At 45.2% G+C, this 144,179-nt stretch overlaps 1 protein-coding gene across 1 annotated transcript; it reads right to left on the reverse strand.

Annotated features, from left to right (window-relative positions):
* Window positions 1–58,172: 58,172 nt before the first annotated feature.
* SPDYC (speedy/RINGO cell cycle regulator family member C) lies at window positions 58,173–96,443 on the reverse strand. Its single transcript, XM_073606064.1, has 6 exons — window positions 96,239–96,443; window positions 68,372–68,430; window positions 67,357–67,442; window positions 61,242–61,413; window positions 60,867–61,161; window positions 58,173–58,710 (listed from the first exon to the last, which is right to left on the reverse strand). The coding sequence occupies exons 1-6, from the start codon at window positions 96,441–96,443 to the stop codon at window positions 58,649–58,651; spliced, it is 879 nt and encodes a 292-aa protein (XP_073462165.1). The 3' UTR covers window positions 58,173–58,648.
* Window positions 96,444–144,179: the final 47,736 nt, after the last annotated feature.

Here is a 144,179-nt window from a genome sequence, read left to right on the forward strand (position 1 = left end):
GGATTTGTCAGTAATGTAGGGGGGCCCTCCCATCCCATCTGTTGCATTTTTTCATTGGCAGATGCCAGATCTTATATGGGAATTTATGTATTGTACTTAAGATTTATGCCACGTGCTTGCTCCTGAACAGTGGTACAAAGACCACAAAACGCGTTAAGCGAACTAGATGCCGTGTTTAAACCCTTTATGTATTTACATGAATCATGCAAATTTTCATTCCAATCATGCAGTTTTAAGATCGTACATGCAATTATCATTTTAAGACTTTTTACTTAATTATATCTGATGTGGATCAGAGAATTTGGAGGTTATATATCTACAGCCGTTTGCAACTTTACTGTGATGTCATTCAACATTTGTATGAGTATATATGAATTTCAATGTGATATTAGTTACTACCATGAATTATTGTTTTTTACCTTATTACATGAAGAGTTTCATGAAATAATAAATACAATAAATATATATTGAGTGTTCTTCAGATAAAGTCCCACTCCCCCTCTTCCCCCTTTTTTCTATAGACAGGGATGGAGGCAAATGACTTTACCAGGTCATTGCCTCATATAAAGCCACAAAACTTTTTTCTTTTTATATATTATTGACAAAAAGAAAACATGTGTCATGAAAGACGTCCTGGTAATCCAGCTGCTTGTGGAAGATCTGTGCGCAGAATCCCTCTCAGTGGAGTCAGCGGGTGCCTGCTATCGCGAACGGGCGCATGCATGTGCGCGACGGCGTGCGCATGGGTGTGCGCAGACGCGCAGTGTGACAGCACTTGGCACCAAGAGGCCTATTTAAAGGAGTCTGTCATCATGCCTTCTTGCTGTCCGGTCTACAGCGTTCCCTGTGACCCTAAGCTACTTGTTACCTGCCTACTTGATTCCTGTCTACCCGGCTTGCTCCTGACTACTCCTGTTTGCTGCCAGTCCCCAACCCCGGCTTGTCTTGACTACTCTCCTGCCACTTCCTCTGGTATGTTCGCTGCCTGCCTGTTGCCGACCCAGCCTGTATCCCGACTATTCTCCTCCCTCCGTCTGGTACCTGCTCTGCCCGCCAGTGTTGACCCGGCCTGTCTGACCTTGCCAGTACTTCTGCCGAACTACAGAACACTTCCTTACTGTCTGCTGTTCCAGAGTTCCTGCTAAGCTACAGTGCTCCTCCTTGCAGCCAGCTGTTCCAGTGTTCCTGCCAAGTTCCAGTGCATCTCCTTGCAGTCTGCTGTGCCAGTATTCCTGTCGAACTACAGAACACCTCCTTACTGTCTGCCGTTCCCGAGTTCCTGCTAAGCTACAGTGCTCCTCCTTGCAGCCAGCTGTTCCAGTGTTCCTGCCAAGTTCCAGTGCATCTCCTTGCAGTCTGCTGTGCCAGTGCTCCTGCCGAACTACAGAACACCTCGTCGCTGCTTGCTGTTCCAGTGTACCTGCTAGCTCTCCTTCAGCTACGTCAGAGGTCCGGATCAGCCCCTACACCTGCCAGGCACTTGTGGCCCTCTGTGCTCCTGAGTCCCTGTTTCCTCTATCAGGGGTTCCTGAGCCAGAGGCATACGAGAGGCCGCTCCCTGCATTCTGGGCTCCGCCATCAGGTACGTGACAGTACTGGACAACCATGTCCGAGCCCACGCAGGGAGCCTCTCCCATGGATGAGCTCTGCTGCCACCTTGCTGGACTTACTCGGGCAGTAAAGAGCCTACAAGAGGGCTATACCCAACTGGAAGGTTGTATCCAAGCCCTATCCGCAGCCACACCTTCTGCTGTGCCCTCAGTGGTAATGATGCCGCCAGAACCCAGGGTCCCCATGCCTGAAAGATTCTCAGGCAACCGGAGTAAATTCAGGACATTCCGTAATTCAAGTGAACTCTTTTTTTCCCTTCAGCCGAGGACTTTCTCCCTGGAAGCCACCAAGGTTGGGTTCGTTCTTTCGCTGTTGTCAGGCGAACCCCAGTCCTGGGCTTATCGTCTCCTGGAGAAGAATCATGCCTCACTTGATACCTTGAATACCTTCTTTCAGGCCATGTCGTTACTCTATGAGGATCCACAACTAACCGCTACTGCATAGGCAGCTTTACACGCCTTGTAGCAAGGCCACAGACCTGTGGAGGACTACGTGTCCGACACGAATTGGAATAATGCTGCCTTACGGTACCAGTTCCGTATGGGCCTTTCAGGATCTTTAATAGATGAGCTGGCCCGAGTGGGCATTCCAGAGACTCTAGAGGCCCTCACTGATCTGTCCATCCAAATAGACAGACGTCTGAGAGCACGACGTACGGAACGATCCTCTGGCCCTTCTCGTCCTTTCTCTATGTTGCCCCGTGTGCCTAGTTCTTTCCACTCTGCCTCCCCAGCTCCGGCCACCGCTGCCTCAGACACTCCGGAACCGATGCAGTTGGGCTTGTTACGCCCTTCACTCACTCCTGAAGAGCGTCAACGCTGTCGGGCTGGTAACCTTTGCCTGTACTGTGGGGGACCTGGACATTTTGTACAAACTTGCCCGGCAAAGCTTCGTAAGTGCTTTTCTATCTCCCCTGCTCTTACCCCCGTTGTGCCGAATAATGTTTCTCATCTTGCTGTTCCTATTCTCTTACAGCTCCCAGGAGGGAATATACCAATCAGCGCTATAATTGATTCCGGGGCTTGCAGCGGCTACATAGACTTGTCCTTCGCCTCCAGACATCACATTCCCCTTCGGTCCAGAGCGAAAGGACTTTCAGTATATTTAGCCGATGGCTCTACTCTTAAAATCGGGGCCAGTAACCCAGGAGACGGTACCTCTGCATACCACCATTGCCGGTACTCATCAGGAGTTACTTTGTCTAGACGTCATTGAGTCTCCTCTATTCCCATCATACTAGGCATAACGTGGCTAAAGGGTCATAATCCGCAAATTGATTGGACCTCGGGGAGGGTTGAGTTCCTATCTTCCTATTGCCATCAACGCTGTCTATCAGAAGTCACTGATGCCCCTTCTTCCCTACTATGCATGGAAACTGACGCCGAGATCTGTCAAGCTGTACCTGAAGCTTACCACAATTTGCTGGACATTTTCAGTCAAAAGGGTGTATAGACTCTCCCTCCCCATCGGCCGTACGATTGCCCAATTGAACTCCCTCCGGGGGCAGAGATTCCTTTTGGAAGAATTTTTCCTTTATCAGAACTGGAACTAGGAGCATTAAAGACTTATATTGACGACAACCTAGAAAAAGGGTTCATCCGACCCTCCACATCCCCGGCAGGAGCAGGAATTTTCTTTGTGGAGAAAAAAGACCACTCTCTATGCCCTTGTGTAGATTATCGGGCACTTAATAAGATTACGATTAAAACCGATATCCTTTGCCCTTAGTGCCAGAACTTTTTCAAAGACTAGGGTCTGCAGTAGTGTTCTCCAAGCTGGATCTTCGTGGTGCCTACAATCTTGTCCGCATTCATAATGGAGACGAATGGAAAACTGCCTTCCACACTCGGTTTGGGCATTTTGAATATTTAGTCATGCCTTTCGGGCTTTGTAACGCTCCTGCTACATTTCAACATTTCGTGAATGACATCTTCAGAGACTATCTTGACCTATTTGTTATTATTTACTTAGATGACATCCTGATTTTTTCTTCCTCCTTAGCTGAACATCATGAACATGTCAGAAATGTTTTAACACGACTTGGGCTGCACGGCCTTTACGCCAAACCTGAAAAATGTGTCTTTGAACAAGAGAGCATCCAGTTCCTTGGCCTGATTATTTCCGTGGAGGGCATTAAAATGGACCCTCAGAAGGTCTCCGCCATTCTGGACTGGCCAGCTCCTACCGACAAGAAGGGAATTCAACCTTTTGTGGGTTTCGCAAATTTCTACAGAAAGTTCATTAAGGGGTTTCACCATCATTTCCCCCATTACGAGGTTAACCAAGCAGGGCCTTAAATTCCATTGGTCTAATGAAGCTCAGGCGGCCTTCACAACACTGAAAGATCTGTTCGTCTCAGCCTCAGTCTTAAAGCATCCTGATTCTACCTTACCATACATTTTGGAGGTGGACGCCTCGGAGATAGCGGTTGGGGCAGTGCTTTCCCAGAGACAGGGGCCTAGAGCTCTTCTGCACCCAGTCGCTTTTTTCTCTTGCAAACTATCTGAAGCAGAGAGAAACTATGATGTTGGCGATCGAGAGTTGTTAGCAATCAAGGCCGCGCTTGAGGAATGGCGATATCTTCCAGAGGGAGCAGCTCATCCGACTCTTGTTTTTACAGATCATAAGAATCTGAAATACTTAAAGACTGCCAAGAGGTTAAGACCACGACAGGCCAGGTGGGCACTTTTCTTTACCAGATTTTCATTCCACGTAACCTATCGTCCTGGGTCGAAGAACAACAAGCCTGACGCTCTGTCGCGAATGTACAATGGACCTGAAGCATCTTCATCTCCAGACACCATCCTGTCCTCAGAAAATTTTCTCCTGCTCCAAGGGGATCTACTTTCACAAATCAAACAAGCTTCCATGGGCGCCCCTTCTCCACCTGATACAACTCTACAGCCCAGAGATGATCTTCTATGGTACAAGGACAAGATTTTCGTACCCCAGGAGATGCGAGCAGCGGTCCTTAGTTCCTGTCATGATCGCATGTTGGCCGGCCATTTCGGTGTGCACAAGACCTCTGAACTTCTTCAGCGCACGTTCTGAAGGCTGCAATTACAGAAGGACTGCAGGGACGTGGAGGCATGTGCCACCTGTATTCAGAACAAGGGCAGCAAGTCTAAGGCTTGGGGCCTGTTGAAGCCACTACCCGTCCCAGAGAGGCAATGGAGGATGATCTCCATGGATTTTATTGTCGAGATGCCACCTTCTGAAGGCTACACTACAATCTTTGTGGTGGTGGATAGATTATCCACAATGGCTCACTTTTTACCAATGAGAGGCACACCCACTGCTGCTGAGACTGCGAGGACATTCATCAAGGAAGTGGTGAGGCTTCATGGCATCCCTGCAAATATCACTTCAGATCGGGGGGTGCAATTTACTTCCAAGTTTTGGAGGGTGCTTTGTGGGTCTCTGAAAATTGACCTCTCTTTCTCCTCTGCCTATCACCCCCAAACAGATGGCCAGACGGAAAGAACAAATCAGACGCTGGAGCAGTATCTGCGCTGCTTTTCTTCTTTCTCCCAGGATGATTGGGCTCCGCTTCTACCTCTTGCCGAATTTGCTTACAATAATTCTGTTCATTCTGCCACAAAGCAATCCCGTTCTTTGCAAATTACGGTTTCCATCCTCTGCTCCTGTCTAATAACATCCCAGAGTGCCCGGTACCAGCTGTCCAAGAGAACCTAAATTTCTTTGAGTCAAATAATAAGCTCCTGCAGGAGACTATGGCAAGGACTCAATTACAATAAGGAGGTATTTGACAAGAAGAGAAGGGGGGAGCTTGATCTCCAGCCCGGGTACCAGGTCTGGCTGTCTACATTGAATTTAAGATTGGCATGCCCTTCGAAGAAATTGGGCCCTAAATTCGTGGGTCCCTTCCCACTACTAAGGAAGATTAATAACGTGGCTTATGAGCAGAAGTTACCGGAATCATTCCGGATCCACCTGGTCTTTCATATGGCCCTACTCAAACCTGCAGTTCCTGATCCCTTTGTCAACCCGAAGGTCAGTCCCTCTGAACCTGTGATCATCGATGGAGAAGTTGAATTTGAGGTTGAAACCATTCTGGATTGCAGGAAAAGACATAACTAAGTCCAGTTTCTGGTAAAGTGGAAGGGGTACGGGCCCGTGGAGAACTCCTGGGAACCGGAGTCCAACATCCATGCCAAGAGATTGATTCTTGCAATTCTTGGCAATGTCATGAAAGTCGTCCTGGTAATCCAGCTGCTTGTGGAAGATCTGTGCACAGAACCCCTGTCAGTGGAGTCAGCGGGTGTGCGCCAGCGCAAACGGGCGCACGCGTGTGCGTGACGGTGCGAGCAGGCGGGAGCGCGCAGTGTGACAGCACTTGGCGCCAAGAGGCCTATTTGAAGGAGTCTGTCATCATGCTGTCCGGTCTACAGCGTTCCCTGTGACCCTAAGCTACTTGTTACCTGCCTACCTGATTCCTGTCTACCCGGCTTGCTCCTGACTACTCCTGTTTGCTGCCAGTTCCCGACCCCGGCTTGTCTTGACTACTCTCCTGCCACTTCCTCCGGTTTGTTCGCTGTCTGCCTGTTGCCGACCCGGCCTGTATCCCGACTATTCTCCTGCCTCCGTCTGGTACCTGCTCTGCCCGCCAGTGTTGACCCGGCCTGCCTGACCTTGCCAGTACTGCTACAGAACACCTCCTTACTTTCTGCTGTTCCGGGGTTCCTGCTAAGCTAGTGTTCCTCCTTGCAGCCAGCTGTTCCAGTATTCCTGCCAAGTTCCAGTGCATCTCCTTGCAGTCTGCTGTGCCAGTATTCCTGCCGAACTGCAGAACACCTCCTTACTGTCTGCCGTTCCCGAGTTCCTGCTAAGCTACAGTGCTCCTCCTTGCAGCCAGCTGTTCCAGTGTTCCTGCCAAGTTCCAGTGCATCTCCTTGCAGTCTGCTGTGCCAGTGCTCCTGCCGAACACCTCCTCGCTGCTTGCTGTTCCAGTGTAGCTGCTAGCTCTCCTTCAGCCACTTCAGAGGTCCGGATCAGCCCCTACACCTGCCAGGCACTTGTGGTCCTCTGTGCTCCTGAGTCCCTGTTTCCTCTATCAGGGGTTCCTGAGCCAGAGGCATACGAGAGGCCGCTCCCTGCATTCTGGGCTCCGCCATCAGGTATGTGACAACGTGGAAGCTGATTGGTTTCTATATATATATATAGCTGCACCAGATTTTGCACTTTCCAGGTTTAGTAAATGAACTCCTTGGATAGAGTGGGGAAGATTTAGAATTTTTCTCAAGTTTTTTTGTGGTCTGTGTTCCCACTGGAGAAAAACGTACACCTATATATATCCTAGTGACCACTGTCACCAAGACAGAAAGTGAGGGAAAACCAAAATTATCACCAGAGCAAAAAGTCAGGGTAATCATCCAATGATGACCTGTATTCCTGTGACAACTGTCTAAAACCGGCCATAGATGGAGCAAATTTCTTTTTTGTAACTACGAGTTGCAGAAAAGAAATTTGCTAGATTCCCCCCATCAACACAGATAGTGTTAATGCGGGAATGCCTTCTGCCGAGCCATTGTCTTCTCTCGGGGTGGGGAACCACCCCCTGCCAGGAGTAGATAGCGATTATTGCTATCGGCTTGTAAAATCCAGCAGGCTGGTTGTACCCAAGTTGATCGATCCACCAACATGGGTACATCCTTCCTGCCCATACATGGTTGGAATCTCGGCCAGTTCCTTCTGAACCGCCTGAGATTCAAACCATGTATGGCCGGTTTTAGGCTGGCTATACATAAATCATTTTCTTTTTCATTCAGCCAGTGGGTTTAATGAAAAAAAAATATCAGATTCCCCCATCCACACCTTTGAGGTGAATGGGGGAATCACTCCCGCAGTGCTATTGTATTCGGGGAGCCTTCAGTGTTGCCACCTATTTCTATCTATGTATGGCTGGTGTAACGAAACGTTTCACACTCCACTCGAGTGCTTTCGTCATATACCGCTTCCTCCAGTCTGAATATAGATATCAGATATTCCAAACTGCTGACAACCTAGAACTAGGCAGTACTCGTTTTGGCTGCTGAACATTAACTGTTTATTTGAACACAGGTACATAAGAGATACACTCAGGGGACAAGCCCCCCTCCTTTGTATAATGAAACAGGGCAGGTAAACTTTACCTCCACCAGTAGCATGACACAGGTGTAGTCAAACTTCTCATCAGTAGACTGTCTTTGGGAGGGGCTGCTGTAGAAATCCCCCCACAGCTAATACACAGAGACATATACATCCCATAATAGGTTTCTCCCAAGGCAGACACAAAACAATAGAATGATGGAATACAACTACACCCCAAACGACCCAGCAGAGAACACCCCATAGTATGAGACAATATATATATCTAGAGATAGATATATATATCTGTGACAGACCTAGCCGGGACAGAGGCTGTTGGAGAGGACTGAATGCAAGCCTCTTGCCTTTTGATTATGGGCCCTGGATTTTCAAGGGAACAATACTCTTTGTGAGGTGAATTAGAAATCCAGTCTGAACTGTACTAATCGGACTCAGTCGTGTATATATGTATATATTGTATGTTGTTTGATTCTGTTGTGGACTCTTTGCTGTGATCATTTGGGATGTGTGTCCCTGTAGAGGGAGGGGGGATTCCTCAAGCAGCCCCCTGCTGATAAGACTGATTCATACTGTTGGGACACATCCTGTGAGAAGATGCTGGTGTCATCAACGCCAACTACCTGTCTTGTTCTCTGCTATAATGTGTTTAATGTAAATGAGTTTAGTCTGGCTTACCACAGGTTCTAAGGGTATTCCACACATTGTTGTTTGTTCTAATTAACCCTGTGTTTATGTTTATGGTAATGAGCTAGGAGACGTAGTCACCTAGTCTGGGTAATTGATTTAGTAAACTAGCTCATGTTAATTTGGTTACAGTTGTATTGTTAGAGGAGGTTCCAACGGCATATAAAGTCTTGTAATTTTGATTCTAAATAAAGTTAGTTCATGTTAGCATCTAAGCAAGTGTCGCCTTGTTTTGTGCTCAGAGCGGTGGGAATATCTGATATCTGTATCCAGACTACAAGGAAGTGGTATACTGACGGAAGCACTCAAGTGAAGTGAAGGACGTTCCGTGACATTGGTGGCAAGCAGCGGGAAGCTTCCTTCAGTCTGGGAAATCTAAACCTCCACCTGGATCCAAGATCTGTATAGCAGACTTCAATCACCCCAGCGGAGATATGGACCTGGCATCAGAGTTCCCGGGGCTGCTGCGGATCATCCTTTCAACATACACCAGGACTGTGTCTGAGGATGAATACCTGGAGCTTAGGCAGCAAATTCGGGTGGAGCTCTGGATTGGAGCCCTCCAGCTCGCTGGTATAAAACAGGGCAAGTGCTTTCCAACCCAAGAGCAACGGGCCAGTGACCAACGGGCATTGCGGCTGGCATTCCTGGGAGAGTGGCCCCAGGAGCAATGGGTGACTGAGTTGGACAGGCTGGTCCAGCAGGAGATAGAGCTGGACAATAGTTATCGGGCTCTGCAATGGCACGCAGAAGAGGGATATTTAGGGGAGACAACAGAATACTCTCCGGAGGGATATGACTTTGGAGGCCCTGGATTGCTGTGGGAGAGCCTTACAGATCATTTTGTGTTTGGCAATGAAGGGGAACCTGCCCTTGAGGACCTGCGAGAATATAGAGAGGTTATGCTCGGTCTTGCAGGGGTCTCAGAGCTCAAACCTGATCTGGACCATTTGCTAAGGAAGGAGCAGCATCTGGAAAGGGCATACAGGAAACTGCTAGAACACGTTCAGCAGCATGCCAGAGAATCGGCAGTGGAAAATCCGGAGATTGCCATCCCCAAACCTGAAGTGCTGACAACAGGGCAGAGCTCTGCTAACCTCTGCCTAGGAATGATAGCATCTTCTGGGTTCCATGGACAGGAGATGGTGAACCTATACTATATCACCAGACATCAGTTGCAGAGACATGGGATTTGATAGACTTTTCTGCTGAGGAAGAACAACCTGATGAGCCTCCAGCAGAAGAGCTGCTATCAGGGCCAAAGTTCACTGTGCTCTGCTCAGCACCAACAGTGGCTTCGGCCTTCTTGAGAGAAGAGGTAGTCTGCCTTTCTCCCACAACACTGACAGGGACATGTTATTTTCTGCCAGCAGCATCTATGGAGTTACAACAAACTTCTCCAGCTGAAGATCTGGTATCTGAACAGAGGGTCCAAGACCTTTGTCCCACACTTTTAGCAATTCCAGAGACTGAGGATTTGACAGACGATTCTGTAGAGGAGGAACCACCTAGCAAACCCCCAGCAGAAGTGCTGGCAACTGGACAGAGGGTCCAAGACCTCTGCCCCACACCTGCAGCAATTGTGGAGGCCCAAGGTGAGGAGGTGGCAGTCTATCGTGAGCTGCAGATCAGGATCCAAGGAGAGAATGCAGTCATCACCTCACAACTGCAGCTTGATCTGGTGTCGGTGGATGGGGCTTCAGTCCCCACCTGTATACCCCAGGGATGCTGGGCAGTCAGCCCAGATCCCCAACAGCAGGATGGAGTGAGCCCAGTCCCCCGTCTGCTCTTCAGTGGCAGAAAGGACTCCAGGGAGAAGGGCCAGTCCGGGCCTCTCCCCAGCGGCGGATATGTTCTCTGAGAGAGGCAGAGGTTGGCTGGGTGAGTAATACTCTGTTTGGAACAATTTGTTTGGGGTACTGTGTGGGTACAGGCAGTAGAGGACTGGAACTATGGACTAACTTCAGAGTCAACCCGTCTGGGGTTTCCTCCTGTGTTAGTCTCCTGCCGAAAGGGGAGAAATGTGACAGACCTAGCCGGGACAGAGGCTGTTGGAGAGGACTGAATGCAAGCCTCTTGCCTTTTGATTATGGGCCCTGGATTTTCAAGGGAACAATACTCTTTGTGAGGTGAATTAGAAATCCAGTCTGAACTGTACTAATCGGACTCATTCGTGTATATATGTATATATTGTATGTTGTTTGATTCTGTTGTGGACTCTTTGCTGTGATCATTTGGGATGTGTGTCCCTGTAGAGGGAGGGGGGATTCCTCAAGCAGCCCCCTGCTGATAAGACTGATTCATACTGTTGGGACACATCCTGTGAGGAGATGCTGGTGTCATCAACTCCAACTACCTGTCTTGTTCTCTGCTATAATGTGTTTAATGTAAATGAGTTTAGTCTGGCTTACCACAGGTTCTAAGGGTATTCCACGCATTGTTTGTTCTAATTAACCCTGTGTTTATGTTTATGGTAATGAGCTAGGAAACGTAGTCACCTAGTCTGGGTAATTGATTTAGTAAACTAGCTCATGTTAATTAGGTTACAGTTGTATTGTTAGAGGAGGTTCCAACGGCATATAAAGTCTTGTAATTTTGATTCTAAATAAAGTTAGTTCATGTTAGCATCTACGCAAGTGTCGCCTTGTTTTGTGCTCAGAGCGGTGGGAATATCTGATATCTGTATCCAGACTACAAGGAAATGGTATACTGACAGAAGCACTCAAGCGGAGTGAGGGACGTTCCGTGACAATATCTATCTATATACAGTGGGGACGGAAAGTATTCAGACCCCATTACATTTTTCACTCTTTGTTATATTGCAGCCATTTGCTAAAATCATTTAAGTTCATTTGTTTTCCTCATTAACGTACACACAGCACCCCATATTGACAGAAAAACACAGAATTGTTGACATTTTTGCAGATTTATTAAAAAATAAAAACTGAAATATCACAAGTATCCTAAGTATTCAGACCCTTCGCTGTGACACTCATATATTTATCTCAGGTGCTGTCCATTTCTTCTGATCATCCTTGAGATGGTTCTACACCTTCATTTGAGTCCAGCTGTGTTTGATTATACTGATTGGACTTGATTAGGAAAGTCACACACCTGTCTATATAAGACCTTACAGCTCACAGTGCATGTCAGAGCAAATGAGAATCATGAGGTCAAAAGGAACTGCCTGAAGAGCTCAGAGACAGAATTGTGGCAAGGCACAGATCTGGCCAAGGTTACAAAAAAAATTCTGCTGCACTTAAGGTTCCTAAGAGCACAGTGGCCTCCATAATCCTTAAATGGAAGATGTTTGGGACGACCAGAACCCTTCCTAGAGCTGGCTGTCCGGCCGAACTGAGCTATCGGGGGAGAAGAGCCTTGGTGAGAGAGGTAAAGAAGAACCCAAAGATCACTGTGGCTGAGCTCCAGAGATGCAGTCAGGAGATAGTTGTAGAAAGTCAACCATCACTGCAGCCCTCCAACAGTCGGGGCTTTATGGCAGAGTGGCCCGACGGAAGCCTCTCCTCAGTGCAAGACACATGAAAGCCCACATGGAGTTTGCTAAAACAACACCTGAAGGACCCCAAGATGGTGAGAAATAAGATTCTCTGGTCTGATGAGACCAAGATAGAACTTTTTGGCCTTAATTCTAAGCGGTATGTGTGGAGAAAACCAGGCACTGCTCATCACCTGTCCAATACAGTCCCAACAGTTAAGCATGGTGGTGGCAGCATCATGCTGTGGGGGTGTTTTTCAGCTGCAGGGACAGGACGACTGGTTGCAATCGAGGGAAAGATGAACGCGGCCAAGTACAGGGATATCCTGGACGAAAACCTTCTCCAGAGTGCTCAGGACCTCAAACTGGGATAAAGGTTTACCGTCCAACATGACAATGACCCTAAGCACACAGCTAAAATAATGAAGGGGTGGGGGCGTGGCCTGGAAAGGAATGGAGTAGGACGCTTGCAGTGAGTGCTCCGCTCGTCCATACTCCTGCAACACCATCCTGCTTCCATCCTTACGATCCTGCCTTAAATCTACATCCCAACAGGCTTGCCATCTCCTCCGCCTGGCCCCTGGAGCTATTTGGCCGTTTTGGGCGCCATCCGCGGCCACGATCGCCGGATCTCACCGCTCCGGGGCTGCCTCTAGGAAAGACCGCGGCTTCGGCCTACATCTCGGAGCGGCGGCCATTTTACTGCACCCGGCGGCGGCTCCCTCACATCTCCCTGCTACACCTTGCTCCCCTGAGACTGCTCTCTCCCAGCCTCGGCCACCGGACTACCTCTGGACACTGCCACAACGATTTTATACCCTGCAGCAGTTGGTGGGATAGCCTGAGGCTCCGGCCTGGTCCCTGGAGCAGCGGCCATCTTGCTACACCCAGAGACCCAGAAACTGATGTCTGCCTGCCCTGACCACAAGAGCTTCTTCAGCAGCTAAGGTAGTACCCTCTCCTTCAGTGACAACCAGTGAGACGTGTGCAGCTTTGGGCCTGGTCCCTGGATAGGCGACCATCTTGCTTCACCCACAGTAAGTCTATGCAAGTGCTGCAAGAATACTTGATCCCCCTGAGCCCGATTTTCTCCATACTACAAACACCTACTCTCACACTCATCTACAACTTATAGTCCCTATTGGGCCACTTGTGGGCTGCGGCGGGAGGGGATCATCGAGAACTCGGCCCTGTGGGCAGCGGCCACATTGGTGCACCCCGGAACTCCTCTGACCACCTTTGGACCATGTCTCCAACGAAAAAGGCTTCCGAGACTACTGACAAACTTGCCAAATACCGTCGCCTTGAGGAGGACCAACAGGCTAAGGGTTCCCCCGGTCCATCCCCAGACACGGAACAATCCACGGCAGACACAAACAAAGTACTCAACGCTATTGCCCTATGCCAGACCACGCTCACCACCAAAATTGAAGAAGTCAAAATCGATGTGTCTCTTATCCGACAAGACCTCTCTGCCTTGCGGGACCGTGTGGCGGAGACAGAGACCCGTATTAGTAGAGCGGAAGATATATTGCACCCCCTCCAACATACTACTGACGAGGTCCGCCGCCAACTCCAACAGATCAGTGCAAAACAGGACGACATGGAGAATCGCCTCCGGAGATGTAATCTCCGATTTATCGGCCTCCCTGAGAACGCCGAGGGCAACGACGCGGCAAGTTTTCTTGAAAACCTTCTAACATCCACCTTTGGCAGAGATGCATTCTCAGTAATGTTTGCGGTGGAAAGGGCTCATCGAATCCCTACCCGTCCTCCTCCTCCAGGGGCTCCACCGCGTACCCTGATAGCGAAGTTCCTTAACTTCAGGGACCGCGACAAGATCCTCCGCCTGACCAGAGAGAAGGGGAATATCCCCCATACCAATACACATGTGGCCGTGTTTCCGGACTTTTCCAATGAAGTACAACGACAAAGATCCAAATTTCAGGATGTTAAACGACGACTCCGAGTGCTGCACCTCAAATACGCTATGCTGTATCCTGCAAAGCTCCGTGTCGAGTGTGAGGGCCGAACCCATTTTTTTGAAGACCCTGAATTAGCATCCGCTTGGATTGACCAGAGGGACCATCGAGACTGAATATACCACCTTACTTATAAGCTGTGAGTACTTTGGCCCCCCCCTTCCTACTCACTGACTCGTGATCCCCATTTCCCCTTTACATGCGAGATGCCTGTAGAGATCAGTAGATTGAACGATACTAATGACTCTGTTAACTACTTATTCATCAACCTGATGGCAAGCGGAGCCTCCCCCCTGCACAGCTGTAATGACGCTGCACTTTTGCGGCCCCTACACCCCATGCACTTCTCAGAGAAGAAGTCGCCCCCCTAGTGTTTCTGTGAATCTTTTCATTCCACATTTGTTTGACGGTTTTTTTTTCCTTTTTGTTTTCTTTCTTGTCCTCATGGGTATCTATGCTCCTTCGAAATTAAGTCCCTTGCCTCCAACGGGTCCTAAACGTTGGATGTCCCCTGTTGATACCTGGTTACGGGATATTATGTCCATGCCAAGTTTGGGAGGCATTGGACTGGGAGGGAGGGAAAATGTTGTTGTTGTTATTTTTCTCACACCACCATTTTTGCAACTGCTAATTTATGCTAAAGGTACTATGTTATTATCATACATGCACTGTCATTATTGGTTATCACTGTGTTTTATACTGTCTGATGTGGCTATATCTGCTCTGCTGGTCCTGGTCCAACTGTGGTCCACCATATACACCCTTTTTCCGCCATGACTTCTCTGAAGTTCCTAACATGGAATGTTAGAGGCCTGCGTAATAAGATTAAGCGCACAGCCGCCCTGACATTCCTTAAATCCCAACAGGCCGACATTATTACGCTAGTTGAGACCCACATTACGGGCCACCTACAATCCTCTCTTAAAAAACCTTGGATTGGGTGGGCATATCACGCCACCCATACCTCTTACTCTAGAGGTGTGTCAGTCCTGATCGCCAAAAGGGTTCCGTTTGACCTAATACTGCTCCAGACGGACCAGCAGGGCAGATATGTATTTATACACGCCGCTATTAATGGATCCCCTATCCTGATACTAGCCTGCTATATCCCCCCTCCATACAACTCACTTGTGATAAAGGAGGGCTTAGCCTTTATGGCACAATACACCTCCGTACCGGCAGTGTGGATGGGGGACTTTAATATGACCCTCATTCCCACTCTAGACCGAATGGGCACACCAGACCCCCCCCTAGACCCGCCGACCCATACCAGACTGCACCGAATACTGACTGACTTCGCTCTTGTAGACACTTGGCGCCACAAGCACCCACACTCTAAAGTCTTTTCCTGTTTCTCAGCCAGCCATAACACAATGTCACGAATTGATTTTATTATAATTTCACAGACCCTGACGCCTAAACTAGAAGACGCAGGCTTTGCTCCGAGAATACTATCGGATCACGCACCCTACTGGATTACAATCCAGCTCCTGAAGGCCCCCCCTGCCCCTGTTTGGCGGTTAAACCCGTTTTGGCTGACTGCCCTGCAGGACCAGGATGATATCCCCACGGAACTACAATACTATTTTGCAGCCAATGGGGAGTCTGCCGCACATGATGTAGTGTGGGAGACGTTCAAACTTCACGCTCGCTCCCTGCTCTCCACACGTATTAACAGACTTAAGCGATCATCGCAACTTATTGTCCAACAGGCCACAGAACACTTACAGGTGCTGGAGGAGGCGTTCCACCGGGACCCCTCGCCTAGTACTGCCAACAATCTCAAGATTCAGACACGGCAGGTCTCCCAATTGCATATTGAGAAGGCCAAGCAGCGCAACTTTTTCTGTAGGCAAAGGATATTTGAATATGGAGAAAGATCGGGCAAACTGCTTGCATATCTTGCTCACTTAGATTTGCGACCCCCGGTGGTGGTGTCGTTGACCGACCCCGGGGGAAACGACATCACTGATCCGCAACAAGTAGCGGAGGAATTCGCAAGATTTTATCGTGCACTTTACACCTCCCGGGTCACTCACACTCCCCAAGATACCAAAGACTACTTAGAGAGAATTAAATTCCCTAGGTTGACTGATGTACAACGTGAACTTTTAGAAGCTCCCATTACTAGGGAAGATATCTCTGAGGCTATCTCCTGTTTGGCTGCATCTAAGGCTCCAGGGTCAGACGGCTTACCACTTGAATTCTACGCCACCTACTCTGAAATTTTAACCCCTAAACTTCATGATTTATATAAATCTATATTTGATACGGGAATCCTACCCCTCTCTATGAGAGAAGCCCAAATTGTAGTAATCCCTAAGCCTGGTAAGGACCCCAAATACCCGGAATCATATAGACCCATCTCCTTACTACAGGTCGACATTAAAATACTCGCCAAGATTCTAGCCTCCCGCCTTAATCAAGTCATTCTTTCCCTGATTCACCCTGATCAGACAGGCTTCATGCCAGGGAAGAACACTGCTATGAATATCCGCCGACTATTTATGAATCTCCAGGGCTCCCACGACGAAGTTGGCTCGAGGGTCGTGGTGGCTCTAGACGCCGCCAAGGCTTTCGACTCAGTGGAATGGAACTACCTATGGGAGTGCCTCTCGAGATTTGGACTTGGCCCCAATTTTATCCGCTGGGTTCAACTCCTGTATCAGTCCCCGAAGGCCAAGGTGCTCGTAAATGGCTGGCTCTCTGATCAATTCTCACTAGAGAGAGGGACCCGACAAGGCTGCCCCCTCTCCCCCATGCTGTATGCATTGGCTATGGAACCGCTGGCCATCATGGTTCGTGCGGACACAAATATCAGAGGCCTCAAGATAGGGAATCTGGAAGAAAAGATTGGGATGTACGCAGACGATACGCTCCTCTATTTAGCCGACTCTGGTCCCTCCCTCATTGCAGTCCTCCACTCCATAGAGCAAATTGGCAGTCACTCGGGCCTAAGTATTAATTGGTCCAAATCCCAGATCCTCCCGATTGACCATTTCCCCCCTTCACTCACATCCCCCCCTCTGACGCTCTCAAGGGTTTCTGTAATTAAGTACCTCGGAGTGCAAGTTACTAGATCACTTACAGACTACACACTCTTGAATATTGAACCCCTGTACACTCTGATCAAGACTAAGACACAAAATTGGGCTCGACTACCCCTGGGTGTCATGGGACGCATCAGTCTAGTCAAAATGATACTTCTCCCAAAAATACTTTATCTGGTGTGGCACGCTCCCCTATATATACCACAAAAATTTTTCAAAACAATTGAGTCTATTCTTAATTCGTTTATATGGGGACACAGCAGACACAAATTATCTTGGAGAATACTTAAGAACCCAGTGACATTGGGAGGAGCTGCCCTTCCAGATTTTCAGGACTATTATCTTGCCTCCCAACTGTCCCATTTCTATCATTTTGACAAGAGCGAGCTACCAAGATACCAACTACTACTCTGTGAACACCCTGATAACCCAGCTCACACCCCACTTCAGTCAGTCCTTAGGGCCCCATCGACAGGGCATACCCCCCAACACAAAGCGGGCATGTTGACACATCATCGGAGGGTGTGGCGGTTGGCACTTCAGAAACTTGGGACCCCACAGGTTCACTCCCACACCCCCCTATGGTTCAACACACGCCTGCCTGAGCTGTTGTCTATCCCAGACCCTACGGTTTGGATATGCAACGGGATCTTGTACATACACCAGATCATGACCACCACAGGACTTAAAACATTCCAAATGTTAAAAGACGAATTCTGACTTCCCAATCACCTCCTTTTCAGGTACTTACAACTCCGCCATGCTATACAAACTCAGTTTGCTGGTTCTAACCCATCCCTTACAGTCCCCTCCACAGTTGACACGATCACAGGTGCTGAGCCTGCCAAACTAATCTCCACTCTTTACTCCGCTATCCGTCTTCCAGACTCCACAGCCTTGGCCTATGGTGCTAAGACTAAATGGGAGGCGGACGTTGGATTGATTGAGGATGAGGACTGGGACGAGATCTTGGAAGACGCAAAAAAAGTCTCCCCTAAACTGTCAGACCGCCTAACACAATTGTATATTATACATAGGACATATTTGACCCCTCAGAGGTTAGCGCGTTTCAAACCCATGTATAATCCAGGTTGCCGTTTATGTGACCACACCCCAGGCTCTTTCTACCACCTTATATGGTCCTGCCCAACTATCCAAGCATACTGGATACAAGTGATTCGCTTCCTACACGACCAGATGGGCTCTCCGGCTACTCTAGACCCTAAGATGTGTCTACTCGGTTTGCTACCTGAATTAGACACTGACAAACCCCTCCGTACCTTTCTACATGAAACACTATTCTTGGCGAGAAAAGCGATAGCCCGCAATTGGATGCAGGCCCTACCCCCTACAATACAGTGCTGGAAAAAAGAAATTAACGACACTCTCCCATATAAGAAACTGATTTATATACATAGAGGATGCCCACATAAATACGAGCAGGTCTGGAACAGATGGTTAGAAGACGGTGAAACATGTACTTGAAACATTATGTTCATCTCTTATTTTCCCCTCTCCTCTCCCCCATTCTTTTTTCTTTTTTGTTTTTTTCTTCCCCCTTCTTCTCTATGGTGTACTGGCTTCATGTCCGGTGGATATTCCACTCTATATTACGTGGATAATTTAATGTGTTCATGTATGTACTACTGATTTTGCCATGTTGGCATATATTATTTTTATGTACCAAGCATATATTTTCTTAATAAAGTTGTTTTTTTTCCAATAAAAAAAAAAAATAATGAAGGGGTAGCTTCACAAGAACTCCGTCACTGTTCTTGAATGGCGCAGCAAGAGCCCTGACTTAAACCCAATTGAGCATCTCTGGAGAGACCTAAAAATGGCTGTCCACCAACGTTTACCACCCAACCTGACAGAACCGGAGAGGATCTGCAAGGAGGAATGGCAGAGGATCCCCAAATCCAGGTGTGAAAAACTTGTTGCATCTTTCCCAAAAAGACTCATGGCTGTATTAGATCAAAAGGGTGCTTCTACTAAATACTGAGCAAAGGGTCTGAATACTTAGGACCATCTGATATTTCAGTTTTTCTTTTTTAATAAATCTGCAAAAATGTCAACAATTCTGTGTTTTTCTGTCAATATGGGGTGCTGTGTGTACATTAATGAGGAAAACAAATGAACTTAAATGATTTTAGCAAATGGCTGCAATATAACAAAGAGTGAAAAATGTAAGGGGGTCTGAATACTTTCCGTCCCCACTGTGTATTATATACAGTGGCTTGCGAAAGTATTCGGCCCCCTTGAACTTTTCAACCTTTTGCCACATTTCAGGCTTCGAACATAAAGATGTAAAATGTTAATTTTTTGTGAAGAATCACCAACAAGTGGGACACAATTGTGAAGTGGAACGAAATCTATTGGATATTTTAAACTTTTTTAGCAATTAAAAAACTGAAAAGTGGTGCGTGCAAAATTATTCGGCCCCTTTACTTTCAGTGCAGCAAACTCACTCCAGAAGTTCAGCGAGGATCTCTGAATGATCCAATGTTGTCCTAAATGACTGATGGTGATAAATAGAATCCACCTGTGTGTAATCAAGTCTCTGTATAAATGCACCTGCTCTGTGATAGTCTCAGGGTTCTGTTGAAAGCGCAGAGAGCATCATGAAGACCAAGGAACACACCAGGCAGGTCCGTAATACTGTTGTGGAGAAGTTTAAAGCCGGATTTGGATACAAAAAGATTTCCCAAGCTTTAAACATCCCAAGGAGCACTGTGCAAGCCATCATTTTGAAATGGAAGGAGTATCAGAGCACTGCAAATCTACCAAGACCTGGCTGTCCCTCTAAACTTTCAGCTCAGACAAGGAGAAGACTGATCAGAGATGCAGCCAAGAGGCCCATGATCACTCTGGATGAACTGCAGAGAACTACAGCTGAGGTGGGAGAGTCTGTCCATAGGACAACAAACAGTCGTACACTGCACAAATCTGCCCTTTATGGAAGAGTGGCAAGAAGAAAGCCATTTCTCAAAGATATCCATAAAAAGTCTCGTCTAAAGTTTGCCACAAGCCACCTGGGAGACACACCAAACATGTGGAAGAAGGTGCTCTGGTCCGATGAAACCAAAATCGAACTTTTTGGCCACAATGCAAAACGATATGTTTGGCGTAAAAGCAACACAGCTCATCACACTCAACACACCATCCCCACCGTGAAACATGGTGGTGGCAGCATCGTGGTTTGGGCCTGCTTTTCTTCAGCAGGGACAGGGAAGATGGTTAAAATTGAGGGGAAGATGGATTCAGCCAAATACAGGACCATTCTGGATGAAAACCTGTTGGAGTCTGCAAAAGACCTGAAACTGGGACGGAGATTTATCTTCCAACAAGACAATGATCCCAAACATACAGCAAAATCTACAAAGGAATGGTTCACAAATAAACGTATCCAGGTGTTAGAATGGCCAAGTCAAAGTCCAGACCTGAATCCAATCGAGAATCTGTGGAAAGAGCTGAAAACTGCTGTTCACAAACGCTCTCCATCCAACCTCACTGAGCTCGAGCTGTTTTGCAAGGAAGAATGGGCAGGAATTTCAGTCTCTCGATGTGCAAAACTGATAGAGACATACCCCAAGCGACTTGCAGCTGTAATCGCAGCAAAAGGTGGCTCTACAAAGTATTAACGCAGGGGGCCGAATAATTTTACACGCCCCACTTTTCATTTTTTTATTAGTTAAAAAAGTTTCAAAAATCCAAAAGATTTCGTTCCACTTCACAATTGTGTCCCACTTGTTGGTGATTCTTCACAAAATATAAAAATTTTATATCTTTATGTTTGAAGCCTGAAATGTGGCAAAAGGTTGAAAAGTTCAAGGGGGCCGAATACTTTCGCAAGCCACTGTATATATAAAATAAAATGTACCAGTGTGGTTGTACAGTGAGTCCGATTAGTACAGATCAGACTGGGGTTCTCGGTCACCCTGTGCCCCTAACAGACACAGGGTAACTTAGACATGGGAGGTGCATGGGGAGCTGAAACAAGGGTTTCCCAACCTCTCCAAGGATTCTGGGTTCCACGGGCCCCCTGCCCAAAGTGACTCCCGTCACACATCTCCCCTTTCGCCGGGGGACTAACACAGGAGGAGACCCCAGACAGGTTGACTCCGAAGTTAGTCAGTAGTTCCAGTCCCTCAATGCCAGTATCCGCACCGTACCCCAAATAAATTGTCCCAAACATAGCACTACTCACCCAGCCAACCTCTGCCTCTCTCAGAGAACATACCCACCGCTGGGGAGAAGTGTGAAAAGGCACTTCTCCCTGGTGTCCTTTCAGCCGCTGGATAGAAGACAGGGTGGCTGGGCTCACTTCATCATGCTGTTGGGGATCTGGGTGACTGCCCAGCATCACTGGAGTATACAGGTGGATACCACATCTTTTGTTAGTTGAGTGCAGAGGCCAGCAGCCCTCTGCTTGTTGCCAGCTCTTCTGGGTTGGTGGCATCATTCATGCTGGGAAGAGGAGCCGGCTGCTCTATCTCCCTTACCTGGCTGCTGGGACAACATGTTTCTGGTACTGTTTCCCAAGTGCACTGATCTTTGCTGGTAAGGAAAGATCGCTTCCTCCACCCTGGCCAACAGTTTTGAAGGGAAGACAAACACCTCCTCTCCCTTCTTCCCCTGGATCTCAATCTTCTGCTGGGAAGTGACCATCTCCTTCTCACCCTGGGCCTCTGGAACTGCTGCAGGTGTAGGGCAGAGGTCTTGGACCCTCTGTCCAGTTGTCAGCACTTCAGCTGGAGAAGTTTCTGGTAACTCCACAGATCCTGCTGGCAGAAAATTCCAAGTCTCTGTCAGTATTGTGGGAAAAAGGCCGACTGCGTCTTCTCTCAGGGAGGCTAAAGCTGCTGTTGGTGCTGGGCAGAGCTCAGTGATGTTTGGTCCTGATGCCAGCTCTTCTGCTGGAGGCTCACCAGGTTGTCCTTCCTTAGCATAGAAGTCTATTAAATCCCCAGTCTCTGGAACTAGTGTCTGGGCATAGAAGTTCACCATCTCCTGTCCGTAGAACCCAGAAGATGTTAGCAGTTGTGGGCAGAGGTTAGCAAAGCTCTGCCCTGTTGTCAGCACTTCAGCTTTGGAGATGACAATCTCCAGAGTTTCCACTGCCGATTCTCTGGCATGCTGCTCAACGTGTTCTAGCAGTTTCCTTTATGCCCTTTCATGATGCTGTTCTTTCCTCAGCAAATCGTCCAGATCAGGTTTAAGCTCTGAGACCCCTACAAGACCGCACATAGCCTCTCTGTATTCTTTCAGGTCCTCAAGGGCAGGTTCCACTTCATCGCCAAACACAAAACGATCTGTGAGGCTCTCCCACAGCAATCCAGGGCCGCCAAAGTCATATTCCTCCGGAGAGCATTCTGTTGTCTCCCCTAAATATTCCTGCTCTGTGTGCCATTTCAGAGCCCAATGATGATTGTCCAGCTCTATCTCCTGCTGGACCAGCCTGTCCAACTCAGTCACCCATTGCTCCTGGGGCCAATCTCCCAGGAATGCCATCCGCAACGCCCACTGGTCACTGACCCGTTGCTCTGGGGTTGGAAAGCACTTGCCCTGTTGCATACCAGGGACCTGGAGGGCTCCAATCCAGAGTCCTACCCAAATCTGCTGCCTGAGCTCCAGGTATTCATCCGCAGACACAGTCCTGGAGTATGCTGAAAGGACGATCCGCAGTAGCCCCGGGAACTCTGATACCTGATCCATATCTCTGCTGGGGCGAAGTCTGCTATCCTGATCTTTGATCCAGGTGGAGGTTTGGATGTCCCAGACTGCAGAAAGTGCCCCACTGCTTGCCACCAATGTAACGAAACGTCCCACACTCTGCTTCAGTGCTTTCGTCATATACGTTTCCTCCAGTCTGAATATAGATAGCAGATATTCCAAACCGCTGACAACCAAGAACTAGGCAGTACTTGCTTTGGCTGCTGAACATTAACTGTTTATTTGAACACAGTTACATAGAGATACACTCAGGGGACAAGCCCCCCTCCTTTGCATAATGAAACAGGACGGGGTAGACTTTACCTCCACCAGTAGCATGATACTTCTCATCAGTAGACTGTCTTTGGGAGGGGCTGCTGGATAAATCCCCCCCCCCCCACTAATCCACAGAGATATATACATCTCATAATAGGTTTCTCCCAAGGCAGAGACAAAGAATAGAACAATGGACTACAGCCAGCCACACCCCAAACAATCCAGCAGAGGGCACACCAGAGTATGAGAATATATATATATATATATATATATATATATATATATATATATATACATACACACATATACATGCATTCACACACATATATACATACATACATACACACACACATACAGTGGGTACGGAAAGTATTCAGACCCCCTTAAACTTTTCACTCTTTGTTATATTGCAGCCATTTGCTAAAATCATTAAAAGTTTATTTTTTTCCTCATTAATGTACACACAGCACCCCATATTGACAGAAAAACACAGAATTGTTGACATTTTTGCAGATTTATTAAAAAAGAAAAACTGAAATATCACATGGTCCTAAGTATTCAGACCCTTTGCTGTGACACTTAATTATTTAACTCAGGTACTGTCCATTTCTTCTGATCATCCTTGAGATGGTTCTACACGTTCATTTGAGTCCAGCTGTGTTTGATTATTCTAATTGGACTTGATTAGGAAAGCCACACACCTGTCTATATAAGACCTTACAGCTCACAGTGCATGTCAGAGCAAATGAGAATCACGAGGTCAAAGCAACTGCCTGAAGAGCTCAGAGACAGAATTGTGGCAAGGCACAGATCTGGCCAAGGTTACAAAAAAAATGTCTGCTGCACTTAAGGTTCCTAAGAGCACAGTGGCCTCCATAATCCTTAAATGGAAGACGTTTGGGACCACCAGAACCCTTCCTAGAGATGGTCGTCCGGCCAAACTGAGCTATCGGGGGAGAAGAGCCTTGGTGAGAGAGGTAAAGAAGAACCCAAAGATCACTGTGGCGGAGCTCCAGAGATGCAGTCGGGAGATGGGAGAAAGTTATAGAAAGTCAACCATCACTGCAGCCCTCCACCAGTCGGGGCTTTATGGCAGAGTGGCCCAACGGAAGCCTCTCCTCAGTGCAAGACACATGAAAGCCCGCATGGAGTTTGCTAAAAAAAACACCTGAAGGACTCCAAGATGGTGAGAAATAAGATTCTCAGGTCTAATGAGACCAAGATAGAACTTTCTGGCCTTAATTCTAAGCAGTATGTGTGGAGAAAACCAGACACTGCTCATCACCTGGCCAATACAGTCCCAACAGTGAAGTATGGTGGTGGCAGCATCATGCTGTGGGGGTGTTTTTCAGCTGCAGGGACAGGACGACTGGTTGCAATCGAAGGAAAGATGAATGCTGGGTCCCTAGCTTGGCACTCCAGATACTTCTTAAGCTTCACCCCTGCTAACCGGCGAGGTCCCTGGCTTGACTCACAAGGCTGCGCTGCAAGCGTCTCCTCCGCGGGTTGGGTCTCTAACTTGATCACCGCCTGAAGTTTCCCAATTTTTCACCTTGCCCATTTGGTGAGAATATGGTTCCGGTACTTGCTTCAGTTACTCACTGTGGTCCCTGGTAAAGGTGGTTGGTCCCTTTGTGGCGACAGCTCCCCTTCTACCTCCGACCACGACAGGTTCTCCGGCCAGCAGAACCAACCCTGCTCTGCCCTCCTACTTCTGGACAGGCACTTATACAGCCCAGCAGCCAGATGCCCCGGAATAGGTCCAATCTCGGGCCTAGCAGCCCGGGGCATACGACACACATCCACCCAGACAGCCGTCCAGAACACAGATCACCTGACTCATCCCAAACATATAGGTGCTCCCAGCAGGCCAAGGGATTCAAGAAAACCCCTGCCCATTGGCTGAGATACCCCATATACCCATAACCTGACCTTGGGTTGCCCTTCTCATATCTAGTACCACCAAGTACCCGACCACCTAGCGTAGAAGAGAAAAGTACAACAAGGCCAAACTTAGGGAGAAATCAATGGATCTCTATCAGTCAACCAGGATAACTACTCCTGGCAAGTAAGCTTGTGAGGAGCTCCCTACTGAAGCTACATACACTTAGCCTTTCCACATTATCCTTTACCCATAAAGCCTGAAAGTGTACATATAGTCAAACTTTTTTTGTTTTGGACACAATAGCAAAGGATTAAAGCACCTCAGTTTGTTTTTTGCTGTCTGTCCTGTTTGAAAGAATTCCCTTCACTTCCTGTACCAGAGATACAAGAGATAGCAGGAGGAAATCTCTATAAAGTGAGGGGAATTTTCCTCTTAAGCCAGCTGTGACGGGTGTCACTTTGGGCGGGGGGCCCGTGGAACCCAGAATCCCTTGGAGAGGTTGGGAATCCCTTGTTTCAGCTCCCCATGCACCTATGTCTAAGTCACCCTGTTTCTGTTAGGGGCACAGGGGGACTGAGAACCCCAGTCTGATCGGTACTAATCGGACTCACTGTACAACCACACTGGAATGTTGTGTTGAATATATATATATATATATATATATATATATATATATATATATATATATATATATATTACACACACACACACACACACACACACACACATATATATATATACACACACACACACACATATATATATATATATATATATATATATATATATGTGTGTGTGTGTGTGTATATATATCACACACACACATACATACACACAGTGGGGACGGAAAGTATTCAGACCCCCTTAAATTTTACACTCTGTTATATTGCAGCCATTTGCTAAAATCATTTAAGTTCATTTTTTCTCCTCATTAATGTACACACGGCACCCCACATTGACAGAAAAACACAGAATTGTTGACATTGTTTCAGATTTATTAAAAAAAGAAAAACTGAAATATCACACGTTCCTAAGTATTCAGTATTTAGTAGAAGCACCCTTTTGACCTAATACAGCCATGAGTCTTTTTGGGAAAGGTGCAGCACGTTTTTCACACCTGCATTTGGGGATCCTCTGCCATTCCTCCTTGCAGATCCTCTCCAGTTCTGTCAGGTTGGATGGTAAACGTTGGTGGAGGCCGGGTAGGAGGGTAGCGTGGGTGACGCTTGAGGGGATACCACCGCAAACCTTGGAGGAGCTCAAGGGATTCAGAGTCAGTGAATCAGAGGGTCTATTGAGAGACCGAGAGCTCAGTGTTAAAGAACTGCAACAGGCAGTTGTAGTGAAGCTGACAGGACTGTTACGTTTGAGTTAAGAACTGTTAAAGACTGTTACCATAGGAGACAGCATTCCTGCATGTGCAGATGTGGCACCTTGCTGGGGCCTTTCCTTGCACGGCTGTCTTCCTATTGAAGTCTCGGAGTCTGCCAATTGAATCTATAACTACTTAAGGGTGTCCTGGCCCTTAAGTACAAAAAGGACTGCCAAAAGAAATAAAACCTCTTTTACATCCTAGAAGTGTCTGGTGCCCAATGACTTTCACCATCTTTGCACCCAATATGCCTCACAACCCACTACATATTGAAGGATGTCAGCTATCTTTGGTCTTGGAGGTCCTCATTAGACTGGACAAGGCCAGAGATCTTGCTACATGTATAATTATATACCATGGCTGACTATGAGAGCACCAACATTGTGCTCTGCCCCCTTCAGTCACCGATTAACAGCACCGAGAAACAAGTAATGCTGACCATTAAGCTGCATTAGACACAGGGAACCTCAACCAAATCTGCAGTGATGCAAAGATATCTAACGATCCCAGCCTCGGACTCGGTTCGCACAAACACAGGTAGAATGGTGGTGCCAGGCCTGCCAGAAATGCTGGATCACAATAACACCAGCTCTCCCAGCTGGGAAGTTTGGAAATCTCACATCGGACTGAACTTAGAGTACTAATGTGCTTATTACATACAAAAGCAGAGCTCAAAGCCGACTAGAGACATTTGCGGCTCAGATTGAGGGTGCCGTTAAAAAAAAAAAAGCTTGCCATGATCCGATGTTACCCAATTACACACCAGGCTTTTGGCACAAGAGAGCTCCACTGCAACTTTGGAGGCCAGAGTTGAAGCACTGGAGACAACACAGGCACAGAAATTTCAAACTGCATATTTACAACTGGAGGCTGGTAAAAATTTCAACTGCCAAAATGCATGAAGCGTGACAATTTAAAGTGGTGTTCCGGCCGAAATTATACTTTTTAAATAAAAATACCCCTAGAATACACAAGCTTAATGTATTCTAGTAAAGTTAGTCTGTAAACTAAGGTCTGTTTTGTTAGTTTATGGCAGTAGTTTGTTATTTTATAAACTTACAGCAGGCCGTGGCCATCTTAAGTCTGGGCATCTGAAGCCAGACTGTATTTCTTCCTGGATCTCATCCTTGCAGATCTCGCACATGCTCAGTGCAGCACAAGCAGTGTAATAGGTTTCAGGTCAGGTTTCCATAGCAACGGCAGTTGCAGAGGAAGTTTCCGCCCCTTCCCAGAAGGCTTTGCAAACAGGAAATGATGCGATGGGCCGCGGCCAGGGAGGAGGAAGTGAAAAATGAATACAGCAGATATACAGTAAGTGCTGAGAAAAAAAAAATAAAAATATCCAATTCGTTTACAGTGCACAGTTTAGTGAGGGATGCTGAAGAGTTGTAAAAGTGGGTGGAACTCCACTTTAAGTCTCGGAATGCCCACTATGTAGCATTATGGCAGTGAGTCACACAGCCATTTGCATGTGAGCGTGTTCTGACATGTACTAACTTGCACTTGCCTGGGTCGCAGACCAGTTGACTCAGTCTTTATGGAGTAGCAGAAAAAATATCACAGGTGTGCATTGCGCTGTTGGAGGAAACTAGTGACAGGAATCTGGAGCAGTGGATTAGCATCAAACGTTGTGTGAAAATTGGCAAAAGTGCGAGTGAAACTTTAGCTTTGTTACAGGGTTATGGTGAAAATTCCATGAAGAAATCAAGCGTTTTTGAATGGCAAGTATGTAGTATGAATGGCAAGTACAGTAGTAGGCGGTTTAAGTAGGGGCAGGAAGATGTCCACAATGACGCAAAAAGTGGGTAGCCAAAAACACAAAGGATGAATGCAAATGTGGACAGAGTGCAAACCCTCAGATTGAAGATTAAATGTGTGAATTATGGTAGAATCTAACGCACTGTTTCCCTGTTCAATTCTTCTAACTGAGGATTTGAGAGTGAGAAAGATTTCCACAAATGGTGCCTAGAATCTTGACAGAAGATCAAAAAGAACATTGTCTTCAGATTTCATCCAATCTTTTGAAGAATGCAGAGGTGTTTGACATTTTTTCTTTTACAGTCCACTCCGGGAATCAAATTGTCACACATCAGGGGCGTGGCTTACCAATGGCAATGTGAAGATGTCCTTTCTGGAGCTCTGCACGAGCTGAGACCCACCTGGTGAACTGCACAGGCGAGCCGCTTTCATATGTCGGGGGACCGCAAACTCCCGTCGACCACGGGGGAATCGAGGGGTACAGAGATTACCCATTACTTTCTCCACCAGCACGCTGGATGTTCACATGCGGCCTTATTCAAGATGGCGCCGCAGCGAGTCACCCCGTCGAGCGCCACCACCACTTCAAGTAAGAAAACTACACTAGCGGGGACTGCAGGGGACCTGTCCCCGGACCTCCCGCAGTCAAGCTCACAGCATGCATCTGAGTCAAGTCGCGGGGCGGGCGGCCGCTCAGAGGGAGCCCTCCATGATATAGTTGCGGCGCTGCCTACTAAACAAGACCTGCAGACTATGGCGACCTCAATTGCCAATGCTCTCGCAAGAGAGCTCCATGACTTACGGCAGTAGTTAGACACGGTGGAAGAACGGGTGACGGACCTGGAATCATCTACCAATCCCACAGAGGTCCGCGTCACCACCCTGGCGCTGGAACACTGGGCCTTCCGCCACCATCTTATTGAAGTCTAGCTGTGGCTAGATGATGGGGAAAATAGGAGCAGGAGAAATAATCTTCACCTCCGTGGCATCCCAGAGGCCACCACGGGCCTGGACCTGCGTGTCACAGTAGTGGCTATCCTGAACTAGGTACTGGGCAAGCCTCCCACCACTGAACTGGAGCTGGACAGGGTGCACCAAGTGCCAGGCCCGACTGTGTCTCCCTCCTCAACACAAGTCCCTGCTCCCCTGGACTCCACGCGGGATGTCCTCTGCAGGGTCCACTTCTTCACTGTTGAAGAAGAGCTCCTACGACAGGCCTGGGCAAAGGGCCCTATTGAATTTGACAGAGCTCCTATATGGATATATCCAGATGTTTCCAGGCAGACATAGGCCATGCGGGGACTAATACGACCTCTTCTTGAAGCAATTCGTGAAGCAGACGCAACTTATCGATGGGGCCACTACTTCCATCTAACTGTGCGTAAGCAGGGATCTGACTTCTATCTTCGCTCCCCTGACCAACTCCCAGAGCTGTTCAGATTCCTAAACAAGCCTGCTATCAGCGTCCTCAATTGGCATGACTATCTGCTCACCCACGAGGCGCTCGGCACACCCTTACCAAGACCACAGCGGATAAGGCGACCCCGTTCTCGTGCTTCAAGTCGTGAGGCCCTTGATCTTATCCAACCTCCTCCGAGGACTGACCTCCCCACTGGTCTAAGTAGCTGGTAAGTCTTTGCGAAACTTGACTTGGTGGATCCCCCCTGAGAGTCCCAGCAGCCTTCCTATCTCAGACCCAATGAACTGGGTGTCCAGGCTCCTGCCATCCATGACCCTCTGGGCTTTGCTGACATGTTTGATGTTTCCTTCTCTACTAGAACAAACCTGCAATTGCTCCATGGATCCCATGATCACCGATTGCTGGCTCTGTTTATCGTTTCCATTGGCCTGGGTGGCTGGCATCACATCCTAAAACATGACTTGGTGTATTCCTTCAAAAGGACCCGGCGATTCCTTTACTTCAGGCCAAATGTATAGGATACTATTCTCTTTGCCAAGTATACTGCCACCTCTCCGCTGAACCCAAAATCCTCCAATTTCACTCCGAGCCACCTGACTCTTGGTCTAGAGCCTTCAGGAATATCCCTCCTCTGCTCCTGGCTCAGTCTCCCTGATAAAATTTGTTGTGCTTAGTGTTTGTTGTCTGTGCCGCTCTCCCCCATCCGTCACCGTTTTAGGTGATGGGGAGGGGGTGAACAGTGTTCAGGCCTGTGGGATCTGCAAACAGGCTCCACACCCTGATACCACTGCTCCCCTATGTCAGATTTGACTGTTAGTCTGTCAACCCCACGTGGCACTGACTAGTGGGGACCCGACCTTTGAATACCCTATTTATTTCTAACCTTCTCCTGGAAGGTCGCAAGGGTTGTTCCCCATTTGTTGCTGGGGTGGTGGGGCCTGTCAGGCAGGGGTGTGTATTTCAAATTTCATGCTTAAGGTACTACTGTTGGATACCTGTATTGCTCTTTAACCCCAAATGTGGTACGTGCATTTTGTCACTCTGACCCTCTGTCTTGGTGCCCTGGGGAGCGGAGTAAAGGCTCTACACTCCCTCTGTTCTATATCATTTGCTGCCCGTCTGGAGTCTCATCATCACGAGTGCTCACCCCCAGGTCCACCACCACAGTATGGTCTCAGTTACTGTTCTTTCTTACCTTGTTCCTCATGTTTGATTTACACAGCTACTATTTGTACTCTAAATTTTGCTGGCTCTATTAATAGTTATAATGTTGTTCTCGATGTTCTCACTTTGTGCATCTCCTAATATTTTGTTTTCTTTACAGTTTAGGTGCTCGATTCTGGCAACTCCTATCACTCCATTCACCCCCCAAATAGGGTGGACTCCTGTTTGGGCACTACCTCTGCTTAGCCAGAGTCCTTGGCTTACCTACACTATTCATAGATTTCTCCCTTTCCATCTCTCTTTCCCCTTCTTCCCTCCCCCTTTTCTTTTCCTCTTCTCCTTTTTCTTTCTCTGTTTTTGTTCTTTACCTCCTGAGAAACGCTCACAGCTGTTGGCTGGTTTGAGGAAAAGTAAAACCCAAGTTGCTTTCCTACCGAAATGCATTTTCGTGGTGACCATATCCCTAAATTGACTAATGGGACCTATCCAACGGCATATCACAGTGTCTCCCATCTCCAAGTCTAAGGGGGTAAACATCCTGCTCGCGAAATCGGTCCCCTGGACTTTAGAGGCACAACGGTCGGACACCAAGGGTCATTTTCTTCTCCTGAGTGGGAGAGTGTTTGACGTGCCGGTCACCTTTGCGAATGTGTATTTTCTGAACGTGGACCATCCCCAGTTTTTGCGGAGGCTTCTCCCAGAGCTCCTGGAGTTTGGAGGGTCTCCTCATCTTTGGGGGAGACCACAATTTCGCTATGGATGCACTACTGGATGTCTCGCGAGGGTTCTCTCATCTCTCCTATTCTCGTCTTCGGCGGATGAAGGCAGACCTGCAAACTCTGCATCTGGTAGACCCCTGGCAGTTGCTACATCCACAGGACAGTGACTATTCTTTTTTTCTCCGGTCCATTACACCTACGTACGGCTTGACTATCTCTTGATAATGCACAAAGACGTATCCAGAGTATTGTCAATCTCTATCAATGTTATCTCTCTCTGATCACGCCCTGGTCCACATGACACTCCAACTGGGACCAGTGACTCAGACCCCTCAATCCTGGAGACTAAATGAGTCTCTGCTCTAATCGGAAGAGATCTGTAACGAGCTCCTGACCACCTTACGGGAGTATTTTTCCATCAATGAAGTCTCGGTCACCAATCCATTGGTGGTGTGGGAAGCCCATAAAACAATTGTCCGAGGCACATTGATCAGAATAGGAGCTTGCCTTAAAAAAGAGAGAGGTTTCGCCGTATGGAAGAACTTTTTACCCAGATGCGTAATTTGGAATGCTCCCACAAGGCCACTCTTGCCCGCTCCACTTATCAAGATCTCAGAGTTCGCAAGGAACTCCATTTACTTATATTCCACAAAAAGAAGCACAAACTGGCCTGGGCACATTGAATTCTCGAACAAACCGAGTACATTGCTTGCATGGGCACTGAATGGTCCCCGCACAAAAACTTACATTTACAGCCATATGGCTCCCTCAGGACGGAGGTCGACTACTTCCTCCGATATGGTGGCGGAGTTTAGATCCTTCTACGAGGGCTTGTACAACTTAGGTGCACCCCCCCCGCAGACTTCCCCTCTGATGGTAGAGCAACCCCGCAGTCATACCTAACATCCTCTGGCATGCCCTCGCTCCCTCTTGCAGTACAAGAGGAACTGGAAGGGCCCATCACAATTGAGGAATTGGGAGTCACTGTGGCTCACTCTAAACTAAAAAAGGCCCCCGGCCCCTATGGCCTTACCTCAACTTATTATAAGGCCTTGTTTTACGCTTTTGCGACCCCTGGTCTCCGCCCTTAATTCTATCACGGAAGGAGAATCCTTCCCGCTAGACACCCTGAGAGCCTATATTTCTCTGATCCCAAAGGAGGGAAAGGATCCACTGCAGTGAGGGAACTATCGTCCGATAGCACTTCTGAACGCTGATTTGGAACTGGTCACCAAAATTCTAGCCAATAGGTTGCTCCCACATATCCAAAGTCTTGTCCATAGGGATCAGGCAGGCTTTGTGCCTCTTTGAGAGCCTCGCGACAATACCATGTGGGTGGTGAACCTGATCCATGCAGCCAGATCATCGAACCAGCCTCTTCTCTTGCTGTCCACCGACGCAGAGAATGCTTTTGATTGGGTAAATTGGACTTTTATATGGCCACCCTCGAACACATTGGTCTCCGATCCTCTATGTTGAGTTGGATATTGTCTCTATACTCCCACTCCACAGCCGTGGTTAAGGTGAATGAGACGAGATCTAATTTCTTCAATATTCATAACGGCACAAGGCAAGACTGTCCTTTGTCCCCTCTGATATTTATACTCTCCCTAGAGCCCTTTTTGCGCACAGTGAGGGCAGACTCTGCCATTGCTGGATATCAAAAAACGTCAGAGATGCACAAGGTGGCCGCATTTGCAGATGATCTGATTTTCTTCTCAACGGATCCCCTTACTTCACTCCTGAATCTGCTGCAATCCCTGCAAAAGTATGGCTCACTCTTTTTACAAATTAATCTGTCCAAATCTTCCATTCTCAACGTTACGGTGGATAAGGATATGGTCAAGTCATTGAGTTCAATGTTTCCCCTCCACTGGGCAACTAACTCTATACATTATTTGGGCATTGACCTCACCTCTGACCCCTCCAACCTGTACTCAGCGAACTTCGCCCCACTGCTTGTTCATCTTAGAACTGATTTCTTCACATTAACGTGGTTTGGCTGCTGTAGCGCCCTCAAGATGGCCATGTTGCTCAGGGTGTTATACCTGATGCAGGTGCCCCCCATCCGCCTTCCCCCTGCGTTTAAGCGAGTTAGCTCTTTGTTTTGAGACTTCGTCTGGTCTCATCGCAGGCCACGAATCAAACTTCAACTTCTCGCTCTCCCGAAGCATAGGGGTGGAGTGGGCCTCCCTGATTTGAAAGCCTACAACAGGGCAACACATCTCACGAGACTGGTGGATTGCCACTGCCACGTGGGAGGCAAAACATTGGGTGGCCATGGAAATAGGATACTCCAAAGGCACAGCTAAGAGTTGGCCGTGGCTCACATTATCTCTGCCCTCACGGATCACCCCACCTTAGGCAGTACACTGTTGGTGGCTAGGGACGCCTTCCGACACTCTTCAGTGTCGCCATCGCCCTCCCCTATGATACCGATTCTGGGCAATCCAGAGTTTGTACCTGGCCTTCAGAACCCTCACTTCCAGCGACTGGAGGTGAGCGGATGGCTTCATCACTGCGACTTCATGGGTCCTGCAGGTCAACTTTCCTCCTCTGCCGGGATGTCTGCCACAGACCCCCCGTTGGACCTCCGGAGTGGTCTTCAGCTGCGTACCTTTCTTCGCAGGTGTCTGCGGACACCGGGCATATCTCAACAGCTCACGGAATTAGAAAATAATTGTCACCGAGGGGAGCCGGTCCGCCATAGTCTCTCGACAATCTACACCCTTCTGATTGGGAATCGGACCTGAATACCCAATTCACCAATTCCCAGAAGGAGACGATTCTTCATTTTGCACAGAAGTCCTCTATAGCTACCAGAGTCCAAGAGACCTGTTACAAAATTCTGACTCGGTGGTACAGAGTACCTACCACTCTGCACCAATTCTTCCCTCAAAATCCTAGTCTGTGTTGGTGGTGTGGCTACGCTAAGGGTACAATGTTGTATAAATTTTGGGATTGTCCTAGGCTCGGACCATTCTGGCAGGAGGTGACCGGCGTGATCAAGCATCTGACAAATGTCGACTTGGAGGGGAATCCTGCGGTTTGTTCGCTCCATCTTTCACTGCAACTGATTAAGAAATACTAGGCCTCCCTTACAATCCAACTATTGAACGCGGCTAAGGCATGCACCCCCCCCTCTGTTGGGGATCGGAGACCTCGCCATCCAAAGCCCTGTGGTTTTCTAAAGTAAATGAACTGAGAGATATGGAAGATCTTACTGCCACCTTACACAACCAGGAGGAGACCTTCAGTGAGACCTGAAGACCCTGACACCACTTTATGTATACTGACGCATACCTCCAGGAGGTCTCGCAATCTGGCTGACCTCTTGGATATAGTTCTACTCACTTGGGCGAGAGGTACCAACTGCCTACCATCTGTTTATCCTTTCTCTCCCCTCTTCCTTGACTTTGTTTTCTTCCCACACTAGGGACACCTATTTCTTTCTCCTCCCTCCCTGTCTATTTAATCCCTTCCCTCTTGTCCTTCCTTATGTGGATATTAGGTCTAGTTCTGGTTAATACTTTTTTGAATATAGCTTATATCCACATCCACCTTTATTTATTTAATTTATTTTTTTTTAACTTTATGTATTATTCTAATCCAACTGGCCTTATAGTTACTTGTAAATTCCCCCAGCTCTACCTGCTGTCAATGATTCTTGAAACCGTCCCGAATAGTATAGTGTTCCCAAAAACCGTGTGCCCATCTGATTAGGGTATTGCTGGGGCGGTTGATTTTTGTTGATGTGACCCTTTTCTTCCTGTCACTTGATCGTATTATATGTTTTATGCCACTTAATTGGGTTGTAGACCGTGCCCTCTTTGAAAATAAAGGAACTACAAAAAAATTGTCACACATCATATGGATCAGGGGAATCCCTGAAGCTATACAGGTATAGATCTGAGGAGTATGGTTATGGCAATATAAAATATCCTGCAAGATACAGCATCAACTGATCTGATTGAATTGAGAAATGCAAAGAAAAAGCAAACAGTCATATTGCCTTTCTCCTAGAGGCCCACTGCAAAAGGGATAAGATTCCAAAACAAAACAAACAAATGCTGGTTTTATTTTTTAATAGTGCTTAGAGGAGGTTATTAGGGTGAATATATATGTTGTTTGTATCTAAGGATTCTTTGCGGTATTAATTCTGTACATTAGATTATTTTTTTTTAACTATTTTGGTTATTTAATCAGTTGCCGACCAGCTGCCGCAGTTATACTGCGGCACGTTGGCTCGGCTGCGCGAATCATGGTATCGTTACATCGCTCGTGCCCCCCGCCGCGATCGGACTCGTTACAGAACAGATTGATCTACAGGCCCAGGCCAATGATTTCTGGCCTGTACCTGCTGATCGGTTCTGGCGAATGAAATGCCTCCTCTGCCTGTGTAATGTAAACACAGGCAGAGGAAGTGATGTCATCTCCCCTCGTGGAGCCTTTTCTGGTTCCAGAGCGAGAAGAAGACATTCATAGTGAGTACACCAAGCACTACACTAACACCAGGACACATAGGCACACTTTTACCCCCTCAACGCCCCCCCCCCAAGTTAACCCTTTCACTCCCTGTCACAGTGCCATCAAGTGCAGTTTGCAGATTTATCACTGTACAAAAATCAGCGTTAGGGCAGTTAGTGGTAGCCCCAGGTAGGTTTAAGGTACCCCCCATATAGTCCCTAATAAAGGTTTTACGCCTTGATCACACCCAGTTAACCCTTTCACTCCTTGTCACAGTGGCACTAGTATAGTGTATAGATCTCTTTTCTGATCACTCTATTCGTGTTACAGGTTTGCTAGTTAGCATCAGTTAGGTGTCGGCATCAGTTAGCTTCTATCCCAGACAGCGTCAGATTTTAACCCTTTGATTGTCAGTAGCACTAACACATGCACACACCTTAAACCTCCGTTACTAGAATAGTGTTTGAACGGATCAATATCTCTGATCTGATCAGATCTATACTACTGTCCCCAATAGTATAGTGTTCCCAAAAACTTAGCGTTAGCAGAATCAGTCCAGACACCTGCCAGCACCTGAGTTTAGCCCCTCCGCCCAGCCCACCCAAGTGCAGTATCAATAGATCACTGTCACTTACAAAACACAGCACACAAAACTGCAGCATTAGCAGAGTCACGCCTAATTCCTTCTAGCACTAACAGTTAATTTTCTTGTAGCGATTCAAGTAGTCACTGACAACCAAGTGCTCTTTTACCTGTGAGTCGCACTAGCTGTACCTATACATTTAGTGGCCAAAATGTCCAAACAGATGTACACTAATGAAGAGGCCTACATGATGCTGAGCATGACAGATGAGAGCAAAGGGGAAGTCACACTGTCAGATTCAGGCTCAGTATACGAACCTGCAGAGAGCAGCGGCACCCTGACAGTTAGCTCTGACAACGGAGTAGTGGCCCCTGCTAAGGTCAGGAGTACCGGACCCCATTCTTCTGTTGCTGAGGTGCAACAACCGCATGTTTCTCGTATGGAGCAGAGAGCCAGTACTATTGCCGCGCAACGTTCTGGTGAACTGGCAAGCACCAGCAGCCTGGTTGTAGACAAACCAGCACTGCAGTATCACTTGATGATGTAGCGAGTCCCATATGTGCAGTTCAAGCTGGTGCAATGGCTAACACAAGTAGTGCCCCGCAGCCACCAAGAATTCAAAGACAGGCCCGTAGAGCCCATAGTGCCCTTCCTGAGGTGTTTGCAAACCCCGATTGGCAGCCCACCACTTCTGCAGCGCCCGTACTTCCCCTTTTCATTGGCCAACCCAGAATTCAGGTGGAAACAGCAGATTTTAGTACCCTTGACATTTACAAGCTGTTTTTCATGGAAGATCTGTACAGATCTATTGTGGACCAAAGAAATTTATATGCTGGTCAATTTATCGATGCAAATCCAAATTTGACCCTTGCCAGAGAATTTGGCTGGAAACCTATAATGGTTCCCGAATTAAAGACCATTCTGGGCCTATCCTTCCTCATGGGTATTACTAAAAAGGAGTGAGTTGCGGTCATATTGGTCCACTGACCCAATTCACCATATGCCCATGTTCTCTGCTTCCATGACCAGGACTAGATACGAGCAAATCTTGCGGTTCATGCACTTCAATGACAATGAACTCTGTCGTCCTCAGAGTGACCCTGGATACGATCGGCTCAACAAAATTCGGCCCATCGTAAACCACTTCAACCAATAATTTGCAGCCTTGTTTATTCCCGATTAAGTTGTCTGCATTGATGAGTCCCTGATTATGTTTTCTGGCCGCCTTGCTTTCAAACAGTTTCTCCCCAGACAGGGTCACAGGCTATACATATAGTTTTCTGGTTTACGAGGGAAAAGATAGCAGCGTGGAACCCTGTGACTGCCCAGACTACATAGGGAGCAGCGGTAAGATTGTTTGGGACTTGGTGTCACCCTTGTTCGGAAAGGGGTACCACCTGTACGTGGACAATTATTACACAAGCGTGCTACTTTTTAGTCACCTTTTTGAATTTGGAATCGGCGCATGAGGCACTGTGCGATCTAATCACCGGTGCTTCCCCCAAATGGCTTGTAGATTCCAAACTTAGATGGGGGGGAGAGAGCCTGCTTGAGGTGTATAAATAGCTTGCAGTGAAGTGGAGGGACGCACGGAATGTTTTCATTCTGTCCTCCATTCATGCAGATACGACTGTCCAAATTACAATGACTGGTGTTGTTGAGAAGCCCCTCTGTGTCCACAAATACAACCTTAACACGGGAGGGGTGGAATTCAACGACCAGATAATGGCGCTGTACTTAATTCCCCCTAAAGGCCAGATGCTGGTATAAAAAAGTGTCTGTATACTTATTTCAATTGCTGAACGCTTATGTGCTATACAAAAAAAAACAAAAATGAACCTTTACAACCCCTTTAAGTGCTCAGTAAGCAAGTGGTTAACATCAGTCAGGGTCTCTGGCAGTAGATAGCTCAGCCAATACAGTTATTTGATCCCCTGTAGATTTTGTAGGTTTGCCCATGTGACAGACTCACCCGGGACAAAGGCTTTGAGGGGACTGAATGCTAGCCTCTTGTCTACCGACTATGGGCCCTGGCATTTGAGGGAGCTACAAGCATTTAGGAGGATATTCTGTTATGTACTGCAAAAGGACATTATTAAAGGAGGCCATGATGGTCTCTGCCGTTTGGGGCGTGGCTGTATTCCAAGGTTCTATTTTATCTGTCTGCCTTGGATATTATGGGATGTGTATGTATATTAGCTGTGAGATTGGTGGGGTGAATTCCTCCAACAACTCTCACTGCTGATTGGACAGTCTACCCCGCCGGAATGCAAAGGTGGGGGGATTGTCCAGAGTATTACCTGTGTTTTCAATAAACAGTCCATGTTAAGCAACCAAATGAGTATTATCTTGATTGTGGTTGTTAGCAGTTGGAAAGTCTGATATCTATATTCAGACTGGGAGGAAGCGGTATATGACGAAAGCACTCAAGCGGAGTGTGAGATATTTCATTACATTGGTGGCAAGCTTCCTGCAGTCTGGGACATTGAAGCCTCCACCTGGATCCAAGGTCCGGACAGCAGGAGAGGTACAGATACCAGCCGCCATGGAAGATGAATTTGGAAGGAGATTGCGAGAGATGCAGATACAGCACAGAGGACCAGTATCAGAGCAGGTCCTGCTGGGATGGTATGATTCTATCCGCTGGGAACTCTGGAAGGAAGCGCTAGCCCATGAGCAGCGACACCAGGGAAAAACTCTTTCTTTCAGGAAAGGTACTGATCTGTGTTTTTGGGGGAACAACCGCATAATGTTATAGATTATAAGTCACCTGCCAAAGTGTTGGCATTGGGCCTAAGTGCAGCCAACCCATGCCCTGGATTTTCAGCAATTCCAGAGACTTGTGATTTAATTGACTTTTCTGCTGAGGAAGAACAACCGAGTGAGCCTCCAGCAAAAGAGCTAGCATCAGGGCAGAACATCACAGAGCTCTGCCCAGCACCAACAGCAGCATCTGTGAAGTTACAAGGAACTTCCCCAGCTGAAGCACTGGCCACCGGACAGAGGGTACAAGATCTCTGCCCCACATCTGTGGCAGTTCCGGAGGCTCAGGGTGAGAGGGTAGCGGTCACTTCCCAGTAGCAGATCAGGATACAGGGGGAGAAGGTGTTCGTCGTCCCTCTCCAACAGCCAGCCAGGGTGGAGGAAGCAGTCTTTCCTCCCCAGCAAAGATCCCTGCACCTGGGAGACAGTACCAGAGACATGTCGTCCCAGCAGCCAGATGAGGGAACAGAAGTGGAAGCAGCCGGCTCACCTCCCCAATGGCAGCTACACAGTTTGGTAGTGGAGGAATCCAGCCTCCTGCCCCAATGGTTAGCCGAAGCGGATGATGTGGAGTCCCAAGCAGAAGTGCTGGCAACAGGGCAGAGCGCCGCTGATCTGGTTTTTCTACCACCTTCCTATGCAGGTCAATGTGGAGGACTAACGCTAAATTTGGGTCTACAGAATAGAGAGAGCTAGTCATTTAGTTTAATTTTTTTTTTTTGAGTTTTTTAATTCATTTTAATTTACCACTTTGTGGATCTTTTTCCACATTTGGGTTCAAAGCACTTTGACTGGTATGTATTAACATCCAGTATTTTGATAATCCATTATGAAATGATAACAGGGGTGGTGTGACCCCCGTGCTCACAGTATGTGTTTTTTATTTCCATTAAACTTGGTGACATCAATGGTAAAAAAAGGGGTTATAATATTTATAAAGTAAGTTTTTGGTCCATTTTTAGAGACATATGTCACCAGAGTATTTTTACGCAATCTGAATCTGATCTGTAGTTCAGTGTATATTTGACACTTAAGCTGTTAATATGTTCAGCAGCGGCACGTTGTGATTGGCCGTTTTTTAGTATCTTTGACTGTCATGACAGATTCCTTAGTCTATGAACTGATGGCAGCATTGATTTTCTTGCTCGGGTTATGGGACAGACATTTTCCCAATCCGGGCCGTCAATAAATTTTTATCCTCATTTTTAATTACCGAGTCAAAAGCTCTGGTCGCCCTACTTCAATATGGCGGCGACGGCTTCGGAGATCTTGATCTCAGAAGGGGGCGTTACCTTTGTCTTGTATTTACCTATATAGGTGGTGTGTCAGCACGCTGCCCGTACCCCAGGAAGACGACAGCTGTCGAAACGGCGTAGGGAGGAGCGGCGTGCTGACGTCACCACTATACCACGCTGATCCCGGAAAACACGGGCAGCATCTGAGAGCCGGCCGGCTTGTATTGTTTTTAAGACGATTTCACACTGTAAGTGTAATTTTTATTCCTTGTTGTAATAAAGCATAACTGTATTACGCTATGGAGCATCTCTCTTTCTATTTTTGGGATTTGAGCACTAATACCCCAATCCTGTGAACTTGAGAGTGTGAACCGTGCAGAGACCCAGTGGCTGGGGGACACAGCCACCCGCTTACACGATCTCTGTGACAGGAGATCTAATCATCTGGTAAGGGGCGTTTTTGTCAGAGGTGGAGGAACTTCTTATATCACCACGCTCCCCAGGGAGATATGTTTGTGCATGCCTCACTCTGCATCAAGATTGGTGTTTTCTTCTCTCACCAAAAAGTTACTTCTCTTATAAGGACTGTTATTTGAGAGTTTGGACTTTTGCAGCATTATATGGTCCTCGATTCTGAGTTGTCACTGCTTTTTGCATTCACCATGAATCGTGCAGTTTGTGGAGTTTAGTCTACATTGTTTTAATAATATTCATCTTATTTGTTTTTTTGTACACATTTGTCATCTATTTTGAGTGTTGTTTATCACCAGGAATGTGCTCGGCATGATTATACTCACCTGTTACAATCACGTTCACATATTAAGCAGCGCAGCCTATTCCATTTAGCGCCGCTGATCTCTGCCTAGCACATAGTGTCTCTACAGCTTCAGGAAGCTGGGGCGATCGGCCCCTCTGCCCAGCAGCAGACCGAGCCTCGGAATGGTAAAAACCACCCAGCTGAAGCGCTGGCAGCCGGACAGAGAGTCAATGACCTCTGCCCCACACCTACTGAAGTCATCTATTCCTTGCAGCCAAGAATGAAGATCATGCGGACAGACTATGTGAGTCCACTCTGCCCAACTAAGGCATGTCTAGACCAGGTAGAGGTCTGGGACCTTATTAGTCGACTTTTGATGGGGGAGAGATGCAACAGACTTACCGCGAGACAGAGGCTTTTGGAGGGTTCTGAATACTAGCCTCTTGCCTACCGACTATGGGCCCTGGAATTTGAGGGAGCTACAAGCATTTAGGAAGATATTCTGTTATGTAAAGCAAAAGGACATTATTAACCACTTACAGACTGCCGCACGCCGATATACGCTTGAAGTTTGAAGAGGAATATCGTTGTTATGGCAGCAGCTAGCTGATCCTCTTCTTCGGCCGGCGGTCCGCTGTCTGATAAGAGTGGTCTCTGCGGTGGATACGAAAAAAAAAAAAAAAAGAATGGCCCTTTAAGAGCTATAGGCGGAAGTGACGTTTTGACATTGCTTCCTCACTGCAATGTCATGGAGACTGGGTGGGGGCCATCTTCCCCTCACTCGTCTCCATACCCAGCAAGGGTGAAGATCTGATCGCCTCCGCTGCTGCTGACAGCTCCGGTAAGCGGCAGAGGCGATTGGATCTTCATCCTTGCTGGGTATGGAGATGAGTGAGGGGAAGATGGGCCCCCACCCTGTCTCCATAACATTGCAGGGCGGAAGCAACGTCAAAACATCACTTCCGCCCATAGCTCTTAAAGGGTCATTTTTTTTTAACCACTTACCAACTAGCCCATAGCCGAATGACGGCTGCAGGGCGATCGGATGACTCTGGGAGGGTGTACAGTGACGTCCTCCCAGAGTCCTGCTCTCGCACGCCCCCTGGGGCGCGCACCCGAGAACATCCGTGACCGCCAGGTCCAGAGGACCCGGCGAATTACGGTAAACGGCCGCTGATTGCGGCCGTTTACCATGTGATTGCTCCGTCAAATGACGGTGCAGTCACATGTAAACAAACCAGCATCATGTCATGATGCCGGTTCCCCTCTCCCCTCTGTGTACCGATCGGTACAGTGTGAGAGGAGAGGGGGAGAGATCGGATGGCAGCAGCCCTGTGGGCTGGATGTGTAGTGCCCACAGCGCTGCTCTGTTACAACTGCAGTCACATCCATCCAGCCATGCTCGGCCATCCCTCCATGCTCAGCAATACCCAGTCATACTCGGCGATACCCAGCCATACTCAGCCTCTGTATGTGGACAGGCTCTGGAAGTCTCACACATGTGGTATCGCTGTACTCAGGAGTACAAGAATCTATTTTGGGGTGTCATTTTTGGTATGTGCATGCTATGTGTTAAAAATATTGTATAAATGGACAACTTTGTGTTAAAAAAAAAAAATGCGTTTTAACCACTTCCCGCCCGCCAGCCATCATATGACGTCCTTGAATTTGTGCGGGGATATCTGAATGATGCCTGCAGGCATTCAGATATCAGCTTTTTCAGCCGGCGATTCCCTACACCATAAGAACGATCATAGCGGCTGTTCCACTGCTTGATCATTCTTACGGGAGGCGAGAGGGGACGCCCCCCCCTCGGAACCCTCTGGTGCTTCTACCGACTCACTGCTACGATCGAAGCCAGGATATTTTTTTTTTTTTTTAATTTCAGGCTTCCCAGCCTAGAGGTGAGATGTGGGGTCTTATTGACCTCATACCTTACTGTAAAGAGGACCTGTCATGCCATATTCCTATTACAAGGGATGTTTACATTCCTTGTAATAGGAATAAAAAAGTGATCAAAAAAAATGTATTTTTTTGGAAAAAAGTGTCAAACTAAAATAAAGTAAAATGAAACAAAAAAAAAAAAAAAAATTTAAAGCGCCCCTGTCTGTGTACTCGCATGCAGAAGCGAACGCATACGCAAGTCCCGCCCACATATGAAAACGGTGTTCAAACCACACATGTGAGGTATCGCTGTGAAAGTTAGAGCGAGAGCAATAATTTTGGACCTGGACCTCCTCTAACTCAAAACATGTAAATTTTAAAGCGTCGCCTATGGAGATTTTTAAGTAGCGAAGTTTGGCACCATTCTACGAGTGTGTGCAATTTTGAAGGGTGACATGTTAGGTATCTATTATGTTATGTTATGAAGCATAACTTCATCTTTCACATTATGCAAAAACATTGGGCTAACTTTACTGTTTTGTTTTTTTTAAGCACAAAACTGTTTATTTCCAAAAAAAATGCGTTCGAAAAATTGCTGCGCAAATACCGTGCGAGAAAAAAAAGTTGCAACGACCGCTATTGTATTTGCTAAAAAAATCATATATAATGTTTTGGGGTTCTATTTAATTTTCTAGCAAATAAATGATGATTTTTACATGTAGGAGAGAAATGTCAGAATTGGCCTGGGTGCTCCAGAACGCCTGAAGATGCTCCCTGCATGTTGGGCCTCTGTATGTGGCCACGCTGTGTAAAAGTCTCACAGATGTGGTATTGCCATACTCTGGAGTAATAGCAGAATGTGTTTTGGGGTGTAATTTGTGGCATGCATATGCTGTGTGTGAGAAATAACCTGCTAATATGACAATTTTGTGAAAAAAAAAAAAAAGGAAATCTTGATTTTGCAAAGAATTGTGGGAAAAAAAAGGACAAACTTCAAAAAAAACTCACCATACATCTTTCTAAATACCTTGGAATGTCTTCTTTCAAAAAAGGTCATTTGGGGGGGTATTTGTACTTTTCTGGCATGTTAGGGTCTCAAGAAATTAGATAGGCCGTCAGTACTTCAAGTGTGACCAATTTTCACATATTGGCACCATAGCTTTTGGACTCTATAACTATCACACAGACCAAATAATATACACGGATATGTAGCAGTATAAATTTTGGCCAATGTTTATGAAGAAAAATTACTAATTTGCTAAATTTTATAACGGAAAGAAAAATTCATTTTTTTACCGAATTTTCAGTCTTTTTTCTTTTATAGCGCAAAAAATAAAAAACCCAACGGTGATTAAATACCACCAAAAGAAAGCTCTATTTGTGTGAAAAAAGGACAAAAATTTCATATGGGTACAGTGTTGCATGACTGAGTAATTGTCATTCAAAATGGGAGAGCACCGAAAGCTGAAAATTGGCCTGGTTAGGAAGGGGGTTTAAGTGCCCAGTGGTCAAGTGGTTAAATGACAATTTTTTTTTTATTGCATTTTAGTGTAAATGAGATCTGAGGTCTTTGACCCTAGATTTCATATTTAAGAGGTCCTGTCATGCTTTTTTTCTATTGCAAGGGATGTTTACATTCCTTGCAATAGGAATAATAGTGACAACATTTTTTTTTTTTTTTTTTAAACAGTGTAAAAATAAAAAAGGTGAAAAAAAAAAACCAAAAAAAAACACAACATTTTTTTAACGCACCCCGTCCCGCCGAGCTCGCGTGCAGAAGCGAACGCATATGTGTGTAGTGCCCGCATAATCACACATGTGAGGTATCGCCGCGAACAGCAGAGTAAGAGCAATCATTCTAAGCATAGACCTCCTCTGTAACTTAAAACATGCAACCTGTAGAATTTTTTAAACGTCTCCTATGGAGAGAGTTTGTCGCCATTCCACGAGCGGGCGCAATTTTGAAGCGTGACATGTTGGGTATCAATTTACTCGGCATAACATTATCTTTCACAATATAAAGAAAAAATTGGGCTTACTTTACTGTTCTCTTATTTAATTAAAAAAAGTGTATTTTTTCCCAAAAAAGTGCGCTTGTAAGACTGCTGCGCAAATACGGTGTAGTAGAAAGTATTGCAATGACTGACATTTTATTGTACCAATATAATGCTGCGCTATCTAAATGTAATCATACGGTAATCGTACTAAACCATAATATTACTGGCTGCAGTTAAATAGTATAATAATGCAATCTTAATGCGATTATAAGTTGCGAACATGAATAAAAATTGCAATCCTATGCGATCCTCCAAAAGACAACCTGTGTAGCATACACACCTCTATATATACACACACACACACGTAGCATTCATATGCAATAGAGAAATTTGCAACCCTGTGTGACAATTGCAATACTGCGATAATTGCAGTGACAATCTGTAATTTACATAAATCTATATAAAAGTGCATCACTATACAATAATCAATATAGAAATAAAGTGAACTGTGTTTAAAGTGCTCTTGTGCCAAACTAATTCATGGATTAATCTGTGTCCATAAAATCGCAGCATAAAGTCCATTCATAACTACTCCATTCTTCTGGTGCTCATTGCAGATCATAAAACAGATGATATAACAGTAAAGTGCTTATGTCCACTCACCTTAGAGCGTGTGACCTTGCACCTAAGCTTGGTCAAAACACGCTTTTAAACCACCTCTGGATTTATGGTCAGCATTTAGATCCTTGGATGGTTGCTTGCAGCAATGTTCATATGGAAAACAGAGGAAACTGGATAGTGTATTACCATTTTAAAAGATTTATTTAAAATGACAATATTCCCTATATTAGGGTACTCAAATTTAATAGGTGCTATGAGCGCACCACTCTATCAAGCCAAAATATAAAAGGCGCTGTGCTGATGTGTCCTCTCACGCTCTGAGAACACTCCACTCTCTCACAAACCGTCCTGTCCCCTCCCCAACATGTGTCGAAACTGGGAAATGTATCTTCCTCAGGGGGATTTCTATTGGACGGTTGAGATGTCAATCATTTTATAGTGTCATCGCGGCCATTTTGTTAAAGACCACGGACATTCTATACTTTATTATATGCTCGCTGCCATTTTCTGATAGGTCAAAATGCTCCACACTAGCCATAATGCATGTCGTGTATTGTGACCCAGCACAAAACACAGCGCCATATAACATCAGTTTATAATGGCTTATAAGGCACTCATTAGCCTAAATTGAGCCTATATATCCCTCTACAGGTTACATTCAAGACGGTATTGTAAGGAGAAGGACACATCTTCACGGCATCACTAACATAAAAAATATATATATAAAAAAAAAAATATGAAACAGTATCATTGAAAACAACGACATCCTAACCCCCTCATCTGCCTGTATATAGCAGTTAACAATATGCTAATAGACTGCTACATACTAAATCATTCTGCGAAGTGTCATATGATCATAGTGTGTTTATTAACCAAATACTCTAAAACCATCATCATTACCTATAGGACAACTCATATAAAATAAATGACAGGTGTAACAACGCACGTGCATGTAATGCACAAACACGCACATGTCCACCCCTAAATTATGTACCATCAAAGACCAACCTATTTTATTGCATAATCGATCTACTAAAAAATATATATATTGATAATAAAAATAAAAAACAATCTGAATTTAAAAATCTCTCTTAAGGCCGGAAGCTGCCCATTACCAACCTACGTACACATGTATAAAACAACGCATGCGCAGGTGTGAAAACCAAAGCCTAATACCAATCTACATGCGCATAACCCAGTACCTAGTGCACATATGCTACTATATAATAAGCCCTACATAGCTGTAACAACATCATAACAATATACAAATTCCATAGAGGAAAATATACAGGGACATATAAGAAAAAGAGACATATAATGAAAAGACTATCAACACACCTTGCCAGTGCCACCCGTTATTAACGCCGTATAACATCCTCCAAAGTATAACGATGAAAGGCAGAATAGGAAACAGCATGATGACTGGTTAAACATAGGGATATGTACGGACCCTATATCAGGTACTAATCACAAGAGCCCTAACGTGAGCCATAACAAAACATCATCTGCCTAGATCAATCTAAATGGGCATGGGCGACCCCTAAAATCTGACCCATTGATTGGAACTACGTTAGCGGTAGTAGCAAAATCGGGATGTGTCACAATGGCTCCCCACACCCCCTCACCTTTGCCACCGATTATTGGAGCCGAGGAGTTCCCTTCTAGTCTATCGGGGAGGAGGTTCGGGGAATTCCTCGCGTCCAACAGATATAGACTTCAAGACTTTCTTCAAGGGGACCGATGGTGCACTATAGAGGAAATTCAAGCAATGCTGTCGCCCCCTCTGGACAGATGGCGAGCAACACAGATTAGACACTCACCGCCTCACAATTTGAGCCCTCCGCTAGCTACTCCACATCTGACTTTGAGAGGTTATATCTAGAACCTGCCCCTCTCCGCCATCTACTGTCCTTTATGTACAGGATGCTGATTGAGCCCCAAGATAGCTACATACCTCCCTTTCTACTGAAGTGGGAAAACGACCTAAATTGGGCCTTATCAAAAGACCAGAGAGAACATATTTTGTTTTTTGCTCACCGCTCCTCAATCGCGAGTAGGTTTCAAGAGGTGGAGATTAAGATGCTGACCCGCTGCTATAGAGTACCCACTCTCCTACATAAGATCTATCCTTCAGTTCCCTCTACCTGCTGGCGATGTCAACAATCTGACGGTACGATACTGCACGTATTCTGGACATGCCCTCGGGTCCGCCCCTTCTGGGACGATATCAGACGGGTGATTTTCAGACTGACAGACATTTCACTGCAGATGACCCCGCGCAGTGCTTACTCCACCTCACCCCAATGTCAAGGCGTCATTATAAAAAGTCCCTAATGATACAGCTCCTTAATTCCGCTAAAATATGTATCCCACAAAAGTGGAAAAGTGCGGAACCCCCAACGATTGGTCAATGGATAGCTGTGGTGAATGAAATAAACCTGATGGAACAATTGACGGCTGCATTACATCGAAAAGAGGAAAAAGTCAACAAAACCTGGCACGAGTTCCGGTTCTCTCAAGACTAACACCTTTGTGACCCCCTCGGTAGAGTAATTGTAACCGTGCACGATTCATGATTTCACAACCACCTGCTTTTACAACCAACCCCCCCCCCCCCTTTTTTTTTTTTCTTTCTTTTTCTCTTTCCTTCCCCTAACTCTACTCTATCCTCTTCTTATTTCTTTTGATCCTGTTCTCTCCTCCTATCCTTACCTTTCTGCTTTCTATTCTCCATGACGAAGAGCTTCTTCGTCAGGCTTGTAAAATTGTTTGGGTACACCTGACTTGTGGCAATAACAAAGTTGCACTTTGATGTTTCTGTACTCAATCCCACATAGAGGTGATGGAGCTATACTAACAACCACCAATTCGTTAGGCTCTTATTAGGGGTTGCTATATTCTTATTGCTGTATTCACTACCCCATTTTAATGTACAAATGTATGTTGTTGGACTTTTCTGCCCTGTCTGTTGTGCTCAATAAAAAAAAACTTTTAAATGAAAAAAAAAAAAAAAAAATGGGCATGGGCGATCTCCATCCCTAATTAGCTCTATAAATAAATACCAACTTAAATTTATGGTAACCCAATTCCCAACCATAACTTATAACTCAGATGTAGTGCCTTTAACTATTACTAAGAAAACACTTAGACCCCTTTCACACTGGGGCGTTTTTCAGGCGCTTTAGCGTTAAAAAAAGTGCCCGTAAAAAGCCTCATCTGCAATCCCAATGTAAAAACCTGAGCCCTTTCACAACGCCAGCCCCCGGAAAACGCTGGTAAAGCGCCACTTGAGACCCCTTTCACACTGGGGCGTTTTTCGGGCGCTGGCAGTGTAAAAGGGCTCGGGCCATCTGCACACCCAGCCCCGGGGCAAAAACACGAAAGCGCTGCAAAGAAGCTGCTTGCAGGACTTTTTTTGACGCCCTGCCAGCGCAGCGCCTCAGTGTGAAAGCACTCGGGCTTTCACATTGAGATTGCAGATGAGGCTTCTTTCAGGCGCTTTACAGGCGCTTTTTTTAACGCTAAAGCGCCTGAAAAACACCCCAGTGTGAAAGGGGTCTCAGTGTGAAAGCACTCGGGCTTTACATTGGGATTGCAGATGAGGCTTCTTTCAGGCGCTTTTTTTAACGCTAAAGCGCCTGAAAAACGCCCCAGTGTGAAAGGCGTCTTAAAGCGGAGGTTCACACAAAAATTGAACCTCCGCTTTTCGGAACCCTCCCCCCCCCTCCGGTGTCACATTTGGCACCTTTCAGGGGGGAGGGGGGTGCAGATACCTGTCTAAGACAGGTATTTGCACCCACTTCCGGCATAGACTCCCACGGGAGTCTATGCCTCTTACCATCCCCACTGCGCTGTCTGCTGGGACACACACGGGTCCCAGAGACAGCGGGGACCAGTTATGAAGTGCAGCGCGACTCGCGCATGCGCAGTAGGGAACCGGGAAGTGAAGCCGCAGCACTTAACTTCCTGATTCCCTTACAGAGAATGGAGGCGGCAGCACCCGAGGACCGAGGGACGATTTGGTCTCGGGTGCCGACATCGCTGGACCCTGGGACGGGTGAGTGTCCTTATTTTAAAAGTCAGCAGCTGCAGTATTTGTAGCTGCTGACTTTTAAATTTTTTTTTCCGCGGGACTCCCTCTTTAAAGTCAAACTCTTTGTTTACCCCCCCCCCTCACGCCAAGGATCCCAATTGATAAATGCACCAGGATTCTTTTTTGCTGCTCTCTTATATAATTGGACCCTCTCCAGTGTCTTTTAGGGGCTTCTATGCCCCAAAATTGCACCCCTGCTGTATTCTGGTTGTGGACATCCCGAAAATGTACCGATAAACGAGGTTTCTCAAAAACCTTTCGGATATTTCTAATATGCTCTTCCATCCGAACTTTTAATGCCCTTTTTGTTCTTCCTACATACAGTAAGTTACATGAGCATTTTATAACATATACTGCACCAATCGTGTCACATGAGATGAAGTCTCTAATCGTGTGTAGGTGCTGGGTTTTTGGGTTAACAAAACTTTTAAACTTTCTAATATTATTAGGAACCCTAATGCAACTATAGCACCTGCCACATCCATAGAAGCCTTTAACATCCCAAAACATCTATGTATAGGTGTGGGTGGCTCCACAATGTTGTGTACCAGTTTATCTCTCAGGTTCAGTGCACGCTTGTAGACAATCCTTGGTTTATCTGACAGACTATGCTTTAGATGTATATCCTGCTTCAATACCCCCCAATATTTGCTAATGATCTTTTCCACCTCTGTTTTGTAAATTATAGTCCAACACAATGCAAGTGCCCATATGGTCGTTACTACTGTCACTTACTTCATCTACTAAAAGCTGTTCCCTTTCTATGCTTCTAACTTTGTCTTTCTCTGTCTTGAGAAAATCTAATTGGTAACCCTTCTCAGTGAACATTTCCATTAATTTATCTGTTTGCATCTCAAAATCGTCATTATTTGTACAGTTCTTCTTAATACACATAAATTTCCCTCTGGGTATGTTATTAATCCATGGCCTAAAATGGCAGCTTGATGTGGGGGATGTATGAATTGCGGTCTGTGGCCTTAAAATATGTATTAGTTTCTAAACCTCTGGGTGTACTTTTAATCTCTAGATCAAGAAAATGTATGAATCAAGAAAATGTATTGATGATATTTTGAGAATATGGAAGGGGTCTAAGGTAGATTTGGAAAGCTTTCTGCAGAATATGAATGACAATGAGTGTAATATTATGCTTTCATGGGATAGTAGTAGTGAAGTCATACATTTTCTTGATATAGAGATTAAAAGTACACCAGGGATGCAATTTTTGGGCATAGAAGCCCCTAAAAGACACTGGAGAGGGTCCAATTATATAAAGAGAGATCAGCAAAAAAGAATCCTGGTGGATTTATCAATTGGGATCCTTGGAGCCAGGGGGTTAAACAAAGAGTTTGACCTCAAGTGTTTTCTTAGTAATAGTTAAAAGGCACTACATCTGGGTTTTAAGTATTATGGTTGGGAATAGGTTTATATTTAAGTTGGTATTTATAGAGCTAATTAGGGATGGAGATCTCCCATGCCCATTTAGATTGATCTAAGCAGATGATGTTTTGATATGGCGCACATTAAGGCTCTTGTGATTAGTACCTGATATAGGGTCGGTACATGTCCGTATGTTTAACCAGTCATCATCCTTTTTCCTATTCTGCCTTTCATCGTTCTAATTTGGAGGATGTTATACGGGGTTAATAAGGGGTGGCAAGGTGTGTTGATAGTCTTCATTATATGTCTCTTTTTATTATATGTCCCTGTATATTTTCCTCTATGGAATTTGTATATTGTTATGATGTTGTTACAACTATGTAGGGCCTATTATATAGTAGCATAAGTGCACTAGGTACTAGGTTATTATGCGCATGTAGGTTGGTGTTAGGCTGAGTTTGCTTTTCACACCTGCGCATGCGTTGTTTTATATATGTATACGTAGGTTGGTAATAGGCAGCTTCCGGCTTTAAGAGAAAGATTTTAAATTAAGGATTGTTTTTTATTTTCTTTTTATTATCAATATATTTTTTACTAGGTCAATTAGGCAATAAAATAGGTTGGTCTTTGATGGTACATAATTTAGGGGTGAACAAGTGTGGATGTGCATGTTTGTGCATACATGCACGCACGTTGTTACACATGCATTCACCTGTCATTTATTTTATATGAGTTGTTCTATAGGTAAGGATGATGGTTTTAGAGTATTTGGTTAATAAACACACTATGATCATATGGCACTTCGCAGAATGATGTAGTATGTAGCGGTCTATTAGCATATTGTTAACTGCTATATACAGGCAGATGATGGGGTTAGGATGTCGTTTTCAATTATACTGTTTCATATTTTTTTATATATATTTTTTATGTTAGTGACACTGTGAAGATGTGTCCTTCTCCTTACAATACCGTCTTGAATGTAAACTGTAGAGGGATATATAGGCTCAATTTAGGCTGAGTGCCTTATAAGCTGATGTTGGTTGTTGCTGTGTGTTGGGTCACAATACACGGCAGGCAGTATGGTAGTGTGGAGCATTTTGACCCATCAGAAAATGGCCGCGAGCATACAATAAACTATAGAATGTCTATGGTCTTCAACAAAATGGGCGCAATGACACTATACATTATTGTATAATGATGCACTTTTATATAGATTCATATAAATTACAGATTGTCACTGCAATTACCGCAGTATTGCAATTGTCACACAGGGTTGCAAATTTCTCTGTTGCATATGAATGCTGCAAGTGTGTGTGTATGCTACACAGGTTGTCATTGGGAGGATCGCATATGATTGCAATTTTTATTGCTCATGATCGCAACTTATAATTGCATTATTATATTCACTAGATTTTTTATGTAAGAATAGTATATCCACCACTATTTAACTGCAGCCAGTAATATTATGGTTTAGTACGGTTACCGTATGATTACATTTGGATAGTGCATTATATTGGTATAAAACTTTTTGGCACGAGCATATGGGACATGATCAATGCTAGCAGCTGTCCTTTAACCACTTCAATACCAGGCACTTAGACACCTTCCCACCCAGACCAATTTTCAGCTGTCGCAATTTGAATGACGATTGCGCGGTCATGCTACACTGTACCCAAACAAATTTTTTATCATTTTGTTCCCACAAATAGAGCTTTCTTTTGGTGGTATTTGATCACCTCTGCGGTTTTTATTTTTTGCGCAACAAATAAAAAAAAAGACAGAATTTTGAAAAAAAAAACAAGTTTTTCTTTGTTTCTGTTAAAACTTTTTGTAAATAAGTACGTTTTCTTCTTCAATGACGGGCACTGATACGGCGGCACTGATGGGCACCAATAGGTGGCATTGATGGGTACTCATAGGTGGCACGGATGGGCACTGACAGGTGGCATGAATGGGCACTGATGGGTGGCACTGCTTGTTTGCAGTGATGCCATTAGGGTGGCATTGCTGGGCATCACTGCAACATAATGGTGCCAATCAGTGCCCATTTGTGGGCACTGACTGGCACAGATTTGGCACACTGGGCACATGTGGATGGCCATGGGGTACATACCTGGCCATCCACATGTTGCCCCTTCCCTGGTGGTCCTAGTGGCGATCCCTGGTGGTCCAGTGTGGTGATCTGCGCTGATAAACAATCAGCGCAGACCCCCCCCCCCTGCCAGGAGAGCCGCCGATCGTCTCTCCTCTACTCGCGTCTGTCAGACGCGAGTGAGGAAGAGCCAATCAATGGCTCTTCCTATTGACAGCGTGATCAGCCGTGATTGGACACGGCTGATCACGTGGTAAAGAGCCTCCGCCGGAGGCTCTTTACCAAGATCGGTGTAGCGGTGTGTCAGACTGACACACCGATCGGGGGCGCGCTGCGGCATGTTATCCTGCTTGACGTCATATGACATCCAGTCAGGATAACAGAACCACTTCCTGGACGTCAATCCGCTATAGGGCGGGCGGGAAGTGGTTAATCATCTCTAATTATCACTGGGATTTTCACATGGTAGGTCACAAGATTGTTTTTTAGACTGACATTTTATTCTCTAGGGTGTTAGGAAAAAAAAAAAAAAAAATGTATAATGGTTGGGGGCTCGAAGAATTTTTCGAGCAAAAAAACAAAAACAAAACAAAAAAAAACAAACACACACAAAACACCTGTTTTTAAATTTGTAAACACATCTCAAAAAGAGGCTTGGCCCTTAAGTGATTAAGGAGGCCATGATGGCCTCTGCCATTTGGGGTGTGTGTATGCCTTGGATATTATGGGATGTGTATGTAGATTAGCTGTGAGATTGGTGGGGGGAATCCCTCCAACAGCTCTCACTGCTGATTGGACCGTCTACGCCGCCCGGAATGCAAAGGTGGGGAGGATTGTCCAGACTATTACCTGTGTTTTCAATAAACAGTCCATGTTAAACAGCCAAACGAGTATTGTCTTGATTGTGGTTGTTAGGGGTTGGAAAGTCTGATATCTATATTCAGACTGGGAGGAAGCAGTATATGACGAAAGCACTCAAGTGGAGTGTGGGACATTTGCATTACAGCCCACTTAAGAATGGAAGGGTCTAGAATTGTTATCACAGGGGTATTTTAAATGATAGGATATCATCCAAAATCCCAGCAGAAAAACACAATACAACTGTTACAAATTGAGTTGCAGTTTAGTGAGTAAAATAAGTAATGAATCCCCTACTAAACAACAGTGTTTCTGGGTCCCACAGACTGTCTACAGTATGTGTTAATGTGGTACACAGATTAGTCCTGTAAATTTAAGAAGGTACTCTTAAACCTCGTACACACAATTCGATTTTCCGAAGACAAAACCTCTGACTTTTGTCCAAAAGGTGTGTGCCTGGATTTTGTCTTGCATACAAACAGCAAGGAATTGTCAGCCAACAAACACAAATGTAGTGACGTACTACATGGTAGTTCAGCTCTTTAGCACCACCCTTTGGGCTCCTTCTGCTAATTTCTGGTTAGTAGAAGTTTGGTGAGTGTTGATTCACGCTTTTCAGTTTGTTTCTGAATGGCAGTTTGTCAACCGGCCATGTTGCAGAATTGAAGTAGATAATGTTTTATTATTGGCCTTGGAATTATTGCTTTGACCCAAGTCCAGGAATATGAGGAGGATTTTGTGGACCAAAAATTGATTGCATAATCAATAGTGACCAATTATGTCATATGCCTTTGCTGCAGGAGCTCCAGGAGAATAATCCAGATGATTTTCGGAATGGGCTCTGGATGAGAGACCCCTGCTTTCACCAAATCCTAACATTATTGTCTCCCTATATTAGGAAGCAGGACACATGCATGAGGATTTTATTTTTTTGGTTGAATAATGATTTGTTATATTTTCTGGATGCATTAGAATGCACTTTTTGGTTAAGTTCTACTGGCAGATAGCATGTCTAATTTTGTTTTCTTTATTTAAATGCACAATAAAAAAAAAAAAAAAGATTGCGGAGAATACTACTTGGCTATGTGTTTCACTTAAGTGTAAATTAAAAAAAAAACAAAAAAACTTAACATTGACAAGGGACACCTACATAGTTGTATCTTAAAAACTACAGGATAATGGTGCGATGGTAACTTGCCCCCACCCCCCAAAAAAATTCTTGATATCACTAGAAAAAAAAAAAAAAAAAAAAGCCTTTGAAAATTCATTTGCAATAGTTCCATCAGTATCACCAACAAAGCAGCTTCATTATTATCCCATTAAAGAAAAAGACACTGCACTTCAAGATTCTATAATTTGCCACAACACGAATGTTAATTCTACATTATGAACGCTAGTTTACAGTACGACCACTTCTGGCTCGTCCTTGCTTCCGAGCATGCATCTTTAGCCTTTCGTCCAGATGGCCTTGTGTACACACGCTCAGAAAATCTGACAGACATTCGTCCACAGAAAATTTTAAAACCTGCCATCCAACATTTGCCAGCGGAAAATCCAACAAGCGTACAAACGGTCGCATTTTCTGCCAACAGCCTGTCACACATTTCCCGTCGGAAAATCCAATCGTGTGTACTACCTTGTGAATGATCTCAAGGCAGTTGGGACTAGTCACCAAACAAACCATTGGTAACACAATATGTTGCCATGGATTGAAATCCTGCAGTGCCCACAAGATCCCTCTCAAAAAAGGCACACGTACAGGCCTGTCTAACGTTTGCCAATGAACATCTAAATGATTCAGAGAAGGATTGGGAGAAAGTGCTGTGATCAGATGAGACCAAAATGAACTCAACTCAGTGTTTGGAGGTAGAAAAAAAAAAAAAAAAAAAAAAGACCCTAGAACACCACCCCTACAGTCAAGCACGGAGGTGGAAACATGTTTGGGGTGGTTTCTCTGCTAAAAAGGTAAAGGCCAACTTTGCTGCATTGAGGGGCCATGTATTGTAAAATCTTGGATTAGAACCTTCTTCCCTCAGCCAGAACACTGAAGATGGGTCATGGATGACTCTTCCAGCATGAAAATGACCCAAAACATACCGCCAAGGCAACAAAGGAGTGGCTCAAGAAGCACATTAAAGTGGTTCTAAAAGGCACTCTTTATCTTGATGCATTCTATGCATTAAGGAAAAAAACCTGTGTGCAGTAGCCCCCCCTAGATCCTTACCCGAGCTCCCTCTCAATCCAGCAATGTTGCAGGAGAGCCATTAAGTCCAGGGACTCTCCCTCCTGAGCACCATTGACAGCAGTGGGAGCCAAAGTCAGTAAGCCAATGGAGGAGAGGGCGGTGTGGCCGAGCCACAACTTGGTCTGAATGGACACAGCAGCAGCTTGGCTCAGGTGCCCCCACAGCAAGCTGCTTGCTGTGGGGGGCATTCAGCAGGAGCCAGGATCATCAGAAAGGGGACCCTAGAAGAGGATCGTGGCTGCTCTGTGCAAAACCACTGCACAGAGCAGGTGTGTGAGACAGGTTTTTTTTTTTAAACTTTAGTATCACTTTAAAGTCAGAGTGACCTAGTCAGTCTCCAGACCTTAATCCTCAGTAAAAATTATGGAGGGAGCTGAAACTTGAGTTGCCAAGCAACAGACAAGAAACCTTAAGGATTTAGAGAATCTGTAGAGAGTGGACCAAAATCCCTCCTGATGTGTGCAAACCTGTCAACTACAAAAAATGTCTTACCTCTGTGCTTGCCAACAAGAGTTTTTCCATCAAGTACCAAGTCATGTTTTGCTTAAATACATTTTACTCACTGAACAGCAACTTAATATATAACATTTGTATCATGCGTTTTCTGGATTTTTGGTTGATATTCTGTCTCCGTCATTTAAAATACACCTATGATATAAAAAAAAAAAAAAAAAAAAGCATTCATTTCTTTGTAAGTGGGAAAACTTACAAAATCTGCAGGGGATCAGATTGGCACAGCCATGCCAAGCTGACCAAGAATTTCCATGGTCAGCTTGGTATGGCACTGCTCCAGCAACATTGGTGTCGAAGATCTCCCAGGAGAGAATGCAAAAACGGAAAGGCCATACAGCACCACGGCCCCTAAAGGAGGAAGTGAGATTAGATATAGGCAAAAATCAGGTAAGAACAGAAATAAAAATAAGTTGCCAATTCATTTTAAGTATGCACATTAGTGCTGCATGGCAAGGAGTGAAACATGTGGGTGGAACTCCACTTTCAAGTTGATATCTGGGCAAGATTAAATGTGACATGTCTGTCAGCATCATTAACATGCTGTGGATCTCCCCACCTACGAATTCCACAATCTTCACTGTGAACCTGCTCAAAGCCGAGCTGCATAGCAATACTGTGAAAATTTATACAGTCTTAAGTAGCTCAGTTTTCCCATAGAAATACATGGGGCAGCAGCGTTCATGTGCAGTATGCACTGGCCCTTTTGGAGATCACACAATGAAGAAAAACTAGAACTTGCATCTTTGAGCAGAAAAAGGAGACAAAAAAAATGCTCAAGGTCATGCATTTCTATTGAAGTCTATGGGACCAAAACTGCTTTTAATCTGCCAAAAAGAAGCTCATGTACTTTAAGCAATAGCCACTTTGCTTCAGGTGACAGCCTACTTATATGAACAGGAACCATTGAAAAGAATGAGATCCGAACGGCTTGTTGAGCATTTTATAGCTGCAAGCTGAAAAATTGCTCAGGTGTGAACAGGGCCTAAAAGTTTGAAGGAGTTGAATTGTTTGTTAAACACTGGAAGATAAGACAGTGACTGAAGAGTCTCAGCAGCAGGTTGTCTAGCTATCCCATGCCATGGATGCCTTGAGATCTTATCCAGGCCAGAAGCGGAGTAAGCATCATTGTGAAGAGCCCAAATGGGGGGAGGTGACAGATTGCTGTGGAAGGCCAACAATGGTTTGTTCTGTGCCATTTTAAATATATTATAAATGTAACTTACCACATTCTTCATATGTAAAAAATAGTGTGGGGAATGTGAAGGGGGCTTTTGGGTAGGCTTGGAGGGCTTTAAGGTCCAAGGCTGGCAAGAAAGGAAAAAAAATACCCAACACCACCATGATATATAGTGACAGTCATACAAAATGTTTGGGATTATACACACTTTAATTGTACATTTAAAGCCAGATGTATTTCAGAACACTATAACAGCAACAAGATTGAGAATAAGACACTAAACATTTGTTTATTTAAAAAAGTGGATAAACATGAACAGCATACAAACTACTGCAAAACTTCACAACCTCTGTGGCAATCATGTGTTTATGATTGCAGTTACTGCCAATGCAGGAATCTAGCATCACATCTATAGACTTCATTTTTTGTACTTAAAGTGCAGGTTGTAAAAAGTGCAATACTTCAGACTTGGGACTCCATAGTGATTATGGAACATTTTGCAACGCCTTTTAGTAACAGATTCAAGAAAATATACACCTGGTGATCATTTGTGACCAACCCACTGAACATACCACTTTTACAAACTAATACAGACAGACATTTTATAAGCTTAATAATTTAGATAAATATTCATAGACCCAACCCAAATTAGGTTCCCAGTTCTACACAAGGCAATGAAGGATACAGGACAAGTGCTTTAAGTTGCTTGCATACTGGCTTCAGGAAAGTGTTATCAAGCATTCACAGTGCTAGAGGCACCATTCCAGGGTTGTCCCGCCAGGTTCCAGTCCTACTAGAGGTTCCTGAAACACTGCAAGAAAAAGTATTACCAATAACAGATGATTAGTTTATGACATGTGAAGTAAACACTAGAAAGTTTAAAGGAGTTGTAAAGGCAGAAGGTTTATCTGAAATCATTCTATGCATCAAGAGGAAAAGCTGTGTGTGTAGCAGCCGCCCCAGCACCCACTAACACTTACCTGAGGTCCCTCTGTCCACGAGTGTCTCAGACATCCAAGATCCTCCCTACCCATTGGCTGAGACACCAATCAAAGTCAGCTTGCCAATCAGGGGAGAGGTGGGCAGGGCCTGGGGCTCCATGTCTGAATGGATACAGGGAGCCGTGACTCAGCTCTGGTGCCCCAATAGCAAGCTGCTTGCTGTGGGGTCACTGAAGAGGGAGGGGCCAGGAGCACAGAAGAGGGACCTGAGAAGGAGAATCCGGGCCACTCTGCAAATCCACTGCAAAAGAGCAGGGAAGTATTCCCCCCCCTATAAAAATGTTAAAAGTAACAAGACTTTACAATTACTTTAAAGCAATACGATACAAGCTTACGCAATGCTCATTTACTGCAAATTTGTGCTTCTGCCTAAACTAAAAACAGGTTTTACAATAGACACCAAAGGAAGGCTGTAGTCCCCAAATGTTCCCTACCATTGAAATATCAAGATGGATACCTGGTACTTCAAATAACGGGATAGAGGAAGTATACACAAAAATCTATGAAGATAAATTCCACTTTCAGACTGCTGGAACATATGAGTTTTGTTTTATGACTTTTCTAGTGGACAGATTACATGTGAAAGCCAAACACCTGAAAGACAGCATGTGTAATGTACTTGTGTATTAAGGGCTGTGGTCTTATTGCCAGACTGTCTGGGGGTGGGCTCCCTGACTGTTCAAAGCTTGTCTGGGTGCCTGGCTGATTAGCTTACTGTTAATTAGATCACTGGTGTATTAGGTTACCGTTAGCCATTTATTAGATTTACTGATATTCTAAATTTTGCATTGTTCATGTGGTGACTGCCCCCATTTTTGAAGTGCATAAAAACCTGTATTTGTTCAATAAAGTAGTCCCTGCACCTAAACTAGTTCTTGGGTGCAATTCTCAGCTATAATGCCTTGTTCTTGTGGGAAGGAAGCAGCTGTTGGCAGAGGCACCCAGGCAGGGTGCTAGACGGTCTGTCACAATCATAATCTGGCTTTTAATGAAAGCTGTGATGAACTTCCTTGTCCCCAAACACCTATAAAATCAGCTTTGGCAGCACACTAACAAAGCCTGGGGAATGACTAGGAAAAAAACCAAAGCCTACTTACCACCAGCTCGCAGAAAACCGAATAAACCTGTCTAACAGTATGCATTAAAAACAGGGGTTTAGTCTGCACGCATTTGCAAACGCATGCGTGAGCCACAGAGCCACGTCACGGCACCCTGGTATCTGTGGTTTTCACACTAAAATATGAGTGTCCCCACAGTGGAGGCACATACATTCTGATGGATAAATGAGGGCAGGTGGACTGAAGGGGAGCCGGCCCCTTCTTAAAAAGGTACAGGAGCACACCAAACACCCAGCAGATAGCACAAATGGCTGCAAAGGTGTTGGTGCGTTGCTGGACCAATACAAACACCAACATAACAAAAAAAAAAAAAAAAAAAAAAAAAAAAAAAAAAAAAAAAAACTTACCACCCTCATCTATAGCTGGCTATTGCAGTAAGCGGCATTGGAAGGCTATAACTGGCGATAGCCAGCTATAGATGAGGGTGGTGGTAAGTTTTTGTTATCACGTTGGTGTTTGTATTAGTCCATCAAGGCACCAACACCTTTGCAGCCATTGTGCTATCTGCTGGGTGTTTGGTATGCTCCTGTACCTTTAAGAAGGGGTGGGCTCCCCTTAGGTGCACCAGGTTTATTCGGTTGTCTGCGAGCTGGTGGTAAGAAGGCTTTGATTTTTTTCCTGGGCATTCCCCAGGCTTTGTTGTTGCCAGTTTTAGCCTTCCAATGCCGCTTACTGCGATAGATGAGGGTGGTGGCAAGTTTTTTGTTATCACGTTGGTAGCACACTATATTGAGATATCCCAGTAATAGGTGGGCTGTTAATTTAGTCACCAGTTACAAAACCTAAAATGTGTTTTTTGCACAATACAAAGATTGTTAGACTAGGGCAATGTGTTTGAATTAACTCACTGTTGATATCGTAGACAGACTCTGGATCCAGACGCATAGGTGGGGGCAAGATGAGGTCTTGAGACCACTCACAATTTGAAAAAGTAAATGAACTTAATTCTGGTGAAGAGTTGTTGCTAGCGACTGTATCAGATTCATCCGTGCTGGACCTCCGGCACAGAACACAGCTGGTTGGAGTCACACCAGGACCTCTAGGAAAGAGATCTTCATTTCGAAGGTAACTCCTGAGTGCCCCACTATGGTGTATTGGACGATTACGGAGCCATACCCAATGAGAGGGATCTTTAGACATCACCTGCAAGGCAAAAAATAAAAATTTTATCCACGCGAGTCAGGAGGAACACAGAACAAATAAAAGATGGATTATAAACTTGCCTCATCACAGCACTTCCTGCTCACGACTGCTCTGTATTTCATTCTGGCCCACAAACGGTCTCGGAGCTGTAGAAACTGGGGGTAGTGGTCTCGCCATGATTCACCCAAAGCCCATGGAAATATTTCATATTTGTAATCCTCTTCATCTTCCTCCATATCATTTGCAAGATATCTTGAAGAAAATCCAAATGCAATTGAGTTTAACAAATGGCAGCCTTATCTGATATTAGAGCATTAGAATATACTCAAAGTGTTACTAAACCCACAACAGTAAAATCTGTCTGTATATGCAGCATAGCATGCTTGTTATACTCACTGTGGTACTTAAAGGGGTTAATGCTCTGCATTCTGTAAAAAGGCTGTTTTACCCTGTATGCATAGATACTTCCAACCCTGCACTGTCTATGTGGGGAAAGTCATCTAACACAGGCAGGGTAGCCAACCTGCACATGCTCAGTTGTTCTCAGAGCTAGCCAGGTCACATAGTGGCATCACACATGTGGGCGTGTATACATGCTGAAGTGGAAATCTACCTGAACTCTCAGCACTGGAGAAACTGCAGTTTATCACTGACCGTGGTATACAGATCAGCCAAAAAAGGTAAATAGTGGCAATATTTTAAATGTAAAAAGATTTATAAGCTGTGGGCACTGTGGGGGGGCAGATAAACAAGTTTCATATTACTGGGTTTAGTAACACTTTAACCAAGGTATCGCTATGCTCAGCAGACCCAGTGCAATAGAAAATTGCTAGCTTTTCTAAACTCCCTGGTGTTTAACATGGGAAGCTTAGACATGCATTTAACAAGATGGAGTCATTAAAGCAGGCCGTAGGAGTTTAAAAATAGAAAAAGAGGGCGCTGCACCTGGTGATCTTTGATCTCTTCTATGTTGCTCAGGTGGAGTCTCCGCCACTCAAAGGTTGCCTACCCCTGGTCTAGAGTTTACAGCGGTTAATAAGCTCCTAAGGGAAGTAGCAAACATGAGCTTGTCTGTATCAGCAGGATTTGGGTTTTCGTATAAAAATCTGGGCTGAAGAGCTGCTTAAAATTACTTTTACATTACTATGGTATGAGGTTTGCCTGCTGACTGATTTTCCAACAAAGTGTTTCCGGTCACCTTCTCAATGCCATTACAATGTTTAAAGCACTCCTTAGACCTCGCACACCCATGTATGCAACACATTGGGTATTGCTGAACAGTGAGAAAAAAAAAAAAAAATCCCAGGTCCCTCATTCCCCCAATTCATGATTAAAATAGGCTCAGCTCGGCACCCTTAGTTTAAAATCCGATGCGTTTTTGGCGTCCTGCCAGTCATCAGGGGTGGGATGCATGTATTTACTGAAATAAATAATACCTTCTGATTAGAGAAAATATTGTAAATAACCGCTTAATTGAACATTACTTACAGATTAGCCTATAAATTGAGCAAAACTCCAGCAACGGGATTTTTGTGGTCCTTAAACTCTCACCCGGTGTTGAGGCACAATGACGTTTCATTTAAAGTCCCATGTCTTTTCTCTAGTTTTCTATAAAATATCCAGGGATGGAAGCATGCCATTGATACATTAAGGTTGCAACAGGTCACTTCTTTTAAATATATATGGGTGGAAGACACCCGCTTTCCAGTGACATATAGCACATAATTATATTTACCTATGACCCTTTGTGAGTATTTTAACTATATTTATACCTTTATCCATTTATAGTCCGTCTGTCAGGCAACTACTATTTGCCATATGTTTCCTTAAGCTATAGAGACCTATTTTTTGATTTGATATTCCCTGAGACTATCCATTAACCAGCCCGGCTTATCCAAACAAAAGAACTCCTAATGATATCACGTGTGCCCACCTCCGGATACGATCAACACTGAAGAAATGGCTGCACTCCAAGATCCATCAAAACTCTTATTTAATGAACATCCCAAGTGTTGCAAACCGTTCAAATGGTAGACACGGTTCACAGTAACAAATGCGCTTATTCATTACGAATAATGAATAAGCACACCTGTTAGTTCAAATGGTAGACGCATTTCACACTAACAGGTGCGCTTATTCATTATTCGTAATGAATAAGCGCATTTGTTAATGTGAAACGCGTCTACCATTTGAACTGTTTGCAACACTTGGGATGTTCATTCATTAAATAAGAATTTTGATGGATCTTGGAGTGCAGTCATTTCTTCAGTGTTAACCGGCCCAGCACATGGGCTGTGGGATCGGATACATAGCAGTCTTTTCTGGGGTTGCGATGCACTCAGCTCCCTCCCCGCCTTCCATCATAATCCTCAGATGGGGGCAGGGGTCTGATCTCAGCGCTTCGGCATCATGTTCAAACAGGCCCCATGAGTGGCATCATTGGACGCCACGAGGAGGGAGCTGGTTTTGTTTTTTTTCCCATCAGACGCCGCAACAGAGGTGGGCGGGCACCCACTGGGGTATAGATTGTCAGGTGGGGTATTTCCTCACCTCTCGTATGCTGCATAGACGTCAATACATGATGCTGGCAGGGACCGCCCAGGACAGGGGGGTACTTCAGCTGGGACCAATTGGCAGTTCACTGCTCCACCTTGTTCCACAAGGAAGAGATTACCTTGAGTAGCTTTCATCATCACATGGGTAATGGTAGACATTCTTGTATTCACAAAATTTTTAGTGCACTGATTATACACTTTCACACCCTCTTTTGGGCGTGTTTAGACCTTCTTTCAATTTTTTATATGACAAACATACACCTTGTGGTCATATACTCCCCAGACATTTCAAACACATACAAGCCCCATTTGTCTAACATTTTTTTCATTAGTCACATTTATTTATTTCTTTGACACTCGTTTTTTTCTACGTTTATAATTTTTCCCAACATTTCACAGATTTGGGCAATACATACTTAAACACTCATTGGATAGGTGTCGAGGGTGCCTGGGTCAGTCCATGGCTGTAGTTTCCCCTGGTCCTCTCTCCAATTGTTTGGGGGGGGGGGGGGATTACCCTGCCTCAACCCCGGGTGAGAGATTGTTCCGGACCTCAAAAAAATCCCATTGCTGCAGTTTTGCCCAATTTATGGGCTAATCTGTAAGTAATGTTCAATTAAGCAGTTGTTTCCGATATTTTCCCTTCTATTCAGAAGGTTATACATTATTAAAACCCATTCTATTGATTTTTCAGTAAATACAAGAAACACGTCGGGTTTTAAACCAAGGGTGCCAAGCTAAGCCTATTTTAATCATGAATTCAATACTATTTTCCCGAATCTGTATTTACATCATGTGATCTATGTAATTTTGATTGGTTAATTTATGATTCATGTATTTGTAAGAATTGCATCAATTTATGTCCTTTGATTTGTTTGCATTTAATTTTTTCATCATTATAAAATGTACTAATCTTTGATTATATCTGCATTCTAATTTATTTAAGGTTGCTGAGGACGTCAAGAGACGAAGCGCGCACAACGGCATCACGCTCTGCTAGTCAGCTCCTAGGCATACGAGAGAGGAGGACGCTATCAGCGGCTGGGGAACTACCTACCCCCCACCTCTTATGCCTTCTAGGAGGGACATTTTTACCCTGATTTAACGTCTGGCAACTTATGCTGTCCATCTGGACAGAGTTTACATCTGGTGCTTGGACTTTTTAATTTTCCATTTTTTATTATATTTTTTATAATTTTTTTTATATAAAAACACTTTTTTCTGTTTGCTTATTTGAACCTACTTTTGTCCACGTGCTAAGTCGCTGTATGAGCACTTAAGCTGTAAATAAAGTTTTAAACTTTATCACACCATGGAAGCTCTTTTTTGTCAATTTACGAGGGGAAGCAACATCCTTACAGAGTAAGAAGCCCAGGAAACATCCAACATAAAATATAGCGGCAAGCGACCCGTTTTCCAGCATAATCGCATTACCCTGATGTGAGACGTGGTGAGCTGATTACATCACAACCATCCACCAGAGGAAGCAACAAGGGAAACAACCCAGCATATTATATCACAGGCGCAATACCCCTGTTGGGGTTCTGGGAGCTGGTGAGTAGGCCACCAAGAGGGGGAGCACGAGAGTCACCAGGCAAATTGTTGCAGCACCATAGTCACCATTGGGGATTTATCTAATACAGTGTCAGCATATGGGACTGTCATAATATGCCCGAGATATAACTGCTGTGATTTTTGTGCTATTATTTCTAGCTGTGTTATTATTTCTAGTTGTGTATATATATGCAAGCTTCAGGCCTTACTTATGGTATTTGATTAAGGTGATTTAACCTGTATGCGCTGTATGGTATTTATATTTGCAAACACACTATTTCCGGGGTTCTCTAACGCTTGATATGGCCACGGATCCAATACAGGAATATAGCATACAGTATATGGTCTAATAAATGCACGTTAGGGAGTACGGCCTCTGGCTTCATTACCAGACGCTGTAGGACCACATCATTTTTGTGCGACACTTGAGCGTTTGTCATATACCAGCAGCATTAACACAGCTGCACACATCCATCTGCTGAAGTGACATCCTTAATATAAAGGGAAAAAACTTCTCTCTATATGTGTAACATCTCATAAACCACATTTACTGAGTCGCTTAACTTTAGGTTGTCCCAGTTTAAAACTTAGAGGTAGCGCCGTCATACCCATTCTCTATAATTTATTATTTAAAAATCATTGACCACCCCTAGTGGTTAATGACAACAAAATTAAATCAAAATTTACATTCATTATCCATATCCACAATGAAAAGTTTCATTTAAAGTCCCATTTCCATTCTCTAATTTTCTATAAAATAACCAGAGACGGAAGCATGCCACTGATACATTAAGGTTGCAACAGGTTACTTCCTTTCAATTTTTGGATTAAATATTACTTTTCCTTTCCAATCTTCAGTGCTGCAATATTCTGTAAAATGCATTATTGCAACCTGGAGGTGTTATGTACATGTACAAAACTGCCCCCAGAAAGTTTATTTCCAGCTGGTATGATTGGCTCAGTGATTTTCCCAGAAGTCTGCATTAGGATACAAGTCAGATTTTGAGCATTCCCTGCAACAAAAATGTAATTTTGGTTAGATACTCCCAAAGGGAAATCACGTCTTCGGTCTGGTTCACACTATAGCCCAGGGGTCTTCAAACTACGGCCCTCCAGTTGTTCAGGAACTACAATTCCCATCATGCCTAGTCATGTCTGTGAATGTCAGTTTTACAATGCCTCATGGGACGTGTAGTTCTGCAACAGCTGGAGGGCCGTAGTTTGAGGATCCCTGCTATAGCGGGTCTGTGGGCCACATGTGGACATAGCAGCCCATTCATTTGAGACTGCTGTGCCCAAGTTTCATGCCAGAAAAAGGTTCCTGCAGAGTTTAAGATGCAGAGGCTGAGAATCACATGGTGCTTTTGCTCCATGCAATTTCCTAGCGGTTCATACACCCACAAATGGTTTTTAGATGCATGGTGGTACAATTATGAATGGCAGCCCTGCATGTTTTTAAACAGCATCATGCAAGATTCCTGAAACCACCTGCAATAGTGTAAACCAGGCCTAAGAGAATACAGACTTTACCACTTTCTTCAGAGCCCTTCAGGTGCAGCAGCTAATAGATAATTATAAAGCCACTCCCATACAGGATGCACTCAGCACATGGACAGACAAAATTATATTTCAAAAAAAAAAAAAAAAAAAAAAAAAAAGATAGGAATCTGCAGGCTGAGAGCGCTGACTGGAGTGTTCTGGAGGGAGCCAGGTCCCCCCTGCCAAAACACAATAGAACAGCAGGTGAGATTGCTGTAACAGATTGTTAGTACAGTGGCTCAGACCTGAGCTATCAGGTGTTTTGTTCAGGGTTGAACTGCTGGGTTCACACACACACACTTTACTCTAAATTCAGCATCTGATCAGCTTGCAGAATTTTGATTGCAGTCATCAGAAAATGTCTCATAATAAAAGTTTGATCCAAATGTATGGGGAAACAGGACTTGCAAAATAAGTGATTACTAGGAAAAAGGTATGGGTGGGTTTACATTGATGAACTTTAAGTTATTGGGCTTTAAAGATTTGATTCTGTACCATGCATTGGCATTTCATCTATTTTCATAAACAAGTGGAAAAAGATACTTACAGAGCAACAAAGAAATTCGTTGCTGTATATTCTCTGACTCGCAGGCCTGCTCGTTTGAAGTACGCAAGCACCATTGCTATTAGATACTGTATGGAAAACAAAGCAATTCAGAATTAAAAAAAAAAAAAATATTCTTGTTTGTGAACAGAAACAAGCACACTTGAAAAAGTAATTTAACTGGTAATTTAGCTTTATTTTATCTCAAAGCCAGCACAATTGTATAACAAAACTGAAAATTAAACCGGACACATTTTACTACAGCCTGCCCATCCTCCGTAGGACAGTCCAACATTACTCATAAGTGTATGATGCCGAATCTGTCCCCTGCCCGCTCTGCACAAAACCGAGCAATAACCGCTGATCGCTCAGTTCTCAGCTATCTGTTAGCAGAGAGCCAGGGACTGTCAGTCCAGCCTTCTGGGCAGATCCACCATATGGTCGGGATCTTTTCTGAGCCTGGTCCGACAGACATCAGAGGGGTTCAGTTTGCTGTTGCCTAAAAACAGATCACAGGAGTGCAGACCAGACTGCACTCCTGAGATCAATAGAAGAAGTATACTTTTCCTTTAAGGCATGCTATGTAAACAGCCCATTCTAAATGGGCTGGCAGCACATCCTAAAGCCTAACAGTTTAAGTCTGCTAAATATATATTTTAGTTGCATCAAAACTGGAGGAGCATCAGGGTCTAAGAAAGCAGCCAGTTAGTAGAAAAGACTGCCCCTGCCTGCATATTAGAGAGCATGTCCCTTGCTTTCTGTGTTATCTCTGCAATCAACAAAGTGCACATTCCCTGCAAATTGGAGCTCTAGCTCAGAAGGGGATGTGCAGAACCTCTGCAGAGAATGCTGCTATGGCTGTGGATGCTTACTGAGGAAAATTAATGACAAGACCTTACATCCCAGCTGCATGAAAACAAAGATGCGGTTTAGCAGATTTCAGTTTGGCAAGACATGTTACCATAAAAGCCTGTATGGAAACAAACATGATCTTTTCTGCTACCATACTTAAACCAACCTTGTCAGAGATCCGAAGGCAAACATCCATTGACAGGAACTGCTGAATGATGTCACAATCTGCAGATTAAATACAATTTACCAGCTTAGCATTGTTAAAAAAAAAAAAAAAAAAAAAAAAAAAAAAAACACAAAAAACACCCCAATCTTTTTTAAAGATTTTTATTGAAAATTTCACAACACACACACAAACAGGAGAAGAGGGAAAAAAAAAAAAAAAAAACACACACACACACACACACACACTTCAGTTATTCACTGCATCTGAGTATTACAACCTGCATTAAAGCAGACATTAAACAGTGTACATGTCAGAGGTCTCGTCATTAGTAAAGATAATAGGGAATACATTTCCCCCAATATGAGGTCACCTGAAAGGTGTACCTGACATTGTTTTAATGGTTTAAAACTAAGCAATAATGCACACTATCTAGCACTTGGTCCACTTAAAGTGAGGGTGAGAGGGCTGGCCAGCCACCTACCCCATATCTTTTGAAAGGTTTTGGATCTTTTCCGAACCCCATACGCAAGCTTATACAGTGGTATTGAGTCATTAACCAATGATATCCAGAGAGACTTTAAAGGTTTCTGTGAGCCCTTCCAGGACAATAATATAGCTTTCCTAGCAAAAATGGAGGGTGCAAAGGAGTCTCTTTGCACGGGTAGAGATGTGGAGATCCCCAAATATTCCCAGGAGGCAGTTCTTAGGGTGAAGAACATTCAGGAGGCCCAGCGCCTGTGAAATAAAGGACCCTACCTCTCCCCAGAAGGCCTGAACTATTGGACAGGTCCAAAAACAGTGTAGAAAATCTGCCTCTTGGCCACACCCTCTAAAACAGTCAGTGGCGGGGGCTAGGCCCATCCTGTGTAGTCTAGAGGGGGTTAAGTGAGATAAGGGAAAGATCTTTATATTGATTATACAGTCTTTGGAAGAAACTACTGAAGTTTTAGACACGTTGCTGAATTCTGACCAGTCCTCGTCCGTAAGTGTAGGGTCTATGGAAGCCCACTTTGCCTGAGACATCCGAAATCTAGGGTTACAGTCAGGAGAGCTTAGTACGTAGATACAAGTTTAGTGGGGTCGGGGGTGTCGCAGCAATTTCTCCAATTGTGGTACAATGGTGGGGTCAGCTAGGGAGCCAGACTGGGCACGAATAGAGTGTCGGCGTTGATAGTAAAAGAATATGTATGAGCGTGGTAGGTCGAAGTCTATTGACATTTGGTAAAAGGACTTAAACCCTTGTGCATCATATAGCTGGCACAAGTATTTAAGCACCCTAGAGTACTAGCCGGTATGGAATTAAATTCTTGAGGGTTTGGTTAAACCACAGTGGGTTATTAGGGGACACTGACCACAATTCTTTTGTAACATTGGAGACGATTGTTTTAAACAAGAAGAGCGAGGTGTTCAGCATAGATGTGCCTGGACGGGTTGGGGTTCGACCCCCGTACACAATACTGAGGAGGGTCTCCACTGAAGAAGCTATGGCACCTTCTGTGGACGTGCAAGCGTTCACTGCAGTTGGGTGTAGCCAGTCGTGAATGTGGACCAGTTGGGAGGCTAAATAGTACAGATAAAAGGTTAGAAATGCCAAGCCCGCCAGCAACCGTAAAGTCTCCAGAGCCACCCTGGTGGACCTGCCACTCCACAGAAACGTTGTACATATTGCATCTATCCTTTTAAAGATAGATTTAGGAACCCTACACGGTGCGTTGGATAGGACACAGCAGTTTAGGTAGATAGATCATTTTAGGGGTATTCGCTCGTCCCATGAGATCCAGGGGCAGGTCCATCCACCGTTTAGTCTGCTCTAGGAGCTGGGTCAGTAGGGGATTCAGGTTATTGTCAATATAAGACTAGAGGGTGCTGCACTATGAACCCTAGGTATAAAAAAAAAAAATAAAATAAAAAAAGCCTGTAATCTGGAATGATTGTAAATCTGAGGTTGCATTAGTATCTAAAAGGAAACAAATTAGATTGTTTCCCCCCGTTAAGTGTTTTCAATGAGTCCCGAGTGTCTGCTAGATACACCAGGGTGTCTGCGTACAGAGAAATTCGCTCCTCAATAGTGGCAATAGGGAGTACTCTAATGTGGGGAGAGCAGCGAATACGTATAGCCAGTGGTTCCATGGCCAGGGCAAATAGGAGGGGCAATAACAGACACCCCTGCCTAGTGCCTCTGGTGATGGAAAAGGTGTCTGTGATATGAGAATTTACCTGTATACACGCCTGTGGGGAGGTGTAAAGGAGCCTGATCCAAGCAATGAAGTGAGGGCCAAAGCAATGAAGCGAGGGCCAAAGCCATATCGCTGCAGAACTTGAAAGATACAGCCATGCCACACTATCAAAGGCCTTACAAGTGTCCAGGGAAACAATAGCCCGGGTGGGTACTGAAGATTGTGGAACAATCTACAAATGTTCATTCTCGTAGATCTGCCTGGTATAAAGCCTCCCTGATCACTCTTGACCTACTGTGCAACCACAGCATTCAGACAATTGGCCAAGACTTTTGCCATCCACATTTATAAGAGAAATAGGATGATACGAGTCACATTTAAGAGGGTCCTTTTGTGGTTTCACTAACAGGACTATCAGGGCTTCCCAGATAGGGAGGGAGAATCCCAGCAGTTAGAGCAGAATTATATGTTCGTAAATGGAATGGGCATAGGAGATTTTTAAACTGGGAGTACCATTCTGCAGGAAGGCCAGGGGTCTTATGTGCCGGTATTTGCGAGATAGCCGCTGCGATCTCAACAGAGATGGGTGCCTCCAGTTCCTCTCCACTCAGTCGAGAGGGAAGAGATATTTGGGGCAAATAGTAAGTCAACTGGTAATCTATATATTCTGCCCTAGACTAGTAGTCCAGAAAGGTCACATCCCAATCATTAGTCTGATAGAGCTGCACGATTCTGGCTAAAATGAGAATCACAATTTTTTGCTTAGAATAAAGATCACAATTCTTGCAGCACAACATCTTTCACATTATACAAAAAAAATTGTGCTAACTTTACCTTTTTTTTAAAAAAAAAAAAAAAATTGAAGTGTATCTTTTCCCCCCAAAAAAATTGCGTTTGAAAGACCGCTGCCCAAATAGTGTAACCTAAAATATTGTGAAAATCGCCATTTTATGTCCTAGAGTCTCTGCTATCTATATTATGTTTGGGGGTTCCAAGTTTCCAATTTTCTAGCAAAAAAAAAAAAAAAAAAAAAAAAGGATTTTTATAACCGCTTACCTGTAAAATCCTTTTCTTGGAGTATATCATGGGACACAGAGCCCAAGTAATAACTTAATGGGTCATGGGCCACCTTCAGGTGTTGACACTGGTATACCCAATAAAAGGAAGTTCACTCCCCTATATAACCCCTCCTCCCAGGGAGTACCTCAGTTTTTGTAGCAAAGCAATATACTTAAACCCCATTAAAAAAAAAAAAAAAAAAAAAAAAAAGGGGGCGGGACCTCTGTGTTCCATGATGTACTCCAAGAAAAGGATTTTCAGGTAAGCCGTCATAAAAATCCTATTTTCTTTATCATACATCATGGGACACAGAGCCTAAGTAATAACTTAATGGGATGTCCCATAGCAATGCTATTTGAGGGGGAGGGAGAGACAACCCATAGGGCACCCCCAGACCTGAGGACTTATACAGCTGCCTGCAGCACACTGCGCCCGACGGCGATATTCTCATACTTCCTTACATCGACTTGATAAAATTTTGTGAAGGTATGTAATGAAGACCAAGTTGCAGCCTTGCAGATCTGAGCCATGGAGGCCTGGTGACGCACTGCCCAAGAAGCACTAACCAACCTGGAAGAGTGCGCAATAACTTGAAACGGGGGAATCTTACCCCTTAAATCATAAGCTTGACTTATCACTTGTCAAATCCACTTAGCGACAGTGGGATTTCAATGCTGCCTGTCCTTTCTTAGGACCCTCTGGCAGAATAAATAAGACAGTCTTATGAATCTGAGCAGTTGCCTTTAAATAGATTTTCACTGCTCTCACCACATCAAGACAATGTAGTGACTTTTCTTCCCAGGAACAGGTTTTGGAAAAAATGGCATGGCAATATCTTGGTTCAGGTGAAAACCTGAAACCACTTTTGCAAAAAGCCTGAACGAGGGCGTAACACCACTGTCCTCATGAATAATCAAATATGGCTCTTTACAAGAAAGAGCAACCAATTCCGAAACCCTCCTTGCTGAGGATATAGCAACCAAAAATACCAGCTTCCTTGTCAGAAGGACTAAGGGAATATGCTGTATCGGGTCAAATGGCATTTTTGATAACACTGCCAAAACTAAGTTAAAGTCCCAAGGGCTCAAAGGTTATTTAACTGGCGGATTAATCCGCATCACCCCTTGCATGAAACCCCGGACTAAAGAATGCCTCGCAAGCGGTCTTTGAAATAAAATCGATAAGGCTGAGACTTGACCCTTAATAGTACTCAAGGCCAACTTCATCTCTACACCTAAATTGTAGAAATGCAAGAATTCCACATAAATATATCTCCGAGGGTGCCAACTCTTGGACTCACACCAGGAAACATAAGCCTTCCAGACTCTAATATATAGTTCTGGAAGCTGGCTTCCTTGCATTAATCAAAGTAGAGATAACTGACCCGGAAAGCCCACGTTTCTTCAGAATGTGGGTTTCAATAGCCAGGCCTTAAATTTAGCATTCGTAAAGTAGGATGGAATATCGGCCCCTGTGAAAGCAGGTCTGGCCTTAGTGGAAGGGACCATGGACCCTCCACTGCCATCTTTAGGATTTCTGCATACCATGACCTTCTGGGCCATGCTGGTGCTACCAGAATTACCAGCTTTCTTTCCAGCTTGATCCTGCAAAGAAGTTGTAGCAGCAACTGAATAGGGGGGGAATGCAAAGATTAGTGAGAACTGATCCCACGGGGTTACCAGCGCATCTGTTCTGCATGCGAGTGGATCCCTTGTCCTGGACACAAAGTTGACCAACTTCATGTAGAATCTGGACACTAGAAGATCTACGTCCGGAGTCCCCCATCTTTGGCAAACAGCCCAAAAAATGTCAGGGTGAAGACATTCCCCCAGGAATAACTGCTGGCGACTCAAGTAGTCCACCTGCCAATTCTCTACTCCCAGAATGAAGACTGCCAAAGGGTAGAAAATGTTCCCTGCCCAAGTTAGAATATGGTTCACCTCTGAGCTGTTCCCTGCCTAAGTTAGAATATGGTTCACCTCTCTGAGCTGATAGACTCAATGCCGTGGCATTGTTGGATTGGATACTGACAGGACAATTCTTTAACTTGGAAGTCCAGGTTTTCAGAGCCAGACGCACTGCCCGAATCCCTAGGATGTTGATAGGCAAGGCTCTTTCTGGTTCTTGACCACTGTCTCTGGACAGTCTTCTCTAGTACTGCTCCCCAGCCTAAAAGGCTGGCATCTGTCATTACCATTTTCCAGATAATTGGACTGAAGGATGTCCTTTCAGCAGATTCTGCGTTAGTAACCAACTGAGGCTATGGGACACTCTTGGGGACAGCCGCATTGGCAAGTCCAAAGCTTGGATCGTTTTGTTGCAGACAGGATACTGTTTTGCAACAGTCTCAGATGGAACTGGGCATAGGGAACTGCTTCAAATGAAGCTACCATCTTTCCTAGCAACCTCATGCAAAGGCAAATTGAAGGATTTCTTTTCGACCTGACCATCCACAGCAGCTCTCGTATGGAGCTGATCTTTGCCGGAGACAAGAACACCTTTTTCTGGGCTGTGTATGATCAGGCCCAAATACTCGAGCTTTCTTAGCTGTTTTAACCAATTGCCACCCAGGGCAATTGTGACATTTCTCTCCTACATGTAAAAATCATTTTTTGCTAGAAAATTACATAGAACCTCCAAACATTTTATAATAATAAATATATATATTTATTAGCAAAGACCTTAGAGAATACAATGGCGGTTGTTGCAACTTTGTCTCACAGTATTTGTGCAGCAATTTTTAGAACGCTTTTTTGGGGAAAAAAAAGTTTTGTTTTTTGCACAAAAAAGTAAAGTTAGCCCAATGTTTTTGCATACTGTGAAAGATGAAGTTACACTGAGTAAATAGATACTCAACATGTCACGTTTCAAAACTGCACACACTCGTGGAATGGTGCCAAAGTTCGGTACTTAAAAATCCCCATAGGCAACACTTGAAATTTTTTTACTGGTTACATGTTTTGAGTTAGAGGAGGTTTAGGGATAAAATTATTGCTCTCGCTCCAACGTTCGCATCAATACCTCACATGTATGGTTTGAACACCGTTTTCATATGAGTTTGCTTCTGCATGCGAGCAAACGGGGACAGGGTCACTTAAAAAAATTCACACGTCCCCTCTCGCCTCCCGTAAGAACGATCAAGCGCCGGAACAGCCGCTATGATCGTTCTTATGGTGTAGGGACTCGCTGGTTGAAAACGGCAATATCTGAATGATGTCTGTAGCTACAGGCATCATTCAGATATCCCCGCTCAAAGTCCATCACGTCATGATGGTGGGCGGGCGGCAACAGGTTAAGACTTCTCTAGGTTCAGAACCCAACCCAAACTTCCCAGGTTGAGAACCCAACCCAAACTTTCCAGGTAACTGGTTGTAATGCGTACACTTTGCTCCAAGCGAGCCACTGACTGGTCTATTAACAATAGATCTAGGTATGCCAAGACCGTTCTGCCCTGTGCCCTTAGCCTGGCTAGAGGTGGGGCCAGTACTTTTGTGAACACCCGGGATGCTGTAGCTAGCCCGAAGGGCAAGGCTACAAACTGAAAGTGCTGCTCTACTTTGAATCGCAGAAGCCTGTGGCCAGTGGGAAATAAAGGGACATGCAGATATGCATCCTTGATGTCAATGGACGGCATCTCTTCCTTGTAGGATGGAAACTACTGACCTGATTGACACCTTGCAAAAGGAGCAGATCATCAGGAACAGATTTAGAATCCTTAGATCTAGAATGGGTCTGACATCCCCATTTAGTACCATAAACAGGTTGGAATAAAACCCTAAACCTTGCTCTATGGGGATCTATATGATCACCCCCTGAGCCAATAATCATTCTAATGCTTGAAACAGATTTTTTCCCTGGATCTTTGGGAACGTTTGATCTCAGAAAACGAGACGTGATGTGTACTAGCACAAGCGCAAGGCGAGATGCCTGGTGAATAGAGTCCGTCATAGCGTCTATGGCAAAACATAATGCCTTTGGTAGTTTGACCAACTCACGGGCCTGTTGTGCAGGGAGCTCTTTAAGAGCATCTGTGAACTGGTCCTTTAGGGACTGACAGATGCCTATTGCTGCAACTGCAGGCTGAATAACGGGCCCTGCCAAGGAAAAGGAGTATTTTAACAGGAATTCCAACTTTTTACCTGTTGGATCTTTAAGCATTTGTGTATTGTCTACAGGACAAGTTAAACTTTTATTCACACTGGAAATCGCAGCATGGACTGCTGAAACCTTACACTTTTTGGTGAATTTCTCCTCCATGGGATAGAGAACTGAGAATCTCTGGAGGGAGAAAATGCTTATCCGGATGATCCAATTTAGCATAAATAAGCTTTTCTAGTAATGCATGGACCGGAAATGCATGAAAAGGCTGTAAAGGTTTTAACCACTTGAGCCCCGGACCATTATGCTGCCTAAGGACCAGAGGTCTTTTTCCAATTTGGCACTGCGTCGCTTTAACTGCTAATTGCGCGGTTATGCAATGCTGTACCCAAACGAAATTTGCGTCCTTTTCTTCCCACAAATAGAGCTTTCTTTTGATGGTATTTGATCACTTCTGCAGTTTTTATTTTTTGCGCTATAAACGGAAAAAGACCGAAAATTTTGAAAAAAAATGATATTTTCTACTTTTTGTTATAAAAAAAATCCAATAAACTCAATTTTAGTCATACATTTAGGCCAAAATGTATTCGGCCACATGTCTTTGGTAAAAAAAATGTCAATAAGCGTATATTTATTGGTTTGCGCAAAAGTTATAGCGTCTACAAACTAGGGTACATTTTCTGGAATTTACACAGCTTTTAGTTTATGACTGCCTATGTCATTTCTTGAGGTGCTAAAATGGCAGGGCAGTACAAAACCCCCCCAAATGACCCCATTTTGGAAAGTAGACACCCCAAGGAAATTGCTGATAGGCATGTTGAACCCATTGAATATTTATTTTTTTTGTCCCAAGTGATTGAATAATGACAAAAAAAAAAAAATATTTACAAAAAGTTGTCACTAAATGATATATTGCTCACACAGGCCATGGGCCTATGTGGAATTGCACCCCAAAATATATTCAGCTACTTCTCCTGAGTACGGGGATACCACATGTGTGGGACTTTTTGGGAGCCTAGCCGCGTATGGGACCCCGAAAACCAATCACCGCCTTCAGGATTTCTAAGGGTGTAACTTGTTGATTTCACTCTTCACTGCCTATCACAGTTTCGGAGGCCATGGAATGCCCAGGTGGCACAACCCCCCCCCAAATGACCCCATTTTGGAAAGTAGACACCCCAAGCTATTTGCTGAGAGGCATATTGAGTCCATGGAATATTTTATATTTTGACACAAGTTGTGGGAAAGTGACACTTTTTTTTTTTTTTTTTTTTTTTTTGCACAAAGTTGTCACTAAATGATATATTGCTCACACAGGCCATGGGCCTATGTGGAATTGCACCCCAAAATACATTTAGCTGCTTCTCCTGAGTATGGGGATACCACATGTGTGGGACTTTTTGGGAGCCTAGCCGCGTACGGGGCCCCGAAAACCAATCACCGCCTTCAGCGTTTTTAAGGGCGTGAATTTTTGATTTTACTCTTCACTGCCTAACACCGTTTCGGAGGCCATGGAATGCCCAGGTGGCACAAACCCCCCCCAAATGACCCCATTTTGGAAAGTAGACACCCCAAGCTATTTGCTGAGAGGCATGGTGAGTATTTTGCAGCTCTCATTTGTTTTTGAAAATGAAGAAAGACAAGAAAAAACTTTTTTTTTTTTTCTTTTTTCAAATTTCAAAACTTTGTGACAAAAAGTGAGGTCTGCAAAATACTCACTATACCTCTCAGCAAATAGCTTGGGGTGTCTACTTTCCAAAATGGGGTCATTTGGGGGGGTTTTGTGCCACCTGGGCATTCCATGGCCTCCGAAACTGTGATAGGCAGTGAAGAGTGAAATCAAAAATTCACGCCCCTTAGAAAGCCTGAAGGCGGTGCTTGGTTTTCGGGGTCCCGTACACGGCTAGGCTCCCAAAAAGTCTCACACATGTGGTATCCCCGTACTCAGGAGAAGCAGCAGAATGTATTTTGGGGTGTAATTTCACATATTCCCATGGCATGTTTGAGCAATATATCATTTAGTGACAACTTTGTGCAAAAAAAAAAAAAAAAAAAAAAAAAATTTGTCTCTTTCCCGCAACTTGTGTCGCAATATAAAATATTCCATGGACTCGACATGCCTCTCAGCAAATAGCTTGGGGTGTCTACTTTCCAAAATGGGGTCATTTGGGGGGGTTTTGAACTGTCCTGGCATTTTATGCACAACATTTAGAAGCTTATGTCACACATCACCCACTCTTCTAACCACTTGAAGACAAAGCCCTTTCTGACACTTATTTTTTACATGAAAAAGTTTTTTTTTTTTTGCAAGAAAATTACTTTGAACCCCCAAACATTATATATTTTTTTAAAGCAAATGCCCTACAGATTAAAATGGTGGGTGTTTCATTTTTTTTTTTCACACAGTATTTGCGCAGCGATTTTTCAAACGCATTTTTTGGGGAAAAAACACACTTTTTTAAATTTTAATGCACTAAAACACACTATATTGCCCAAATGTTTGATGAAATAAAAAAGATGATCTTAGACCGAGTACATGGATACCAAACATGACATGCTTTACAATTGCGCACAAACGTGCAGTGGCAACAAAATAAATACATTTTTAAAAGCCTTTAAAAGCCTTTACAGGTTACCACTTTAGATCTACAGAGGAGGTCTACTGCAAAAATTACTGCCCTCGATCTGACCTTCGCGGCGATACCTCACATGCATGGTGCAATTGCTGTTTACGTTTGACGACAGACCGCCGCTTGCGTTCGCCTTAGCGCAAGAGCAGGGGGCGACAGGGGTGCTTTTTTTTTTTTTTTTTTTTTTCTTTATTATTTTTTTGCTTTTTTATCTTATTTTTAAACTGTTCCTTTCATTTTTTTTTTTTTTTAAATCATTTTTATTGTTATCTCGGGGAATGTAAATATCCCCTATGATAGCAATAGGTAGTGACAGGTACTCTTTTTTGAAAAAATTGGGGTCTATTAGACCCTAGATCTCTCCTCTGCCCTCAAAGCATCTGACCACACCAAGATCGGTGTGATAAAATGCTCCCCCAATTTCCCAATGGCGCTATTTACATCCGGCGAAATCTAAGTCATAAAATGCTCGTAGCTTCCGGTTTCTTAGGCCATAGAGATGTTTGGAGCCACTCTTGTCTCTGATCAGCTCTATGGTCAGCTGGCTGAATCACCGGCTGCATTCTCAGGTTCCCTGTTGAGACAGGAGAGCCAGAGAAAAACACGGAAGACGGTGGGGGGGGGGGGCATTCCCTCCCACGGCTTGTAAAGGCAGTCTAGAGGCTAATTAGCCGCTAGGATTGCTTTTACATGAAAGCCGACCGCTGGCTGAAAAGAATGATACCAAGATGATACCTAAACCTGCAGGCATCATTCTGGTATAACCACTCAAAGTTGTGAATGGCGTACCTGAAGACAAAAAAATGGTTAACAATAAAGCACAGTAAACAATAAAGTATAAATAATTACATACCTGAAAAACAAACATGATAAAACATAATAACAATAACAATAACAATAAAACACTGCAGAATAGAATACAGTAAAAAAAGAGCAGAACAATAGAGAGAGAGAATAGAGAGAGAGAACAATAAAACGACAACTATTTTTTTTTATTTTATATATATATTTTTTTTTTTTACACTTTTTTTGTAACTAACTTTTATAACTGTAACCGGTTCCAGGTTCGGGTCTCTCAAAATGCGATGGCATCTTGGGAGACCCTGTGAAAGTGTGCCTAGTCTGTGCAATGCTGTACTCTACGCTAATACTCAACTAGTGTATGGTAGCGTTCAAAACATTCACCAATGCAAAGACCAGGATTGTCAGGACAGAAGGGACAATAATAGCGGGTGTCACGCCTATATCCGCGTTTGCTGCAGACACAACATCTTTTTGGGGGGGGTTCGTTGGGTAGGGGTACTCGGGAGCACATAAAAATGCCTCTCATGCAGCCGACTGCATTTCGTTGGGGGATGTGAATGGGGGAAGTACGGGCGCTGCAGAAGTGGTGGGTTCCCAATTAGGATTGGCGAATGCAGCAGGAAGGGCACTATGGGCACGACGGGCCTGTGTTTGTCTTTTTGGTGGCAGCGGGACACTACTTGTGCTTGTCACCTCACCAGCTTGAACTGCACTTATGGGACTCGCCACGTCACCAAGTGTTACTGCAGTGCTGGTTTGACTACGACCGGGGTGTACTAGGCCGCTGGTGCTTGCCAGTTCAATAAAAAGCTTCCAAAAAAACTGTTAGCGATCGCAGGGATCAGGCCTGACTCTGCGAACGCTGCAGTTATGCGTTTAGTGTTTTGTAAGTGACAGTGATCGATCGATACTGCACTTGGGTGGGCTGGACTGGGCCGGGCGGAGGGGCAAAACGCAGGTGCTAGCAGGTATCTGGGTTGATCCCGCTAACACTGCGTTTTTGGGAACCCTAAACTGCTGGGGACGCTAGTATAGATCTAATCTGATCGGATCAGATATTGATCCGTTCAGATACTATACCACTAAAGGAGGCGTATGCTGCGTGCGTGGGTGTTAGCGGTACTGGCGCTAACCTGACGCTGCCTGGGGCCGGTGCTTGCTAGTTCACCAAAATGCTACCAAAAAAACTGTTAGCGATCGCAGGGATCAGGCCTGACTCTGCGAACGCTGCAGTTATGCGTTTAGTGCCTTGTAAGTGTCAGTGATCGATCGATACTGCACTTGGGTGGGCTGGGCTGGGCCGGGCGGAGGGGCACAACGCAGGTGCTAGCAGGTATCTGGGCTGATCCCGCTAACACTGCGTTTTTGGGAACCCTAAACTGCTGGGGACGCTAGTATAGATCTGATCGGATCAGATATTGATCCGATCAGATACTATACCACTAAGGGAGGTGTACGGTGCGTGCGTGGGTGTTAGCGGTACTGGCGCTAACCTGACGCTGCCTGGTGCTTGCTTGCCAGTTCACCAAAATGCTACCAAAAAAACTGTTAGCGATCGCAGGGATCAGGCCTGACTCTGTGAACGCTGCAGTTATGCGTTTAGTGTTTTGTAAGTGACAGTGATCGATCGATACTGCACTTGGGTGGGCTGGGCGGAGGGGCAAAACGCAGGTGCTAGCGGGTATCTGGGCTGATCCCGCTAACACTGTGTTTTTGGGAACCCTAAACTGCTGGGGACGCTAGTATAGATCTGATCGGATCAGATATTGATCCGATCAGATACTATACCACTAAGGGAGGCGCATGCTGCGTGCGTGGGTGTTAGCGGTACTGGCGCTAATCTGACGCTGCCTGGGGCGACGCATATCACCGCCGGGCGATCAGGGGGCTAAACCTTTATTAGGTAATAAACGGCGGGTGCCCTGACACTATAAAAAATAAACGAACTAACCTGCGTCACCCGTAACGGTTATACGGTGATCAGTGGTGAAAGGGTTAACTAGGGGGCAATCAAGGGGTTAAAACATTTATTAGGAAGTATATGGGGGTCCCTGTCACTATAAAACGCTGACGGCGAACCTAAATATTTACCTCACTAACTAGCGTCACCAGTGACACTAATACAGCGATCAGAAAAATGATCGCTTAGCAACACTGGTGACAGGGGGTGATCAAGGGGTTAAAACTTTATTAGGGGGGGTTAGGGGGGTACCCTAGACCTAAAGGGGGGTAATATTCACTGCCCTAACACTGTAACTGTCACAAACTGACACTATGCAGTAATCAGAAAAAAAAAAAAAAAAAAAAAAAACCTGCTGGTGTCAGTTTGTGACAGGGGGGGGGGGGTGATTGGGGGGGGATCGGGGGGCGATCGGGGGGGGGATCGGGGTGTTTTGTATGCCTGGCATGTTCTACTGTGTGTGTAGTGTGTTGTGCACTCACATTGATGTCTTCTCCCCTCGGCGCTGGAACGGAAAATACCGAGCCGAGGGGAGATGACATCATTTCCTTTGCTGCTGTTTAGCATACAGCAGCAAAGGAGTGTTCCCATTGGCCGGCGGCGATCGCGAGGGGGGGGCCACGAACGGATGGCCTCCCCCTCATCTCGGATCGCCGGGGAACAGAACGGGACCGCTTCGGGCACCGGGGGGGGGTCCGATCGGACCCCCCACCCGCGAGAGGCAAATCACGTACATGTACGTGATTTTGCCTGCCCGTGCCGCCTTGCCGACGTAAATCGGCGTTAGGCGGTCCTTAAGTGGTTAAAGAACCCAAGGAAGAAACCGGACTTTCAGCTGACTGTTAGTGGTATCATGAAAGTGGAACGAACCATTTCCGTAAGGATTTGTACCTCAGATTGCAAAGCTGAATCATCAACTGTTTCTTCCACACAGGAATAAGCAGCTTGTTTTTCCTCTCGATCGCTAGAGGGTAATACCTCATCCTGTCCCCATTGTTCCCTTGGTAAAGGGTCTGAAGTGGGGGAGGGGGATCTAGCATGCTTCCTATCCACTTGGATAGAGGATGCGATTAAAGCCGCCAATCTTCCTTCGAGGCCCTGCAGGGCAGAGGAAAATGCATCTTCTGTCACATATACAGGGGCTGAAGTGTGAGAAGCAGTTGCACCAATCAGTTCCAAAGACTCACCCTGGCTTGCCATATCTGGTATCTCCGGAGAGGATGACAGTGTGGAGGCATGACTGGAGTTCCCAGCACCTGGGGGTGGAACTTTTGGTGCCTTTGTGGTAACCTTGGCAGCCTTAGTGCTAAGCACAAAAGCAGAGGCACTCTAATAAAAATGTACTATTTGCTGAGCAATAGTATAGAAACAATGGCAGCATAAAGCTTAATCTGATGCTAAACAATGTATTTTCCTGTACTGGAAATGCCTGTGTACACCCATCATGTGCTCCAGCGCTCCCGTGCGGCAGACTCTTCATTCAGCTGCTCTGGTAGAGACATTTAGTCACAAGAGAGTCAGCCTTTAAAGACTTCTCAGGTGTAAGCCTGATTGCCTGTGCTTCCATGTGGACGCTGAGTCCCACACACGGCGCTGACTTCCTTTGCCATGCTCCTTCCATTAACCCGCCCCCCTCTTCAAAAATAAAACTTCAGCCTGCGCGTGGATGGCATTTGGGTCACAGACACAGACCCGAAAGGAAGGGGGGCTGCAGCCACCATACGGTGTTTCTGGGATTTCTCCTCATTACATGAGAGAAGCTGGCTTCCTTGCATTAGAACAAAGCTAAAAAGGCAAGAAAACATAAAATGTTTATATAAGAAAGCCGCACGCACCCCTCGAGGAGGAGGGGGGTGGGGGGTAGCAGTTGAGGCTTACTTACAAGTGTGAATCAGCCTTTAGTGCTGTCACACTGAGTCATGTAACACTGCTCAAACTGACTATAGATAGGATGTAATGTACCTTGCACTGTACATATACCCCCGGGCCCTTAGTTTACCCAATTGGGGGAGAGAAATAATGAACCCCCTCCTGCTACTGGGACACACCACGCTGTCATAGCTGGACACAGCTGCTGAAAAGTGTATGTGTATCCTTACTCCCTCTAGAGGCGACTTTAACGCATTACAATGTTACATATGGAAGAAAAGGTATAGGTGGACTTTGCAGTTCCTAAACTTTTCGCTTACCTTTTCTTCGCTGCAGGATACTGCTGAAAACAGACAGATCCAAACTTCACCCATCACGGCGGGCAGCGTTAGTAAACCTTCAAAGCCCGGTCCCTTAATAGGGGTTCCACTCCTTTGGACCTGTATAGCACCCCTCAGGACAACTTTAGGTAATGTAGCAAGACCAAAAAGACCTGGTTCATAGGGTCCAGCCCTCAGAGGCATTACAGACAAAACTTCATTCTTCTATGTGAGGCCCGGGTATCATCCTGTGGCCTCAGTGACGTAGATGGATCCAGTTGTGGAGGTTTTTTTAAATCCAGCATGGATTCCTCCTGGAGCTCCTCAGAGCATATCTTCACTTGTGACCAACACCTTAGACACTAGTGAAAAAACTGAGGTACTCCTGGAAGGAGGAGGGGTTATATAGGGGAGTGAACCTCCTGTATTGGTATACCAGTGTCAACACCTGAAGGTGGCCCATAACCCATTAAGTTATTACTTAGGCTCCGTGGCCCATGATTTACGAAGAAATACTGATTTTAACTTTGTAAGAAACAAGTGTCAGAAAAAAAAACAGTTTAGTCTTTAGTGGTTAAACTTCCCTCATTTACACACCGAGGTTCATTCCTTTGATCCAAGAACGAAAAGTTACAATGTTTATAGTCATCTAGCAGCTCAGACAACGTTGTGAAAAACTTGGCAGGCTGCCTTTTTTTTTTTGGAAAATCTTTTTATTATATTTTTCGACAAAGAAAAATAAAGATAACAAAATCATACATAAACATTAGTGCTTATAGGTTGTCTGTATGCTTAATAAGTTTCAAATCATTCATGGCTTCATGTATGTTTACTCGGAGTGCTACTAGGCAACTAGGATTACTGGTGTCTTTCCCTTTTTTTTGAAGTCTGTTATATCTTATTCATGCATAGTATCCTCCACTCTCCTCCTTGGGCACAAACTGATATGTGTTTATTTGTATACCTTATTCTCTTCCCTCGGCCTTCAGACCGTAGTGGGTTCAGCAAGCCATGTACGCCAAATCTTATATTTCTGGGGACATCCTCTATTTATATATGGGTCTTTGTATAATGGGAGGCTCTCATTTATGAGACGCTTCCATTGGGCCAAGGTACCGTAGGTTTTTTCCAGTGCATAGCAATGTTTTTCCGGGCATAGAAGAGCAACAGCCCAATCAAGGTTCGCCACTGTTGGCACCATTGTCCCCACCAGGCCCAGAAGGCACACCTCCATCTTCGCTGGCATCGTAACTGAGGCAACCAGATTAATGTCTAGCACCCGAGTCCAATACCGCCGAATCTTAGGGCAGGTCCAAAATATATGTGTAAAGTCTCCCGGTGAGGTGACACCTCCAGCATTCTGCAGAGTGTTCAGGTTTCATTTTATGAAGTCTATACGGTGTAAAGTATGCTCTATGCACTATTTTAAATTGCACTAGTTTGTCCCTTAGTGAAGCCAGGGAGCTAAAGGGGAAATCCCACACATCCCAGTCGTCGTTGTCCAGTGTTGGAATGTCCCTTTGCCAGCGGGACCAAAGTTTGTCCATGGGTGGGAGAGAATTATCAAATGTTCATAAAGCTGAGAGGTTGGTTTTTCGGTGCATCTAGTGCGGAGTGTCTTTTCCAACCCAGACTGGACAACCACGCAAGAGGACCGTGGGAATTGTGTGGTAAAAAGCACGAGAAAGTTGCAGGTAACGGAAAGCCTTTTTCTTTTGACAGCTGAGCGAGCAGAGAACTACACTTGTTACACAAATGAATCGGGAAATTCTGCATAGAGATTGTGAGGGGGGGGGGTGAATTGAGATCAATTTTTTTTTTTTTACAATCATTTATAGCTCTAGTTTCTCGTAAAGAAATTCAGACCCTAAACAGTTTAACCTACTACAGGCAGGAATCCTGGACTCCTGCCCGTGCCTCAGTGTGAATGGACGCTGAACCTAGCTTTGAACCCCAAGGGTAGGAGTATGGGATTATATGCTGAAATCATGGTAATCCAAAACTGGTAAAATCTACAGTTAAGTTTTTGCCTTCAGATGTATCTGAAGAAAAAGCACACAAAAAAAAAAAAAAAAAAAACTTACACCTGAAGAGTCCAGGCCAACCTTTACAAACAGACAATAGTGCCTGGAAACATGTACATGTTACCGTTTCTGGAGGTCTGACTCCAAGGAATCCATTTCTAAAAAGGTTTTCTCACATAAGATTCAGATTTTTTTTCTAACGGAGTCAATTGGAAAATTTGTGAATAGTTGCTGAAGTTGTAGAAAGTCTTGTGTGAAAATACTTATAAAGTATTAAACATTCTAAAAAACATAAAATCGAGACAGCCAGAACAAAGGGTGAAGTTTTATTTCAATGTTGCAGTGAGAAAGTTGGAAATGTAACACAGAAATAGGGCTGAAACGAATAGATTAACCGACAAAATTAATTACTATTTTCATAATAGATTAATCGGCCAGTAACTTAATGGGGGGGGGGGGGTTCCTACATGGTTTCCTATGGGACACGTTCATATCTTTGCTTTTTTCAGCCACTGCGTATTTGGAAAGGGTCAGGGACTTTGACGCAAAACTGCTTTTTTGGTTCAATATACTTCAATAGAGAAGCTGCAGAAAACCATGTAATGTGTTTTTGTAGCAATCTGTTTTTTAATTTGCCCAACAAAATGGCTAAAAAAAAAAAAAAAAAAAAGAAAAAAAAAATAGCAAAAACGCAAATCACAGCAAAATCACGTGTGCAAAAATCAAAACACAGCAAAAAGCACTTTGACCAAGAAGTTTTCTATTTCCAAATTTTCCTGTCACTGTGGTTGAAAATGAACGTCGATTTGACCCCAATAAAAATTTGAAAATTGAATGAACGTTCTTAACCACTTAAATACAGGGCACTTATACACCTCCCTGCCCAGACCAATTTTCAGCTTTCAGAGCTGTCGCACTTTGACAATTGTGCGGTCATGCTACACTGAACCCAAACTAAACTGTTATCATTTTGTTCCCACAAATAGAGCTTTTTTTTGGTGGTATTTGATCACCTCTGGGTTTTTTATTATCCTGCTAAACAAAACCGAAAATTTTGAAAAAAAAAAAAGTTTGTAACAAAAAACTTTGTAAATAAGCAAGTTTTCTCCTGCACTGATGGGCACCGATGTATTGTAACGATGGATGCCAATCAGTGCCAAACAATAATGCCTGCCAATCAGTGATGCCCATTGTGGGCACCAATTGGCATCCATGGTGGGCATACTCGGCAGGGCTGCTCTGATAATCGATCAGCACAGACACCCCCCCAGAGGAGCAGCTGATCAGCTCTCCTCTACTCGCGTCTAACAGTGAGGAAAAGCCGATCACCAGCTCTTCCTGTTTACATCGTGATCAGCCATTATTGGACAAGGCTAATCACGTGCTAAAGAGTCTCCGTCAGACTCTACCTAGAACAGAGTTGCGGTGTGTCAGACTGACACCGCAACAACGATCGCCGCGATGCGTGCCCCCAGGGGCGCACAGCGACTTAATATCCTGAAGACATCATATGATGTCCGGTCAGGATATTGAAACCACTTTGCCGCCATCATTTTGCTATATGGCGGGCAGCAAGTGCTTAAAATTACATTTCTTTGAAGGAAGACATTGTTTTTTTTAAATAAAAAAAAATTTGATCTGAGTCTGATATTTACCAGATTCACCCTTCAATAGCTTATACAGTATATATCTCCTCTAAAAGTATATACAGTATATCTCTTCTGTCTGTTAGTCTCAGAGTGGATTAGATATTTTGCTCCCGAATCATATACTCAATACTGTAGTTGGTTATTTATATTTACCACTACATAGAGATATTCAAGAATTGCTTTTTTTAAAACTTTACATATTAACTAAATTATACACCACACTATTTTAAGGTTATTAACAGATTAAACGAAACAAGCGACCAACTAATCCTTAGATGCAGCCCTACACAGAAATTTAAAATGCAACGTTCAGAGGAGTATAAAATGTGCATCCTGCAGGTCTGTAAAAGCTCAAAGGTTAGTACTACCTGCGTAGCTTATTTGGAGAAAAACCTAATTGTAACCATTAGAGCCAACTGCCATCAGTCCTACAGATAGCAACTTGTGGGGGAAAAAAACCCATGCATGAAATACACTGGCAGCACAAGTAGATAAAATGTGAAGACAATTCAATTTAATAGAAATTATTGGACCCCCCACCAAGTATTGTAACCACTGTCACCAACACTGAGTAACAGAAAAACATTTTTCAGATGTCACCAGAACAGAAATTGAATGCAAATCTACCTGTTCTAGTGACAACTGTTTGAGAGGATTATTTTTCCTCAAAAGCATTTCCCCTTGCAACTTTAGAGCAAGTGAATGGAAATCTCAACTACAGGAAAGACAGCAAGCGACAGGTTTTAACCCTTCCCTACTATATTTGGCTATAAAACTACATTGTTTAAACTAAAGCCATTTTAAGAAGATTGGCATAAGCGGAGGTTTGCTGAAAAAAAAAAAAAAAAAAAAAAAAAAAAAAATTTAAAAGCCAGCAGCTACAAATACTGCAGCTGCTGACTTTATATGGACACTTACCTGTCCAGGGAGCCCCTGGTGTCGGCAGCTGAAGCCAATCCGTCCTTCGGCTCTCGGCTGCTGCCGCCATCCTCAGTAAGGAAAATAGGAATTGATCCTGGTTCCCTACTGCGCATGCGCGAGTCGCGCTGCACGTCCTCTCAGGTCCCTGCTGTATTCCGTGTCTCACAGAATACAGCGGGGGGAGGACGGGTTAGGCGGCGGAAGTGGCATAGGTCTAGGGCTGCAACTAACGATTATTTTCATAATCGATTAGTTGGCCGATTATTGTTTTGATTAATCGATTAATAACCGAAAAAAAAAAAGTGTGGTGTATAATTTACTTAATATGTAAAGTTTTTAAAAAAAAGGCAATTTATTCTTAAATATCTCTATGCAGTGGTAAATATAAACAACCAACTATATGGTTAGGGAGCAAAATATTGAATCCACTCTGAGAATAACAGACAAAAGAGATATACTGTATATACACTATTAGAGGAGATATACTGTATACACTATTAGACGAGAAATACTGTTTTTTTGCTGTTCGGCAGATTAAAAAATACAAATTTCTGCAAAAACACATTACATGATTTTCTGCAGCTTCTCCATCGAAGTATATTGAATCTAAAAGCACCGTTTTGCGTTAAAAAAAAAAAAAAAAAGAGTCCTTGACCCTTTCCAAATACCCAGTGGCTGAAAAAAAGCAGATGTGAACGTGTCCCATAGGAAACCATATAAATGAACTGTAGTGTGTTTCTGCAAAAAGCACCAAAAAACATAGATGTGAACCAGGTCTAAGACGTTTAGTAACATAATGGGGTTAAAAGAAACTAAAATGAGCCCTATAGTACAAAAAAAAAGCAAATAATTGCTACTATAAGGGGTTCATTTTTTTTTACTGTAGAACGGTGAAAGTAATATTTACAGTCGCGATTATTTGCTCTTTTTGTACTATAAAGGGCTCGTATTATTTTTTTAATAATTTCATAATCGATTTGTTGTCGATTAATCGATTAGTTGTTTCAGCCCTACATAGGTCACTGCCATCACTGCGGTGATCTATGCCAGGAAGTGGGAGCAAATACCTGTATTAGACAGGTATCTGCTCCCTCCTCCCCCCTGAAAGGTGCCAAATGTGACACCGGAGGGGGGGGGGGGGGAGGAATCCAAAAAGTGGAAGTTCCATTTTTGGGTAGAACTCCACTTTAACTGTCCAGTTACTGCTTTAAAGCTTCAAGGCTAGCAATTAGTGCACTGATTCCAATGTCAATGAGAAAAGTCAAAGCTTAGGATTTGAAAAAAAAACAAACCTCTACTTGGAAGCATCTATAAAACTAAAAACCCCTCTTGTTCCAAATTGAGTTGGCTCCAGCAATGAGTTTTAAAGGTCAGGAACTAACAAAATCCACAAAGAATCTGAAAACACTGAACCGTGACTGGACTACTTAACAGAGTAGGCACATGGGCTAGCACTCAAGATTCTGTGGACAGACCAAAAAGGGAAGGGCAAAAACAGTGGTGTCTCATAGCAAAACACCAGTAGCCTAGATACGCTGGAATGATAGGTATAGTAGTACCTTGGATTAAAAGCATAATCTGTTCCAGAAGAACTTGTACAACTTCCACTTGTAATCCAAAGCACTCGTATATCAAAGCAAGTTTCCCCATAGAAATCAATAGAAACTCATAATTTGTCAATGTCACTGCTAGATTATGCAGTATCACATGTGGCCAGAGGTGGGGGCCGGAGACACTTGGGAACGGAGTGTTGCCAAGTCCTCTGAGCAGCCCCGCACCTCTGGCCAAATAGGTACTGCACACCCCAGAGGCTTGAATCCTGCTAGTCTTGTGAGAAAACACTCGCAAACAGTCAGGGTTTAAAAAAAAAAAAAAAAAAAAAAAAAAAAATTTAAAAAAAGAGCTTGTATTGCAAAAAGTTAGTAAACCGTGTTACTCGCAATCCGAGGTTGTACATCAAGAGGCCTAAAGAATGCAGACATTTACCAGATTGAACAAAGCAGCTGCAGAGTACTCAGGGAACTGAAGGTTTGACCCCAAAAAAATTCTACCCTGGAATAAAAGCTACCACACACCCGAAAGGTATGCTAGAGCAACATGAAAGTGTTAGATCTGCTATTCTCTGCAGTGACTGACCCTGAAACCAGGCAGGAGACCCTACTAATATAAAAGAAAAAAAGAGGGGCATTCCCTCTCAAAAGTGAGAATAACCTTAATAAGCACAATAACACCCTGACCTGATATTTGCACATGCCCTACAACATGGATCACATCTCACAAAAAAGGTATCCACACTTTTAAGGCAGCATAACCTACAATCCAGAATGCAAAAACAGACTGGGTGCAGGTAAGGCATGACAAAAATTACCACTGAATCAAAAAGCAGAAAAAAAGAAAAGAAAAACGAAAAAACCCCCGTTAGACTTACCGGTAACGGTATTTCCAGGAACCTTCCAGGACAGCTACGAGAGATGATCGGCTCTGCCCTCTTCAGGAAACACAAATCAGATAGAATTTAAAAGGCCCCTCCCTTTCCTCTGACCCTCAGTTGTTTAGAAGATCAAGTAACCTCCACCGAAGGTGCACTCGGCAGAGGAAAAAAAATAGAAAACATAAAACACACCACCGCCAGGAAAACATGGTTGACCAGTGAAAAAAATAGAATAGGATGGGAATATAGACGCTGTCCTGGAAGGTTCCTGGAAATACCGTTACCGGTAAGTGTAACGGGGGTTTTCCCCCCTCACCTTCCAGGACAGCTACTTAAGAGAATAAGTAAGATTTAATACCTTAGGGAGGGACAACAGCCTGAAGCACTTTCCTACCAAAGGAAAGGTCCTGGCTGGAAAGCATCTGAACTCTAATGCTTGACAAATGCATGAGAGGAGGACCAGACGGCAGCTTTAGAGATATCTTCCCATGAAGCTCCCGCTCTCTGCCCATGATGTGGCCATGGGTCTAGTTGAATGGGCCCTAATTCTAGAAGGAGGGGTGCGACCTGATACTTTATATGCCTCACAGATAGCTCCCCTAATCCACCTAGCAACAGAACTTTTAGATGCTTTGGACCCCTTCTTGGGGCCACTGAACAAAACTAACAGTTGGGAGGAACTCCTAAACCCACTGGTCTTTTCTAGATAAAGCAGAAGACATCTCTTTACATCTAAAAGACCAACAAACCTTTCCTCTTCCGTATTCTTGGGAGAGGTGCAGAAACTAGGGAGGACTACCTCCGGGACCTATGAAAGTTGGAAGAAACTTTGGGTAAATAGAGTGGATCGGGTTTAATCACCACCCTGTCCTCTAAAATCCTCAGGAAGGGATCTTTACAGGAAAGAGACTCTAGATCAGAAATCCTTCGCCCTGACGTCATAGCCAAAAGGAAGGACAACTTCAAAGAAATAATTTTCAGGGAAGCCTCATGCAAAGGCTCAAAAGGAGCCCAGTGCATTTAATACCAACGACAGATTCCAGGGAGGAACATGTTTGAGGATCCTGGGAGTATGTCTAGATCTGGCTAAAAGGAACCTCCTGACTAAGGGATCTTCCGCTAGTCTTCTCTCTGAAAACAAAGATAGGGCAGCAACCTGAACCCTAAGAGTGTTGACAGAGAGCCCCTCTTCCACTCTCCCTGCAGAAAATCTAAAATGCAGGGAGTGGAAAGAGAATCTAAACCAGATTTCTTTTGTCAGGAAGTAAAAGTTTTCCAAACTTCCCCATAGATTCTTCTTGTGACCAACTTACGGCTGTTCAGGACAGTATGAATAACCCTCTCTGAACACCCAACTATAGGATGCGCCGCTCAGTCTCCAGGCCGTCAAATGGAAGGTCTGAGGGTTTGGATGCAATACTGGTCCCTGATGGAGAAGATCCTTTCGAACTGGAAGGGGCCAGGGAGGATACAGAGATAGGGCCTTCAGAGAGGAAAACCAACTCCTGCTGGGCCACCAGGGGGCAATCAGAACAACTTCTGCTCTGTCCTGAATAATTTTCTGAACCACTAGGGGCAAAAGGGGAAAAAGGGAAGGCATAGGCCAGGCTGAATTCCCAAGGGAAGGACAGTGCATCCGTCCAAGGACTCCGTTTCTCTCTCCAGAGAGAATAACGCCGGTAGTTTCTTGTCGAGACTGGAGGCAAAAAGATCCACTGCAGGGAGACCCCTTCTTAGCACCAGCACCTGGAACGTGCCTTGATGTAGTTCCCAACCTCTGGAACTGATGCTCACCCTGCTCAGAAAGTCCGCCAGCACATTTTCTGACCCCTTGATGTGGACTGCCCTTACTGAAGTGACATAGATCTCTGCCCAGGACAGAATCTGTTGCGTTAATGACAGAAGCGATTCCGAGCGAGAGCCCCCTTGCTTGTTCAAGTACGCCACTGTTGTGGCATTTTAAATATTAAAAAGGTCCTTTGAATAGACCCTCTCTCCCAGAGACAAGTGCTTTCCTCACAGCTAGAAGCTCTCTGAAATTCGAGGAGCGACCTGCTTCCTCTGGCAACCAGGTTTCTTGAGCCTGCCAGCCCTGTGAGTGAGCACCCCAACCCCACAGACTGGCGTCTGTGGTAATCTTGACCGGGCAATGTTGTGTCCAATCCTTCCCCCTCTGCAGATGTTCTCGCTGCTCCCACCAGGCGAGATCTAGAAAATTCCCTTCTGGTAGTTTTACCAGCTGATCCAGAGAATTTTTCCTGCAATCCCCATGGAGCAAAAGAAAAGCCTGAAGGGGTCTGGAGTGCAATTGAGCCCAAGGCACCCCTGGAATGGCTGCAGTCATTAGGCCCAGCAAATGCATGATTTGCCGAAGGGAGGTCTGAGGGAGCAGTTTGAAGGTCTGCACAGAGAGAAGAATCTTCATAATTTTCTCTTCGGGAAGAAAAAATCTTTAGGGCAACAGAGTCTATTCGATAACCCAGGAAAAGTATGCTCTGTGAGGGTACTAGGCAAGACTTCTGCTGGTTGACCTTCCACCCTAATTTTTGAAAGGTCCGCAAAACCAACTGTAGGTCTTGAATAAGGGACTCCTTGCCCTGAGAAAAAAAGAAAAAAAAAAAAAAAAAAAAAAAGTCGTCTAGATATGGGACGATTGATACACCTTGAATCCGAAAAGGCGCCATGACTTCGGCCATGATTTTTATGAAAATCCTCGGTGCTGCCGAGAGACCAAAAGGAAGGGCATTGAACTGCCAGTGAGACGGCTCGTTTCCCACGAGCACTGCAAACCTGAGGAACCTTTGGTAGCTCTGGCAGATTGGTACATGAAGATAAGCGTCCTGAAGGTCCAGGGTCACAATGAAGACCTCTGGTAACAGATTCCTTACTGAATAAATGTTCTCCATACGGAAACGTCTGTAAACTATGTATTGGTTCAGGACGCTTAAATTTATGACCATACCAAAGCCGCCGGAAGCTTTCTTGACCAGAAAGACGCGAGAATAAAATCCCCGGAACTTCTGATTTTCTGGGACAGAAGAAATAACTCCCTGTTTCCCACACAGAGATCAAATTTAACATGGCTTGCCGTCTCTCAGCAGGTGGGTAAGAAAAAACCTCTGGGGGGGAGATTTTTGAATTCCAATCTGTAACCCTTTTCCAGAGTTTGAAGGATAAAGGAATGGTGGAAAGCTCTGCCCATTCCTTGATGAAATGGCACAATCTTCCCCCTACCCCTAACCTGGCGTCACTGGGTATTCTTGTAAGGGGCTGAAGGAGCAAAGGGAGTTCCCCTTTGTGTTTGTCTTTGTTAAAGGACCATTTCTTTTTAGTCTGTTGCTTGTTTTGGAAGCCACGAAAAGGCCTCTTATTCTGGGGCTTATGCCTTTGGGAAGAAGGGAATCGTTTACCTTTCTCAGAGGAACGAGATAAGACTTCTAAGGAAGAACCAAACAACAGTTTGCCTTCGAAAAGAATGCCACAGAGCTTATTTTTGGAAGTAAGGTCACCTTCCCAAGATTTAAGCCAGATAGCTTGCTTAGCTGAATGAGAGCAGAAGCCCTGGCTGTGGATTTCACTGAATCTGCTGCTGCATCAGCTAAGAAGGCGACTGACTTGGCAATGAGTGGGAGGGATTCTCTAATCTCTTCCTTGGGGGTGTCAGATGCCAGAAGATCATCTAGACGCTGAACCCATACGTATAAATTTCTAGCCACACAGGTGGATGTTACCGCTGGGCCTAAAGAAAAAGCTGAAGCATCCCAGGCCCTATGCAGCAATGAGTCGGCCTTTTTATCCATTTGATCCGTAAGGATCCCAGAATCCTCAAAAGAAAGATCTGATCTATTGGACACCTACGACATAGGGGCATCTAATCTAGGACACTTAAATAAAACCTCCTCAAAATCAGGCTGAAAAGGAAATCTTGTGTGTCCTCTGGATTGGAACAACCTTTTTTTCAGGTTCTTTCCATTCAGATAGAATCATGTCTCTAAGAGATTGATGTACCAGAAAGGTTCTAGATTTCCGTCCCCGAAGGCCCCTATACATTTTATCCTGTACAGATTGAGCTTGCTGTGGCATCTCAATCTGCTCTGAGGTATAAATTGCTTTTAATAGTTCATCAATATCCTCAACTGGAAAAAGATACTTAGATGAGCTACCTGTATCTTCCTCTGATGCAGACTTTTCATCAGATGGAGACTGAATTCTCACCTTCCTCCAGATCAGAGGTATTGCGTGAACTAATAGTCTCAGATACTAAGGGAAGGGACTTGGCAGAGGTTGAAGGATCTTGAGCTATGGGTCTAGAAGAGGGAGGGCCTATACTAGTAACCCTGTCATACATTGACCGAAAAGAGTCCACTACCTCCTTCATAGAAGTCATTAACTCCTTAGAGGAAGACTCTGAACTAGCTCTACAATCCTCACAAAATAGCTTTTTATAACCATCAGAGAGCCTGGCTCTACAGTTCTCACATTTCTTCTTCACCGGTTTGGCCTAGAAGAGAGCAGAAACAAGGACAATGAATAAAAAGGATCCATACAAAAGTCCCTTGCTGTAGCTATCCACAGACAAGGGCTTACCTTGGGGGCAGTATGGGACCCAGATGCTGCCGCTGGTTCAATACGAGCGGATGTTCCATCCTCAGACCTGTCCTCAAGCTCCATGAAGCAAGCGGAGAACAGTCGCAGAAAAGACTGCTGCTGTACCGCAAAAACTGCACGTAGAATGGCGTTTTTAGCAGGCCATTCCCCTGCAGCATGTCCTCATTGTCTCCACACCATGCTCCTTATAAAAACTCGGCGTCCAGAAGTGCATCATGTGACTTCCGGTTCCAGCGCCATCTTGCTGCATCACCGGAAGTCCCCCTGACACCATCTTGGTACACCAGAATGAAGCATTTAGGAGGAGACGGTTCCACACAGCAGCGCTGGGGAAAGGAAGGGAGTTGCCACCATTTACATAGGCAAGTAACCCTTAGAAATAGGAAACCCTTCTGGTACAGACCATCATCCAGGACTTGGCCACAACTAGTCCTGGATGAAACCAGAGAAGGGGGGTCCACCAACCACAGTTACCAGACCATAAGAAAACAAAAAACGTGTCGGTGCTCCTGGAGGGACTGGAAACACAAAACAACTGAGGGTCAGAGGAAAGGGGGGGGCCTTTTAAATTCTGATTTGTGTTTCCTGAAGAGGGCAGAGCCGATCATCTCTCAAGTAGCTGTCCTGGAAGGTGAGGGGGGAAAAAAATAAAAATAAAAAAAACACCACAGTAGCAAGGGAGATGAGAGGCTGGTTCTGACAGGGTGCATTCGATACAGGAGTGTAGGAACATTAAACAGCGTTCAACCCCTTTATACCAACCTTCCGAAAGGAAAGGTGCCCAGACCCCACCACATTGCCACTGTGGAAAGGGGATACCCCCTCACTGGCGAGGCATACCAATTGCAGCCTCTGGCTTCTGCAATGGCAGCACACAAGCCATTCTGCCTCAAAGCAATTTGTCCCGCTCACCATGTTGAGCAAAACTGCTCTGCTTCCTGGACAGTGCAGGTAGGTTTGCAGAAGCTTGGGAGGTAGGTATTACAACTGTTGCAAGACTGAACAGAAGAAAATACGCTTATGACAAACTACAAATTGCATCCCAACACCTGCCCAACTACAAAATTGAGCACAAATGGAAAGGCACAGTCATAGCCATCACATTTCCTTAAACAGAGTTCCCCATGGTGGAGTGGTGCAGCAATCCCCTAACAGCCAATAAATCAGAAGGGCATTATGCTGGTCCTGGATGATAGGAAACAATTCAACTGAGGGACAAGGGGGTGGGAAGGATTTGTAACCAATTCTTTCCTGTAGAGGGAGAAACCAAATCCTCTTAGGTCACTGTCCTGGAAGACTGGTGAAACAGTTTCTTACCCAAGAGCTGATAGAAGGCCTGGCGTTCATGAGGCAGGAGGCTGATTGTCCTTGCCACCTTTGTCCTGGCTGCCGAATCCTCTCTCTCAGGGATTCGCTGCTTGTGCGCTCCAACAACCCTTGAGTGCTGATGTCCCTTGACTATGTTCTTCACCCCGCTGCCAGCAGTAACTGTGGCCCGAGGAGAAGTGCGTACATGTCTCATGGTGAGAGATAGGAGGAGACACAGACTTGAGGGTTGATCTGCAAATGAAGGTGATGTTATTAGCAGTTTAAAGTGTGTAAAAATAAACACTTATTGGTCTGTTAAACATTACATGAAGTGTTTTGTTTTACCTGGTGATCTTGCCAGAAAATTGATAACTTAATCTGCTGCATTCTCATCAGTTATTGTTCCAAGCCATCTCTGTCCTACAATCAGTTGAGGAGGCGTTTTGTAACCTTTTCCTAGGGTGACAAAACTGCTCCTTCATAACAGTACAGTGAGTAGGTATACAGTCACTAGGACAGAAAGGCTGTTACTGGCAGGATGAACAGGTATAACAAGATACAGCCACATATTGAGGACTGGTAAACTGCAATAGGTTACATTTTTGGTCTTGGGCTTAGATACGCTTAAGCCTTGATTCACACAAGTGCTGCTGCATGATGCATTTTCAGTGCACTTTAGTAGTGCGACTTTAACTAGTTAAAGACCCTAAGGATTTGCCCCCTTAAAAAAAAAAAAAATATATAGCAATGTTGGATTGGTTTGCGTAGGTTATCACATCTACAAACTATGGGATAAATTTAGGGACTTTGTTTTTACTAGAAATGGCGATTTGCGATTTTTAGCGAGACATTGCTGCTGACAAATCTGACCCCAAATGACACTTTTTGGGGACCAGTGATATTACATTGATCAGTGCTATAAAAAGGCACTGATCAATGTAAAAATGACACTGGTAGGGAAGAGTTTAACACTAGGGGCAATCAAGGGGTTAACTGTTCCCTAGGTGTGTTCTAACTGTAGGGGGGGCGGCTGCCTGGGACATGACAAATCATCATTTTCAATGACCAGGAACAGTAGATCCGTCATGTTATGTCAGAATGAGGATCCACCTTGTTTACAAAGGCAGACTGCCTCTGTACTAGGCAATCGCAGGCCGCCAGCGGAAATAGTCAGTCTGACCCGCGGGCACGCTTCCGCAGCGCGCATCGGGCGCAAGCCCGCCACTGCGCGATCCGACATACGACGGCGATTCACCCAGGAGTACAACTGCGGTGGCTGGTCTTAAAGTGGTTAAACACATTTATGGTGTATTTCTATTGAAGCCTATGGGGTAGAAAACGTGCTACAACTGCATCAAAACGCCTACACCTTATTTCAAAAGCATGTCACAGCTGTGCTGCATTAAGTAGAACTATGGGCAAAACTTTTCTTCATTCTGGATAGAACAAGGGAGGGTTATAACCATTTTTCACAAGCCGCGTTACATTGCAGAGACTTAAACTTCCTGTCCCACAGTCAAACAGGAAATGAGGGTAAATCCCTTAGGGACCCCCAGGTCACTAGCACTAGAGAGATTTCCCTTCTATTACTTTTCTGGGGACAACCCAAAATGTGTGATTCTTTTACTTTCAATGATAATGGTAAACAGGACAAAGGTTGAAGCTCCTTAAAGCAGAGCTCTAGTCCCCATAAACTTTTTTTTTTAAAGCTGGCACGGTAATATTACTTGTACATTTAAATTAGAATACTGTTAGAACAGTATTCATGCTGATTATTTTTAAATCTTTAAAAATGTACCTAATCTCAGAAGCAGGCAGGTGGCCACCTATGTGGGCATCTGAAGCCTTCTTCTGTCTTTTTCAAGGGTTTGGTGCAACTGGCTACCCAGCATAAACCTCCCGATCTTGTGTCTGCGCAGTAATGACACCGCACGGCACAGTTGATTGCAGGCTGTCATGTATTCAAATACTGCAATATTTCATTAGGCTTCCCAAAGACTGCTGGAATAGACGCCTGTATCCCAGGAGTCAATTGGAATCGCCTTATGACGCAACCACCTAGGCGGCAGGGACAGGCAGTGCTGCCCGAAGATGTTAAAGGCATTTAGAAACAACTAAAAAAAAAAAAAAAGATCCATTTAGCACTTTAAACCGGGGGGAGCATTAAAAGTAAAACAAAAAAAAAAAAATTCTTTGGTTGTACTTTAATGTGCAGGCACTACAGAGAAGGTAATTTCTATTATCCTGCATTGTGCTGCACTACATGACAAAAGACATTAGTGTTAATAAGCGTTTAGGAAAATGTGGACTCAACCTTACCTTGTTAAAGGGCCCTAGACCAATATAGCCAAGTGTACTGCCTGCCAGTGCTTCTCACAGAACCTGGTAAACCACAAAATAGTGTTCCCTAAGGCAATTAAATTCTAACTAAAGGCAAAATTTAGTTTTTTGAGTGGAGATGGATTATAACACCTGTCAGTTTTTATTTATTTTATTGCCGCCTGCACTAATATTAGTGAGATTCACCCTCTATTTGTCCTGCTTACCATTATCATTAAAAGTGAAATTTAAAATCCAAATTTTGGGTTGTCCCCAGAAAAGTAATAGAGGGGACTCTTCCAATTGGGACACTAGTTCTGGTGACCTGGGGGTCCCCAAGGAAATTCCTTAATTTGCAGGGATTTCCTCACTTCCTGTTTGGCTAGGGAAATCTCAATGGGACAAAGATGGCAAGAATAAAACACAGGAGTTATAACCCCCTCCCTTACTCTATCCAAACTTAAAGTAGATATAAAGGCAGTTTTTTTTAATCCTAATGCATTCTATGATATCCATTTGATCACCTCAGCGGTTTTTATTTTTTGTGCTACAAACAAAAAAGCGACAATTTTGAAAAAAAAAAAAGCAATATTTTTAACTATAATATCCCCCCAAAAAAAAAAAAAAAAAAATAGATGTGGCATTTTTATTATAATTTCTTTTTTATATTAGTAAAGGCGGTGATCTGCAATTTTTATTGTGACTGCCATTATGGCGGAAACATCGAACACTTGACACTATTTTGGGACCAATGTCATTTATACAGAGATCAGTGCTGATTACTGTGCAAATGACACTGGCAGGGAAGGTGTTAAACACTAGGGGGGGGGGGGGGGGGCGCGATCAAGGGGTTAAGTGTGTCCTAGGGAGTGATTCTAACTGTGGGGGGGGGGGGGGGAAGAATTGTCAAACTAGAATGTGACAGATTTCAAAAATTAATAGGAAAAAAGGATTTAAAACAGATTTTTTTTAATAAAAAGCTTTTGGAGTAAAAAAAAAAAAAAAAAAAAAAAAAAAAAAAAAAAAAAAAATCTATCTAAAGATAGTTTTCTATTTAGGATACAGTAATTTAGTTTGGGCTGAAAAATGGACCGAAGTAGTGCAAGAAGATTTTCCAAGATCGGATAGACAGACGCAAGTCCGACCAGTTAAGACGGCTCTCATAGGGAGCCATTGATTTTTACCTGTCGCTTAATGTGTGCTCTCAAAGTTAGAACACTTGTTGCACCAGGCCCAAGTCATAAGGAGAGGGGTGAGGGCAACACAGACCAACCACCTGCTTTTACTGCCCCCCCCCCCCCCCATAGGAAGGTCCTAAGGGCTGGTCTCCACTGGCAGCAAACAGGTTGTAACGAGTGGTTGAGTTACTGTTGCTTTTTTATTATCTGCCCATTCTCCTGACCCCCAACAAGGTCTGTTCCTCCACACAGCCGCCGCTCACTGGATATTTTCTTTTTCACACCATTCTCTGTAAACCCCAGCCACATTCAAACTTACTTAAATCCCTTTTCTTCCTCATTCTGATGCTCAGGTTGAACTTCAGCAAGTCATCTTCACCATGTCTAGATGCCTAAATGCATTGAGATGCTACCATGTAATTGGCCGATTAGCAATTTGTGTTACCAATTGAGCAACAGGTACCACCTGCTTTTACTGCCCCCCCATATGAAGTGGTCCTGAAGGCTGGTCTCCACTGGCAGCAAACAGGGCAGATTTGGGGGGGGACAACCTTCCACCATCCCCACCACAAAAGGGTGACCATAGGAGGCCACATTCCCCCATAGGAGGCCACATTCCCCCATAGGAGGCCACAATCCCCCATAGGAGGCCACAATGCAGCAAACGATTAGGAGATAGAAAACTGGTGGCAGCCAATCATCCACAGGACAGGTAGGCCTCTGTACAGCCTCTTATTTGAATCTCCTCTATAAGATTCAGTCAGACTTAGTTCAGGGATATTCCACCAATACAGAACCCTCATTACCCCTCTCATACCAGAACACATGCTTCAAATCAAAAGGACGATCACAACGGTACACATAGTGAGCCCAAGCAACACCCATTCAATTATCCCCAAGTACAGGCGCCATCCGTCACATCTAATCCCCGCCATACCTCTTATAGAGAGGACGCCGTACACCCGCTCCCGCCACAAAGCCCGGCGGTAGGCGGAGCCAGCGTCAGGCGTGCACTATATAGGATCCACCTATACACTCCACACTGACCTGAGCAGAGGACTGACTAGCCGGGGGACGGACGTAAACACAAGGAATCCCGCCCACCCGCCATGCTGAGCCTTAAATAGAGCGCCATACCGCCAGCCAATCACTTAGCAGGCAGCTGGAACGAGGGGGCGGGCTATGTTTAGCACACATCAGTGATTGGTTAGATCTCCCTGGTAGTGTCTTCCAGAGTGTACATAGAGGGCACGTTATGGTGTTGAAGACAAACAGTACATGTGAGATAAGTGTTCAGTAATGGGGAATTCTGTACAGGCTGCACTGATAGAGCAATGAACTCTGCAAGATGTGTATAATAAGAGATCATTTTCTGATTGCTGACTGACCACGCCTGTCTATGTGGAGGCGGCCATCTTGGTGGAGTCAGGGCTTTCCTTTCTCATGTCAGATCCTCCAGCAAGGAGAACGGTGATCAGCACAGGAGTGTGTAGATTCTGTCCCTGATTTGGAGCAAAGTCCCTCTGTCCCTCTTTCCTCCTCACTTGTCCCTCATTTTGGTCTGATTTATATAGTTGTATTGAAAATGCAATACTAAAGCCTCGTACACACGATCAGATTTTCCGACAGGAATTGTGTGATGACAGGCTGTTGGCAGAAAATCCGACCGTTTGTACGCTCCATCAGACAATTGTTGGATTTCCTGCGGACAAATGTTGGATGGCGGGCTTTAAAATTTTCCGTGGACAAATGTCTGTTGTCGAACTTTCCAAGCGTGTATACAAAAGTCCAAAGTACAAACACACATGCTCAGAAGCAAAGACGAGCCAGAAGCGGTCGGTCTTGTAAACTAGCGTTCATAATGGAAAATTAACATTCATGACGTGGCAGATTAATCTCGAAAAGCAGCGCACATTCTCTTCTTCTCCTTTAACCACTTCAGCCCCGGACCATTTGGCTGGCCAAAGACCAGAGCGTTTTTTGTGATTCGGCACTGCGTTGCTTTAACTGACAATTGTGCGACGTGGCTCCCAAACAAAATTGACATCCTTGTTTCCCCACAAATAGAGCTTTCTTTTGTTGGTATTTGATCACCTCTGCGGTTTTTATTTTTTGCGCTATAAACAAAAAAAGAGCAATCATTTTGAAAAAAACGCAATATTTTTTACTTTTTGCTATAATAAATATCCCCAAAATATATATATAAAAAAACATTTTTTTTCCTCAGTTTAGGCCGATACATATTCTTCTACATATTTTTGGTGAAAAAAAAAAAACCGCAATAAGCATTTATTGATTGTTTTGTGCAAAAGTTATAGCACCTACAAAATAGGGGATAGTTTTATGGCATATTTATTAATATTTTTTTTTTTTTTACTAGTAATGGCGGCGATCCCTGATTTTTATCGTGACTGCGACATTATGGCAGATTGATCGGACACTTTTGGCGCTATTTTGGGACCATTCACATTTATACAGCGATCAGTGCGATTAAAAATGCACTGATTAATGTGTAAATGTGACTGGCAGTGAAGAGGTTAACCAGTAGGGGGCGCTGCAGGGGTTAAGTGTGTCCTAGGGAGTGATTCTAACTGTGGGGGGGATGGGCTACGTGTGACACGACACTGATAACCGGTCCCAAGCAGTGTCCTAGTGTCCTGTCACTAGGAAGAATGGAGAAATGCTTGTTTACATCAGCATTTCCCCATTCTTCCTCTCTGTGATATGATTGCGGGTATCCCCACAGACATCGAGTCCATGGGACCCGCGATCACACTACAGAGCTTGCGGCGGGCGCACGCCCACAATGCCGCGTCTTTAAGGGCAACGTACAGGTACATTAATATGGCTGTACGTGCCCTTCTGCTGACGTATATCGGCGTGAGCCGGTCGGCAAGGGGTTCATGGGATAATAATGAATCTGGTGATACTGATGGAGTTATGGCAAATGTATTTTAAAAGGCTTTTATTTTCTAGTGATATCAAGAATAATATTATGATGGTTTTTTTTTTTTTTTTGTGCAAGTTACCACAACACCATTATCCCGTAGTTTTTAAGATCAAAGATACAACTATGTTGGTGTCCCTTGTTAATTTTACATTGTATTTTTTTAAATGTAACTGCCTACTCCCAAACTGTCATTTGAAGTAAAACACATAGCCAAGTATTATTCTCCACAATTTTTTTTATTGTGCATTAAAAAAAGAAAACAAACAAAATTAGACATGCTATCTGCCAATAGAACTTAAGGGGTTGTAAAGGCTCGTGTTTTTTCACTCGAATGCATCCTATGCATTAAGGTGAAAAAACACCTTGCAGTCACCGGCCCCCTAGCCCCCCTGTTTTACTTACCTGAGCCCCGAATTTCCGTGGGCGCATCCCCGCCGTCCCTCTCTCCACGGGTTCCCGGCTCTTGATTGGATAGATTGATAGCAGTGCAGCCATTGGCTTTCGCTGCTGTCAATCAAATCCAGTGTCGCCGGGGGCGGGGCCGAGTCTTGCATTCAGCCTCTAAGGACGCCAAATGCTGGACTCTGGAGCGCGCCCGCAAGGTAAACCCCTCAGGAGATCGCTTCTCCAAGGGCAAGAGCTGCCAAGGGACCCCAGAAATGGATGTTCGGGGCCACTCTGTGCAAAAAAAGTTGCACAGTGGAAGTATGACATGTTTGTTATTTTAAAAAAATAAAAAACGATCCTTTAGTATCACTTTAACCAAAAAGTGCATTCTATGCATCCAAAAATATAGAAAATATAACAAATCAAATCATTATTATTCAACCAAAAAATAAAATAAAAGCCTCATGCATATGTCCTGCTTATTAATATAGGGGGTCAACAATGCCAAGAGTTGGTAAAAGCAGGGGTCCGTCATCCAGAGATAAGTCCGAAAATCATCCGGATTATTCTCCTGGAGCTCCCTAGCAAAGGCATATGACATTATTGGTCACGATTAATAAAGCAACCAATTTTTGGTCCAGGAAATCCTCTTCCTGTTCCTGGACTGGACTTGGGTCAAAGCAATAACTCCAAGGCCAATAATAAATAACACGTTATCTCCTCTGGTTCCGCAACATGTCTGGTGGACGAACGGCCGTTCAGAAACGAACTGAAAAGTACGAAATGAAAAGCGTGAAAGGAAAAGCGCGAATCAACACTCGCCAAACTTCTACTAACATGAAATTAGCAGAAGGAGCCCAAAGGGTGCGCTAAAGAGCTAAAAACACGTAGTACGTCACTACATTCGTGTTTGTTGGCCGACAATTCCTTGACGTTGTATGCAAGACAAAATCCAGGCACACGCCTTCGTACAAAAGTCAGAGGTTTTGTCTGCAGAGAATCCAATCGTGTGTATGAGGCTTTATCTATCAAAAAGTGTTTCTCAGTGCTAAACCTTTCATCCAATTTCTAAATTGCTGCATTTGTAAATTTCAGAGGCCAATATAAAGGAATAGTAGAGGTAAAAAAAAAAAGGACTTGTGGGTTTAACTCATCATTTTTTGTATAATTCTCCTTTAAGGGGGCGTGACAGGGGGTGTGTCCTATGCCTACATACTTTTGCTAATATGTGTCCCTCATTCCCATCTCAAAAAGTTAGGAGGTATGGGAATGACTTCCGCAAATCTCACTCCTAATGTCCAGACATTAGCAGTCTCAGTCAGCAAATTCCTCCCTGACACTAAGTACTCTTAAAGTGGAGCTACCTTCCAGATAGTTGTGATCCTCCGCACAGGTGGTCCTTGGGTCCTGGCAGAGCCCGGTAACACATGCACAGACATAAGTGATTTTTTGCATATCTTACTTTGCTATAATTTTTGAAGTACACAGATGTCTGGGGGCCTGGCACATGCATAGATGTGCCACAGGCCTCTCTTGGTATACAACACAACTTCGCACACACTGGGGCAGAATTCTGGAAGTGCTGCTTCACAGCACACATTTAACCACTTAAGGACCGGAAGGATTTGCCCTCTTAATGACCAGAGCACTTTTTACAATTTGGCACTGCGTTGCTTTAACTGGTAATTGCGCGGTCATGCAAATCTCGTACCCAACTGAGATTTGCGTCCTTCTTTTTCCACAAATGGAGCTTTCTTTTGGTGAAATTTGATCACCACTAGGATTTTTATTTTTTGCAATACAAACGAAAAGAGACTGAAAATTTTGAAAAAAATGATATTTTCTACTTTACGTCATAAAAAAAAAATTGAATAAACTCAACTTTAGTCATACATTTAGGCCAAAATGTATTCACCCCCCCCCCCCAAATGACCCCCAAATGACCCAATTTTGGAAAGTAGACACCCCAAGCTATTTGCTGAGAGGCATGCTGAGTATTTTGCAGATCTGAAAATTGAAAAAAAATACATTTTCCTTTTCTTTCTTCATTTTCAAAAACAATAGAGAGCTGCAAAATACTCACCATGCCCCTTAGAATTACCTTGGGGTTTCTACTTCCCAAAATGGAGTCATTGGGGGGGGGGGGGGTTGTGCTATTGACATTTCAAGGCCTCCGTAACTGTGATAGGTAGTGAGGAAGTGAAATCACCATTTTACGCCCTTAGAAAGCCTGAAGGCAGTGATTGGGGGCATTATGGGTTGATGACATCACAAGGGGCGTGTCCTCTAACTTACGTCATCGGGTGGCCCCACCCCATGCCAATATAAGTCATTGCACACGGAGGAACCAGAATTACATCGGGAGATCGCGTCGAGTCAACACTGGAAGAAGAACAGAGGGAGAAGACCCAGCAAAAGAGCAGAAGATAGTGGAGAGAGAGGATAAGAGCCGGAGCTGCTTTAATAAAATACTTTAAATCGGAGGTCCATCCTAAAATTAAAAATTACATTAACATTCCACAAAAAATATGAAAAAAATTTGAAAAAAAAAAGTTTTTTACTTACCAGAAATGCCTGTTGCTAGGCAGTCTTCCTAATCTGCCTCTTCCTATTCCACGGCTCTGCTTCTTCACTTCCTTCAATTCCTCCTTTTCGGTGAGCTGCCCCGTTGTTTTCTGGGACATGTGGGTGTCCCAGAAAACCACAGGGCCATTCACAAAGCGCCATGCGACTCGCACATGCGCAGTAGGAAACGGGCAGTGAAGCCACAAGGCTCCACTGCCTGTTTCCCTTAGTTAGGATGGTGGCGCCGCCACCCGATCCGATGGACAGATCGGCCTGGGGGGGCCGACATCACAGGCTCGCTGGACAGATAAGTGCCCTTATTAAAAGTCAGCAGCTACAGTGTTTGTAGTTTCTGACTTTTTTTTTTTAAACAGCCGGACCTCCGCTTTAAAAAACTGTGTAGTGTGTTTATTTTTTACACTTTTTTATTTAGGTGAACGGGTAGGGGTACGATGTACCCCATACTCATTCACCTAGGGTGGGGGGTCGTGATCTGGGGGGCCCCCTGTTAAAGGGGGCTTCCAGATCACTATAAGTCCCCGTCCACAGACAACGACAACCACCGGGCAAGGGTTGTCGGGAAGAGACCCTTGTCCTCATCAACATGGGGACAAGGTGCTTTGGGGTGGGGGGGCGCAGGAGCCCCCTCTGCCCCAAAGCACCCACCCCCCATGTTGAGGGCATGTGGCCTGGTATGGTCCAGGAGGGAGGGGACGCTCACTTGTCCCCCCCTTTCCTGACCTGCCGTGCTGCATGCTCGGATAAGGGTCTGGTATAGATCTTGTGGGGAACCTCACACAAAATTTTGTCGGGGTTCCCCTTCAAGATTCTCATCTTGATCCGACTTCTGGTGAGACTTCTATTCAAATCAATGGGCTCCATTGATTTTGAATAGAGACAGAGAAACGCGGCTGAAAGCTAGCGTAGCTAAACGGGTATTGACGCCAATGCAAAACGCGAAAAAAAATTGCTTTTTAACGCCGCTTTTTTCCTGGGGTCGGTACTAGCTTTGCAGCTTGTTTTTTAAAATGTCCATGGGCATGAGGCCTGATAGGTAGTGAGGAAGTGAAATCACCACCCTTAGAAATCCTGAAATCTGAAGGCGGTGATTAATTTTCGGGGTCCTGTACACGGCTAGGCTCCCAAAAAGTCTCACACATGTGGTATCCCCGTACTCAGGAGAAGCAGCAGAATTTATTTTTGGGTGTAAAATATTCCATGGACTCAACATGCCTATCAGCAAATAGCTTGGGGTGTCTACTTTCCAAAAAGGGGGTCATTTGGGGGGGGGGGGGGGTTGAACTGTCCTGGCATTTTATGCACAACATTAGAAGCATATGCCACACATCACCCACCTTTCTAACCACTTGTAGACAAAACCCTTTCTGACACTTTTTGTTTACATGAAAAAATGTTGTTGTTTTTTTTTTTTAAGCAAAGGCCCTACAGATTAATTACGTGTACATACGATTGGTTTTCTCGTCAGAAAAAGATATGACGGCTTTTCCGGCGGGATTCCGCTTAAGTTTGCCTTGCATACACACGGTCACGCAAAAGTTCGCTGAAATTACGACCGACAAGAACACGGTGACGTACAACACCACAACGAGCCTAGAAAATGACGTTCAATGTCGGAATTGCCACAGACTATCGCATTTTCGGATAGGAACTTTTCCCGACCGAAAAATTGAGAGCATGCTCTCAATCTTTTGCTGGCTGGAATTCCGCCAGCAAAAGACCGATGGAGCATACACACGGTCGCATTTTCCGACAAAAAACTCTCATTGGTCTTTTGGGGGCCGAAATTCCGACCGTGTGTACGCGGTATGAAATGGTCAGTGCTGCAATTTTTTTTTTTCACACAGTATTTGCGCAGCAATTTTTCAAACGTGTTTTTTTGGAAAAAAAACACTTTTTTTAATCTTAATGCACTAAAACACACTATATTGCCCAAATGTTTGGTAGAATATAAAAAATGATCTTATGCCAAGTATATAGATACCAAACAAGACATGCTTTAAAATTGCGCACAGCCGTGCAGCGGTGACAAACTGCATACATTTTTAACAGGCTTTAAAAGCCCTTACAGGTTACCACTTTAGATTTACAGAGGAGGTCTACTGCTAGAATTACTGCCCCCGATCTGACGTTCGCGGTGATACCTCAGATGCATGGTGCAATTGCTGTTTACATACGTCACGAGACCGACGCTTACGTTCACCTTTGCGCGTGAGTGCTCTTTTTTTTTATTATTTATTTTGCTTTTTTTATTTTATTTTTACACTGTTCCTTTCATTTTTTTTTTTGTTATTATTTTTATTGTTATCAAAGGGAATGTAAATATCCCCTATGATAGCAATAGGTAGTGACAGGTACTCTTTTTTGAAAAAAATTGGGGTCTATTAGACACTAGATCTCTCCTCTGCCCTCAAAGCATCTGACCACACCAAGATCGGTGAGATAAGATGCTTTCCAAATTTCCCAATGGCGCTGTTTATATCAGGCGAAACCAAAGTCATGAAATGCTTGTAGCTTCTGGTTTCTTAGGCCACAGAAATGATTGGAGTCGTTCTAGTCCTCGATCAGCTTTATGGTCAGCTGGCAGAACCACTGGCTGCATTCTCAGGTTCCCCGGTGGGACAGGAGAGCCCAAGAAATGCATGGAAGACGGTGGGGGGGAACGTTCCCTCCCACTGCTTGTAAAAGCCGATCGCTGGCTGAAAAGAACGATACAAAGATGATACCTAAACCTGCAGCCATCATTCTGGTATAACCTCTCAAAGTCCAGCAACATACCAGTACATTGCTGATCCTTGTTGGGCATATATTGTAATGTTCTTTTTTTTTTCATGCAGCCTGTGGGCTGAACGAAAAAATGTATTAATTGGTGGGTATGCCCACCATTAGAATACTGCCCTGCATCCATCCACTTCTAATGATGGGCATACATGCACTGTTTCTCTTTTAACTGTGGTGGTAAAATCACCTCCTACAGCACTGGAGTCGCTGATTTATGTATCGTGAGAGCAAATCCTGTTGCTGTCAAAATAAATAAATCCATGTTTGTCAGGGCTGGGCTCAGCCCTTCCTTCTCAGAGCTGGCCGCTCAGCTTTCGGCTAATTGCCAGATCCTATCTCTCCTCAGTTACTCAGCTGTTGATGATATCCTGCTCGTCAGTCCTGCCTACTTAAGCCGTTCAGCCCAGTAGATCTCGCCTTGATCAACAACACAGAAACTAGCTCCTGCGATCCTGTTCAAGACTTTCTTTGCTGACATCCCTTCTGGCTCCAGATCCTGCTTGTTGTTCCACTACATTGATCCCTGACTTCTGGCTTGGCTGACTTTCCATTCCAGTTACTGAACTTTGACTATGTTTTGACTACGTTTGTTCTTTTTACTTTTATTATTAAACAAGTGTGATTTAACTGTACTTCTGTCTCGGCCTGATTTCATGGTTTCTGACAGTAGGTGAAGGCCATGAATTCAGAAGATGCAGTCAATCCACTTGTTGGTAATATTTTTTCCAGATTGGATGAACTGGATCACCGCATGGATCAGTTTTCCATGGCGTTACAAACGCTCCTGAGCCACACGGCTCACCTGGAATCTCCCACTGTGGCCGCTCCGGTACAACCTATGTTGCAGGCAGACCCTGCTGCTGCTCCAGTGTCATGAAAGACATCCGGTTAGCACAGTTGTGGGGGGAAGATCGGTGCGAACAAGTGGGCACATACGATCGGTGCTCGGGCGCGCGCGGGTGCACGCAGACGTGCAGTGTGACAGTGTTTGGCGCCAATGAGCTTATTTAAAGGAGCCTGTCAGCATGCTTTCTTGCTGTCCGGTCTACAGCGTTCCCTGTGACCCTAAGCTATCAGTATACCTGTCTACCTGATTCCTGTTACCCGGCCTGCTCCTGACTACTCCTGTTTGCTGCCAGTCCCCGTCCCCCGGCTTGTTTGACTATTCTCCTGCCTCCTCCTACGGTTGTTCGCTGCCTGTCTGTTGCCGACCCGGTCCGTACCCTGCCAGAGTTCCGGTGTATCTTCCTACAGTCAGCTGTTCCAGTGCTCCAGTTGAACTACAGAACACCTCCCTGTTTCCTGCTGTCCCTGAGTTCCTGCCAGCTACGGTACTTCTCTGCACAGTCAGCTGTTCCAGTGTTCCTGCCAGAGTTCCGGTGCATCTTCCTACAGTCAGCTGTTCCAGTGCTCCAGTTGAACTACAGAACACCTCCCTGCTGTTCCTGAGTTCCTGCTGTCTACAGTACTCCTCTTCACAGTCAGCTGTTCCAGTGTTCCTGCTAGCCCTCCTTCAGCTGCACCGGAGGTCCGGATCAGCTCTACATCTGCCACCTGCCAAGCACTTGTGGCCCCCTGTGCTCTTGAGTCCCTGTTTCCTCTATCAGGGGTTATCGAGCCAGAGGCACACGAGAGACTACTCCCTGCACTCTGGGCTCCGCCACCAGGTACGTGACAGTACTGGACAGCCATGTCCGAGCCCTCGCAGGGAGCCTCTACTATGGACGAGCTCTGCCGCCATCTTGCTGGACTTACCCAGGCGGTAAAGAGCCTACAAGAGGGCTATACCCAACTGGAAGGCCAAATCCAAGCTCTAGCAGCATCCACACCTCCAGCTTCCGGGACTTCTGCTGCACCCTCAGTGGTGATGTTGCCGCCTGAACCCAGGGTCCCCACGCCTGAAAGATTCTAGGGTAACCGGAGTAAATTCAGGTCTTTCCGTAACTCATGTGAACTCTTTTTTGCCCTTCAGCCAAGGACTTTCTCCCTGGAAGCCACCAAAGTGGGGTTCGTGATTTCGCTGTTGTCAGGCGAGCCCCAGTCCTGGGCCCATTGCCTTCTAGAAAAGAAGGATGCCTCACTTGATACCCTGGACACCTTCTTTTAGGCCATGTCGTTATTATACGAGGACCCACAGCTAACCGCTATTGCAGAGGCAGCTTTGCACGCCCTACAGCAAGGCCGCAGACCTGTGGAGGACTACGTGTCGGAATTCAGACGTTGGGTTTCCGACACGAATTGGAACAATGCTGCCCTTCGGTATCAGTTCCGTATGGGCCTTTCGGAATCTTTAAAGGACGAACTAGCCCGAGTGGGTATCCCAGAGACTTTAGAGGGCCTCATAGACCTTTCTATTCAAATAGACAGACGCCTGAGAGAACGGCGTACGGATCGATCCTCCGGTCCTTCCCATCCTGTTTGGATGCTGCCCCGTGTGCCTAGTTCTCCCCACCCTGTTCCTTCAACTTCAACCACCATGGCCTCAGATACTCCGGAACCGATGCAGCTGGGCCTCTTACGCCCTTCACTTACTCCTGAAGAGCGTCAACGCCGTCGGGCTGGTAACCTGTGCCTGTACTGCGGGGAACCTGGACATTTTGTACGAACATGCCCGGCAAAGCTTCGTAAGTGCTTTTCTATTTCCCCTGCAGTACTGAATAATGTTTCTCATCTGGCTGTTCCGATTCTCTTACAGCTCCCAGGAGGGAATATACCAACCAGCGCTATCATTGATTCCGGGGCTTGCAGCGGCTTCATAGACTTGTCCTTCGCTTCCAGACATCACATTCCCCTTCGGCCCAGAGCGAAAGGACTTTCCGTATATTTGGCCGATGGATCTACCCTCAGATCAGGGCCAGTAACCCAGGAGACTGTACCTCTGCACACCACCATTGCCGGCACTCATCAAGAGCTAATTTGTCTAGATTCCATTGAGTCTCCTCTATTTCCCATCATACTAGGCATGCCGTAGCTAAAGGCCCATAATCCGCAAATTGATTGGACCTCGGGGAAGATTGAGTTCCTTTCCTCTTACTGCCATCAACACTGTCTACCAGAAGTCACCGAGCCCCTTCTTCCCTACTATGCATGGAAACTGATGCTGAGATCTGTCAAATTGTATCTGAAGCCTACCACAGCTTTCTGGACGTTTTCAGTCAAAAGGGCGCTGAGACTCTTCCTCCCCATCGGCCATACGATTGCCCAATTGAGCTCCTTCCAGGGGCAGACATCCCTTTTGGGAGAATTTTCCCTTTGTCAGAACTAGAACTAGGAGTATTAAAGACTTACATTGATGACAATCTAGAAAAAGGGTTCATCCGACCCTCCACGTCCCCGGCAGGAGCAGGAATCTTCTTCGTGGAGAAGAAAGACCATTCTCTACGCCCTTGTGTGGATTATCGAGCACTTAATAAGATCACGATTAAAAAGCGTTATCCTTTGCCATTAGTGCCAGAACTTTTTCAAAGACTGGGGTCTGCAGTAGTGTTTTCTAAGTTAGATCTTCATGGTGCCTACAATCTTGTCCGCATTCGTAGGGGAGACGAATGGAAGACTGCTTTCCGTACTCCGTTTGGGCACTTTGAATATTTAGTCATGCCTTTCGGACTTTGTAATGCTCCTGCTACATTTCAGCATTTTGTGAATAACATCTTCAGAGACTATCTTGACCTGTTTGTTATTATTTATTTAGATGACATCCTGATTTTTTCTTCTTCCTTAGCTGAACATGGTGAACATGTCAGAAATGTTTTGACCCGACTTCGGCTGCACGGCCTCTACGCCAAACTTGAGAAATGTGTCTTTGAACAAGAGAGTATCCAGTTCCTTGGTCTAATTATCTCAGTGGAGGGCATTAAAATGGACACTCAGAAGGTCTCTGCCATTCTGGACTGGCCCGCTCCTACTGACAAGAAGGGAAGCCAATGTTTTGTAGGATTTGCAAATTTCTACAGAAAATTCATCAAAGGATTCTCCTTCTCCACCATCATTTCTCCCATTACAAGGCTAACCAAACCGGGCCTTAAATTCCACTGGTCTACTGAAGCTCAGGCAGCCTTCACAACGCTGAAAAATCTGTTTGTCTCAGCCTCAGTTTTAAAACACCCTGATTCCACATTGCCATACATTTTGGAGGTGGACGCCTCGGAAATAGCGGTCGGTGCAGTGCTTTCCCAGAGACAGGACCTAGGGCTCTTCTGCACCCAGTCGCTTTTTTTTCTCGCAAACTATCTGAAGCGGAGAGGAACTATGATGTGGGCGACCGAGAGTTGTTAGCGATTAAAGCCGCGCTTGAGGAATGGCAATATCTCCTAAAGGGAGCAGCTCATCCAATTCTTGTTTATACAGATCACAAGAATCTGGAATATCTAAAGACTGCCAAGAGGTTAAAACCACGACAGGCCAGGTGGGCACTTTTCTTTACCAGATTTTCATTCCATATAACCTAACGCCCCGGGTCAAAAAACACCAAGCCCGACGCACTGTCACGAATGTACAGCGGATCTGAAGCATCTTCTCACCTAGACACCATCTTGTCCTCAGGGAACTTTCTGTTGCTTCAAGGTGATCTACGTTCTCAAATCAAGCAAGTCTCCAGGGACGCTTCTGCTCCACCTGATACAGCTCTACAGGCCAGAGATGATCTTCTGTGGTTTAAGGATAGGATCTTCGTACCTCAGGAGATGTGAGCAGCGGTTCTTAGTTCCTGTCATGATCACATGTTGGCCGGCCATTTCGGCGTGCATAAGACATCTGAACTTCTTCAGCGCACGTTCTGGTGGCCGCAGTTAAGAAAGGATTGCAAGGACTATGTGGAAGCATGTGCCACCTGCATTCAAAACAAGGGCAGCAAGTCTACGGCTTGGGGTCTGTTGAAGCCACTACCTGTCCCGGAGAAGCCATGGAGGATGATCTCCATGGATTTTATTGTCGAGCTGCCACCCTCTGAAGGTTACACTACAATCTTTGTAGTAGTGGATAGATTATCCAAGATGGCTCATTTCTTACCAATGAAAGGCACACCTACTGCCGCTGAGACTGCTAGGACATTTATCAAGGAAGTGGTGAGGCTTCATGGCATCCCTGCAAATATCACTTCAGATCGGGGGGTGCAATTTACTTCCAAGTTTTGGAGGGCTCTTTGTGGGTCTCTGAAAATTTACCTCTCCTTCTCTTCTGCCTATCACCCTCAAACAAATGGCCAGACGGAAAGAACAAATCAGACGCTGGAGCAGTATCTGCGCTGCTTTTCTTCTTTCTCCCAGGATGATTGGGCTCCGCTTCTACCCCTTGCCGAATTTGCTTACAACAATTCTGTTCATTCTGCCACAAAGCAATCACCGTTCTTTGCAAATTATGGTTTCCATCCTCTGTTCCTGTCTAATAACATCCCGGAGTGCCCAGTACTAGCTGTCCAAGAGAATCGAAATTTCTTTGAGTTAAATAATAAACTCCTGCAGGAGACTATGGCAAGGACTCAGAATTACAATAAAGAGGTGTTTGATAAGAAGAAAAGGGGGGAAGTAGACCTCAAGCCCGGAGATCAGGTCTGGCTGTCTACGTTGAATTCAAGACTGGCTTGTCCTTCCAAGAAATTGGGCCCTAATTTCGTTGGTCCCTTCCCAGTCCTAAGGAAAATTAATAATGTGGCCTATGAACTGAAGTTACCAGAATCATTCCGGATCCACCCAGTCTTTCATGTGGCCCTACTCAAACCCACAGTTCCTGATCCTTTTGTCAACTGGAAGGTCGGTCCCCCTGAACCTGTGATCGTTGAGGGAGAAGCTGAATATGAGGTTCAGTCCATTCTGGATTGCAGGAAAAGACGTAACCAAGTCCAGTTTCTAGTAAAGTGGAAGGGGCACGGGCCCGAGGAGAACTCTTGGGAGCCGGAGTCCAACATTTATGCGTAGAGGTTGATTCTTGCCTTCAAGAGGTCCCATCCAAGTAAGATGGCACAGTTGGGCATCCGGAGGCTGCCCCTTGGGGGGGGGGGGGGAATGTCATGAAAGACGTCCGGCCAGTTGTGGGCAGAAGATCGGTGCACAGAACTCCTGATGTTAGAGCCAGTGGACGTGTGCGGGTGCGCGCTAGCGCGAATGGGCGCATGCGGGGGTGCGCTAGCACGGACGAGTTTACGTGGGTGCGCGATGGTGCGAGCGGGCACGTACGATGGTGCTCGGGCACGCGCAGACGTGCAGTGTGACAGTGTTTGGCGCCAATAAGCTTATTTAAAGGAGCCTGTCAGCATGCTTTCTTGCTGTCCGGTCTACAGCGTTCCCTGTGACCCTAAGCTATCAGTATACCTATCTACCTGATTCCTTTTACCCGGCCTGCTCCTGACTACTCCTGTCAGTCCCTGACCCCGGCTTGTTTGACTATTCTCCTGCCTCCTCCTACGGTTGTTCGCTGCCTGTCTGTTGCCAAACCGGTCCGTACCCTGACCACTCTTCTGCCTCTGTCTGGTACCTGCTCTGCCCGCCAGTGTTGACCCGGCCTGTCTGACCCCGCTAGCATTCCAGTTGAACTACAGAACACCTCCCTGCTGCCTGCTGTTCCTGAGTTCCTGCCAGCTACGGTACTTCTCTGCACAGTCAGCTGTTCCAGTGTTCCTGCCAGAGTTCCAGTGCATCTTCCTACAGTCAGCTGTTCCAGTGCTCCAGTTGAACTACAGAACACCTCCCTGCTGTTCCTGAGTTCCTGCTGTCTACAGTACTCCTCTTCACAGTCTGCTGTTCCAGTGTTCCTGCTAGCCCTCCTTCAGCTGCACCAGAGGTCCTGATCAGCTCTACATCTGCCACCTGTCAAGCACTTGTGGCCCCCTGTGCTCTTGAGTCCCTGTTTCCTCTATCAGGGGTTCTCGAGCCAGAGGCACACGAGAGGCTACTCCCTGCACTCTGGGTTCTGCCACCAGGTACGTGACATCCAGTCTCTGTGCAGGCACCCGCCTCAAGTATTACCTCTATAAGAGGTATGCCTGGTTCCACTCTGGTTCCCCAGTGATTTGGGGGTGATCCAGTCCAATGCAGATGGTTTCTAAACCAGGTTGAGATATACTTTAAGATGCTGCCCCTGGCATTTCCCACGGACAGAAGCAAAGTAGGTTTCGTGATATCCTTGCTTTCTGAGAGAGCCTTGGCCTGGGCAAACCCTCTATGGGAGATGCAAAAACCTGTTGTCTTGAGCTACCCTGAGTTTGTGGCTTCGATTAAAAGGGTATTTGATGTTTCCGCACACTCCGCTTCTGCTGCCAAGTGCCTCATGTCCATCGAGCAGAGTACGAAAACTGTTGCCGACTATGCCACTAAATTCCCTACTCTGGCAGCAGAGGTTGCGTGGAACAATGAGGCCCTTGTGGCTGCTTTTTCTCATGGTCTCTCAGGAACCATCAAGGATGAGATAGCAGCCTATACCCACTGAGCTGGAGAAGTTGATCACATTTGCCATCCTCATTGACTCCAGACTCAGAGAAAGACTCTCTTTTAAAGAGCGTTTGCGGAAGCCTCCTGTACATTTGTTTCCAAGCTTTGCAGTCCCACCCTTGCCTCCCTCACCTCCCATGACTCCTGGTACCGAGTCGGTCAGTGAAGGTGCACCCATGCACTTGGGTTTCACATGTCTCTCTGCGGATGAGAAAACCTTTAGGAGGAGGGAGAGATTGTGCCTTTATTGTGGCCAGGCAGGTCACTTTTTGAAGTCTTGTCCTTCCCGTCCAGGGAACGCGCGAACCTTGAGGTCCTGTCACAGACAGATCTTAGGTGGCGTTGTTTCATCCCCAGTTATCCGGAAGGATAAGCCCCTGGTTTCGGTCACCCTTTCTTGGGCTGAATCGTCCGTCGAGATACAGGCTCTAATCAACTTTGGGGCTGCAGGCCTGTTCATTGATGCTGCCTTCGTATCAAAGCACTCGATTCCAATGCAGCTGCATGACACTCCACTGTCCATTGAGGCTCTTGATGAGAGACCTCTACAGCCTGCCCATGTGACTCATGAGATGGTTCCGTTATCCATGGCTGTAGGGTCTCTTCACCATGAGATAATCCATTTCCATGTTATTTCCTCACCTAAGTTTCCGCTGGCTATTGGTTATTCTTGGTTACAGAGGCACAACCCCTCTTTTGATTGGCTCCATGCTGAGGTTCTCTCCTGGTTGCCATAATGCAGTGAGAAGGTAGCCAAGATCCTGTGCACCTCTTCACTCTCCTCCCTGACGGATGAGTACCGCAATTTTAGCAATGTCTTTGACAAAGGTCAAGCTGGTAGTTTGCTTCCACAACGGCCGTATGATTGCGCAATTGACCGTCAAACTTTTGCCATACCCCCTTGTGGCCGGGTTTACCCTTTGTCGGTCTTGGAGGATAAGGCCATGGAGGAGTATGTTGCAGACGCACTTTCTCGAGGTTTCATCCGCAAATCCTTGTCACCTGCTGGTGCTGATTTCCTCTTCGTGAAGAAGAAGAGTGGTAAACTGAGACCTTGAATTGATTATAGGGGTCTCAATCACACGGCATATGGTGAATTGGGTCAGTGGACCAATATGACCGCAACGCACACTTTTTAGTAATGCCCATGAGGAGGGAGAGACCCAGAAAGGTCTTAAATTTGGAAACTGTAATAGGTTTACAATCTCTGGCAAGGGTCAACTGGGGATTAGCGGCGACGAATTGACCACCATACAAATTACTTTGGTCCACAATTGATCTACAGAGATCTTCCGTGAAAAACAGGGAATAAAAATTAAGTGACATAAAATCAACTGTTTCCACCTGAATTCTAGGTTGGCCAGTGAACAGGCGCTGCAGAAGTGGTGGGCTCCCAATTAGAATTGGCAAATGCAGTGGGAAGGGCACTATGGGCTTTACTGGCCTGTGTTTGTCTTCTTTGTGGCTGCGGGGCACTATTGTGTTAGCCACCGCACAAGCTTGAACTGCACTTATGGGACTCACCATGTCACCACATGTAACTGCAGTGCTGGTTTTACTACGACCAGGATGTACTAGGCCGCTGGTGCTTGCCAGTTCACCAGAAGGATGAGCGGCACTAGTACTGGCTCTCTGCTCCATACGAGAGCCCTGCGGTTCTTGCTTCTCAACAACAGAAGAAGGGATTGGGTACGCCTGACCTAAGCAGGGACCACTCCGTCATCAGAGCTATCTGTCAGGGTGCCACTGCTCTCTACTGGTTCATATACTGAGCCTGAATCTGCCAGTGAGGCTGCTTCCCCATCGCTCTCATCTGTCATGCTCAGCAAAGTGTAGGCCTCTTCACTAGTGTACCTCGGATTGGACATTTTGGCCTCTAAATTGACAAGTACAACTAGTGCGACTCAAAGGCAAAAAGAGCAACTAGTTGTCAGCTATCGCTACCAAAAAAACTGTTAGCCTTTCGCAGGGATCAGGTCTGACTCTGCGAACACTGCAGTTATGTGTGTTGTGTTTTGTAAGTGACAGTGATCGATTGATACTGCACTTGGGTGGGCTGGGCTGGGTGGAGGGGCTAAACGCAGGTGCTAGCAGGTGTCTGGGATGATCCCACTAACGCTGCATTTTTTGGGAACACTAAACTATTGGGGACGCTAGTATAGATCTGATCAGATCAAAGATATTGATCTGTTCAAACACTATACTAGTAAGGGAGGTGTATGATGCGTGCATGCGTGTTAGCGCTACTGGCACTGATCTGACGCTGCCTGGGACTGATGCTGACCCTAACTGATGCTAAAACCTGTACTGAGGGGTGGTCAGGGGGTTAAACCTTTATTCAGTAATATATGGCGGGTACCTTGACACTATAAAAACCTGACGGTGACAGTAACTGGCTAACTAGTGCCACCCATGACACTAATATGGCAATCAGAAAATAGATCTGTACACTACAAGTATATTAGTGACGCTGGTGACAGGGGGTTAAAGAGTTAACTAGGGGGTGATCAAGGGGTTAAACTTTTACTAGGGGGATTTAGGGGGGTACATGGGCCTACTACTTACTGCCCTAACACTGATTAGTGTCACAAGTGACACCAGTACAGTGATCAGTGAAAAATCTGAAAACTGCACCTGGTGATACAGTCACAGGGAGTGAAGGGGTTAACTGGGGGGGCGATCAGGATTGAAAAGTATGCCTATGTGTACTGTGTCAGTGTAGTGTTGGTGCAACTCACGGTTACATGTCCTCTTTCCTCTCTCTCGAACCGAAAAGGATTCCACGAGGGGAGGTGGGGAGGTGACATCACTTCCTCTGCCTGTGTTTACACATTCGCCAGAACCGATCACCAGGTCCAGGCCAGAAATCATTGGCCTGGGCATGGAGACTGATCGGTTCTGAAACTTATCTGATCACCGTGGGTGGGCCGAATACACGTGCGCGCGCTCCATAGGCGGCCGCGCGCCTGAGTTACAGCTATGACGATTCGCCCAGGGGAGCCAACCTGCCTCAGTATAACTGCGGCGGCTGGTCCTTAACCGGTTAAAGTGGTTGTAAAACCTTACACTCCACTTTTACCTACAGGTAAGCCTATAATAAGGCTTACCTGTAGGTACCGTGAATATCTCCTAAACTTGCACCGTTTAAGAGATATTCACTGTATCAGCATGTGCCGACATCATCGTACTGATTCTTCAGCTGCTGTGCATGCGCGGGAGTGACGCGGCTCCAGCCAATCACAGCGCCAGAGCCTGCGATACCCGGAAATAACTCTGGGAGACATGTCGCCGGCCACAGCGGTGTGCCAGGACCGCTGTGGGGGCTTCAATCTAAGGTAAGTATTTCATAATGAGCTAGTATGCTATGCATACTAGCTCATTATGCCTTTGTGTTGCAGGTTTTTTTTTTTCGTGGATTTACAATCACTTTAAAGTTTTTTTGAAAAAAAAAATAGCACTGAGTTGGACCTCCTTTTGCCTTCAGAACTGCCTTATTTCTTCATGCCATAGATTCAACAAGGTATTGGAAACATTCCTCCGAGATTTTAGTCCATATTGGTATGGTAGCATTACACAGTTGCTGCAGATTTGTTGGCAGCACATCCATGGTGCAAATCTCCCATTCCACCACATCCCAAAGGTGCTCTATTGGATTGAGATCTGGTGACTGCGGAGGCCATTGGAGTACAGTGACCTCATTGTTCTGTTCAAGAAACCAGTGGTGAGATGATTTGAGCATTGTGACATGGTGCATTATCCCGCTGGAAGTAGCCATCAGAAGATGGGTACACTGTAGTCATAAAGGGATGGTCAGCAGCAATACTCAGGTAGGCTGTGGCATTTAAAGCGGGATTCCACTGTCTCTAAGTTTTTGGGGTTTTTTTGGCACAATGACATATATTTATATTTAAGAATAAGTAACTCACGTATTCCGATTTTCAAGATCTTTGCTGTCCGTTTTCTCCATAAAATGAAACTTATAAAATATACTCATCACGGTTTTCATCTTGCCTGTGGGCATGTGAAGCCCACAGGCATCCTCTTCCGGGATACGGTGCTGCTGATCGACCAGCATGCACCGCCCGTTCTATTCAGGATCTCGCGCATGCGCAGTAGAGGGAAATCGGAGCGCCGTCAACAGCTCCGGTTGCCATCACAACGAGCGGCGTCGTAGGAAGTCCTGCCCAGTTGTGATGGCAACGGAGATAAGAAAACACAAAAGGAGGATCAATGAGCGAGACATAGAGCAGAGAGCGGCGCTGGAGTTTGAGGAAAGGTAAGTATAAAAATCTCTTGTTTAATCCTGATAACATAGGATTTTTTTTTGTTGCATTCTCTTTGGGCACAAACATATGGAACAGGCGGCCGCACTGACTCCTGGGAACAATGACACAAGCTCCCAGGAGCCAGTGCGGCTTACAGGAAGTGAGTAATTAGCCGTTCTGGACACGCCCCTAACCACAGCCTGTGCTTCCTGCACAAAACAAAGACAGCTTCAAGAACAAAGGTAAAGCCTGTAAAAAAAAAAAAAAATGTGCCGTTTTGTCATTAGGACATTGCGGTAATCAGCTGCAGTTAGTGTAGGAAAATCGGGTGGAGCTCCGCTTTAAACAATGCTCAATACTAAGGAGCCCAAGAAATTATCCCCCACACCATTACACCACCACCACCAGCCTGAACCATTGATACAAGGCAGGATGGATCCATGCTTTCATGTTGTTTACGGACAAATTCTGGCCCTACATCTGAATGTTGCAGATGAAATCGAGACTCATCAGACCAGGCAACATTTTTCCAATCTTCTATTGTCCAATTTTGGTGAGCCTGTGCGAATTGTAGCCTCAGTTTCCTATTCTTAGCTGAAAGGAGTGGCACCAATGTGGTCTTCTGCTGCTGTAACCCATTTGCTTCAAGGTTTGATGTGTTGTGCGTTCAGAGATGGAATTCTGCATACCTTGGTTGTAACGCGTGGTTATTTGAGTTACTGTTGCCTTTATTATCTCAAACCGGTCTGTCCATTCTCCTCTGTCCTCTGACCTCAACAAGGCATTTTTTTCTCCACACAGCTGTTGCTCACTGGAAATTTTCTCTTTTATGGACCATTCTCTGTAAAACCCTAGAGATGGTTGTGTGTGAAAATCCCAGTAGATCAGCAGTTTTTGAAATACTCAGACCAGCCTGCCTGGCACCAACAACCATGCCACGTTCAAAGTCACTTAAATCCCCTTTCTTTATCGTACATCACGGGACACAGAGCACCATAATAATGACTATCTGGGTTATATGCTACCTTTAGGTGACTGGACACTGGCAACCAATAGTAAAAAGGTTCCTCCCATATAACCCCTCCCATACAGGAAGTACCTTTAGTTTTTTGCCAGTGTCTTGAAGGTGATGGTCATGGCTGTGGAAGATCTTCAATTTCCTTCAATAAATGTCCCAGTGAGGATGTTATAATCGGATCCATTCGGATGGCATAAAAAGCTAAATTGGATGGTACCCGAGCCTCCGTTCAAGAACGAGGTTTTGCTTGTAACGTGTCCTTTATGGCGCTGAACCCTTGTTATATGGTATCCCTGGTCTTTACTTGCCCAAGGGAACCAGAAGGGCGCTTTACAGGTCCAGGGGTGTGGACCCCGTACAAATGGGGGACCCAGTACTTGAAGGTCCTCAGTGGTGCTACCCGCCGTGATGGGGGAAGATTGGGCCTGTATCAGGCCCTGCAGCGAGGACCACTGAGTACTCCCTCTGGGAGGCCTAAAAATACTTCTATTGTTGCTAAATGATATGTGTTAGTGTATGCCTTGTGTCCCCACTGTAAGCTGTTGTAGTTACAGAAAGGCCGACAGAAGAAGCTTATGCGGGTGTCTCCCGCACGTGGGCGGTGTATGCCGGGCGCGCGTGCGCAGAGGCGTGCGCATGCCCGTGCGCTGTGCTTGTCTGCGTGCACGGGTGACAGTCACCGCATGCATCACAGCATGCCTGTGTGTGCGCCGCGTGGGCATGCGCATGCGCAGTAGAGCACGGACATGCGTGCTTCACGTGGCGGCGCGTGAGTATAGAGGGATGTCACACAACTGCATGTTCAATGCTGCTTGTCAGTCAGGCTCACAGAGCCTAGTGTGCGGTGGGACACAGAGGTCTGGGCACGTGAGTTTGGACATTTTGCAACAGGTTGAAGGCTGGTAAGGCTGTGGTAGCGGCTATACGCTGGATTCAGCCATATATCTCAGAGGGAGTGCCTTTTTTTCCTCAAATACTTGTAAGCAATGTCTTCCAGGAAACGAGATACGGGGAGCAGGGCAGGTCCAGGGGTTATAGGGACTCCTTCAAAAACAGGAGATCAACCTCAGGTTACTGCAGCATCAGTCTCCCCTGAAAGACCTGCGGCATTTGGCATGGCTGAGTCATTGCAGTTGTCAGGCGTGGTGGCCACTACCAATATCCCTGCATCGGCTTATGTTACTAAGGATGACTTAGCATCAGCCCTAGCTGGTCTAGAAGGCAATATAGTGGGTATGATTGCTACAGTAACACATGGAGGGAAGAAACGTCATAGATCTCCCTCCCCGGAGCCTGGTCCCAGTGGTGAGTCACTTGAGCACCAGGATTCTTTTAGCCACATGGGTCCCTGTGATTTGGATCCAGAATGGGCAGAGAATTTGGAGGAGGAGGCCGTTAAAGACAAGAAGGAAGGAGAGGCTGAAGAGTCCTCATCTGAGGACTCAGGTTCTGAGGAACCAATTTCAGCCTCTCAATCCCAGAAATTGTTTATCCAGTTCTTGGCTGAGATGGTGAGAGCTGGATTTAAATTACCTCCGGTACAGGGACCAGGACTCTCCTGTTCTACATTGGGATCCTTACGTCCTCAACCAGGTACCCAAGCGTTTCCTTTGCAACCTTTATTGGAACAGGTAATTTACGCTGACTGGGACCACCCGGACAGGACATACTTACCTCCAAAAAGGTTTTCTCTTTTATATCCTATGGAGGAAAAATTCTGGAAGAAGTGGGATACACCTTTGGTTGATGCTGTCATTTCTTCAGTGAATAAAAGTCTAACCTGTCCAGTGGATAATGCCCAGGGATTTAAGGATCCGGCAGATAAAAAATTGGAATCCTTACTAAAAGCTTCCTTTGCGGTGGCTGGGTCAGCAGTACAACCGGCAGTTGCGGCTATTTTAAGAAATTGGTCAGGAACCTCCCTGTTCAAGAGGAAGTTTCTGACGAACTGTCAGAACTTCCTCGTGCTTTATGTTTTGCGGTAGACACATTAAAGGACTCGATCCAGCAGATGTCTCGTTTTGCGCCACTCTCAATCCATATGCGCAGAGTACTGTGGTTGAAGAACTGGTCAGCCGAGACGCCATGCATGAGGCTACTCGCGGCTTTTCCTTTTCACGGTGAGCGTCTATTTGGGGAAGATCTGGATAAATACATCCAAAAGATCTCAGGAGGGAAAAGTTCCTTACTTCCGGTTAAAAGAAGGAGTAAGCAGCCTTCCTTTAAGATTCCCAACGCTCCTGGGCCAAGTGCCTCTTCCCCTAAGAGGTATCGACGGCCTCAGCCACCTACTTTTAAGAAGCCTCAAGGTCAAAAAAGACCCTGGACCCAGAAACCAGCCAATTCCAAGTCTTCCTTGTGAAGGGGCGCCCCCACTCTTGCAGGTGGGGGGCAGACTGCGGTAGTTCGCGGATGCTTGGGGAAAATTGGTTCAGGACAGGTGGGTCATTTCCACCACAACTCAGCGTTACAAAATAGAGTTCCGGGATTTTCCCCCAACTCGATTTTTGGTGTCCAGAGTCCCATCAGACCCGGGGAAAAAGAAGGGCCTATTCCTCGCTTTAGAACAGCTGGAAAGGCAGAAGGTAATTATTGAGGTTTCACACAAAGAAAGATTCAAGGGGTTCTACTCGAACCTATTTACAGTGTCGAAGCCGAACAGAGAAGTAAGGCCCATCTTGGACCTCAAATCCCTCAATTCCTTACTAAACGTTCGAACCTTCTGTATGGAGTCGGTTCGTTCAGTAATCGCATCCTTGAGAAAAGGAGATTTTTTAGCATCCATAGACATCAAAGACACATACCTGCATGTACCGATTTTCGGTCCACATCAAAGATTCCTGCGATTTGCAGTAGAAGGGTATCATTTCCAATTTGTGGCACTTCCATTCGGTCTAGCCACGGCCCCTCGAGTCTTCACAAAGGTTCTGGCTCCAGTGTTGGCATTCCTAAGGTCCCAGAAGATCTCGGCGGTAGGATATCTGGACAACCTTCTGTTAAGGGATCAAGCTTACTCCACCTTGGTAGAAAACATTACGACTACGGTCCGTTTCGTAAGGTTTCTAGGCTGGATTCTAAATATGGACAAATCGGCCCTTCATCCAGCTCAGGTCTTAACATATCTGGGTCTGATCTTGGACACAACCCAAGAAAGAGTAATTCTACCTCCCTTAAAAGTCAACTCTATAGTGGAGCTGGTTCAGGAAGTCAAGGGGGAAGAAGGTCCTTTGATTCGTCTGTGCATGAGGCTGTTGGACAAGATGGGGTCATCCTTCAGCACAGTTCCCTATGCGCAGTTTCACTCCAGGATATTCCAGAGAGCAATCCTGGAAGCTTGGGACAAGTCGGTTCAAACCTTGGATCGTCCCATGTCGCTATCCCTACAGGTGAAAAGGGAACTCTCTTGGTGGTCAAGGACCAGCAACTTGAACGGCGGAAAATCCTTTCCACCAGTAACCTGGAAGGTAGTAACTACTGACACCAGTCGGCTAGGCTGGGGAGCAGTCCTGGAAGAGGCTTCCGTCCAGGGATTATGGTCTCAGGAGAGAAGTCCTTGCCCATCAATCTGCTGGAAATTCGGGCAGCTCACTTGGCTCTCCTATTTTGGACTTCCAGACTGCGGGGGTTTCCTGTCCGAATCCAGTCCGACAACTCCAAGGTGGTGGCATATATCAACCACCAAGGGGGCACCCGGAGCCGGGCGGCCCAAAGAGAAGTAAACCACATATTAACTTGGGCAGAGAGACATGTGCCGTTTCTGTCGGCAGTCTTTATTCCTGGGGTGGACAATTGGCGGGCAGACTACCTAAGTCGCCAGCAGCTAATACCGGGGGAGTGGTCTCTTCACCCCGAAGTTTTCCTTCAGATCTGTCAGCGCTGGGGGATGCCAGATGTGGATCTTCTGGCATCCAGATTCAATGCTAAGGTGGACAGGTTTGTATCCAGGACCAGGGATCCGCTCGCTGTAGGAACGGATGCATTAGTGGTTCCCTGGGACCGGTATTCCCTGATTTATGCTTTTCCTCCAAACCAGATGCTGCCGCACCTGTTACGCAGGATACAGGAGGAACAGAATACAGTGATTCTGGTGGCCCCGGGGTGGCCCAGGAGATCCTGGTACTCAGAGATTGTGAGGATGGCGGTGGAGGACCCGCTATGCCTTTCATACCGTCCAGATTTGTTGTCTCAAGGTCCCATATACCATCCTTCTTTACGGTCGCTGAATTTGATGGCATGGCTATTGAGACCAGGGTGCTTAAAGACCGTGGTATCAGAGGTTTAGTCTTATCTACTCTGATAAATGCTAGAAAGCCAGTTTCTAGAAATATTTACCATAGGGTCTGGAAATCGTACATTTCCTGGTGCGAGAGGAGAAGATGGCATCATCGCAAGTATGCGATTGGGAGGATCCTTGCCTTTCTTCAATCAGGAATTGATTTAAACTTATCTTTAGGAACCATTAAAGGACAAATTTCGGTCTTATCAGTTTTTTTTCCAGAGGCCAATTGCATCTCATTCTTTAGTGCGAACCTTCGTCAAGGGGGTACTGCACTTAAAACCGCCAGTTAAGCCTCCCTTATGCCCCTGGGACTTGAACTTGGTGTTATCAGCTCTACAGGTTCAACCCTTTGAACCGATTAGGCATATTCCTTTAATTCTGTTGACCAGGAAATTGTTTTTTCTGGTGGCCATAACTTCGGCTAGAAGGGTGTCTGAATTGGCCGCCCTTTCATGTAAAAAAACTTTTCTATTTTTACATCAGGACAAGGTGTTGATGCGCCCCCGTCTAGATTTTTTACCTAAGGTGGTTCCCAATTTTCATTTGAATCAGGATATCATTTTACCTTCCTTTTTTCCCCAATCCTAAGTCTAAGGAGGAAAAGTCGCTTCACTCACTGGATGTGGTGAGAGCAGTCAAGGTTTACTTAAACATGTCAGCTCCCTTTCGGAAGACTGATTCCCTTTTTGTCCTGCCAGAGGACAGGCAGCAACTAGTTCTACTATCTCTAGGTGGATTCGCCAACTCATTATCCAGGCTTATGAGTTGAAACGCAGGGTCCACCTCGATATTTAAAAGCTCATTCTACTAGAGGAGTTAGTACATCATGGGCAGTGCGCCAACAGGTGTCTATGACTCAGGTTTGCAAAGCGGCTACTTGGTCTTCAGTTCATACGTTCACCAGGTTTTACCAGCTGGACGTTAGATCTCAAAAGGAGACTATTTTTGGCCAGCGTGCTGCGAGCGGCTTTATAAGTCCTGGGCCTGAAGGGGATTTAGGAATACTATGCCCTCCCCTCAAATGCATTGCTTTAGGACATCCCAGATAGTCATTATTATGGTGCTCTGTGTCCCGTGATGTACGATAAAGAAAAATGGATTTGTAAAACAGCTTACCTGTAAAATCCTTTTCTTGGAGTACATCACGGGACACAGAGGTCCCTCCCTTTTTTTCTGGGATCTTCATTGCTTGCTACAAAACTAAAGGTACTTCCTGTATGGGAGGGGTTATATGGGAGGAACCTTCTTACTATTGATTGCCAGTGTCCAATCACCTAAAAGGTAGCATATAACCCAGATAGTCATTATTATGGTGCTCTGGGTCCCGTGATGTACTCCAAGAAAAGGATTTTACAGGTAAGCTGTTATAAAAATCAATTTTTCTTATATATTCTACTTGTGAGGGACAGGGGAGAAGGCAGGGCTGCCCAATGTGCCCTGAAGGGTGAAGATCCCCTTTAAAAATATCCCCTCCCCCTCCTGCTATCTATCCTGTCCATAGCTCTTAACAGTCTATCCATTTGGAGGGGCTGTCCCTTGTGCAACGTCAGTTGTCCCTTTCACATGGTGCTGGTCCACTCCGTTTAGCAGGGAATTTATGAGCAGATCCCTGAATCAATGCTGACCAGGACCAATGTAATTTTTTTTCATCTGTGCCCATTAATTTGTGTCCACATTTACAGAACAGACTATGACGGACCCATGAGGGCTCTATGGGTGGCCAGATGTAAACAGACTTGGCGTAGTCCTTTTCTATTTTCCTTTCTGGATCCGGAAAGACTCGGAGGTGGGTGTGTAGGCAGCTGCAGTCTGCTTCCTCTTCTGTAGCTAGCCCCCGACCAGAGTGACATCACAGCCTGGAGAGGAAATTTAGGGAAAACTTGGTTCCTTTAGTCTAGCATAAGGTGACCAGATTTTCAAAATGAAATCCAGGGACATTTTTTTTTTATTGGCAAATGATAAACTATTTTGTAAGCACATTTTCCTCAAATTATATATGCAGTGTATGTGGTATGTGTTTATAGAATGATTGTATGCTATATATACGTTATTTCTCATATTTCGTCTGAGATAAAAAAAAAAAGATACTTCTTAATTTTTTGAGATATGACTACCAAATGTTAAAAAGATAAGATAGAGAAAATAGTTCAGGAGTGCGCTACATAATGAATGCAAGGCTAAGGAGCGTGCTACATAAAGAACGCAGGGCTAAGGAGTGGGCTACATAAAGAGTGCACGGCTAAGGACTGCACTACATTAACAATGCAGTGCTCAGGAGTGCACTACATAAACAATGCAGGGCTCAGGAGTGCGCTACATAAAGAATGCAAGGCTCAGCAGTGTGCTACATAAAGAATGCAGGGCTCAGGAGTATGCTACATAAATAATGCAGTGCTCAGCAGTATGCTACATAAAGAATGCAGGGCTCAGCTGATCCCCTGATGAAGTCATGTGATGTGACGATACGCGTCGGGATTGGAGCACTGGGTACATTCACAACCTGACGCCAGGAGACAAGCTTGGCGCTCGTAGATGGTTTTATCTTGCTGTTCATTACATATGTGAGTTTGGTTTTTATCTTTTATTAATAAATCTGTCCCACATACGGGATTATGCTATGATTTTTCTCTTTTTATATTTACATTAATATCCACTGAGCTTATATCTGGCCAAACACCTGGGAGCAGGAGCGGACCGAGGATCCCACACAAAGGGCATACGAACTCGGCGTTCGTGGATTGACACCTATGCTCCTTTTATAAAAAGATCCAACATTTGCCACTGGGATTGTCCAAGCAATGTATAGGAGACCATCACACCATTGCATCTATCATCCCTATCTGCGACTAGCATATGCTGTATACCTTACAGCAGTAAGGTGAGCTGCTTGCAGACACAGAGGTGTTATCACTGAAGATTTTATTGTGAACACTTGTGTTTCCTGGTGGTGGAATTGATCGGTTGCTTTTTTTCACACGGACTCCTGTTATTATATTTTATCACTACATGGACTTTTTGCCACTTTAAATTATATATTTTTTATTTTTATTGTTTGGACTTATTATTCTGTATATTCACATGTGTATTCATCTAGCTTTAAGTGGCATATGTTCAGTACATCTTTTTTATATATGTCACACATGCCTATTCTTCTGATTGTTCACACTGCACTAGTCATTATTGATGTACTCAGATTTTTTCAATACCAGGACTATTTGACAATAGCACGTACATATATTTTATTTTTGTTGTTATTTCCTGCTCTTTATCTTTCACATATCACCAGCATCTTTTTGCAACACCCCCCTTTCTTTTATATTTACACAGCGCAAACACCATCACCATTTCACAGGGCTCAGCTGTGCCCATCTATGTAGCCTCGCCAGTGCCCATTTATGTAGCCTGACCAGTGCCCATCTATGCAGCCTGACCAGTGCCCATTAAAGCAGCCTCACAAGTGCCCATCTATACAGTCTGATCAGTGCCCATCTATGCAGCCTGACCAGTGCCTATCGATGCAGCCTCACCAGTGCCCATCTATGCAGCCCTACTAGTGCCCATCTATGCAGTCTGACCAGTGCCCATCTATGCAGCCTGATCAGTGCCCATCTTTGCAGCCTTTACCAGTGCTCATCTATGCAGCCTCACCACTGTCCATCCAATGCAGCCTCACCAGTGCCCAGCAATGCAGTCTCACCACTGCCCAGCAATGCAAGACTAAATTTGAGCGCCCCTCCCCCATCTAAATTTGTCTCACCACTTCCTCTTATGTGAGCAGTCCAATTGGATCTGCCTGTCTGTTTTTCAAACCGATTCTCCACTCTTTTCTATGGAGCAGCAGGTGTAATCTCCAATCCAATCCGGTCCACTAAAAACAAACGGAAGGAGATCTGTTCCCCTACCTCTGGGTGGATCGGATCAGACCGCAAAGTTCTTTTACATCCAATTGCCCATAGAGCAGAGTGGGTTCTGCGGAGGGCATGCGCGGTGCACCGTACAGCAACGGACAGGCAGGTAAGTAACTTTAATGCACAAGAGACAAAGCATGTCTCTTCTGCATTAAAATTCCTGCCTGTTTACCCATTTTAAAAGTCAGGAAGTTTCACTTTAATATATAGTAGGTCTAATGCCCTGTACACACGGTCGGATTTTCCGACGGAAAAAGTGCCCCCCATTCTCCCCCCAGTACACAGAGCTTCCCTAGCTCCCTCCCCCCTACTACAGAGCTCCAACCACCCCTAGCCCCCAAGTACACAGAGCTCTCCCTGTACTCCCAACCCAAGGTCACAGCCCACCCCCAGAACAGAGCCTCTCCACCTCTACTAAACAGAGACCCCCCCCCCAGGACACAGCGCCCACATCTTCCCTCACCTCCCCCAGTACACTCAGCTCCTCCTGCCCTACATTCTCCACATACCACACCATAGCAGCACCAGGATTTGCTGCTACAAAGTTTGCCACTTACTTCAGTTTCTCCGCCCTGGCACCACTTTCCTTTCCTGTCCCGGCCTCTGAAGGACGTCACGTCAGAGGCCGAAGTCACCTGTCAGGCGTGATCTCCGCCTGACAGAGAATGTAATCTGTGTACAGTAGTTTAGATTGGTGCCGGGTACCGGAGCGCACTTGGCACCCCGCTGCGACTCTGCTTTTGTTTGTCCATCTTCAGCTGGGAGACTTTAGCCCCGGCGCTGCCTGCACACCACACTTCACTTCAAAGGAGTTTCTGCTCTTTCCACACCCTCTAGTCCCAGCGCTGCTGCCTGTCACTGTGCTCCACTCTCTGGATAAACGTGCAACCAGGCTGGGGACAGCACAGCCCCCATGAAAAAATGCTGCCCAGCCTCACTGCAGACATGTCCCTGAGTGCCGCCCCTGCAGTTCGGGGACTAATCCAGGGACAGATGGGCTCCAGGGAGAGTGTGCTTAATCTGGGGACTGTCCCCGGAAAACAGGGATGTCTGGTCACCCTACTGTAGCAGGGCTGCCCAACCAGTGGCCCCAGGGCCACATGTGGCCCGCAAAGCCCTCTGATGTGGCCCACGATCTCCTGCTCTGGCTTGGCAGGTTGGTAAGCCCAGATCGCAGGTTGCTGACCCGCCATCCCAGAGCATCAGTGTTGTGAATGAAGCCAGTGGTAGAGGAAGCAAGCAGCTGCGAAGCAGAGCCGCATAAGCCAATGATTCCTGTCATAGGCAGAGTGATACCAAATGCACTCTGCCTTGGACAGCAACAGCAGGTGAAATCTGAATAGAAGACTGTTATTAAAGGTAAGTTTATTACTAAAATCACAGTGTATACAGTGTATATGTGCATATATGTTCTGCAGTGGTTACTGGGCTGGTTTCAAACTGATCAGCAGTTGTGCGCAGTGCACCTGTGGCTTATCTGCACTAAGCCATAGACTTCTGGTTTTACTTGCGGATTTGGTGCACTTTCAGAAAGTGTACCACACCTGCAGGATATAATAGAATTATATGGCAATGTGCAGCTAACCCGCAGGAAAGCCACAGGTGCACTGTGCTGCACCCGCGGTGAGGGTAGAACGCAGACCATCAGTGTAAAAGCAGCTTTAGGCCCCTTTACCACGATCGGTCTGACCCAATTGGACCCTCCATTCATCTCTATGGAGCGGCAGATGTAAACAGACTAACCTATCTGATCTGAAGAATTGGATCCGCCCCCTTCAATCTGATTGGATTGGAGGGCTGTAGAGTGGGCAGTGCCTGTGTCTGCTTTGCATATGCATATTGAAAGTGAACACGGACCTGTCATCCGCCCACTCCGCTCATTAAGGCCCACAATTGGTTACTACAGTAAGTCGCTTTAATGGCCCTCTCTCTTCAAAAGGTTGGGCACTCCGCTCTTTGGTTTCCTGGTTCCTGTAGACAGCGTTCCAGTTGGCTGCTCTGCATCCAGGTGATCCATGGTGGCCATCTTGGGTCAGCAGAGTCTTTTAAAGTCCCTGCTCCCCTGGTTGTGTAATTTGGTAGTACAGGGACAGGTACCCTGTATGTCAGGGACAGTACTAGTGGCAAGGAAAGGTTCCAGATAAGGAGGGAAAGCGTATGGTTTGCACTTCTCTGAACTCCTACCGACAGTCAGGCTGCATTCTGCTCCTCCTAACAAGTGCTGTCAGTTCAGCTGAAACCCGTATTTCTACACGCTGTGGGAATTCATGAAGATCCCTGGTTGGGCTGTCTTCCCACTGGGTTTTTTGTGAACTGCCTTGCTTTACTTCAATAAAAGTTCTTTACATTGCACCCAGGCTGTGTGTGTTATTGCCGACCCACCGAGCTGCACCCACCTACATTACGCGGCATTCTTTAGGATATGTCCCTTGCATCGGGTGCGGAAGGAGGATTAGGCTCTGGGTTGACTCTGCCATGATTGGCCTTAGCCCTAATACCAAAGTTTAAGGACTCTAATGCCCTGTACACACGGTCGGATTTTCCGACGGAAAAAGTGCAATCGGATTGTGTTGTTGGAAATTCCGATCGTGTGTGGGGGGACTTTTTCCGTCGGAATTTCCGACACACAAAATTTGAGAGCAGGCTATAAAATTTTCCGACAACAAGATCCGATCGGTTAAATTCCGATCGTGTGTACACAAATCCGACGCACAAAATGCCACTCATGCTCAGAATAAATTAAGAGACGAAAGCTATTGGCTACTGCCCCGTTTATAGTCCCGACGTACGTGATTTACGTCACTGCGTTCAGAACGATCGGATTTTCCGACAACTTTGTGCGACTGTGTGTATGCAAGACAAGTTTGAGCCAACATCCGTCGGAAAAAATCCATGGATTTTGTTGTCGGAATGTCCGATCAATGTCCGATCGTGTGTACAGGGCATTACATTCCCCTGGCAGAGTGGGAGAAGAGACTGGAAAGTGACGCACACCTATACTAGGTGCTGGCCCGGCTGGTGGCGGAGTTGGCTATTAATGTCTTAGAGGATGACGCCCGCCATGCTGTGATGGTGCTGTGAGGAGCGAGCTACCTTAGAACAGGTTGTGTCACACTTGGAGGGCCTGTTTGGGGAATAGATATCACTTCCGGAGCTGGGGTAAAGGTTCTTCCTAAAGAAACAGCAGGACGACGAGAACCTCATCCATTATGCAGTGGCCATGATGAACCTCTGGAGATGCCTGGAAAAGAGGGATGCGTGCGGCTGTACTGGGACCCCTAATCATGTGACGGGACCAGAGCGGCTTCAGAATAGGTAAGTATACACATCTTTTCTTTCACAGGGTAGATAGAATAGTTTTAGAATGAGTGTGGGAGTGGGTTTAGCCTTATGTAGCGGTACCCCCATAGGGGCTGCTAAGTGTTGTGGCCCACCTGTCACCCTGGCCAGCCCGGCATTGACCTCTCAGACACTCCGAGACATAGAACAGTCCATGTACTTTGCTTTTATATTTTATTAAGGGGTTTGAACTTGGATGGGGTAAGGGAAGTATGGGATGCCCAGTAGAATTTGCAGAACTTGCTTGGGACAAACTATATACACTCCGGTATATACACTCCAGTCTTCACTCCAGCACAACTCTTGCTGCAGACTATCACTCCTCAATTCCTCCAGTACTTTGCTTACTTGAGCTTTCAGACACAGCTAGCACAAAATGGTCAGGCCTGACGCTGACTCAGCCAGGCCTTAGCAATTGCCCTTTGCAGGCAGGCCCCTATAGTGTAGCAAAAATAGAACGTTTGCGGTGCTAGCTGTCCTACATGCAGCTAATGAGTCCAGTAACCCATCTTCAGTCCCTGCCAGCCCTCCTGACTGCAGCTGGCCTTCTCCACTGCCCATGACACCACAGTCCACTCCTCTGCTTCTGCACCCATTCCAGGCGCATTCTCCTATTCCTCTCAGGCGTGCCTCCCCAGTCCTCTCAGGCCTGATCATGTCACTCACCAGCTCTCCTGGCTGCGACCAGTTGTTCCTCTACCTGGAGACTTGCCCGGCAGTGCTCTCTCCTGCTGTCCTCTCTTGCTCCTCCTGTCCAGGACACCTCCACGATTTCTTGGAGGGCCCTGTCAGCACCCGAGTCCAGGTTTTGTAACACGCCAACAGATGGCAGCTAAAGGCTGCACGCACAGTCACAGGGAGCCCAGACCTTCATAAGTCAATATGCCAAAAACAACGTCCTGTGTACATCGGGAACTGTGCAACTGGTGTTATTCTGACCACATGCGTTACTACGTCTGCTATTTCATCATTAACAGCAAGTTATGCAGCATACACATGAGCGGACTTTACGGCAGACTTTGCCCGGCGGACTTTTCGACGGACTTTATGACGGACTTTCCGAATGAACGGACTTGCCTACACACGATCCACCAAAGTCCGTCGAATTCGTACGTGATGACGTACGACCGGACTAAAACAAGGAAGTTCATAGCCAGTAGCCAATAGCTGCCCTAGCGTGGCTTTTTGTCCGTCGAACTAGCATACAGACGAGCGGACTTTTCAACCAGACTCGAGTTTGACAGGTAGATTTAAAACATGTTTCAAATCTAAGTCCGTCCAACTTTTGAGAAAACAAAGTCCGCTGGAGCCCACACACAATCGAATTGTCCGACGAAATCCCGTCCGCCGGGCAAAGTCTGCCGTAAAGTCCGCTTGTGTGTACGCGGAATTAGAGCAGAAGAGCCAATGTGAAATTCTGCATGAAACTGAGCGAATCTGCCACAGAGATGTTTGACATGATTGGGCAAGTTTACGGCGATGCTGCAATGAGTCGTTCGAGGTGTTTTGAGTGGCACGCACACTTCAAGAGCAGAAAAACATCACTGGAAGACAACGAGAGATCAGGAAGACCTTCAACGAGTTCAACCCCCGAAAATGTTGTCAAAACCGTTCCGCAACTTATGCGAGACACGCTTTGAAAAGAAGACTTCCAGGACACATTCTAGAATTGGTAGTAACGTTGGGAACGCTGTATTGCTGTGCAAGGGGACTATTTTGAAGGTGATAGTGTGTTTAAGTAGATAAATAAAGTATTTTCTTGTAAACAGAGCTAGTCTCAAAACTTTTTGATACCACCTTGTCACCAGATTTAGTCCTGGTTCACACATATGCGATGCGGGAACCAGGGCGATTCCCGAGCGGGTTCCCGCATCGCACTCGCTGGCGGTTCACACTGACATCTGCGAATCCCTGTGGGTGTCAATGTAAAGTTATTGACACCCCAAGATTGATTCACAGATCGCAGAGCGAACTGTCAAATGGTGCAGAACCCTTTTTCCCAGTGCGGACCAAAAAAAAGGGTCCTGCACCATTTTGGAGCAAATGAGATGCAATTTCAGCCATACAGTTTGTATGGCTGAATGTGCATCGCACAGGCATCTCATTTGCACAGCAAAGCGTTGTGAATCACATGCGATGTCTGTCATCGCACAATTTTGAACCCAGCTATAAGCCTGCAGGGGGCACTTTTTTTATTGTTTTTTTCAACAGACTTTGCTACCACTTTAATAATCACAACAGAGAATAGTGGAGCAATGTTACAGAGAAAGGTATGCTTGAAAATAATTTTAGCTTTAGGTGATGCTCATACAAAGCTAAGCTGCATAAATAATGCCTGTAAGAAGTCACTTGGACTTAAGAAACAGAAGATGTGGCAATCTGGTTGCACCTGAATAATGTAATTCCCTTGTGTGGCTATTTTTACAAAAAAATGTTTACTGTAAAATGCTCTTTGCTGATGCAAATCTTATGTCTTAAGTGAAATGTGTGGAATCGTTTCCTGTTGTACCTGTAAGATACTACGTAACTCTGCTGCAGTTACCGTTTTCAGAAAAAGAGCAACCATGTTAATCAATGAATACAGAGTGATCAGGCCCCTCTCACAGCTATATATGTACATTTTTGAAGCTTTGCTTCAACATTCTATTGCTATGCATGAGATTCTTGCTGTTGTGCTATATTTGTTTACCTCTAAGCAGTGGCGTCCTTTCCATAGAAGGCGCACAAGCGGCGTCCCCCCTATCCATGTGTCAGGCCCCCTGATCTACATATCAGGGCGCCGGACTGTGGATTCCAAATGAGGGGGGGATTTAAGCACCTGACTGGAGCCAGAGGCTCTAATAGGCTTCAAGGAAGGGTGGGCTTGGGGTGCAGGGCACTGTGCCCCAATCCCACCCAGTTGTGTAACGTCAGCAAATGAATTTTCAGTATTTTCACACTAGTTCCTCCCCACCAATCAGGAGGCATGTCATGAGACCTGTTTCCCGATTGTCCAAAGCGTTAGGCGATCCTACTGGATGCCTGGCACTTAGGCGGAAGAGAGAAGAGGCGGCGGAGGAAGTCGCTGGAGGAGCGGACACTGGAGCAGCTGCACGCACCCCGCAGTCGCCACCATGCTGGAGGACACCACAGCCCGTCATCTACAATGGGTAAGTGCCGCCTGTGCTGGGGGGGTGATAGTGCCACGCCGGGGGCCGCCGGGGGCAGATTTGAGCAGGGGACATAGGAACAGAGCCCTAGACTCTGTTGTGACAGATTTCTTCTTATAGTCATTTTTTTGAGTCCTGGTTACATGTTTTTTTTTCACTAACAACTTTGTCAAGTTTTTTAATGGTGTGGGGTAGATATTTATATAATTTTGTTATATGATGTATTTTTCACTACTTTTTTACTATGAATGGTTTTCAATAAATATTGTTAATTTTAGTCATACCACGAAGTCCGCCTTTAGTACCTCTTCTTCTTAGGGGTCTTCCCCTAAATATTTTTTTCATGCCCAATTTGGTGAGCTGGTAGACTTATAATTATTGCCCTCTTTTAACCAGTTCCTGCCGCACTATAGCCAAAAGACGGTTACAGCGTGGGCTTACTTTGCCGGGAGGGCGTACATGGGCGTCCTCCAATGATCGCAATCACAGATCGGGGTAAAGGGCCAATCACAGAGGTCCTTTACCACGTGAACAGCTGTGTGCAATGACAGCTGATCATGGATATAAAACACAAGCCGGTTATTGGCTTTTCTATCCTCATGCTCACAGCATGTGGAGAGAAGAAGAGAGATAATAACCGGCTTGTGTTAAAGGGATTTCGGCACTGATTATCAGTGTCCTGATTATCACTGCAGTCCACCTATCAGTGCTGCCTATCAGTGCCACCTATCAGTGGCCTTCAGTGCCGCCTATCAGAACCCATCAATGCCACCTATCAGTGCCGCCTATCAGTGCCTCCTCATCAGTGCCAACCAGTGCCACATCATCAGCGCCCATCAGTGCAGCCTATTAGTGCCCATCAGTTCAGCCTCATCAGTGCACATCAGTGAAGGAGAAAAATTACCTGTTTGAAAAATTTTGTAAAACAAACTATGAAAAATCTTTTTTCGTTTGTTTAGCAAAAAATAAAAAAACCTAATGGAGATTAAATACCACCAAAAGAAAGCTCTATTTGTGTGAAAAAACTGTGTGGCAGCACTGAGAACTGAAAATTGGCCTGGGCAGGAAGGAGGTAAAAGTGCCCAGTAGGCAAGTGGTTAGTGTGTTTTTGTTCACCAACAGATAATTTTATATATGCATTTTATGGCAGCATGCTGTAGCGCAGCCCTGAGGAGGCAATACATTCTTTTAATCCCTTGTACCCAGCATATGGTTGCAGGGTGCCCCCAATAAGTTGAACAGGTGACATTCACCATACAGTACTGCCCAATGAACACAACAGTGGGAATAAAAGTATCATGGCCGCATCATGTGTATTCCTCCCTCCGCTGCCTTTGCAGTATAAGGGGGAATGGTACACCAGTGTAAATGAGGCCTTCAAGCTCAGCTTCATTTATAAATTTCTCCCTCTGCTGCTCTAAGGGATCTTTTACACCGGTGGCTGGGGGCTGAGCAGCAGTTTTTTTTGCCCCCCATCCACTCACCAGAATTCTAACATTACAGCCTGTGAGGGCTATACACATGCCATGGCCACAATGCTTTGCTTCATGGGCTGGCTTTTATGAAAGGTTTTTGCAAATATCAAAATGCCCACATGTGCTGCTTGCTTCTAAGATTGATTGTATGTATTGGCTCAGTTAGAGAGGAAGGATAACAGAAGCTTTACAATGCTGAAATTCACAGATCAGCCCATGAGGGGGAAGAGAGAGAATATCAAGCGATAAGACAAGACACTATACTTGCAAATTTAACCGCCTCGCACCCGCCGGCCGTTAAATGACGGCCAGGTGGCGCAGCTCTCTTTCTGGGTGGGCGTATATGACGTCCTCCCAGAACGACCGCTCTAGCGCGCCCCTGGGGGTGCACATCGCGGCGATTGGTGGTGCTGTGTGTCTCTCAGACAAACCACTACACCGATCTCGGTGAAGAGCCTCTGTCGGAGGCTCTTTACCACGTGATCAGCCGTGTCCAATCACGGCTGATCACGATGTAAACAGGAAGAGCCGTTGATTGGCTTTTCCTCGTGTCTGACAGACGCGAGTAGAGGAGAGCCGATCGGCTACTCTCCTGACAGGGGGGTCTGTGCTGATTGTTTATCCGCACAACCCCCCCTTGGATGCCCGCTCAGGACCACCAGGATGCCGCCAGGACCACCAGGGATTGGCACCAACCTGGACCACCAGGTATGCCACCCTAGACCAGGGAAATGCCAATCAGTGCCCAGGCAGCTGCCTATTAGTGCAAATAAAGGAAATAAATGATCGCGCTTACGGATCTGTCTCGGTATGCTGCCTCCCCTAATATAGTCCCCCACAGGGATCTATAACCACAGATTGTATGAATAAAACAAGGGGTGGTGGCGCTTCCTAGTTTGGGTAAGGGTGCCAGATGTGAGAAAAAGAAAATTAATTTATAATATTAGTACTTAGTGACCTATGAATACGTGACTGGTAAGCAGGCTACTATTCACTTAACAAAGTGATCCTGCCAGAAACATGACTCATCTTAAAATTAGTGAGTGTCTTCTATTAGTAAATATGTTTTGATGTGCAAATCTCCAAATATATACTGAATAACTAGCTCCAAAGTGCCCGTGCTATATATTAGTTCTGGTATATACCAAAATAGGACCTATACCCTTAATTATAAAAAAGGAAATATATATGTACATTGAGCATATGTGCAGAAAAATAATAATATAAACAAACATATAATTGTACATAAAAGCTTAGTAGTGGTCCATAATTAAATGTAGAACCCCCCGCGGGGTTAAAATCTCAAATTAGTAAGTGCAATTATTCCAACAAATCTTGATGCGTGTAGCTAATAGTTCATCAGGTAAAATGAATCTCCATTCATAACCGTTGACGTAAACACAGTGACTGTGAATGTTCAAAAAATTCAGTGACTGTAGGTGTTCAGACAATTCCACTTGTGACTTCGTGCTCCCCCTCAAGTATCCCCACTCACCAGATCCCCTCGCCCCCACAGGGGCACTGCGCTTATCTTTAGGCCCACCAAGGTTGCTCCACCGAACTCATCCAAGGGTCTGGGGTAATTCACCTTCCTGCAGGTATTATCTCTATGGTTGGCTCCTCACAGAGGGAAAGAAGAGATATAGGCTCCCATAGTGTAGTAAAAACGCTGAGTTTTATTTAAGACACAACAACTTGATCCAAAACAATAGCAGTTTTTTAAATAAAATATAAAATAAAAGATAAAAATAATCTGTATATATTAAAAAATCCTGGATAGCCTAAGCGTAGCTCACACATTGCACATAGTGCCACTATGGTTTAATGGGCAACCAGTGCAGAGTGTATCGGCTAAACGGCAAAAAACGCTAAGGAAAGGTTTGTGGAATCAGCAAGGCGCGCTGCGTTCCACCTGCGTTCCAGCTGCCTCTACCAGGAAGTGACGTAGCGTGCGTGGCGCCGTCGTACGCGTTTCGTCATAGACGTCCTCAGCGACGGTACCAAGCACACCACGCACCACGTCATAAATAGAAGGGCCGCCGTGTCCGTCCCATCCCACACCTAGAAATCGCCCAATCATAATACAGGAAGGGGCGGTACCTGCATCCCAAATGTCTGTGCAGTGTCAGCAGTGGGGTATAGTTAGACCGGACGGTAACAAATGGAAGTATTCTATCTAGTTTGCATAAATACCATAGCGAACCCGCAGCAACAATCATAAACATATTGTTAAATCATATAATTCATACAGAGGCTAAAATTTGATATCAGATTATCAAAAAATATCAAAAAAATATCAAAAAAATATCAGAAAAACTTTTAAGAGTATTTGTATTTTACATGTTCAATACCCTACCCAGGGGTCCTATTATTCATTCAATATGTGCCCTCAGCACATTGTATCACTATACATAAAAAATAAAAAATAATAAAATAAAAAAAAAAAAAAAAAAGAAAATGAAAAATGATGGATAAAAATGAAGAATACGCTGAGGGAACCACAGGACATCATGGTTCCTACTATAAACAGAGTTGATTTAAAATGAGGAAGATTCACATATAGGGAATATATCCAGACATGTCTACAGGCCAGTTCCATAATGCTATAATGTTGATGTCCATATGTCCGCATATATTAATGGGCACATGGACATCATCCACTACACATGTATACAGAGGTCCTTAAAATAGTTATGAATAAAACCATGTTACTAGCCTAGACTAGTCCCCGTATTGTCCTACAAGGAGGTAATCGGCCAATAGCATAATTTCTCCTTCTATTCTACATGCCGTTTATGGGTTGGCTATAAAGCAATTTAAATCAATGTCCAGGTTGAGGCCCCTTGGGGCAAGGGACCCCAACCGGTAGATCCAAGCAGTTTCATTTTGTGATATTAATGTAGTTGTATTACCCCCTCTCCAATGTTTCCTGACGCAATCAATCCCATAGAAGATTAAGCCTTTAAGGGAAAATAGAGATAGTGAGTATGGAAGCAACTATAGAGATCACACTGACTCACAAATATATAGGAATGGAAGACATTACAAGGATTTTCCCAGGAGAGGCCCCCGAGACAGACCACCAGGGGGGTGGAGAGCCCGGGGAGCCTACAAAAATCCTGGATGGAGAGGTGCACAAGAAAACAGAAGAGAACCACAAGGGCGACCATACAGAATGAGGGAGGAACAGCGATCAGATCCGTACCAGTACAACATAGAGCCGAGGCACCCAAGGGAAGATTGGAACAGGCATCCCGCAAGAGAGAGGGGGTACAATCAGAAACCCGAAGAAAGAAGAAATCAAGCAGAGGTAACAGAGGAGGGAAGAAGAAAAAGAAGACGAGAACAATAGGCAAGGGCATTTTCAACCTCAGTGATGTTATATTCACTGAGGAGGAAATGAAAATCTTAGACTTAGGCCTAAAATTTGCCCCTGAAAAATCCCTAAATAAATTTGAGACATATATTGATTTAAAAAAATTTATGAGGAAGCTTAATTTGAGGAAATATTTTGAGGGAAATAAAAATTCAAATACACATGTAGAGGCACCATATGTACAAACTACATTAAGAAACAATTCTATTTTTAATCCCCCTACTTCGGGGAACCAATGTTTGGAAGCTTTCCAAAAAATGGTGGAGGATGATTTGAGGAAATTGGAAAAACAGAAAAATCATAGAGCTAGAAATGTCTGGAATACTATAAAGTCCCTAGGCAAAAGGAAAGAAGTAGTAATTCGACCTGCGGACAAAGGAGGTGGACTGGTTATCCTCAATAAAAGTGATTATGAAGAGGAGATGGAAAACTTGCTCCGAGTGGAGAACACCTATAGCAAACTCAAGAAGAATCCGAAACGCATTTATGAGAAGAAACTGAAAATGTATGTTAAAAAAGGAAAAGATCTAGGTATCCTAAATAAAAAAGAGGCCGAATACTTGGTATCCAATTCTACCAAGACCCCAGTCATTTATTATACACCAAAAATCCATAAAAGACTTATTAAGCCACCAGGTAGACCTATCATTAGTGGCATCAACTCAGTCTTTTCTAGGCTAGGTGAATACCTAGACAAGTTTCTCAAACCCCTTGTCTGTAAAGGGAAATCCTACCTAAAGGACAGTGCCCAACTTTTGGAAGAATTACAATCAATAAATGGAGCCCAAGATTGCTTACTAGCTACTATAGACGTTAACTCCTTATACACAAGTATTGTGCAGCAGGATGGACTACTGGGTGTAGAAAAAGCTTTACATGAGCTCACATCGATGAAACAAGAACAAATTAACTTTATCCTTGAAGGTTTACAGTTGGCCATGACCTGTAACTATTTTTGGTACAATCATGAATATTATGTCCAAACTAAAGGAGTTGCTATGGGCGCACGGTATGCCCCGAGTGTAGCCAACTTACTTATGACAATGTGGGAGGAAGAGTACATCTATGCCAAACGAATTCCCCAATTAAAAATGTACCGTCGGTACATAGATGATCTGATCATAATGTGGGAGGGCACACCAGATACGTTTGAAGATTTCTTGAGTAGTTTGAATACTAATAAATATGGCTTGACATTTACTGGGAAGTGTAATAATCACAAGATTGAATACCTGGACCTTGAGATTATGAAAAATGGGAATGAACTATATACTAGAACGCACTTTAAGACAACAGACAGAAATGGGTATATCCCAATAACTAGCTGTCATCACCCCCGATGGAAAGGGAATATTCCCAAAGGCCAGCTTATTAGACTACAGAGGAATTGTGGAAAAACAGAGGATTATCTAGAGCAAGCAGATGTCCTAATTGAGCGCTTTTTAGAAAAAGGATACAAGTTAGATCTACTAACGAAACTTAAAAATAATATAGCACAAATGGACCGAAAAGATCTGTTCTGTAAAATGAAGAAAAAGGAGAATAAAGCCAGTATGGCGTTTATCACTGGGTTTAACACCCAGTATAAAGAGTTTGAGCACATTCTGACAAAGTATTGGTCCATTTTAAAACAGGATCGCGTCCTAGCAGGCATACTACCAAATAAACCTAAGGTAATACACAGAAGAGCCCCTACACTGCGAGACTATTTAGTCCATAACGTAATTGAGCCTCCTAAATCCATAAAGATATTCCCAAACATGAAGGGGTTTTACAAATGTCAAAAATGCCTACCCTGTAGGACTAGTAAAAAGCAACCCCGGAAGAGAGAGACCTTTAAATCTACATCTGATAATAAAGAATACCGTATCAGGGAACTTATCACCTGTCAGAGTACGCACGTCACGTATGTTATAGAATGCCCATGTAAGTTACAATATGTGGGCAGAACCACCCGCCCCTTATATGTACGTATAAGGGAGCATATTAAAAATATAAAAAAGGGGTTCCCGAAGCATCATTTGTCACGTCATTTTGATGCAGTACATAGACGTGACCCATCAGGCTTAATCTTCTATGGGATTGATTGCGTCAGGAAACATTGGAGAGGGGGTAATACAACTACATTAATATCACAAAATGAAACTGCTTGGATCTACCGGTTGGGGTCCCTTGCCCCAAGGGGCCTCAACCTGGACATTGATTTAAATTGCTTTATAGCCAACCCATAAACGGCATGTAGAATAGAAGGAGAAATGATGCTATTGGCCGATTACCTCCTTGTAGGGCAATACGGGGACTAGTCTAGGCTAGTAACATGGTTTTATTCATAACTATTTTAAGGACCTCTGTATACATGTGTAGTGGATGATGTCCATGTGCCCATTAATATATGCGGACATATGGACATCAACATTATAGCATTATGGAACTGGCCTGTAGACATGTCTGGATATATTCCCTATATGTGAATCTTCCTCATTTTAAATCAACTCTGTTTATAGTAGGAACCATGATGTCCTGTGGTTCCCTCAGCGTATTCTTCATTTTTATCCATCATTTTTCATTTTTTTTTTTTTTTTTTTTTTTTTTTTTTTTTATTATTTTTTATGTATAGTGATACAATGTGCTGAGGGCACATATTGAATGAATAATAGGACCCCTGGGTAGGGTATTGAACATGTAAAATACAAATACTCTTAAAAGTTTTTCTGATATTTTTTTGATATTTTTTTGATATTTTTTGATAATCTGATATCAAATGTTAGCCTCTGTATGAATTATATGATTTAACAATATGTTTATGATTGTTGCTGCGGGTTCGCTATGGTATTTATGCAAACTAGATAGAATACTTCCATTTGTTACCGTCCGGTCTAACTATACCCCACTGCTGACACTGCACAGACATTTGGGATGCAGGTACCGCCCCTTCCTGTATTATGATTGGGCGATTTCTAGGTGTGGGATGGGACGGACACGGCGGCCCTTCTATTTATGATGTGGTGCGTGGTGTGCTTGGTACCGTCGCTGAGGACGTCTATGACGAAACGCGTACGACGGCGCCACGCACGCTACGTCACTTCCTGGTAGAGGCAGCTGGAACGCAGGTGGAACGCAGCGCGCCTTGCTGATTCCACAAACCTTTCCTTAGCGTTTTTTGCCGTTTAGCCGATACACTCTGCACTGGTTGCCCATTAAACCATAGTGGCACTATGTGCAATGTGTGAGCTACGCTTAGGCTATCCAGGATTTTTTAATATATACAGATTATTTTTATCTTTTATTTTATATTTTATTTAAAAAACTGCTATTGTTTTGGATCAAGTTGTTGTGTCTTAAATAAAACTCAGCGTTTTTACTACACTATGGGAGCCTATATCTCTTCTTTCCCTCTGTGAGGAGCCAACCATAGAGATAATACCTGCAGGAAGGTGAATTACCCCAGACCCTTGGATGAGTTCGGTGGAGCAACCTTGGTGGGCCTAAAGATAAGCGCAGTGCCCCTGTGGGGGCGAGGGG

Source organism: Aquarana catesbeiana, linkage group LG11 (assembly GCF_042186555.1).
Source record: "Aquarana catesbeiana isolate 2022-GZ linkage group LG11, ASM4218655v1, whole genome shotgun sequence".
NCBI lineage: Eukaryota > Metazoa > Chordata > Amphibia > Anura > Ranidae > Aquarana > Aquarana catesbeiana.

What these genes read in the sequence shown, in the direction of transcription:
- SPDYC (XM_073606064.1), bottom strand. Translation starts at nt 96,443, where the DNA reads ATGAGACATGTACGCACTTCTCCTCGGGCCACAGTTACTGCTGGCAGC. An exon ending in ACGAATTTCTTTGTTGCTCT is followed by an intron (nt 61,414 to 67,356) that starts GTAAGTATCTTT and finishes ATTTTCTTCAAG; the next exon opens with ATATCTTGCAAATGATATGG. An exon ending in GCAGGAAGTGCTGTGATGAG is followed by an intron (nt 61,162 to 61,241) that starts GCAAGTTTATAA and finishes TTTGCCTTGCAG; the next exon opens with GTGATGTCTAAAGATCCCTC.